This window comes from Manis javanica, chromosome 3, assembly GCF_040802235.1.
Source record: "Manis javanica isolate MJ-LG chromosome 3, MJ_LKY, whole genome shotgun sequence".
Classification (NCBI taxonomy): domain Eukaryota; kingdom Metazoa; phylum Chordata; class Mammalia; order Pholidota; family Manidae; genus Manis; species Manis javanica.
The window spans coordinates 189,781,219-189,925,397 of record NC_133158.1 but is presented as its reverse complement, the minus strand read 5'-3'; the positions used below and the strand labels follow the sequence as shown (position 1 = coordinate 189,925,397).

Below are 144,179 nucleotides of genomic sequence, written 5' to 3'. Positions count from 1 at the left end.
GCGAAGCCAATTTAGCTGTCATTTGCCTAAGCAGTAGAAACAAAGCTATGAATTTCTTGAGAGCAATGACATATGAGGGGGGAAAGTTGACAGAGACTTAGGGGAAGCCAGGGAAGTATGAAAACAGGACAGAATGACAAAGGCTGTATTTCTTCATACCAGAGAAAGAGGGGACAAATCAGCATTAGTGAAAAAGGGAAGCACAAGAGATGTTACAAAGATAAAATGGCTATATATTACAGAAAGTTATTTCAATAGTAAACTGCATTGAGGAGGCTTCTAGAAAAAATAAAACAGGGGTAACAGTTCTACAGTGCACTTAAAAATCAAATATAAAGACAAGGAAAGAAGACTGCTCATGACAGAGAAAAAGACCTAGGATGCTGAAGGCCCTTGAAGGGGACCACACCGCAGCAAGAAGAGGCAGGCCAATGGGAGGACAGCCTCCTGAACTCGGCTGTCCGGTTCTCATTGATTTTCCTCTTCAACAAAGTCATCCATGTCTTTAGGGGCAGAATATTTTGCCAAATACGCTATTTAATATTGATTTTAGAACATTTCCTTGATTTGAAAGTACACTACATGATCAGCAAAAATCCAAACTATCTCTTTCTGAAGTCTTTTTCATGATTTATATGGGTAGCTTTTTTCTACCAAAGATAAAATAGAAGAAGACCAGAATGTAAACTGTACAAAACACACAATTCCAGATAATAAAATGCATTGGCTGGAGCTATTGTGAAGGATGTTTGAGATATTCCTCAAGAGATTCTGATTATGTGCACAAATATATCTGGAAAATAGTGTTTCTTTTTAAAATAGGAACATTTGAAGAACAAACAGGGAAGGTTAAAGAAACTATAAAAAGTTAGTTTTTCTTATGTATGAAAAAAATGTTGGCTAATCCTCTGATTTCCATTGTACCACATATACACAGATAGTAAATTTTACAGTTTAGTAACCAAATATTTGAAGAAAGGAAGCAGCTAAAGATGAATATGCTCACTTACTTTTCCTTGCTATATTCCAAGACCTAAAGCAGTGCCAGGCACATAGTCGGCACTCAACAAGTAGTTGTTAGCAAATAAATTCTGCCATCACCAGCTGAGAGCTAATTGGAGCCAGAAAATCCTGAAATATGGGTTTAGTTCCATGGTTTGGGACACCCCAACCTGAGTTCAGAACTTCAACCCTGGTAACACTAAGTAATTTGGTTTACAATCAACTGTGAAACACAATTAGCCTGTTCATTATGAAAAAAAACAAAGAAAACAATTTAGCTCCTTCTCTGGATTTATTGTTCCCTAAGTGCACATGTCTGTGGGGGTGGGGGGATCCTTCTGAATCTTTCTCACTGATGCAAACTCAGGTGACCTCTGGTTTAGAAAGGTCTCTTTAGAAAAGGCCACTGGTGTGATGACTACAGCTAAAATACATATCTAAAGCCTGAAGCAGCCTGTTTTACATAGACTATCTTTTCAAGTTGTCTCCTGTTAACAATGATATTTTTCTCAGAGTGGTTAGTTATTTCTTTGAATCTTAAAATATGCAATGGTCCACAATTATGTATAAAAAATGCTTCAGAATTAGTCCCATCTTACCTCATTCCTTGATTATCTTATACCTAAGTAATTTCTAGAACTTCTTAAATTACTTCCTTGTCTTCCTCATCCTCTACCCCAACACACTCCAAACCACTCTAGCAAATACTTGTATCACATGGTCCCTTTCTTAAGAACTTACAATAGCATCTCAGTAAAACATGGCAGAGGGAAAAAAGACACAGTTGTTCTTTGGAAACCACTGAAATGGATAAAGAAGATGAAAATATGGGAAGGAACGATGTATCTAGTATAAAGCTGTAAGATGACTATTACCAAAAACAGAAAGCATTCTGTAGATTTCTTTGAAAATAAAAGGTTTCTAAGACAGCTAATAAAGAGAAAATGGTATTATACCAAAGACACTGGTAGTTTGAACAAAAGGGACAGAGAAAGCAGGACAGAGTGGAGGAAAGCTGCCCAACTTGCTGACTACATATCATGAGGCTTCTTAGCCTTCACAGCTGTGTGATTCTCCAAGACGGGACAGTAAGGTTCTTCGCTGTGAATGCACGCGCCTCCTCAAGGAAAGGCGAGAATCATGCCGAAGGTGAGTCAGTGACCATTAGGGCTGCCCCCTCCACCACAGGCCCAGGGAGCAGAACTGGCTCCTCCCGGTTTCCCAGGGTTCCCCAGCCCCTGCTTCAGGGGAGAAGCAGGACCCTCTCCGAGAGCCACATGGGCAGGGGCAGACTGAAGAAGCAGGGTCAGTCCACAGAGCTGAGGGGGTGAGGTTTCCACTACCCCAATGGGCCTGGGAGGTGGGACGTAAAGTCAGAGGGTTATTCTCCAGACTTACAAGCAGTGAGATTTGCTTCTCTATGTTTTGGATTTATGTGGGATCCGTCCCCCTTCCTTCTTTACTATTTTTCCCTTTTGGAATGGGAATGTTTATCCTACGCCTGTCCCACCATTGTATTTTGAAAGCACATAACTTGTCTGTTTTTACAGGGTCACAACTGGTGAGGAACTTTGCTTAGGATGAATCGTGTCTCAAGTCTCCCCCTCATGTGATTTAGCTAATATTTACATAAGGCTTTGGACGTTAGGCTTTAGAGTTGACACTGGAACAAGTTAAGACTTTTTGGACTATTTGCATGAAACTAATGTATTTTGTATTAGAGGACATGAATTATGAAGGGCTAGTGCTATGGACTGAATTGTGTCACCCCAGAGTTCATGTATGGAAGCCCTAACCTCAGTGTGTTGGTATTAGGTGATGGGGCCTTTGGGGGGTTTAGATGAAATAGTGAAGTGGAGCCCTCCTGGTGTTATTAATGCCCTTACAAGAGGAGACGCCCAAGAGTTTGTTCCCTTTCTCTCCATCTGCATACTTTAAGGAAAGGCCACATGAAGACACAGTAAGAAAATGGCCCTCTGCCACCTCTAGAGAGAGCCCACCCCAGGCACTAGCCCTTGATCTTGAACTCCCAGACTCCAGCACTGTGTAAAATAAATTCCTGTTGTTCAACACCACCTAGGACACAGTACTTTGTTATGGTGGCCCAAGCTACCCAGATATGCTGCCTGGCTGATAAGAGAGGAGAGAAGTGGGGAAACAACAGCAACTGCTGCTGAGAACAGAAAATACAAACCCTGCCGCACACAATACACAGAGACCAGTCTTCTGCACAACACTGGGCAATAGGCTTTTCTGCAAGGATGGAGATTGTTCTTTATCTGGGCCTATACGATACAGTATCCATTAAGCACATGTGGCAAATGAACATTTGAAATGTTACAAGTGTGACTGAGGAAATTAACTTCTAACTTTATTTAATTTGAAGAGTTTCAGAAACTATTCCTTACAATCTCAAATAAATTTTTTTTCAAAAACGTTTTGAAAAACTCTTTCAAATAAAAAGTATGAAAAATGAAATACCAATAAAGAGTTAATAAATAATGCAGTGAAAGATGAAATCTGAGCTTTCTAAAAAGAAATTTGAAGATAATAAAATCATTAGAGAAATTGAGACTAATTAGAAGCAGTAGGAAGTGGAATAGATGCTGCTGAAAAAAAGTAACAATATAAAGAAAACACTTGAGAAAACAGTACATTTTGTGAAGAAAAAATACAGAAAGTAAACAAATAAGGAATATACAACAATTAAGAGGCAGAGTGCAAAAAATGTATACTAAATATCTTTTTACCTGAAAAGAGAACAATCAGAATGAAAAAAAAAATCAAATATATATTATAAAAGTCTTCCTGAAATGAAGGAAAGTATAAACATGTTGAATTCCATGTTGTGTTCCAGGAAATTTTGTTGACCAATTTTAAGACATGTCCTGATAATTTATTAAAATTAAAAAAGAAAGAAAGAACACAATGTGCATGAAAAGTACCAAAGGAAATCACCTACTAGTTAGAAGGAAAAGACACGCAGGCTGGCCTCTGAAATCTAACCTGCAATGTTCAATGCCTAGTGACAGTGTTACAATGGCTGCAGACTTTCAAACGCATTTTGTTTTGAGAAGAAAATAATGTATGGAATCCAAATTTTATACCACCAAGCTGTCGTTTATGTACATAAACAAAACAGAACGCTATTCCCAAATGAGGAGACTCAGCGAATATGGAACTTATTCCATCATCCTTGATGATAAAGCCAGTCCGCCAAGTAGAATGAGGAAAAACAAACTCAAACACCCCAGGACAAAGGAAACTAACTGATGGTGGGCAGGAAATCCATTCAAACACGGAACTGAGGCACCTGGGACAATGTGGAAGCCAAGCGGTCAGTATGAAGAAGATGGACAATGTAAGCATGATAATAAATATTTTAGAAGTAGGTTGTGAGGAAAAAAGTGGGGGATGAAAATTTAAGAGCATTAACTTATTTCTTGTGGAAAGAAACCATGATATGCTCTCTAAAACGGGTCAGTTAGAAAGAGACCTAATTCCTCAGAAACCAGTTACAGACTTTCCATTCCTTTCAAGTATCAGAAAAAACAATCAACCTCGAGTAAGTTGAAGCAAAGAGGTGAATTTGAAAAGGATATTGGGTCATTTCCAGGCAACCAGACTTGGACGGGGCCTCCAGAGCAACTAGGGCAAAGGCATCCAGAGGCGCCAGACCTCGCCACCTCCCCGTCAGCACCTCCGCGGGTTCTGCTTGTGTCTTTCCTCTCTTTTTTGTCTTTTTCAGTTCCAAAATTCTGAGGCAAGTTTTCAGATTGACCCAGTTAAGTCAGGTGTTCAATTCTGAACCAATTATGACAGGAAACAGAGCTGAATACAGAGACTGTGATTGCCCCAGCTCAAGCCACACGTACATCACTGCCCCTATCAACTGCAACCTGGATACCCAGGCCAAAGTGCACTGAGATGGGATGGGATGTGGACCCCAGAAGAATATGTAATAATAGATTTAGGCTAAATTTGCCCTAAATACAATCAGGGCCACACCCTGTGGCTTTTACCGTCTGCTACAGTTACCAATGTTACCAGATAGTTCAAGTTTCCCCACTTGCCAGACTGCTTTTGCCCAGTGAGTTGTGACTAGAAATGCAACTTTCACTCAGGCACAGAAATGGAAACATCCAGGCTGCCTCATCAGCATGGGTCTCTAGGTGTTTATGCAAAGCAATGCCCTCCTGCCAAGCGGTGATGGACCAGATACTGTGAGGAATCTACCTTTGTTGTTTTAAACCACTGAGATTTGATAGCATTTCTTACTGCAACGTTTTAGCCTGCACTGCTGATAGTCCATCCTTCTCCTCTGTTTCCCCGCTATGATTCTGCCCTGTGCATTGGCTGCTGTATTAGCCAAACAATTTCACTTCAATGCACTTGCTACTCTTCTTCCTCTCCTGCTCTTAAGGAAAATCCCTCCACTTCTTTTGACCCTCTGTCAGAGGCAGTTCCCACAGGGCTCTTGGGTCCTTGGTGAGTGTATGGCTTATTTATATTCTAGTCATCTTTTCAAAGAATACAAGATATTGGGCCCTAGGAAAGAGGAAGGTAAATCATAGATTTTCAACACTTATATCTGCAACCACCACCCATTCCTGATATTTAATTTGTCATATGCATCTAGATTTATTCACCACTTAGAAATTTTATTCCGGAGCCCAAGCTTCCTCATGTGGCATTTTTTTTTCTTCTTTTGCAATCTCTGGAGACATTTTTGGTTGTGTTACTACTGGTGTCTAGGAGGTAACCTGGGCTAACATCAAGATTTACTTAGAAATTTGTATCTTTAATTAGGAATTTGTTACCCAATGCTGCCATGTTACTCCTCTTTAAACACAACATATTATCTCTATTGCAGCCAACAATTTAAGAGTAAGACAAAGGAAATGACACACCAAGAGCAAAAAGCATTGCCCTAATAGTTGCTGAAACGTGGGAAAGTCCTATATTTTATTAACTGGCACTTGTTACCTGATTGAGAGGAAGACTGACTCCTAGGAGAAGCTACAAATTATTTTATCATTCTAGTAAGACCTGAATCTTGCAAGCTTAATGAAAGGTATCTCACAAAATTAGAGAGGGTACCTGAATCATGTATTTCTTTTTAGAGTACTATGAGGTAAAAAAAAAAATGTTGACCTAAGTTTTTAATACTCTTAAGGGCCTGAAACAAGGCTACATAACCAGATCGCTTGTTCTCCTAAACAGAAGCTGAGCCAATAACATAGGGTACTTTATAAGCCAAATAAAGTCTGGTGTCCTCGAGCTAAGGAAAATGTTGGCACATCTTGCAAAATCACAGCTGTTTCAGTCTCATTTAGTGACTGGTCCCACTCTCTGCAGCCCAGTTTGCTTTTTGAAACATAGCACAGCCAGCTATTTGGCAGCATGTCATTAAAGCCACTGACAAGGGAGGTTTTCTTTATTTTTTAGCTCTTTCTCCCAAAAGCTTTAGAAATCTTGACAAGTACAACACAGATTACATTTTTACAAAGAAAATGCCTAGAGATTTCTTACTGTGCATGTAATTGTGCACATTTTTATCAACAAACTCAAATGAACTTCGGAATCATGAGGGTAAAAGGATACCTTTTTAAGAAGAAAAACAATGTTGAACTAAATTAACCATATGCAATGCTGCTGTAAGAAAGGATTTCTATGGCTTCATTCATTTACCATATGTTTAGGTTGCAAAACAGAGTCTGTCAGCAACCTTACTGAGTCCAACCTTTCAAGTAGGTAATCAACTGACAATCTTTAATAATTAAAGGATTAAATGGAAATACCCAAGATGCTGATAGCATAGTACCATTCATTTCTTAAAGTATATAACTGTGTTTTAGGAGTCTGTTAAAGTAAAATTCTCAAAAATTCAAAATCATGACTCTTAAGCAAATAAAATTATATGACTGCCATCAAATGTTTATTAAAGCAAAATTATCAAAAGGATAACACCGCAACTCCTATGTAAATGTACAATGAACATATATCAAAGGTTTTATTCAAATAGCTAATTAACAAGGGAACCAGTATGATGGTAAAACCATTTCAAAGAATATTTCAAAAGCTAAATAAATTCAGGCAATGTTAGAATAAGATTGCTGTACTAGATATTAACTGGTTAATGTTCAACAGGGTAATAAACTATAAAACCATTAGGGCTTTTTCACCAGAAAAAAATTACTTGCATCTCTGAGGGATAAAAATCTACAAGTTAACCTCTGCCCCACAACACTGTTAAACAGCCTATTCAATACAAAAGCAAGCCCAGCAGTGCACTGAAACAACATTCAAAAATCTCTTCTGACAATTTCCAAGTGCCAGACAACTTTCCTGACAAGTTGAATTATCTTTTATGAATAAAGGTACTTAATTCTTGATGATGCTATTTAGTTTTTAGGGAGAGGTCTTTATGATCTTTATTTGGCCCACGTACAATTTCCATATCATATTTTCAGACTAGTGCCCTGAATGTGCCTTACACTGTTTTGTGCTAAGATAAACATTAGAATTTAAGACAGTGTGTAGACGAATTTACACCCAGGTTAATGTATACTTAAAGGTACCATGGAATAAAAAAGCTATTACACAAGTTTAGAGATTATAAATATTTTAAGCATAAGTCTAAGTAGTTTGTTTTTCAATAAACTCTCAGGATACCTAAGAAACTTAATAAATATGAATGCTATGAAGAAAACTTAAACATAATTGTAAGACTCATCCCAAGCAAAGAAAACCAAATATTAAATATTTTGTTTATGATATGTTGACTAATGTACATACCACATAAAACAATGCTACATGTACACCAGGAAAGCAAAATATCACTAAGAATATAAAATCCATCCTTCAATAAACAATCCAATATGATTCTTGATTATGCAATTTTTATCACGGATGAAGATAGCAAACTTTCCCCTATTATTAACATCTGAAAATAACCCATCCACAAAAAAAATGAACCCATCTATAATTCAAAAGCACACATCTTATATTTTTATTATGGATTTTTAAGATATGTCATTATTTTCATATCATCAGCTTAAAGAAAATAAATCACACAAGAATAGGCTTTTGCAAGTCTGCCAAGATAAATTGTTCTATTTTAAATTTATCAAGTTATAAATACACCACATAATGTGCTTATGTGAACCAAACCACAGCATAATCTTGAGTACATGTGAAAGGCACAGAGTATTCTCACTGTTTCAGTAAGAGAAAAGAGGAGCATGGCTTATTAGAATTAAAAGCCAGGCCTTCAGCTATCCATTATTCAAAAATGATACAGCATGACTTATTCACTGGTTATAGAATACATTGTTAAAAAGCAAAGGTGACTAAAATAAAAATGTGTTCCTGGACCTTTTGTTTAATATTAAGCATTTCGGACTGCCTGGAGGCAAATAAACAAAAGTCCGGCCCACAGACGGGAGGACCAAGCTGCCCCAAAGCAATGTGGCTGGAGACACAGAACTAAAGCTCGCTTCTAAGGCACCTGGAATTCCCACCACCAATATCAGAGGTTTGGATAAAGATGGTATAGTCCAAAAAAGCATATTTAAAATGCACTTATGCCCCCTTGATAAGACAAAGTGTAGGCAACTTGACAAAGAGTCGCTTAAAATCAGCAGCTCAAAACCTTTTGGTTTTCGGTCTCCAAACATTTTTTAGGGCAACTTTTCACTAATATGCCAATTCATGAGAGAAAGGGGGATCACAAAAAGCCCAAATACAGCCTGTAAAAGTGGAGATGCAGGACAGTCAGAGAATTCTGAATGTGTGGGACTAGAGGGAGGCACTCAGGGACATGGAGAGGAAACAAAGAGGAGAATGATCTGAGGACCAACTCTCCCAGGGTCGGGGCTGCAGACGAGGGGACTAAAAGTAGTACTTGACTGCGGGCCTAGAGAAGTTATAATTAGGGATCGAATGATCTGCTTTTCGTTGATCTATCTTCTCTTGTACTTACTATGTAATTTTGACATTTTGTCCCTATACGTTTGTATAAGCTGGAATTTATAGATATGCTCTTTTTGAAAACTTAGTTTTATTGAAATGTTTTTGATAGTTCTAATTTACAATGATATTGAGTTACCCTTGAAGGGAACACAGAAAATGGGGTACGCTTTAGCAATGATACACAGAACTGAGGAAACAGAAGATACTCGTATTCTTAAATTGCATTTTTAAACACTCAGAAAGAAGTCAGTATATCGGGTTTTAAATCAGGGATGGGCTGTGTGGGGGTGGAATGGAATGGGTCTCTTCCAAGGACATGAAGACCCAGCACAGGAATACTAAATGCCCACTTTCTTCCACTTAATTAAAAAGTTAGTAGAAAGAATATGAGAACTATTTGAGGCTTAATATTGTCCAAATTCAGTTTTAGTTCCAGTCATTTGCTTCACTGAGGAGAACTGGCCAGAATCAGGTTTTAATTTAATTTATTTGGCATAAGCCAAACAATATATTTAGATACACTCATTATTTGGTCCTATTGTCAATATCTAGGCCATATCAATTAAATCAGTTTGAATATAATTACACAGAACAAATTTGAAGGAATCCACAATTTACTAACAAAAGACACAGAAATGATAACATATCCTTTGTAGAAATGACAAAGTTTTGAAAAAGAGCACCCATTACAAAAAAGGCACTCTACAACTACATCTTCAAATAGGTGATTTCATGCCTTAAAACTGTTTAATTTCTAAGCTATGAGACATAAGTTGGACCAAACTTGAGAAAGCAAAACTACCTAATGTATAAACCATCAGATTTGTATGATTTCTATACAACCAAAAATTTTTCTGAAAAGGAAAAGGAAGTATGATTCTTGCTGCTCAGATTCAGAGATGGCTGATTATGTATAGATGCAAAAGATAATATCCTGGCGGCTTTGCAAATAATCTACCACTTCTATTTAGAATTATGGTATGTGCTCATGTTTTTGCAGCTCACGTGCCTGAGTCTTCCAGGGTAAGATTGCCTCTGGGTAGCGTTAGGGCTGCTTTGTTTTAACTTTCAGCAACAGAATTAGGTCAAGCATCATTCCCATTAGAATTTGGTCAACCAGTCAGAAAGGCATGAAATACAGTTTATCAAAGGAGTATGCACCTCTGGTTTACACTGTTCTATTCAGTGACACGACAAATATTTCAACAAAGCTAACTGGAATAATGACTGCTACCATTCTGTAATCAACTAGTGAGACTCAACATGACATGATGTTAGAGAAAAACAGAAACATTTCTTGAGCAGTATGTTTTTTAAAACCTTTTTAAGTCTGTTTACAGTGCTTAGGCCCATCATACATAGTTGGTGAAATTCATTTATCTTATGTATTCATCTACACTGCCTCATTCCTGAAAGGACTTGAGGTGTGTGTACTTGATTTGAAAACACAAACAAGAATGTGTACATATATCTAGTTTTCTATCCAGGAGACCCTTTTGTTATTCATTCATAGGTAGCACTTTGGCCCCATGGGCGTTGATGTAGGTGAGAAGGATTTTAGCTCTCTGCTCTATTACATCAATGAGCTTTTCAATTCCTTGTCTGCCTCCTTGACTTTCCCAATAAACTTTATCAAGAAACAGAGACTGAAGGAGCTTTTGCCGTAAGTGCTGGCTCTTCAAAACAGAAACTGCAGATTCAGGAAACCTGAGAAGATAGAATGAGAGTTCATTTTTAGCAATTTCTGGGAAATATTATGCCTTACCCAATTGCTCTGCTCTTCATTAATCTGGCATAAATCACACTATCAAATAGCACTTTGAGAATCAAAACATTTTTGTCACTGTCAAGCTGACACTTCTCTTAATAATAATAAACTAGAAGACGATGTTTCAACGGAACTGAATTTTCAGTACCATTGAGAACTTGTCATACTAACATTTTACTTAACGTCATTGCATGTATGCAGAGAGAGACACAGGAATAAAAAGATCCTATTAGGCTGGCAGAAATACTTTCCTCAGTTTTCAGCTCCATTTCAGCCACAGAAACCATTTTAAACTGTCGAGTAGAATAGTGTCCTCGTAAGTGTCAATGTGGGGTTTTATGTAAGAAAATATGAGAAGCAAAATGCTGACATTTTCAGTAAAGTATTCTCTCTGAGTAGAAGCTGCATGACTAAAGTTAATGTGAAATAATCCCAAATGTATGTAGTAAAAAAAGAGAAAGGAACCATTCCAAAATGCCCAAATAAACAAAGAACTGCTTTTGATTCAGATTATACTTCAGGAATTCTAAGGATCAGGAAGCATTTTATTAAACTGGAAGACTGAATTGCTTTCAAATAGACGTTGCAAAACTGAAGATAGAGAGCCGAGGCATTCCACAAGGAACCATCTTTCTGGAAAACCTGAGGCCCATTTTAGAAGGGTCCTTGCTAAATTACCTTAAGAGAGTGCATTGTGTATTCTGCTCTTCATTCAGAAAGTATAAAGCACAAACATTATCTGAAAGACTAAATAAATTTATGGTCCATTCTCCTAAGTCATGTTTTGCTTTGGCCTCTTCCAGCTTTCCTTAATATGCTGACGAAAGCGAAGGAAAAATATTGGAGGTTAATAGTAATTTTCATGTAAACATAGCTGTTCCTTAGAAATGAGCATAAGAACTTAAGAACATATACTTGCTTGAAGAGTACAGTTTGCCAGAAGGTTCAGGCCTTCCTAGTATTTTTCCTAATTTCAGTGTAGCAAGCTGAGGATAGCACTCGAGGGCGCAAACACAAGGGATGCAGGTGTGCAACACTTCTGATGCTGAGGAAATACCAAAGGCCTCAGGGTCTGAGGAAATGTGGAATTAAATAACACTGGGAAGATGCTCTGAGCTCCCTGAAGACATGTACTATACAATTTAGTGGCCATAATACTGGTTAAGCTAGCATTTTGCTCTATGAAGTATTAACAATCCATGATTTATAAATTCTATGCCTTTCAACTAATTTAGCTGTGGCAGAATGAGATGAAACTATTAAAATTGTGGATCTCTTTCACGATTAATCCTTTTCATAAAGTAAAATCAAAATACTACCTGTCCTTGCATTATATTGATTAATAGGAATATTCTATGTGTAAATCTGGGTTAGCAAAGTCTTCATTTTTACTTTACAGCATGTGAATTACATATTCAAAGAGGATTTAACTTTAAACTCATTACTCCTCACAATGCATTTAAAATTAAATCTTCTTTGCAAGGCTAACCAAAATAATACTCACATTTATATGAGTGTATGTAATGGATGGATTGTATTCTCTGAGCATTTTTAATTCTAAGAGGAAATAGAGGCATTTAAGAAGATCCCATAATATGAATTCAGTAAATGATGTTTTAGGTATGTAAATTTTCCTACACGTAAAAATCTGCTTTGCTTAGAGACTTGAAAGAGACTCTGCCATATATTCTACCTTCAATTCTTCACCAAGACATGTGAGGAAGGAGTATTAACAGGCAAGATATGCAAAATATATCATGAAACTCACAGGAACAGTATTTTCTCTAGTGTTGAAAGTACATAAAAATCCACATTACATAATTTCTTACAGTGCTAGGAAGAGCTATTGAAATATACTTTAGAGTATTACTAACATGAGCAATAGTAACAGCATGAACACCACAAATTATTGCAGAAAAGTTATTGGACTTGGATTTGGAAGACCTGGGCTGTACCTCCATTTTTAGATTTACATATATACTGTCCAGCAGTCACTCAGCTTGTTAATTATTTTACTAAAGCACCCCTCTATTTTCAAGTCTCAAACACACCCCAATTTCTTAGTCACTCTGATATTCCACTAAGGTAGGAAAACTATTAAGAATGGCTATGAGCTGGAGCCTGAAAACTAGCCTCTATCTCCATAGCTGGAGTTGAACAACACCTCAGACTCAACAGCAGGCTTCTGCCACTATTAGTTCCTGTCACTGTTAAGTGTCTTAATTTCCTTTATTTCCAAATAGATGTAACCTCAAGATACTTTTTCTCACAATGTATGTCTACTGGAAGGATTTCCAAATGCTCAAACCCCTCCTACCTGAATTAAACAGCCACTGCCCTCTGATACTGTCTTCTCCTCAGCAGATGGGCTCTAATTGTCCACCACATTCAGGAGAGTCACTTTAGTTAATTATGCCTTTGGACATTCTGCCATGTCAGTAACCGCACGTGTGTTTTATCCTCTATCCCATGCCCTAACAACAGAATGTCTGCCTCCTGCTAATTCCTGGTCTGCCAGTTCCCATTGCAGAGATCCCTGCACACGTCCAACCTAACCCACAGGATGGATGTGAAATGTGGAGGGAGTTTTGTGGGCTGGTGAGGGTGCAACCTGGCTGCACTTGTGGGTTTGTCTCCTTCTTCTGGGGCTCCATTATTGGACTGCACATCCACAATTCCTCCCAAGGATTCTTCAGTCAGATATAGGATGTGAGTTTTCTCAAAACCTTACTAGTTATTTAATAGAAATGTGATGCCCTGCAGATGTTACTACATCATAAGACTTACTCTTTGATGCCTTCTAATAATTTGAAGTTTAAGTTATCTTCACTTCTGTCAAAGAAACCCTTGTTGTCTATAAAGACCAAATGCCTTGGGTCATGCTTTCGCTGGATAATGTGTGCTAGAGCCACGGAATCTTGGTTGTCACATTTTGGCCTCAGTCCATTCTGTACACAGGAATCTTCCTTTCGAGGTCTGAATCCACAGCAATTTGTATCTAAGCGATTATAAATCTGAAAATGGAAAACAAAAACAAAATCCAAGATGCTGAGTAAAAACAAAACTTGGGAATGTTAGATTTCCAAAGAAAGGGTACTTTCTAAAAGGCTGACTTGCCAGAATCTAATAGGGCCAGGCTCCTTTAATTAAAGGCAACTGTCAGCATAAGTCCACGGCTCACATCCTTCTGACTCAGCTATGGTTATAAGCATTTCCAGCTTCTGCTAGCAGCTCTCAAGTCAAGTCATCCAAGTTAGGCGTCTCCACCCTTAATATTCAAAGTTCCCACTGACATCACATATATATTCATGGCCAAAGAATCTCTCACTCTGTTCATGACAGAAGGTAAAAACCGTTATCCTCTTACATATTTAGAAGGCTATATCTTGTTTTCTCCCTTGGGTTGGGTTACAGAAAATTTGAGTTATCTCAATGGCTCTGAAAGTGTACTGCATCCCCTAATCTCTCTGGACTTCAGTGTTAGGTATCTGACCTCCCAAAATAACAGAGAACAAACCTACTGAAAAGGTATGTGATCCAATGATGTCACACATATGGAGTCCACAGCTAGATTATAAATAAGGGAGCAGAATGAACAAAACCATTGAACCTATTGGGGGTTATTATGGGGAATAGGGTACCACCCTATAGAAGGAGGTAAAAAGAGATGAATTAGAAAAGAGAGAATTGTGTATATTTCCATTTCTTTGGGTCAAAGAAAGAAATATTTATTAATCAGGTAAGCTCCAGGAATTAGAGAAGAAATTTAATGTAAAATCTCTGCTCTCACACTTGTTAGCTCTGCGGTCTGTGTACATCCTTTATATCACTAACTCTCAATTTAATTACTTGCATCATGGGAATGCTACTATTCACCTTGCACAGTTAGTGGGAAGATTAATGAAAATGCTTTTACACCTTCCAGCCCTGATGAAGTCTTCTAGAAGATACTCAAAAAATGAAAAATATTTTTCTATTTTCCTAGAAATATAGAAAACTGTACTTCTGTAGTTATTATTATTGTTGAGACACACACATCCACACTTTATGAAATGACTTACCTCAAAACAAGCTCCCAAGGCAAAAGTAATTTCTCCATTTTAATGAAGGAAAACTAAGCCTCAGAGAGGTTAAATAATCTGCTCTGGGTAGAACAGAAGTAAGTAGCAAAGTTAAGATTCAGACACATTTGTGTTTATCTCCAAAATTCCATGATTTTTTCCCAATACCTCATTGAATAGTCTAAGGCTTGTCAAAGATTGTACATATGCTCATGATTCAAAAGATGGCTAGTTGTAGACTGTCACTTCTATTCTTTTGGCACTTAATTCACATCCTTTTTCATCCTCCTGTGTTTTTCCAAATCTTGTGGGGCTGTAAAAAAATCTAGCCCACTTTGAAATAATCATTTATTCATTCATCCAACAAATACTTGTTAAATATCTACCACTTATCAGTGGGCTGGGCACCAAGGTAAATGTTGCCCATTGGCAGCACCTCTCCACCACAACTATGTCCATAGGAAGATGAAGTGGTCACTTAATGTAGCCTCACTACGACAGCAAACTTTAAGAACTGGACAAGTGAACTTCCTCTCTGTTTTCTGCATGTAAGTGGAATTTGCATCAAAAAGCATACTTTGAGAAACAGTGATTATACAAGAGGTGAGCATAAGCTGATTTTCTATGTAGTTTATGTAAAATCAGTCACATGGGGCAGGGGCGGTCAGTGACCACCAAGCAGTAGGAGAGCTCTGACAGCACACTGCTGGTCTAGAAACAGTCTACAGATACGGGAGGCCTCTGCCAGGATTGGCTCCAGGAAGCTGATCCATGGAGCCAGAAGTTTAACCAGCAGTTTATCTGGTTACAGAGGGTGACTCCAGGGAACAATAAGTTCCCACTGGTGGTTAAAGTGCATTTATTTGACATGAGGATAGGCAAGTTTCCCGAAGGTGAGCATCGGTGCCCAAGCCAATCACTACTGGTCAGATTGAAAAAAGCACAGGTCAGAAACTATTAGAAAAAGGATGTTGAGCCCTTTCTCCTCAATTTCATTCATTTTATGTAGTACCTTGACTGCCTTTGATTATTAGAGAACTAAATGATATAAGAGATTGCATCAGATTGCCCATTATTTAAATTAAGATCAGAGGATCAGGTAGAACATGAAAATAACTCTTCCAGAAACTCCTCATCCAGTCTCTCCTTTTAAATATATATTAGCAAATAATTATCAATGAATCTCTATACCATTGTTCTATCATCATCATATGTTTATATCCAGTTATAATGACATTATATATGGAAACTAGATCCTATCTGATATTGACTACAACATCAAGGTCTGTTATATTGGATAAATGTGTTTCAAAGTTAATTTTGAAGGACAAATCTACCAAACACTTCTTACATAATGCTCTGAACCCTTTCATCATTGTGGATTTCATAATAGTAAGGCATGTGCTGAGACATAATAGTACATTTCTGTTGTTTTTATAGCAAAGCCATGAGTATCATACATATTCATGTGAAAGTATAAGCATTTAAAGGTTTAGACCCTATCTTTCAGTACTTCTGTATTATGTTTTTCTGTTTTTAAGCTACAAGAAAGTACTAAAAGTTAGAGATGGAAAATACTGACTTAGATCATCGTTTTTATTGCTTTCCCAACGTTAGATTGTTTCCTACAGAGTATTTTTAAACTGTTTTGTCTGATCTAATTTTGAATCACTCAATGATCTGTGATGATCTCACCACTTCCCCGATAGACCATTATGCCATTCAAGTCTAACAGATTTTATTATTGAACACGGGTGTATGTTCAGTTCAACTGCCCTTTCAGAAAATGCTTACCACTCTTTTTATTTAGATCTATGCATATATTCAGTGGGTATGCAAAGACCTGTTGAGTGTATGTATATACACACACACATTTAGAATCAGATTGGAAGGTCTTAAATACCTGGGTTTTGCTTTGTTTTTCAAATCGTCCAACTGTAGTAAATTATATCTTTGTATTATTGCCTTTGTCTAGTAAGGGCTTAAGTAGCTCTTAAATCTTGTTCCCTAGCTCTTCTCAGAATTTTGTTTACAGTCTTCCTTTTGATTCACATTCAATATACCATAATCCACTCCTTTAAATTCAGTGGCATTTTGCTTGGCATTTAACTTAGCTATATATTGAATATATTTATGCTTACTTTAAAGAGAGTTCACCTATTTTTTAATGCCTAATAAAGTATATTCTGGATAGCTATGAATCCATAATATGGTTTTAATAAACTTGTTTAGTGCACACATGAAAACAATCATTTAACTATCTCATGATTTAATTAGCAGTGGTGTTCATCACAGACACATCTAGGTGTCCCTGTTCTTAGATAATTATCCTACAAAGACTCTGGATTAAGATTTTGTCAGTTAAGTGACTGTGACTGTTGATCATTATTTCAGCTGGTTTAAAATCACATCTCATTCTTTAAAACAAAGAAAACATTTTGCAAAATTGATCTTTTGAATTTGAAGAGTACTGCTAACCATCATTTTCCATAAAATTACTCTTTCTTCTTTTAGGGAAATATATCTTTTCAATGTTTACCTAACTAAAATTATACTCAGAAAAATCCAGGTGTTCCAGCCAAATATTTTACTGGTGGGGTTTATTTTTAGAGATATTGCCTTCTTCTAAAGTTTCTTTTTTTAATTCCATTTTCCTTTTGGTAGTGTTAGTTTTGCCTGTATGAAAAAATATCCTACAAGTGAGTCAGTTATGCTCACAGAGCTCAAAGAAGGATGCCTCTGCCACACTGACGAGCTCTCCAAACCATCAGAAATCCACAGAAATGACTTTTCCACCATTTTGCACAGCACCTGTTCTAGATGTGTCATCAAAATGTGAGTCTATCAAAACAGCTGTGGTAGTTTCTTCATATCTTCTATTTCCTCAAAACAATGTAACTAAATGACTATTTCAGGCAATGCCTGAACAAAAGCATTAAAAAAACATTCTAAAAGTGTTGCTAATATCAACAATGGAAAACATATTACCAGTCATTTATTGGGTGGTTAGTATGCACCAGGAACTGTACACTTAATGTTTTGAACGTACCATTTCATTTAATCCTCACAGCAACCTAAAGACATAGGTCCTGCCAATAGTGCCATCTGAAAAATGAGGAAGTGGAGGCACAAGAGACTAGCTGACAAACCCGAAGTTTGCCACCTCATAAATGACAGAATTCAGAATTCTAATGCAAATATCTATGACTTCAAAACCCATGCTCTTATCCACCGTGATTGTATTGGGTGGCACAGCCTCCAAGATGGCACTGTAAAGAAGCAAGTGCATTTGGATAGAATGTTAAATGATGCCACATTCAATAAGCCCTGGTTATAAGGTTTCAGCAGAAATGCAAAGAACTTCAGTGTAGGAGACTCAGGAAAAACTCATGAAAGAGAGGTTATTACCATTGGGTTTTAAGAGAGAAGCAGAATTAGCCTAAAAATAAGCAAAGGCATGAAGGGAGGAAATTATTAGAGAAATAGAGTACATTAGAGCAAACTGTCTGTAGTGAGCCACCAAGTGTTTTTGTTTCTTCTCCAGCTCTACAATCCATGTGGACTGTGGGATGGACAGAAAGATAATGATTTATTACCAGAGAATAAAATTCTTTAAAATGCAAAATGCCAGCCAAATATTTAGTTAGATTCAACAGACAAAATTGCCAAATTGTTATCAAAATTTCTAAATGCCTTTTTGCAATTTTTGTCCTTACATAATCAGGGACCAGTATAAATTGGCACAGGTCTATAAGTCACACTTTGAGTAGCACGGTACGTGACCACACAATCTAGGATAGGGAGAACGTGACAGCAGGTAGTCAGAGCAAAAGGTGAATAAGAGTATTAGGCCTATAAGGGAGAGCTAAAAATTCTTATGTGCCTGCAAGTGTCACTATTATTTTCTCATGCAGAGGTGGAAAAAAGGTACAAGGCAAGAGAGCAGGGCATCCCATGAAAACGTTAAAAACAAAAACTGAAGGGAACCTAGGCAGAATTTACTTGGAAACTGAAGGAGGAAATGAAGATGTTCTTTCTAACCTACATCAGGAAGTCCCCTTATCCAGATACTTTTTCATTCGATTCTTTTAGTTAAAGTACATAAACTGTATATTTTTCTACCTGCTTTCTCACACTTCTTGAAGCACCTGAGTGTGTGTATTTTGGTGGGTCAGTATCTTAAGAGTCTCACTATCTCCTTTCAAGCTATTTGTTTTTACCATTTAAAAAAAACTGTTGGCTTTTTACAAAGCTCCTCCATAACACTGTCTTCTTTTGGTAGAGTCAAATAAAATAATGATGGCACAGGGAGACATGGGTCTCTTTAAAGTAACATTCAGTGAATGGAGGGAGGACAAATGGGATGGGAGCAGACAGTGGGACTGCCTGTGCTTGTCAATTGCTCTTGGTTGGCTTCTTTATGTGGGTTCAGTTCCACAAACCATGGATCATGAACTCAGATCCCACATATATAAGTCTGTCTTAACACCCAACATGCAATAGGCTTTCAATAAATATACAACAAGCAGATGTGGCAGAAATAACAATAGGACATTCTGTACTATAATTAGAAGTTTTCTGGAAAGTTCCTTTGAATCCCAGTTATCTCATTAGACATCTCATTTGTTTCCACAATTTTCATGGGGAAAAAAGTCCCATTTTCAACAATTACCTTATTTCAAAGAGGCAAAATGACAGCAAGAATTGATACCATTATCAGCTCTACCCAAGGTGCAAAGAAACACAAACATACAGACTTATTTATCAGCTAATAACTCACACTGGAAAATCCTTCTGCATGAATTTACCTAGACATTGACTAGTGCATGGCTGCCAGGTTACCAGTGAACTGGAGCTGGGTCCCCGAAGCCTACCACAGCTGACGGTAGGCCAGACCACAGAGAAGAGCAACGTCACGTAAATCCCAGAGTCCCCACGCTACTTGTTAATGCAGACCTCGGCTCTTAGCTGGGGAGCTGTGCAGAACAAAAGCAAAAGGGTTCTCACTAAGCTGCACCTGCATCTCTTGGGAACTCTCACCTCAAAAAATAATAGACTTCACTTGTGTTCTGTGCTGCCATGGCAACAGGAGCCTGTCAAATTAGTATGCATGCAAATGTGACTAGCAGAGCAGTTCATGAACAATAAAAAAAAGTGAAAACAGTTTGCAATATATACATCTAACAGTGGGCACAGGCTCCCTTGTGCCCCTGCCTCTGTAAGTAGTAGTTATGGCTCCACATCACCTATACTCTAGAATTCCACATTTTAAAATAACTACCAATGTGAACCAATTCCATGCAGAATCTCTAGCTGCTTCCATATATGGATTCTAAGTATAGACATAATAGTATTTCTTTACAGAGAAGTAAAAATCTTTTTAATGCTTTAATATTTTGGATGTTTCAATAGATACGATGTTTAGAATCCATATACTGCACTTCTGACTACGAGAAGTCAAACATCATTCTGCTGCACCAAGACAGAGTTGCCAGGCAAGTGACAATTTATTTTTAGAGGAAGAAAATTCATGTTCTATAATTTGTACAAGCAGAGCTGCATGAAAATAGTCTCTGTCAAAGGCACACCCACTTTCCTGTGAAGACTTACAGACAGCACTCAGGTTAAGAAAAAGAGTAGTGCTTACATTTTATGAGTTCTGATTTATAGAATAGATTTATATTAAGCAAGGGAATTTAAAATAGAAACAAAATAAATTTTATATAAGTAAGATTTTTAAAAAATGTTTACTGTCAATGAAATGAAACCTTGAATCAGGGTTGTAAATAACCTTAAAATCTGAGGGAATATTGTCAGTGAAAACTTTTCCTTTGTTTGGTTTGATATGTATTAATATTTAGTAATATTATAGGATTTCTTCCAATTTTATTTTCCTGTGTAATGTGATATTTTATAATAATGAAACTGACAAAAATAAGTAAAGACAAATGAAAGGATTATAATAAAACACAATTATGATTTTGGTGACAAAGATTCTGTGCTTGACCAAACTTTCGTCAGCCTTCTGAACTGCCTGTCTGCACACTTACTCATAAAATCTAGTTTTAGCAAGTACCTGGACAGGTCACTTTAACCAGAACCCTTCTCAGTTTGTGTCTGATCACTCTCAATATCTAATGGTTCAGTAAGACAACCGCTGTATTGTGGGATGCACAGGAGTGCTTTATGCATTCTTTCCATGTTGCACACAGAATATTAAAAAGATGTACACTTACTGGTAGAGGTTTAAGACAAATAAAGCTTTTACTATGGCTTCATCAAGGACATTCTTAAGTAAATCATGCACTTATTCCATGTGTTTTTATTATGTGAACACAGGGGTAATGAAAAGGAAAACAATTCTTGGTAGTTTGGCGCTAGTTTTGATTCATGCTAAGGCACCAAGAGATTCACCTACTACTGCAAATATCAACAGAGTGTAAAGGCAAAAATGGTCTCAATGTTATTACGGAACTACCCTCTGAAAGGGCTGCAGAAAAGCCACGGACCCAAACAGTCCCACCCAATTTGACCATACAACAGCGATAATATTTTGAAGTTTCATTTATCTCTTAGTTTTCTAAGTCCATAATAACAACTTAGAAGAACATGGAACTAATAGAATCTTCATGAATCAGCGCTTACTCAATCCTCTCTGAGGCTACTTCATTGGGCAAAATGAACCATAAATCTTTTAAAACTAATTATATACAAATACATATATATATTGAGCCAGATGAATATCTCCTGCCATCCCAGGTATGCATGTGGATATACTATTGTGTTAACTTTTCCATGATTTTCTTACTTGCTTCTTGCCAGATTTATCCAGAGATCCAATGATTAAATGTCCTATTTCCCTGGAACACAGCAGTTAAGGCTGGTTTCAAACTGTCTACGGTTCAATGGCATAAGATTATGGGGAAGCCATATCTTATGCGGAAGCCAATACCAAAAGCTAGCTCAAACAGTGCACTAAATAATCTTTGAATACCAAAAGGTTATTCATGGGCCACCAAGACTTCCTCAAATCTCTGATTCCCTCCAGCCCAGCTATGTATACAACAAGATTTAGGATTGAAACGTACTGTTTATGCACTGATCCATTTCAGCATAGTCTGAAAATACCATAGCAAGGGTTGAAATAAGAAAAATGACATATAATTAAATAACATACTCCATTTCTTATTAATAATTAGAATTGACCCAGAAATGCTCAGTTGGTTATCACTTAGCAATATGAGGTTTATGAATATAATTTATTTGACTAGACATTTTCCCCTTTGATTCAGACACAAGAGCAAAGACCTATGTCAACCAATTTCTTAGTCCACATTTTATGCAAATGATCTTTTAGCATAATCAATGCCAGAAATCACTGAGAATAAATGCTGAACAGGAGGTGGGGAAAAAAATAAAACTTTAAAGGCTCTTAAGTTGGAAACAGACAACTGAGGAATCTGTATGCTCCTTAATAGGAGGGATATGCTTTGAGAGACAAAGAACTCTTCACAGGAAGTGGGCTAAGATTCAGAGAAATGAGTTCTTGTTGTAGAAGCCAGGTGGCTAGTAAGTTATACCTCTGTGATGAACTAGAGTCAGTGTGGCTAGAGAACTCTTTCAGTTCAAAATTGCCTTCATGAAAAATAAAACAAATAGCTTAAATTTTGTGAAGTGAGAAATGTAGTCTCTAAAAGTCAGGTCTCCTTTACAGCAATGATGTCAAAGCCCAAAAGAGAGACCCATAGATCAGTCAGTGCCTTCCATATACTTTCTTCAGGATGAAGAAGACAGAACCTCTCTACAAGAGAAGTTTTAGCAGCAGAAATACATTTCATCAAAGGGCCATAAAGAGTGAGACTGCTTGCCTTTCAAAGTGTAGGCCAGTATCATCTACTGTTGGTTTCCTCATCTCCCCAAGGTTCTGAGAAGGCCTCACTTCCCAGGGTCAGGTACAATCTAGCAGGTGAACTGATTCAAGGGGAAATTTTACAGACTTCCTAGATCAGGTTCTTTGAAAAGAGGATTCTGCAGGAACCAGCATGTGTAAATGGGATGTATTCCATGAATAGTCAGAGGGGAATTGGTTAAGTGGGTCAACCTAGAGGATATTTGGAAAGGAATCGTACCGAGAAACAAGAGGACAATAGTTCCCAGGCATGGAAATGATATTGTGTCAGATTCAAGAGCCAAATCACAAAATCTCAAATGATGACTGAAGCCCACAGACTTACTGGGAATTGTCTAGACAGAATATAAAAATCCCTCAGTTCAAGTTTGTTGAATTTAATCCAACCCTGTAAGTGGTATCCTGTATGCTTATAATTCCTGGGTTTTTTTATAAAGTAAAATAAAAGTCCCAAGCTCCCAAGCTATGCTAACAGGAAAAAGAGAACAAACAGTTATAAAGTAAGCTATTTAAATAAAACACCTATGAAGCCAAGCAAAGCCTTTCATAGGATGTTAAAGTGGCCAAAAGCAACAAATGTAAGTTCTGTGGTATTTGTCATATAATGATTCTGGTTCTAATCTAGAGAAAATTTCTTGGCTGCTGCCTTGTAGGCCTATGTTCTTAGGAACAGACACTCCCTAATATCCATCTCCACTACACCCTTATTTCTGACATAATAAAACCACAAACCCAGCCCCTCACTAATTGTTCAAAGTACAGGAATAGTAAGTTGTAGAAAAATGCATGTGGTCAACTGCTATAGTTTGTAAGTTTAAACGCATTCACACACACACACACACACACACACACACACTCACACAGATATTCACTTATTAAGCATGTAAAATGATCTTTAAATTTTACATTTAAAGTGTACTGGGAAGATGCACACTAATCTCACAAGAGTGATGGCCTCTGGTTAGTAAGTGCAGGCAGGGGACATGAGAAGATGGTTAAAGGGGACTTGAACTTCTTTTTAATGTATAAATATCTCTTAAGTAAGTTCTGAAAGCAAATATTCAAAAAAAATTTGAGGAGATAATTCTAGAAGGTGAAAGCATGATATGTATTATGCTAGTCTTTGTTCTTTGGGATTTTTTTTTTTGTCTCAATAAAGGGAAAGGAGACCTTGAGGGCCAAAGTCGAGAATAAACTAGAATTAGCTACCCAAATTCTGTAGACTGAGAACCCTGAAGTTAACAAATACATAAGGAGGTGTTCTCTGCAGTTCCTCTCAACTACATAACATTGACAGCCTCTTATAATAACTTGACCTGAATGACAGGTCCATGGAAACTGCCTTACATGATCTCATAGTTTCCTACTTCATCAAATGCTACAATAAGAAACTCTACACTGCACTGCAGAAAACTAGAAGGAATATGGACATGATCCTGACCACTAAAGGTTTTCAGTATTTGGAGATTCACAAAATCATAGCTACGTATACATATAAACACTTACATACATTCAAATCCTTACAAACGGCATGCTTTCAGGTGATCACTATGCTAATCTATTTGTACTTATATCTGCCAGTGTCTTAGTCCATTCAGGTTGCTATGATAAAATACCACAGACTGGATGGATTATAAGCAACAAACATTTATTCTCACAGTTCTGGAGGCTAGAAGTCTGAGATCAATGTGCCGGCATAGCTGTTTTCTGGAGAAGGCCCCCTTCCTGGTTGCAGACCAGCTTCTAGCTCTGTCCTCACCTAGGAGAAGGGACCAGCTAGCTCTGTTGGAACTCATTTACAAGGGCACTGATCCCAACCATCACTACTCTACAAGAGAATCATAGCAGATAGGAAAGGACAAGAAGTTAGGTCAGGTCATGGTGTTTAAAAGCAATGCTAATTTTTTCCTACATAAACTGTACCACTAGATAACTAGATAAGAAATGAAGGGAAATTACTCTAAAGAGGTAGGCCAACTAATAAATGAAGAAGTAAGGATAGAATTTGAGTGTCGCCATTCTCAATGCCTAGTAAACTGATGGATCAAAATTCAGCATCAAAAAGTCCTATCATGAAAAGAAGGATAATTAGATATTAAGTGTCTCCCAGCAGAAGAAAACACCACTATCTATAAAGTTGGCTTGACGAAATAAATTAAATCTAAATCTGAGAAAGTCTCTGGAATAGACAAGACAGGAGGACAAATAAAGTCATAATAGAAGTGCAAACAGCAAACTCCAGAATCTAGCATTCTGCAAAACAAGTGGCCTGGCTTCTTCAGTAAGTAAATTGACAGGAAAAAAAGAAGAGATAGAGGTTGAGTCTATACATTAAAATAGACATACCAATCAATCACAAAGTCTAGGCTCCCTTATGAATCCTGATTCAAATAAACAAACTGTGAAGTAATAAATGAACAAATACAAGACAATGAAAATTTGACCACAAATCTGACTGAAACCACTGCTAATTGTTCCTTTGGGTGTGACAATGGTTATGTGTTTGTGTTTACTCTTCTACTGGCAATACTGAAATATTTGCAGATGAAAGAATATGATATCTGGGATTTGTTGCCAATGAGTGTGGTCATGGCAATGAGAGAAGGATAGATGAAACAAGACTGGTCATGAGTTGATTAATAGTTGCATTTTGTAGGTGCATGAGGGTTCATTATAATATTCTATTTACTTTTGTAAATGTTTAATTTTTTCCATAGTGAAAACTTAAGTACATTAAGGCACTTAAAATTAATTTTTCCATTATGGAAGTCTTACAGATTTTTTTTATTTGCAAGAAGCAATATGAATAGTAGAGAAGTAGGAGAGAGAAATTCAGCAATGATGTACACACCAAATTGCAGCTGGGGAAGACTAGACACAAGATCAGTTATGGTTCTCTTGCAACATCTTGACCTATATTCATGAGTCTGATAGGGCATTGATAATAGGACTGAAAAAGAAAATATAATTGGAGTGAACTTAAGGAACTGTCGATGTTTAGTGTGACGCAAATATGAGGCACTAAGCAAAGGAGGATCAAAAACAACTCAAAAATTTCAAACCCAGCTGATATTAAAAATAGTAATATCGTGAATAGAAATGGGTGAGTCAAGACGGCAAACTTCTAGGGGACGAATTAACAAATTTGCTTCTTGATACCAAGTTTGAGAGGCTGAAATGACAAGTTGCTGTTAGTAAATTATTGTTTAAGCTACATATGCAATAAAAATGATGTCCTCTGTGTTCTTTCCCCAGCTGTGATGACTAATTTAAAAACAGTTATGTTACAGTTGTAAAATAAAAAAATTTAATAAAAATTGTAAGTCAAATGTCTTTGAACTATTAAGATAGCCAAAATCCTTACTTTTTGGGCACTGTTTAGCCATTTCATTTACACCTTTTTCTCTGCAAACTCTCTATGTTCTTTGATATCAGAAACAAATCTGTGACAAAGTATGAAGATATGTAGAGCCAATGCTAGGCATGTCATTACATGTAAAGTTTGGAGTTTGTTATTTGTAACACCTAGAATGACACTCCCCATGTTCTTTACCTTGTAAGTGACACTCTGGAATGAAGTGAACCACTGTGATTCTCATCATAAAAAGCGTATTGTAAAGATTTTTCAATGAACAATAAAATGCAGGACTATATTGTTCTCTAAACCTTCTGACCCTTGGCAATCTTTGCCCCTGGGTCCCAGCCAATTCAGCATGCCAACCAATAATGCCAGAGCTAATCCCAGGCTTTCTTGGCTACTTGAAGCCAAGACAGTATCTGGCTACATCATCCCTCATTGTTTGCTAGCAAGTGAACAAGAAGCTATACCATCTGCTCTCTTGGAATTGCCAATAAATACATGGCTAGAGGCTATTTAGACTGCCAGTTGCTAATTCTCCAAAACAAGAAAACTTGACTCGAACTCTCTGAAACCCCAGTGTCCAGTACCCCGGATCACTAAGCTTCCTGATGTTAAGGCACCTGCCAGTGATGTTTTTCCACACTGACCTCTGAAATTTGGTGGTGAGACCCTTGATCATTAAATAGTAGGAAAAGAAGGAGAGGAAGACCCTCTTGTTTTACCACAGAGGCTGGAGTGAGAACCTTTCTTTGCCTAGCATATGGGATATTCCTGCAGAAACAAATTTTCTTGTAGTGAAAAGTAGCATTTCCTCTTATTTAGATGACGGTTGGAGTTTTTACTCTCACTATCATCACACCATTAAGTGGAAAAAAATGCTGCACTGACTATAGAGGAGACAATAGGTCAAAGAATAACACCTATTAATCTAATTCACCATGTTCAGGACCTAAATCATTAGAAGCCAGGTAAGAGTTTCAGGAGAATTAACTGAAGAGAGACAGACCTGGTGGGCCAGGCATACCAGTTCATATTGTTGCTGCTTGTTGATCCTAGGAACTTAAGTTTATTGCTTAAAGCCACCTGGGATAAAACTCCCTTAATGGCACAACAGTTTCCGTAAGCACCATTTTCCCCACTCAGAACATATTCACATTTTTGACCCTTGTTAGAATCCCTCTCTCTGAAATGCTCTTCTTGCCTCTTACACTCACCTGATTTCTCCAGGTTCTTCAGTTCCTAAATTAAATCTGCACTCCATCTGCACTCTCTCACCTCCAAATCCAAGACAATTAATAGCATCTAATATTTTTCCATAGAATGTTAAGCTGAACTCAATTACAATACCTGATTATTTTCTGCTATAATTATTCATCTCTTCTATTAGATTGCAGAGCCCTTGAGGGCAGGGAGACTAGCTCATCCACCTTTGCATCACCTACTCAGTATCTGCAACAGAGAACAGCTCAGAAAACGTCCGTCAAATCCAAGTGGAAAAAGTATGTGTGATTTATTTTGCCACTGGTGGAATCAAGCATGTCCCAAGACACATCTCTGTTGGTCCCCCTCAGTGTAAACACCCCTTAACGTCTCATCAAATAAAGTTATTCTTAAAAAATGTAAGTGCAGGAAGAACTCTGTTAAATAATAAAAATATTAAATATTTTTTATTAATTTGATTTTCCATTTTTTGAGGTTCTAATTCTCTTCCTTTATTGCAAGTAGAACTTTTTTCTTTCACTTTTAATATTTTTAACTTGACACTTCTAATTTAATATTTTAATATAACCAGGTAGTTTTATTTGATCAAAAAAATAATGCCCTGAATAACTACAACATTTTCAGATATTTTGCTGCTGATTGAAAGGTTACAAAGTTGAATAGGACAGGGACTTGCCCTTGAGAAATTCACAGCTTATTAAAGAAGACAGATTAGTCAAAAATAATTAAACTTAATAGGCTAAGATCTATAATAGGGGTATGAAAATATATAAGAATAGGAAAAAAAATCAAATGATTTGGGAATGACTTACAATTTAATGAATAAATAAATAGTTTAATTCTTATATGGATATTTACTTCTACTATTATTTCTGGATGATCAATTTTTTAATTAGTACATGATAGTCACTGAGTAACAGCGTTATTCTAAATCCTTTATTGTATAAAAGAATTCTTTCAACAGCCCTCTGTATAAACAATATTATTATTCATATTATAAAGATGAGGAAACTGAGGCAGAGAGAGAGGTTAAATAACTTCTAAATGTTAAAAAACATCAGTACAGGCAATTGGGATTCAAATTTATCAGACTGGTTCCAGAATCTCAATTCATAACCATTACACAGACAGTCTCTGAGGTCAAAAGCAAATTTTCTACATCCTAAATCTTCTGTTATTTTATGTAATCTTTTGAAAGAAATTTGAGCAAATCTCAGAAACTCAAACGTTGTCTAGAATACTAATCTTTGTTATCCTAATGGAGGTGGATTTTTGTCTGCCCAGTTCATATCCCCACGCATTAAGAATAAAAGGTTACTTGTGCCTTGATCACATTTTACAGGCCCAGTAAAATGGCAAAGCCTTTATGAATGTAGATTTGTTAATTGGGCCAAACAAAAAGATTGTTGTGTATAGAAAATTAACAACCGGGTTCTGTATTCTTTTGGTCTTGCTGTAGCATCACAGAGCAAGTGCTTCTTATTTGCTTCAGGCATAATTTTCTAAGATTTTTCACAAAATCCATTCAATTCACTGCAACACATTTCCAAGCAGCATTTAAATAGTTATATATTTGACTTTAAAATAAATATGTCAATGTAATTGATGAGAAGGATTATTGTGTGAAAGATAATTACTATGGTACTCATGAAAAATGACCTAAGTTTGTTCATCTACTCATTTATTTGTTCAGTAAACATTTTCAGTAAATATTGCATGAAAGTAAATACAGAAAATAAAATATCAATTAAGGTATGATCATGTTCAGTTTCTCTGGTATAAAATCTACTATGTCCAAAGTGAAAACAAAAAGGACAAAGTGAGAAAAACTGAGACATACAGGATTGATAAAGGCTAATTTTCATAATATATAAAATGTTTTTATAGATCAATAAGAAAAAGTCAAAGAATGAAATAAAAAGGGCAATGATTTGAATAGGCAAGTCATAGAAAACAAAATACAAATAACCAATATTTTAAAATATGATATCCTCAATCTCACTCATAATGAAAAACTGGAAATATAAACAAGATGCCATTATCCTCTATAAAACCAGCAATGTATTAGCTAGTTTTCCACTTCATAAAGTTGGCAAGAGAAAGGGAAATAGGCACCCTCATATCTTAACTGGTGAAACTGTAAAATGTTGCATCATCTAGAAGAAATCAGCATCTATTGTACTGAGGATATTAAATAAATGTTGCATGAATGAAAAAAATGTCCATTCTCACAGATGTCATCCTCATATAAATAATTTTATATACTTTTACAAATACCTACCAAAATAACTCTTAACACTTGGATTCTGACTTTTAGAATCACTGTGTTAGCCAGAGCCAGATTTAGAAACTGCAACTTGGTGTCCTAACTTGGACAGATTCCAATAAAGTCTTTCAGAGATCTCATTGGCATGGATTATTAAAAACAGGAAAAACTCTCCTACCCTCCCACAGGCAGAAGGAATAGATAGAACTGACCTACCAACAAAATCAGTTCCTGCAGAGGTAACAGAAGCCTGATGCCCATTACCTCGAGCCAAAGGTGATCTTGGCTAATACAGTTTGAGTGCGTTGGAGGGAGTCAGTCATCCAGGTAATAAGTGACGAAGGCTGAAGGAAGATAGGAGCCCAAGCTAACCTAAAAGATGGGTTTGGGGGATATCAAGGATTTTGCCACTGTATCATTGTGAGGGTAAGCATCACAGAGTGCCTAGATGACTCCCAATTTTAAGACTTGGAAAACTGGATGATGATGGTCTCATTCCCCCATAAAATGGATAGGAGAAAGCACTGTTCAGAAGCTTGGACCCCCTCAGTTTGACTTCAGGTTCTATTGCATACCAGATATGTAACTCTGGTCAAGTTACTTTGTTTCTCTGTCTTGATTTCTTTAAATACAAATAATAATAATAATAATACCATCTTAATAGGGTTAATGTGAAGAGTAGATACATTAACCTCAGGGTTTAGTAGCAAGTACTTAGAACAGAGCTAGGTATATACTAAGTATTATATGATTGTTAGACTATTAATAGTATTAGTGTAAAGATATGAAATATTTCTTTGTTGAAAATTTGTAATAGTGATTTAATGTGCCCAGATGCATCTTCAAGAATACAAACAACAGATATGATGATGTAAAAACTACTGATGCACTCAGCAGGAGATTGGCTCAGATGGAATTTGTTCATGCTCAGTCAGAGTAATGAACAGAGAGCTACAAAATGAACACACATCTTGTGAAAACAGCTCTCTTCCTCCATATTCTACCACATCTCTTATGGGCAGGGAGTTGCACTACTTCCCTAAGAAACTCTGCTTCAGACATCTGGTGTATATAGGAAGACCTAAATGTGATAGGAATACTACGAATCCCATTTCCTTCATCCGTTACGATCTATTTTATGGCAAAATGCTCTTCCTCTTTTGACCCCAGAACAATAAGAACTTTCAGATAGCCATTCCTACATGGATCTGTTTCATACACTGCGTTTTCCTAATTAAAACAAAAAACAAAAAACTTTGGGTGGAATAGTGGGGATAACTATCTTTTACTACTTTGTGGTTGTTTTCTACAGTATAATGCACCATAGAGGTTGCATAAATACAGTAATATTGTAGAATCCCTCACTAGAAAGGGGAATGATAAAAACAGAGGGTAGGTTGAGATTTAGTTGAAGATTCCAGAATTAAATGTCACTAGAGACAACATCTAAAAGGGTTTGCCTTCTATTAACTATAGGTCAGCTCTTACGTTTGTCAGTTACAAATCTCAAGGTCATTCGTTTCTCATAGTCTTCACTCCTAAGCTCATGAATTTGCTCTCCATTTACCCCTAGTCATCATTATCAGGAACTTCAACACCTATGCTAACCACCCCACAAACATCTGGCCTATGGTGAGTACCTTTACCTACTTCACCCTAGATATCTCCACTTTATTGCTAATACAATGTATCCTACCAACTTCTTTCAGTAACCTAAGGATAATGTGGTAGTTCTCATACAATAATGCTTAAAAATATGGAATCTAGAGTTCACCAAACCTGCTAGCTATGTAATACTAAGCAAGTTAAGTAACTGTAGAGAGAGAGACACTTATATATGGCATTTCTACACATCTTCTGTAAGGTTTTGTTCTGCACTATCCCTTCAAGGATATTAGTATGTAGCCTTGGAAGATACAAAGAGTATCTCTTCATGGGGTAGAAGGCAGATTTGTGTCCTGATCAGGATAATAAAGATGTCTCCTTCTAGGGCAAATGTTGGGCTTGTTTGCCTGCAGCCTCTCATAAGACTGGGGATTTGCCAAACTTAAGAGTTCCTCTGCAGTGACACAAACCCACTCTATGCAGCATCCACAGGGGCCACTCTGTATCACCCAAACAGGACTTGAGGGGCAGAGAAATATGAAGCTCAAGCCACCTGCTATACCATGAGTAATGAAGTCATTTGTCTCTAGTCCCAGCATCGTTTGTCTTCTGCACATCTATGAACATGTAGCTGGGTAACTTGCTAGCTTACAAGAAGGGTAAGGTCTCAAACTTTTCACACTTCTTAATAACAACCTCCTTATGCTTCAGTTTCCTTACCTGTGAAATGGAGACAGGGTGCCTACCTCACAGAGTTACTATGTTAATTAGTGGAATGAGATAATACATGCACAACATTTAAAACCAGCCTAAGCCTCATAGATGGATTCTTCAACAGTACTTGGGGACTCCTGATGGTCCCTTCACCAAACCAAATAGTCTGCTGTCCAGCTCACTTCTCAGTGGTGGCTCTGTGGTGCTGACACCATAGATAATTCTCTCCTTTTGACCGTTCCTAATCCCTTGAATGTGACTATGCATTAAACTGGTTTTCTTCCTACAGTTTTCTCCTTCTCTAGTCCCTTTCTAAAATGTCACACATACACAAAAAGAATTAACAGGAGAATATTTTGCAAATGTGCTGACACAGTCCTTAATTTCCACAAAATACTAATTACTAAGACAACAATGGAAAACCAGTTTTTCTAAAATGGAGGAAGGGAAAGGCAGTAATCAAAATGAGAGGGCAGAGAGAATCATGAGATCTTTATCAAAAGAAGGTAAGAATTGTAAGAAACCTATAAAGTGTCAAGTCACTCAGTTATATAGATAATCAATATTTATTATTCTCCAATGTCTAATCTTAATAAGATATTTACAAAAAAATACTGGAAAGAAAACAAGAGAAATTGTGGCTACACGCTTTGAGGTCAAGTGACCACTGATACTCAGTGTCTCTAAGGAGAGAATTATCTATGGTGTCAGCACCACAGAGCCACCAGTGAGAATTGAGCTGGACAGCAGACTATTTGGTTTGGTGAAGGGACCATCAGGAGTCCCCAAGTACTGTTGAAGAATGATGGAAAAAGACAAACTATTACCATCAACAGATCCCAAGGAATCACAACTCCAGCTTTTAGTAGCCATCAGAACTTCAGTGAGTTCCTTAACCTCAGCAAACGTTAGTTTACTCACCTCCCAAATGCGATAAGACTGTCTATGTTGAAGAGTTGTGGATGTTGAGTTGTTATAAATTTAATAATTTATCTCATTAAACTGTAACTGTGATGAGTATGACTATTGCGTGACGAAAGTACCAAAGAATTACTTCTTCAGAAATTAATTAAAGGACCGAGGGACATTTCTGAATATCTCCTAAAAAGATATAAAATTTTGTAATGTTGGTACTACACTTGCCAAACAGAGCATTACAGAATTTAAAACTCTGGCTTCATGAAAACTCAAAGAGCAAAAAACTACTTAGTGTCAGACTTAATGTGATTTAGTACCAGTCTGAGATAACCACTTACTTGACTTGATAAACTTACCTGTAGCAAAAAGTCAAAGAGTGCCATCTTGGGCCACTCATGGTGATGTATTTCAGTGCAACCCCATTCAGGTTTGGGTAGTCGGCCGTTCTGCCAGCACTTCTGTTTCAATAACTGCTGGTAAGTTCCCCAGGTGAGCTTAACAGAAGAATGGGTCTCATTACTTGTTGGAGATAAAGATGAGTCCCAGAGAATGAGAGGACATGGGCGGCCATCTACAGAATCCAAAAAAAAAAAAATACAGACAGACTTTTAGCATGCTATGAGCTCAGTGTGTGCCCTGGGGTGTTCCTCTCCAACCTGTTACACTCCCAAGTTTGATTAGATGATATTATATAGTCCCGTTGTCTTCTGAAGTTTTAAATAGTCTTATGCCTCAATGATACTTCCTGATGTAAGTCTTTTATAAAACAGAAATTTGTTGATAAGGCAACGAAAGAAAAAAATTTTCAACAAGGTATTTCACAGATGTAGTAGGAATGGGTCCCTAATCACCAATAACAATGACCTCTGTGAATGTGGTTTTCTTCCACATATAAAAGCAGCCACCATGAAAAAAAAAGAATCCAGGCATTTATAATTGTCTGTCTATTATTCAATGTCTGAGTGGAGCAGCTCTCTATTTGCAATAACAACTGTCTGACTTTTCTGAGGCCACATCATGATGTCAAGAAGAAAAAGAAATTTTAGAAGTCACAAATTTAAAAGTGAAATTGTATGGTTCACAGCAGTCACTATAATCTGCAAAGAAAGAAAAAAGCAGCAGAAGGTTTTTTCTTTTTTGAGGGAAACAGCAACACTCTTAGTAATGGATCATTTACTCACACGAAGACTCACAAAGCATATGTAAGTAAATGTCATTTCTTCGATTGAAGGTGCATAGATGATTTTTCAAGCAATCTGTCACTTTTCAAGAAATATGTCACTCAGATTGTTTTGTCTCATTCATGTGGTTCAGAAATTTCATTGCTGACCTGTCTAAAGAATGATGAGGCTGGGTGAAGTCATCAGAAACAGGGAAGACCATGAGGAGTACATTAAATGACACTTCACACTTAAAACCTATAATGTCACTTTCAAGCCCCCATTCCTACCAGATAAAGTCACTGACAGATGATGTCAAACAGCTTTGCTTATAACTTAAAAATCAGAATGATGCTCATGGGGAAAAAAAAAGGACAAGTAAGTCACAAAGATCTGAAAAAGCCCACTTAATTCATTCTAACAGACCTGGACAATAGAAGCCTCTGAAATTGTGACTGGAATGCCTGAACACATTACAGGAATTTTTTAAGAGCCCTTTTAAATAACCTGAGAGGTTCTTAATCTATAAATGTATTCCTTTTTGCTAAAGACTTTTACTTTATCACCTTGCCCATTTGCCTTCCTGTAGAGTTCTACCTCTGATCTTTAACACAGGAAACTGCTTATCTAACCAGTCCTATATTTGGTGTTACAGTGACCTCACTAATGTTAACAGCATTCACTTAATCATTTCTAATCACCTGCATTTCAGTTTTGTTCAAAAAAAAAGAAAACCTTTTTCCTTTAGCCTTGCAATTTGGACCAGGGCATGTGGAAAATTCTTTAGATTGTGGAAAATATGCCAGTCATTGACACACAATTAGGAGAAAAATAGAGAATGCAGCATGGGCTGTAACTAAACAACTTCCTTTTTAACATTCTCCTTTCCATTTATTCCATTTGGCTGAATGATTTGGGGCTGCTGGGACCTAATTATCTTTTTAGATATAAGATAAATATAATTTTAAATGCGTGTACTCCAAATACTATGAGAATTCAAATAATAATAGTAAATTCCATGTAAAAGCAGTCTGTCATGAGGTGGAACACACATGCAGACCAGTGTAACCTCATGCACGTAGAAGAAACAACACAGCTTTCAAAGATACGTACTTCAGCCTTCTGAAGATAAACACAGAGAAGCCCTGTCCTTCAGGGTCTTTCACCACAGAGATATATGATAGCACTTTGCATTCTAGGGTTAGGAAGCATTCGGAGGGAGTTGAAACCTAGTACTGAACTTCAATCAATACTCAAGACAGACAGACCAGCAGTTTGCTAGTGATTCACACAGAGACCTCAGAGAAACAAAGAAATGATCTAGGTAAACAACTGAAACAGTTAACAACCTTCTGAGCTGTTTTTCCTTTCCTTTAGAAACAATTTGTTTCTTATTTTAAAAGTAAGAAAGCAGCGCTTCTCAGGCTGGACACGGGTGGTTGTGAATCCTGAACATACAGGTCTTCTTTCTACGTATCAGCACACACAGCCCTCAAGATAAGAGTAATCAGCATGGCTCCAGATTGCAGAGCTCAGTCTTACTGTGAGGAGAATTCCACTTTTTATAAAATATGGCTGTTAAAAAAAATTAAATGAACATTGATAGATCTGTAGGGATGACAGAAAAATAGCCTCTGAAAACAGGAAACTGGTTAAAGCAACTTACCCTGAAGTGTTTCAGAGATGAGGAGCATTCATCTCTTCACATTCAGGTTTGTCAGAATGATGCAGTACTGTACTCTCTAGAGAAATCTTAACAGTGAAGAGATAAAATTCTAACTGTCAGAGTGGTGAGGAAGCAGGTTTTAAAAGATATGTGGATGTTCATGTGAATTAAAGGTTATTCAGCTGTCTTAAAAAATAAGACTTGCCAGTAAAACTTATTTTTTCCAATATCTGAATATTTTCCTTGAATTTCGATGTCCTCCCACGTCATTCTTCATTCAGAAGTACCGAGAAGACGTTCTTTCGAGAAGAATGAACATGAAAATTCAGTGAGAATGAATACAATACACAACCCCCTTTGCCCCTCACTTTGAACACTGGCTGACTGGTTGTGTGGAGCTGTCAGTGAATGCTAAGCATGTGAGGTGGGGCTGTGAGTGTCTGTCTGCACCTGCCACTGCTCAAAAATAAGTAAAAATGTCCTGAATTCTGAAATCTAAAGTCCTTTCTATGTTCCTCATAAGCAAGACAAAAATGGAAAGTGACTTTTCAATTCAAAGCCCTTCATTAAATGCAATTCTACAAAGCCTAGGAAAGCAAACAAAGGTCAATCAACACCTGAGGCTCATCTTTGTTAGAGGAAAAAAAGTCTGTCAGGTTCCATCATGACTGCTGAGGTTGTACTGTAGGAAAACCTGAATTCTAAAGACTTCTAAACACTGAAGGCAGCTGTAGGTGTTGGGGCAACTTCAGTGATGGTGTATAGCAGGTGTCTAGTTGATAATGATCCCGTAAGTACTATCTGCTCTATTTTTCTACAGTGCCTAATACAGTAGTGTTTTGGGAATTAAAAGTATTAGATTGAGGTGGCAAAGTAGGTAAGATCTCTTGGTTGATAGTCAGTGAAGGTGAACAAATTGGTAAGTGACGGAAGCAAAGTAAGAATACAAAATTCTGGGACAGCCTTGAGGGAGGAGGAAATTTGAAGGATTAGATGAAATTTGACTTCTGCTCAAGGGTTTAAATATTGTTAGTTTTCTGACTCAAAAAGCAAGTATTTGCAATCATCCTTCAGGTGTCCTCCAAAGGATCTCTTGTTTCCTGTGTTTCACATAGAAAGAACAGAGTGAGACATACCGAAAATGGAGACCTTACAGGATCCCAGTCCCAGGGGAGGCCCTGGCCTTACACAGCCTGGAGTTCAGTAGAAATAGACAAGTGTACTCACATGAAGATAACCAAATAAAGTGGATAAAGGACTAAAATAAAGACTGAGCTCTCAACGTAAAGCCAAGAAATGAAGCCCTAGAATAGCTATATGATAAAATGCTGTGGTTAATAAGAACCTTCACTGAAAAGAAGCTGATAACATGGGGGTGGGGTAGAAAAAGAAGCCATAAATATTGATTCTGTGCTGGATTCCATCATTGGCCTCCACAGGACTTGAGTCAGTCCCTCGGCGACCTTGGCTGAAGCACAGAGCTCCTCACAGTGTGAGAACTTTCCCTTCTACGTCTATCTGGAAGGTGTGAGTGAGAATCCAGTGAACTACTGAAACTGCAGCACTGTCAAATATTATAAAGAACCAAACCTATGTTAGGATTTTATGATTTAAAAAAACAACAGATGGTAAAGAGGCAGAATTCTATAGATTTCATAAGTATAGATTCTACACAGCTGACCAAGTGCTGGATCTACGGTCTTGTCTTTGAAATAGATTTCTGGTTAATTTAGAATACATTTCTTAAAAAGAAAAAGTATTCACTTATTTAAATAACTGTTTTTCATTTCATAACTTGTTTTCTCTGGGTTGGGCTGAGTTAAAAAAAATCTCCATATTTCCTCAAGAGTTAGCTAAGTATGAAGCTGAGGTAGCAGGGAAGGAGAATGTCATGTGACTTCCCCCATCACAAACTACTGAAACAATCTATCATCCGTTCTACTTGAAAAACTGTCTTGTGTTCTGAGCTTTAGACTAATTGACAGGAACTTCTGCTTTCTAGGTCTGTCTTGGACTTCCGCTGCATAAATGGAAACCCCCAGACAATTCCTGCCTCAATATTCCATTTAAAAAAAAAACAGGAATCAAACTTTACTGCAGAGTGGCAATGATGTGACCCGTGTGTCAGGCTCCACAAACAATCACATCTTACAAAGCCTTAGTCACACCAGGATGACCCAGTCCCAGGCCACTGAGTGCTCATGAATGTAGATAAAGGAGCTATGAATTCCTGAGCAGTGGCCTTCTATAATACACAGCTCAGTATTCCCCATTATCTGCAGGATAAAGTCCCTGTCCCTCCATGACATAGATCCACGTGCTCTCCACTTGTCACAGCTTTATCTCACTCCACCCCACCCCACAACTACCCCCAAACCCTAATCTCCTTTTTTAAGACTATCTGCAGTCTCCAAAGCATGTCTGCCTTCACAAGCTTTTCACACACCTATTCTCTCTCCCCTTCCACACCCACCATCTCTCACTCCACCCACAGTGACTTTTAAGAACAAGTTCTGACAGTCCCTCTGCTAAAGGATTTTACAATCCCCCTGGCCTCCCCCCTAACACATTCTGTGCTAAATTCCCCCTCTCTGGGCTTTGCAGGGCCTTCTAAAAATATCTCCATTGAAGTCTTTAATATATCTTTGGTATGGTGGGTTTACTTAGCTGTCTCCTACCCTCCAAACTGAGAGCTCTGCGAGAACAGAGTCTATTTCTTAATCACCTTTGGACTCCAACTTCTGACATAATGTCTGAGCAAGCATTCAAAAATATTGATGAATGAATTAACTAATTTTTCAGAATTCCCCAGTTTTTATTCATATTTCCTTAGATTCTAAGGAATAGTCAGTGTGCCCAGGATAAAAGTTTGGTGGGTGTGATATCCTTGTAGTAAGCTGTGATTTCATTGTTCTCACTCTAAATGAGTTGAGAAAGATTAGAGAGAAACTTGAGAAATAGAGGTGGGCATGTGGAGAGGTTCCACGTCCTGGTTCTGTCCAGCTTACACTCAGCCATCCACTCCCATGTCTCCATAATTCTATGAGACACTGGAATGATGAAAACAGGGGTGTTAGAAACACCACAACCTCTCTTTTCCTGACCTCAGATCACTGTCATGGGAAGGGGAACCACTAAGGAAGGCATCACGGTGGCATTCAGGATCATAGCAGGAGGTAGCGGGAAAGGCAGATGACAACCTGGATGTAGGACCAACTGGACGAGCCCCAGAACACGCCTGTGGCTCACACTCCACGTGAAGGGATAATGGGAAGCCATCAGCACTGAGAACTAAGAACAGGGCTTGGAGCTCTGCCAGCCCATGTCTACATCCCAACCCTGCTTCACGGGCCCCGTGGGCCTTTGGAGGACATGTGTTACTCCTTGAGCCACATTTTCCCCATGAGAATCCATCCAAGAATGTCTGCTGGGTGGGGCTGCTGTGAAATTTTGTGAGATAAGGAATGTACAGTGCTTAGCTCGCCACAAATGAGAGATGCCGTTATCAACTCCAAGCACTTTCTTTAAATGACAGCTTCTGGTGCCTGTTTACTTAGTTCAAATAAACATCAATCTAGATAAACAAACTAAGACTATCTAAGGAAATACAACGCAAAGAGCTAAATCACCTTAAAAACTGGATGAGAACAAAAGGTAACATTCATTGAGTGCTAGTGTGTCACAGTGTGTTAGGGCTGCTACAGATACTTAATGTGCATCAATTCAAGTGTCCCAACAAGTCTATGGGGCAAGTACTGTCACCATCATATGTTTATTATAATCATCTCTATTATACTAATGAAGAAATAAATTACAAAGAGATAAAGTTAATGTATCTGAGGTCACACAGCTAGCAAGTGGGAGAATCCAGATTCAAACTCAGGTAATCCAGATTGCCTGAATTGTGCAATGAGTCAAATTGTGCCCCCACCCCCACCCCCAGCCGCCAAAATTTATGTATTGAAGTTCTCACCCCCAAGTACCTCAGAATTGTCTGTTCTTGCTGACAGGGCCATTAAAGAGGTAATTAACTTAAAATGACACCAAAATGGTAGGCCTTAATCCAGTGATTGGTGTCTATAAAAAGAGGAGATTAGGACCCAGAGGGACACTAGGGATGCCCGTGCACAGAGAGAAAGCAGCTAGCTGCAAACCAAGGAAAAGGACCTCAGAGGAAAACAAACCTTCAGACATCTGGATCTTGGCCTTTCAGCATCCAGATTGTGAGCAAATGAATTTATGTTGTTTAAACTCCCCAGTCTGTGGTGTTCTGTGACGGCAGCCCTCACAGACTAATACTCCAGCCACACTCCCACAGCAAAGCTATTTGAATCAGAGACCACAGGGCTTCTTCCCCATGCTTAGGACAGTGCCTCACATGTAGGGAATAAATGCTATAAATTACAACTGAATTCAACCAAATCTGCAATATTTGCTCATTAACAGAGGCAGTCCTAATGGAAAGGTCACAACCTTGAGCTCAGGAAGGTGCTGAGTGAATCCTGAAATCAGGAACATAGGAAGATTCCCTACGCCTGAGCATTCACGTGGCCCACCAACTGTCAGCTCCATGGAGGCAGGGGTTCTGACCGTTTCAGTCCCTGATGTAATCCCCAAGGACTAGAAGAGTGGCAGGCCCAGAGCAGACACTCAATAAATATTTCTTAAAAGAGAAGGTAAATGTAGTGCTATGGAAGGGAACAGACTGCACGGAGCAGAGGCACATGCATCTTACATGCTGTGAGCACTGTGGCAGCCCTTCATTGTCCCTTCTATCCCAGCCAGGGGTGGGAGCAAGGCACAAGTTCCAGAGGCCTGGCGGAGAAGGTCACGTGGTTCCCCCACTGTTCTACGCAGGTCTGTAGTGGGGGAACAAGAGGCCACTGGAGCAGAGCGTGCTTGCAGGGATGCTCAGTACCCTGTGTTCGCTTATGAATGAAGTATCAAGTTGACCAGTTCAATCTGACTGCTAAATACCCTTAGGGCTTTTCTCATAAAGTACACAATGGGCTTTCAATCCAGACTTTTAAAAATAAAATGTAATTCTTACATTGCCAAATAAATATTTTAAGAAAGTTTGCACATTACATCTAAGATTTTTAGGTTTTTAAATCACTGTGTTTTCAGGTTACAGGGCCATCTGAGTTATTCTCATAACTCCCTGCAAAATGCCTCTGTCTGTTCCAGAGAGACTAAGACCACATGAAATGTGCGGCGGCCATCTCCCTGCTCTGCCAGCCACACCATCACCCAGCAAATCACAGTGCTTGCTGTTTGCAAGGACTCGAAAAGAGTGGAAAACCCCCTGTGTATTTCTCCTACTTTATAATAAGACGAGGCAATACAAGTTTGAAAACAGTGAGCAACCTGGGATTCACAATGAATTTAAATAGAATTTGGTGGGGTGCCTGCAGTTTGTCATCTAAGCAGCCTTGACATAGAGAATTCCTGGAACTAGCCTACCTTAATTCAGTAGGACAGTGCTGTGGCAATAAAGCAGCATCCTAAAAATAAAGCATACATAATGCATCTTCCATGCTGGGCATGAAAAATAGTACAATGATTACATGCTACCAATAGATGTCCCTTGGGATTCATTCACATTACTGTGCATACTGCCAGGGAAGCTTTGGCAAAGCTCCTGAACCAAAGATCACAGAAGGGTGCTGGGCTTTCTTCTGCACTCAACTTCTACATGGACATAGTCTGCTTGTCTTATTTTAGGCAAATATTTTTAAATATTTTGTTTAAAAAATTTAATGTTATCAACACCACACTGTATCTGACCTTTGTAATGATTTACGACTTTTCCAAGGATAGTTTGGCAAAAACACACTAATCTGTCCAGTGCCATTTGCCTACATATGATTGTTTATGGTTAAACAAGAAAATCTGGTAAGCAATGGCTTGCATTTAAAAAACAAACAAATCATGCAGCAGTATTCAGAGCAGTACGTCAAACTTTCTTTGTGTAAAAATATTATCAGTGTTAAACTGTTGAATTGAAAAAAGAAATTAAATAGAAATGTTCGCATAGCAATAGATCAGGGATCACCATGCTCAATTTGCACATTTTTGTCACTATTCCATAATTATACCAAGTTACATTTAAGAGGTGGTATGGGCTAAGAGAAGCCACGTGAGGAGGCTTTAGTATCAGACAGAATCGGTTACACATTTCAGTTCTCTGCTCACTAGCTGTGTGTCCTTGGGCAGGTTTCATAAGCTTGCTGAGCCTCAGGATTCCCAGATTTAAAGTATTAATGCTAACTGCTGCACAGAATTGTTAGTGATGCAGTAGACAAATGACAGCAATGTAGAACAGGCACTGTGCAGTGCCTACACTAGATGCTTTATGAATTCACAGCTAAAGATTTCACTTGGCAAAAATAGATTTTTTAAAAGCCCTTTGATACTGTATTTCAATCCAATTTTGCATTTCCCACACAGGCATAGGAGAGGCTCCTCTCCAGTGGTGACTGCTGGCCTGGGTCAGGTGGCACACACTGGCTCTCCCTGCCTACCTACAGCCTGCCCTTGCCAAGCACGTATACCCTTCCCATTTCCTGGGCTGTCTGTGGAGTAACACCTGTCAGAAAGTGGTCTGAGGTACAGTGCAAGGTTGGTGAGTCTGCTAATTCTGCATATACATACATATATATATTTTTTCTTTTTTTCTTTTTTGTTTAAATTCTAGGAGAATCACCTAGAGTTCATCAAGTTACACAACCAAGAACCTGTCCCAGACTTACCTGGGACAGTGTCTCTGTGCTGACAGGACCACTCACATCAGTTTTACTACTTACACAAAAAAAATACAAAGCCTTTTTAATGGGACTTTTTGTCTTTGGACTGAATTAACAGAAGCCTCATCTGAGAGGCTGGCGACAGGCAGATCATTCGATCGTGGCATTTGATTCTCTTTAACTGATCTCCTCACATCTCATGTACCCTTTTTATATCCAGGCCATTTGTATGACTTTAAGAAAGGTGCTTTATTACTCTGATCCTCTGCTTGCCTACCCACAAAATGTCTCGCATAGAGTACATACCTCATAAATTCCGTATGAGGATTTAATGAGATAATTCACGCACAGTACTTAAAATAGTACCTGGTATATAGTCACCTTAATATTACTTTTGCTATTATTAAGTTTGCTGTGTCCTTGCGACAAAAGAGTTTCCCAAAGCCTGTATATGTTGATAAGTATATAAGTCATCTGTTTCACCATATTAAATAACTAGATATAGTAATATGTTGTGGTGATGGAGAAACAAAGAGAAAGATATACAATGAAGCCCTTTAAAGGATTTGTTAGGCAAGCAGACTGATGAAAAGAGGAAAGACTTAAAGGTAGAAGACCAGGGTTTGAATTCTTTCTGACAACCAACTCATTGCATGGCCTTGAGCAGTCTTCTTACTGCCTTTCATCTCAAAATTAAGGTTAAAAAAAAGTGTCTACTGCATAGGTTTCTTGGAAAGTTTAACTGAGATAAGCCAAACATCTATATTCAACTCACAATACAGACTAGTTATGTTCTTGGTGCTGAGCATGAATTTATTTTCACAAACACAAATCAAAAGTCAGGGAACAGAAACAACCCTTAGGGCAGATTACTGATAGGATTTGCTGGCTACTCATTCTCCTAAATATTAAAATATCTACTCCTAGGTCAAGTCGTATCATCAGAGAAAGATATACCTAAACTAAACCCAATAGTTCCTCCTATAGAAAAAACGTCCTGATCAAATTATATTCCAGTGTGAGACCAGCAGACCATGGTTGAACGTCCTCACAAGAATGAGGTCTGTGAACCTTATTATTTGCATAATACAGAGCTGCCAAGGACATTTTTATTATCTTTTCAATGAGCTCTTTATAATATACTCCAGGAGGATTTAGGACTAAAAACGGTAGCACTTGTCCTGATTACTGGAAGCTGGAGGCAAATATAGATTTACTCTTTAGAGTCAGTAGAACAGGTCAAGAATGTATTCCTGAATTCATTAAAAAATATGTATTGAACACCTATTATGTGTCAGACTCTTTACTGCCACAATAAACAGGAGACAAAATATCTCTGCCTTCACAGACTAATGAGTAGAAGCATAAGATTAAACAAGCAACTGTAATGTGAAGCAATGATATAGAATGTGCCAGAAATAGGTGCTGGGTAACTAAACAAGATCTTTTACCTCCTTAGGTGGACAGGGAGGCTCAAATGAAGCTAAGCTTGGAGCAAGAGAAAAAGAAGATCTTAGAAAGAAAATATACACTTCTGTGGAAATCAGGGTAAGAAAGACATAACTCAGGAAAATAAAAATAGGTGTATGGAGAGAGATACCAACAACTAAGACTGTTCATATCGCTCCCACCATGAGCAGAAGTGATCTGTTTATGTACTTTACATCAGTAAAATAGTCTACATAAGTAAAATTATATTGTTAGAGTGCTCATAGTTATATTTAAATAATTTCATAAGTGTCCAAGGAAATTGGCCTGATTTATGACTCTAAGAACTACATAAGGAGAAGGTATCAAAGACAGGGCTGATAGTGTTTGAGATAAAACCTTAGGTACTGAGCTCATCACCCTGAGAGTCGTGGAGATACAACTTTGTTGGGTGTTTGCCATCCCCATTTACTTCTGAAACCAGAGAAGACACCAGGCTATATTGAGATTATAAGCCCCTCCTTCAGACTGAATGCAACTGCCCTCCTATTCCCAAAGATGCTGGATGTTCAGAGCCCAAATGAAATATTTAAGAGCAATCCTGGTGTCAGAAAGTCTACCTAAGCAGTCTAGAGACCTGGGTTTTAGTCCTAGTCCTGTCACATAAAGAAATAATATGTGAGGCTCAGAGGCTATGTGAAGAATTCAGTGAGCTTGGTGCCTCATGTGCACAGTGTAGTAGTCAATATCCAGTGAAGGTGTACTGTGTGACAGGCACTGGTTCTGTGTGTTTTCCAGGTATTAACTAACAATAGCCTCATGAGGCAGGTAGTATTGTCATGCCAGGGCTGAGGAAACTGAGGCACAGAGAGATACTGTAACATCTCCAGGACATAGATGGTAAATTCAAACCCCGAAAGCCCCACTCCAGAGCCCAGACTTCTACCCACTACTTTATTCTCCCAACTTACATCTAAGAGCATCCCAGGGAAGCTCAAAGGACATCAAAGCACCATGCCTCAGGGTATAGTCAAGAGTTCACCTTCCCTGGGGGGCTTTATGACATAAAAATGAACAACAGTGTAGTGTAACAAGGATGATTCTATGCCCTGCTTTGTCCAGGACAGCCTTGGTGTATGCCTGTTGTTTCAATACCCACCAATATTTTCTCTCTCTCCTGAGTATTTCAGTTTGGATAATAAGATATACAGTTACCTAAACTGAGTGGGTAACAGCTTATTTTCTGAAGTTTGCTGGGCCTATGTCTGAAACCCAGCTGAGCCATCTCCTAGCTGTGGGAATTGAGGTCAATCACTTTGCCCAAATCAGGCTCAATTTGCTCATCTACTAAATGGAAATAATAACAGTACCTACCTTACAGCATTGTAGTGAGAAACACAGGAGTCAATGCATGTATGAGCTATTTGAATCGATTAGTGTAGTGCTTAGAAAACAGTAAGCACCCAATAAAAATTAGCTTTTACCAACTGTTGATTAAATATTTGAGTCTCTTGCACATCAGTATAATCATGGTGGACTCCTTTGTGACTTTTAAACATCAAAGCATACCTGTGAATCTGAAGCACTTAGATATGGTCCAGGATAAGTAAAGAATGCCAAATCTTTCTAAGTAAATTACTGGTACTTCAAGAAGTGCCCATTCTAAAACTGAATTATAATCCTAAAGCCATTGGAAATACAGTTTAGTTCTCAGTCACTCCCAAGAGTTTTAATCCATTCCAGTCCAGATTCAATGGTAATCTCACTAAAATGCTTAGTTTTATGGTGACAGGTAGTAAGGGAACACCCTTTGAGTTTGTAATCTTTCTGGGGTCCTTTAAAGCTGCTTGGGTGAGCCTGGATTTACAGGGGCAACTTCTGCTTTCAAACACAGTCAACTGACAAACACCACCCCTACTTTGTATTCAAACGCAGAGACAATACACTGATAGTTCAAAGAATATCCTTTATATGGCATTAGCACCACTGCAGACCAGTCCCCCTAGAATCTGCAGAACTCCTGACCCCTGAATCTTGGCAATCAGGTCAATGAGACCATAGTCATGCTCTTGAGGAAACCAAATGGCTAGTTAGTATATATATTAAACAAATTACCTATCTTTGCTTCATTTCCTTTGTAAAATAAGGCAGTTAAATCCACTGTAAAAGAATCAAGGGGTTGAATCTAATATAGTCTGGCTGGCCTCATAAAAAGGTTCCATCCGCTGAAGAAAGATAGCTCACTCCTACCCCACCCCCTTTACTTTTAAAAACGTCTAAGGAATGAAATTCTACTTCCACAGTAACCTCTCCAATAATACGCCTGACTGTCAGCAAGTTCTTTGCCTCCACCCTGGCTTCCTTTCCTCATCATGCAAATTGCCACTGGCTTTAATTAGATTTAATAAGCCGCTGGAAGTGCAGCGAGGGAAATGGAGGGCCGATAGCACAGTGTGGGCTTACTCGTGCGTGCATGCCGGCTACAGCATTTCCCCGGAGCTCCCACAGCCTCCCAGAGCTGGGGAAATGAAGAATGCCAAGCGTACGGAAAGACATGCTGCTGCTGTCCAAATGTGAAACGTGGGTGGAGAAATCATTTAGAAAAAGAGGGTGAGGGAAAAGAGAAAATCAGTCTGAATCCCCAACAGCTGCAAATAACGAAGCATGTGAAGCTGTTACCTTGGATGAACTCTGATTTCCTGCTCACAGACGGCAGGGTCCTGTTGAGCCCCAGGATCCTGTCCAGGTGGAAGGCGAACACCTCACTCATGTCCAGAGGCTGCTTGAGCAGCCCACAGGGGCTGGGGCCGCAGCCCGGCACGGAGCCAACGGCGCTCCGCTCCAGCAGCAGCAAGCGGGCTGGGCTCTGCGAGGACACAGGCTGGACGCCTGCCACTGCGCCATCGGCCAACAGACGCATTCTGCGAATGTCCTCTTTGCTCAGCCACGAGGGGGCGCTCTCGCTGTAGATCCTGATGTTGCTCTCCCTGGTCTTGCTCAGCTGGAAATCAGAGCCCCAACCGTGCACTACCGACACTCGTGTCAACCTCCAGGGTCGTTCCCCAACCTTAGCCATGTTTCCTCTCTGGATATAACCAGGCACTTTAGCATCAGTTGCTTTTGCAACTTCCTGCAGCTGAAGGGATGGTCCTACCAAAGCCTCCTGTCCCGGGGCTGAAGATGCCAGTGTATGCTTCTTCCTGCGCTTAGGTTTTACTGTGCCACGGATGTTGGCGGGCTTGCTGCGCTTGGAGCGTAGGGTAATGTACACCACATTGAGCTGCAGCGTGGTCCCATTGCCCTGGGATTCGGGAGGGGCCAGGGTCCCATCCAAGGGTATCTCAGGGAAGGGTGCCTCGGTGGTGTCGCGGCTCTGGGGCAGGCTCTTTTCAGCGGCCCGTCCATGCTGGAAAGAGGCGCGCCCCACCTGGCTCACCAGGAAGCCCAGGTAGATGGCACAGGCAGTGCCCAGCAGGAGGTTCCTCCGGGTCCTTGGGCGCCGGCCGCTCCACAGTTTACACACTCGTGGGACGCACAGGGAGCAGATGAACCAGTTTATGAGTTTCCCTGGCTTGTCTGGACAGGTCATTTCTCTGCCGCATCCACATGTTGAACAGAGTTTAAAGCCTGCAGTCTGCTCCTGCTGACATGATGCATGGTCTCCTGAATTCAGCTGTCACCTCTGCTTAAGTGTGTAAGTGGTCTCCCGTGCGTAGAGGTGGAAGTGAACAGTGGGTGATGGAGTTGGGAATAGTTCTGACGCTCGCCACAACAAACCTTTTAAACTCCTATTAGCCTCCCCAAGGAGAAGTGTGGCTTGTTTCTGGGAATGAATGGAAATAGAGTTAACTGAGTCACAATTTCAAACTAGTTCAGTTCCTCTACAAGAGTCAAGAGAAAAAGTAACCCTTTCCTTTCATAAATATGGCCACTAAATGTTTTTTCAAAAAGAAGTTTAAAGAATAGATTTAATATTCAGTTTAAATTAGTGAAAACAAACCACAAAAATCCAAGAATATTTTGTAACTTGTAGCTAGAGTTATTTAATTTTATACTGAAGGAAAAGTATTAAAATTTTACAAAGCCAGGCTTTCCACTTAAAAATAATCTGACATTAAATAGTTAGTTTTAAAAAATCTGTAGCTATCCCATATTTACTTTTAAAAGCCCCACATTAACTAATTAGGCAGCTGTACCAAGTATTAACATTCAAATTCAGAAACATATTCTCTTAATCTGGTGGTACAATTTTTTTCTTCACAGTATGCTCCTTTATCTTACACTAAGAGTCATTATAACATAAAGGCATAAATGCCTGCATACCTAGGAAGAATTTATATTTATGCAGTCACACACATACAGAGACACAAACACAAAACACCAATCTGACTGCTTTTTATTCCTTTTCTTTCCACCAGACAGCTGAATGAAAATAAAAGGATCTCTAGCTCTATTTTCTTCACATTATTAAACAGAAGAACTTGTAAGCAACCTTACTTACACAGCTGGCCCCATGCTTGGCCCCAGGAAGAATGCAATTCCTGACTCCAATGCAAAGAACTTCTAAAAGGCGGAGGCATGTAAGTAGAGCATATTTCATGGTCAAGAGTGTTCCACATTTCAAATATTTCAGTGCAGCTTTAAAAGTTCCCTTTGAAACTACTGATTGCAAAACAAAACGGTTACTTGTAAACTGGTTGCCGATAACCCAGACATGTACGGTTTTTTAAAATAGTTTAAAAAATAAACTTCAATTTTAAAGTCTGAAAAAAATAAATGCCGTACAGAAGCAGTTTTCATTCAAATAATTTTCCACCTATTTTTAACCCCTGAGAGCCCTCTAGTGTTCTGTCTGGAAACAAACTCAGAAATGTCAGTCTCATGGTGTTAAAAAGGATTGACAGTGTTTGCTTAGCTGCAGCCACAGAAATACCTTATAAAATGAGGAATGCCATCCCCTCACTGCCTCTCCCACATAACCGGGGATGAGAGCACACAGGTTCCCAAGGGCTATGACTCACCTTACCATCTTGACTGTTTACAGAGTAACATTTGTCGCTCACCACTTCTGAGAAGAGAGGGCTTAGAAGTTCATAAAAAGGTGCAAAAGGGTTAACACAAATAAGGAAAAAAATAGAACAGCGAGATAAGTGTGCACATAGATAGGGACAGACAGTTACAGTGTGCAGTCACACAGTGCGACAGTTCACAGGAAGAAGTCTTGGAGTCTCTCAGATTGAAGGTTTTTTTAAAAACAGGTTAGTACTTGGCTTCAGTGGTTTGCAGGTCCTGGTACAAAGGCAAGGAGTGATGACCTCTGGGTCTCACTTGGACTTTTCTTTCCGCTTCGATGGCAAATACAGACAGGAGGCAGGAAGGGGACGGGTTTGATTCCCCACTGGAAAAAAGGTCTGGATACTGCGGGGCGGAAAGAGGTTAGAGTATGGTGTATAATCCTAAAAATACTACATTTTCCAGTGCAGAAAACATCAAAGAACTGGAAAATATATACAAGGGAAAAATAAACTTCCACGTGATGAAATGCCAAAAATTATAATAGAACTGTTACTGTAGCACTCTCCCTAAAAATGCTGCCCCACGGAGGAAGAAGAAGAAACAATTCCAAAATGGTCAGTGGACTGAAGTATCTATAGATTTTGACTAAAGTTCATCAGAATTCAAGCATCAAAGCAATTTTCTCCAAATTCTTAGACCATATGTTCATAAGCACAGAATTATTTTCTAGGTGGTAAGTGCTAACTTCTTGAAAGGGAACCATGGCTGCATATTGTAACTATCTATTATTTTCATTTATTAAGAAGAATAACTAACCTGACTGAAAATTAAAAGCAAGTCTTTGGCAAAAGCCAGGTTGTAATAAGCAGGCATCTCTGCTTGCTGTTTCTAAAGCAACATTTTTAGTGGAGAAATGCTTGGGAAGTAGATGAGTTGTGTGCATTAGGAGGTGGTTGACCACCCCATTTGCCCTGCAAAATGTGTCTTTATTAGAAGATCAATGCATTGCCTCCCCTTATTAGTCATAGGAGGCATTAGTGGAGGCTAAAGGGTGTGCTGTTTGGAGAATGGGCTCCAGAGGGAGCAAGCCTCCTTCACTCCCCAGCTGTGGTCCCTCGTGGCGAGTTAGCAGCCTCTCTAGCCTCAATTTCCACCTCTGTGAGGAGAAAAATAATAGCACTTACCCTTCAGTGTCTTGTGATGATTAAATGATATAGTGGTGATGGAATGATGATTTGAAATATTAGGCACTGGGTATCTATCCCCCCCCCAACACTTTATTAAAATAAACTTCTCAGAGGCCCTTCTCCCAGCCCAGACAGCCCATCAGGGAGTCAACATTACACAGGGGAAAGCTATTGTGGTAGCATTAGGAGCAAACTCATTGAATTGTTGCTGGAGCCAGTATTGATATAACCAACAACAGTCAGCAGATAGAATCAGAAAATAATCACAGTCATTCTCCCCACGGCCTATTCCAACCTGCTCTGTGGCCTAGTAGCTCTTTCCAGCTCCCTTGGATAAAAACTCGGGCATGATATTTCTAGTCACACTTAGATTTTTAAAAATTTCTCCAATCATTTTAGTCACAGACACTCACATAAACTCATCAAAATTCTTGATTCTATATAATAGTCAAAATTTTCAAAATTTTTTTAAGTTTTGAGCATTTTGTTCCCCAGATGTTAGCTGTCTGTCAAAAACATAGGCAAAAACCTACTAATAAGAAGGAGAGAGAGCCATCTGGGCCTGTTTTTTCCTGTCTGGACCTTCTATTTCCCATACACCCACCCACTCACATCCCTTTGTCTGGCTCTGACTAACCACCAGGGCTGCAGGGTAGTGGTGGGCGGAGAGTACTGGGAGGAGAAATGTTCTTGCCACTCCACTGATATTGTTGTGAGGTCACTTAGAAGCTCTCTGGGCATAGCTGGTTCATAAAGCTGACCCTCTGGTGGGCATTTTGCAGGAGCTTCAAAGACACCACTACTATTATCTCTCAGGCCTGCTGTTGATGCAGAGCCGACTGTGCGGGTGTTGTGGTCACCTTGTTTCTTTAGGCTGTTCTCTTGGGCAGCGTTTAAGGTGATTAACTGGCTGGCTTTCTCACGTGCACCTGTACGCATGGCCCACAAGTGGTCCAGTGGTCCACAGACACCCTCCGTTGTCCCAGCAACCTCAGGCTTCCCAATACAGGAACCTACTTTTCTTTGCATGGTGGACCTCATTTTGGAATGGGGAGGCAGATGCCCGTATTGCTATTGATCACTGTTGAAACTGAACAAAAAGGTATTTTCTAACACCAAGTGTCATGGGGCCCAAGAAAGAAGTCTGATTTAGTCCAAGAAAAATAAGGCTAAATTCCTTGAACGCGTAATGGTTTGCAAATAATTTAACATTCATAAATAACAGGTGAGTGTGTGTATAAAATGCTCAAAATATTTGTTATTGCCACTAATATCATTAGACCAGAGAGACTGATACAATAGTCCTCATACCTGAAGTATTTTCTTTCCAGAAAATAAATAATTCTCCAAGGAAAACAAAGTGAAAAATAGACAATAGACAATGGTGTGACTCATTAAGATTATCTGGAAATCTTTTCATACCTTTATGGAGGAGGCAGAGGAAAATGACGGAGGAAGAGCATGAGTAGGGCCTGCATCTTGTAGTCATCTACACGACTACATCTGCTTGTGTTCAGATAAGCACTTCAAAAGAAAATCACCTGTCTCCTCTATTTCTTGACCTGGATGGTATTTACAAAACGATGTTTATCTGGGGATAATCCATTAGCTATGCACTTATGATTTGCACAATATATACTTTGATAAAACTGAAAGGGGTGGTAAGTAAACACCTACCCATTTTATATTCCTTATGTAGAAAGAGACTAGGAGAGTAAAAATTTTTTATATCTTTTTAAATTTACAGTGAAAAGTTCATGATACTCTCATCATTTAAAAATTAAAGAACAATGTAATCAATCAACATTTTTAAAATATATAGATGCCTAGGCCCCATCCACCTCTCCAGAGATTCTAATTTAAATGGTATAAGGTAGAGCCCAGAAATCCATAGTTTGAAAAACGTCTAATGTGCAGGATTATAATTCACTCCTCTAAATGTTAATAGTTTCAGAAGAAAATTAACACATTTTTCCAGGGCTTTGGTTTCACTGGTAGTGAAATAATCTTTAAATCTTTCCAGTGTTCCAATAGTAGGATCCGGCTGTACTAAAGACTATTTCTCCTTCTGTCTGGGAGAACTCCAGGACCAGATTATACAGTGAGTCGGGCTCCAGATTTCCCAGCCCACAGAGCTCGCATTTCCCCCTTCTGTCTGGTGCACCATTTGCTGCTACTGTGGACTCACCATCTGAGAGCCACGGGAAGAGCTAAAAGGAGTATGCAAGGACTCCAGTCACTGAATCACCAATAGTAAGCTTTTCCTTGCTCTTGTTGACCCATGCATGCTGTTACATAGATGACAGACCTGCAGATGGACACTTGGCTCCGGGCTCTGAGTAGACAAGACCCTTCCACCATGTCCCTAACTCTTGTTTACCACCCTCTTAACCTATAGGACCTATAGCCCTTCTAGAACTCTAATCCTGACTTTAGCCTAGTGTCTTGGGTACAACTTCTATCCTGCTTGTCATAGGGAATTTGCTAATACTTTTGCTATCAACAGGCCTGGGCAATGCTAAGCTGGCTTGTCCTGCCACTGAAAAAATTAGTCTTTGAAAATTTGTCATAAACGTGTTTAATGGGTACCAAGAAGTTTGTAGTTCCTTAAATAATATTTGATATTATATGTCTTTAAAACCATGTGCAAAAGAAGCTATAGTTATTGTGTTATATTTGATAGAAATGTGTGCACCTTTACCTGACATGTAATTATTCACTCCAAAGGACATCCTTCCTGTGACCTATATGACTACATCTGCTTGTGTTCAGATAAGCACTTTAAAAGAAATCACCTGTCTCCTCAGAGCTAGCCTTACAAATCTGACACTGAGTGCCATAGCTTAATCTCTCCCATATCCAACAGAGAACCACATAGGCAGGTTCCTAGGGTAGGAAGTGCCTGACATTTCACTACATTGGCTATTTCCCCCTCTCTCTACTATTTTACCTGGGGGAAGCTTCTCTGCCTTTTCCCTGTATGGAAACCTCCTGCAATATTCCCAGACAGCCTCATTTCTCTGAGAATGTTCATTCCCTTTATATAAACTGACATGAATATGAGGATGGTTCTGCCACATGACCAAAAAACTGAGCAATATTCACATGGACAGAGCCTAAGACAGGAAACAGATCAAATGGCTGACAGTCAACTGACATATGTTTGAATTATATGATTCTTATTTCACCTCTGGATAATTAGGTGACTTATGTATGCTCTAATAATTAGTATTTGTTTTATAGTTCTAATGTCCAGATGTGCATACAGTTATCAGGGAGTAAGAGGAGAATTAGGTTGAGGTGGAGACTACCTGAATTCCTTCTAAAAGCCCCCGGACAATCTAGACAAATTAGCTGTGAGTGTGGAAGGCCTCGATACTCTGCCTGCCAGGCCTGCTCCCAGGCCACACACACACACACACACACACAGAAGCAGGACAGACACACCAGCCCTAGGTCATTCTGGGGTACAGCCACCCAAGAGTGGTGGCTCTCAGCCCGGGTAGAGGAGTAAGATTGAATAAAGTTGCCTCAATCCTTAGACTCCTTGCAGAAAACTAGTGCAGAGCTACAAACAATCTCCTCTCCTCACCTATGTGTAAAAAAATAAGCTGCAGAGTACATTTGAAGGAAGGAAGGCCCCCTAGCTAGACTAGATTAAAACTAGCATATTAGAAATGCATTGGGGTTATAAACAAACACCTTAAAAGTGCAGGAGAAGGAGGTAGAGAAAGAAATGTGCAGTCCTTTTTTCATTTGTATCTGGTAGTTTTGAGACTCAGTTGTGTTCCCCACTGTGATTTGGTCCAGTGCAGCATGTCTGAGAAGCTGTCGGTGTGGAAACTACACGTGCATGTTTCATGAATTGACAGGGAACCTGGATTAGAAAAGACAGCATGTGTTAAAATCACATACTCTGCCCACCTGCCCATTGCCTCACTCCCCCAGCCCTAAGACGCAAACCCCAGGGAAGAAATACAAGCAAACGCCAATGGTGGCGTCTTCATGCATTATTCTGTGAGGTAATGAGACAGCAGCACACTTTGATTTCCAGGCAAGTAACTGTGGTACAGGAAATATGAGCATCCCATTCTCCCCACCACTTTCAGTTAGCAGTTTGGGGAGCACCGGTGGTCAACACCCCAGGTGTGGGCCTCACGGTTCCCAAAGTAGGCAGCTGCAACAGCTACAGGCTCAGTGGGGAGTCTCCAGTAAGTAGCTGAATAGGAGCAAACATCAATGAGAGGCTCGTGTGGTAAGCAGAGCTGACTGGATGGCAAGTTCTCGCATCTCTGTGGCATAATTATTGGCCTTTTGTGAGGTGCTGGGGAACTTGTTTTGCTCAGGAGAGGGTAAGAGTCAGTGCAGCTGAGTCATTCCCACTGAAGACTGCTTGGTACCCATAGGCTGGTGAGACTCAGGGTACTCTAGGTTGCACAGCCAATGAATATTTACTAAATATCTACTAAATTCCAGTACCTAAGCAGAGGTCTGTGGGGGTATGCAGTGTCTAAAGCATTGCCTGGCTCAGTATCATCTCAATAAATACTGAATGAATGAATAAAAATATCAAACACAGTCCCAAGACCATTGGTTCTCATAGGGTGGCCCTGGACCAGCAACATCAGCTTCACCTGGGAATTTGCTAGAAATGTAAATCATTGAACCCTACCCCTGACCTACTGAATTAAAACTCTGTAGAAAGGGTTCCACAATCTGTATTGTAAAAAGCCCTGCAGGTAATCTGATGCATACTACAGTTTAAGAACCATTGCCCTAGTTGAGGTACCCTAAAATAATGGGGTAAGCCAACAAGAAGATAGGAAAATGCCCATCTTCCTGTGGTTTACATAAGGTTATTCTATACCTTTCCCTCTTTATGAGACTCCATTTCTTCTTTGACAGTTCATCCATTGGATTGGAAAATGCACAATTTGCCAATATCACATCCTCTACCCAGCCAGCTAGCCTCACCTATCCAGCCCTACAGATTCTAGCCCCTTTCTCAAAGCAAGGCCCTAGCAGGTAGATATTGAGAAAAGAAGATATTTGAGAGAGACTACAATTCACAACCCATGGAATGAAAACCAGGAGTACTTGTGGCTGGATGTGGAGGGACTGTCTAAGGAAAATTGCAGGAAGAAGTCAAATCCTCTACAGACTGTCACCAGTTCTGCACCCAGGAAGGTACTTTTTATAGTAAAATTGCAGTTTTCCAAAAGGCAGTCATCAGGTTCCTATGCCCATAACGTGTAACATAGGCAAAAATTATAAGGCAAAAAGCTTTGCCAAGAAGCCTAAGAATGGGTTCTGAAATGTAAAAGATGAGTAGCTACAAAGCAGTCTCACACATAAAAGAAAATTAAATATTTATATAAGAATGGAGATGTCATTTCCCTAAATATAACACCCCAATTATTTTTGCACAGGAAATAACCAATGCTTTGGTTAAGAATGCACATAATTTTGCCGTTCTTTGGGCAATGAAGCAAGCTTGATTGAGGTAATCACCAGCTCAGAGGCAATATTCCTTGTTTTGTCTTTGCACTAATTGCTTATGATATGGAAATAGACAATACAGTTTATGACAATAAATCTGCATTTCATTCAGTTGAGTTGAGGAACTTGTAAGCAAAATATTTTTATCTCAGCTAGATGCTTTGGCAAGTGTTGTGCCCTGAATGTTTATATCTCTCAAAATTTCTGTGTTGAAATTCTAAGCACCAGTGCGATGGTATTAGGAGACGGGGCCTGTGGGAGGTGATCAGGTCATGGAGGAAGAGCCCTCATGGTGGAAGGAGCGCCCTGTAGGAAGAGACATGAGAGCTGCTTCCCTCCTATCTGTTCTCTACCAGGTGAGGACACAGCAACAAGGCAGCCACTGCAAAGCAGAATGGAAGAAGGCTCTCAGCAGAGCCCAGCCATGCCGGCACCCTGACCTCAGACCGCCTAGCCTCAGATCTGTGATGAACAAACTTTGTTGTTTAAGCCACGCAGTCTTATGGTAGTTTGTGACAGCAGCCTGAATCGCTGAGACACCGAGATACTTCATTTTGCAGTTTCCTCACCTGGGGAAGATGATCATGTCTAGTTCACAGGGCTGTTCTAAGCATTAAATGGAATGTTGTAGGTGGAGCACTTCGCACAGTGCTCACTACACAGTAAGTAAGGGCTCATCCGCTTGCTCATGCTAATGGATGGGCACTCTCTAATGAGACCATAGAAAACTCTGATGGGTAAAACACTGATCAACACATAATTTCAGGTTCAAGAAATAGTTATCAGTCTTACTAAGGTACTAATGCAGCAAATTATCCAAAATGTGCTCACTGTCTCCTGTGCTTAGCAAGGGACTTCAAATCAGTAGTGCACTCTGCATGCTACTTTAGATTCAAATCTTTGGTCATTTTTGCTTTGCTATTTAGCACTAGTCTATGTAATTAGTCTGTATAACTGTAAGGTTATAGTAAGGGGGGTCCTTGGCCATGTAACTGAAATCAGGGGGGCATTTGTCATACAAAGTATTAAGTATTGATCACCCATTGAAGTGTTTCCCCTCAGACAATCGACACCTTCAGGCTAGTTGGACACACTCCTCCTAGGCCTCTGGTAATATTTTCAGAACAATAATGACTAATGACAACAACAGTATAATAGTTTAATATTAGTTTTACTATTCTTAATAATAGCACCTCATAGGGTTTGTGTGAGGAGTAGATGAATCCATAAATAAAAGCCTGCACCTTATAAAAAAAGTTAATTTTGTCATTACAGGGATTCTGTGGTGGGGAAAAATAGACCTTAGAAATATTCATTCATTATGAACAAAGAGAGAGTCACAGTTCATTGTGCCCATCTGCACACTGATCAGGGGAGAGGTCACCCAATTACTGGGCAAATTTAGCTAACCAGTTCTCCTGGCAGGTATTTCCCTGTTGTGGAGAGACTTGTAATGGGTCATCAGAGACTGAGATATTCGTTGCCACATCTTTAGACTCCTATATTATTATTATTATTATTATTATTATTATTATTATTATTATTATTATTTAATTTAAAGTATTTTTGGAGTAGCTACTATGCGATGGGCACTGTCCAGTCACTTTGGATGTAGCAATGAAGAAGATATTCAATGGTCTAGCAGCCAAATTGCAGAGAGGATCCTACCTTCCAGACTGGACGCCGTTCTAAATCTCTGAGCTGTATCCCTGCTCCACTTTCCTCCCCAGCTACCACCCTTAGAATCTGCCCAAACCTAACAGACACACCTAGTTTAAAATTTCAATTCTTCCCATTGTCTTGTCTCAATACAGTTAGGTAGGTCGTGCCTACACACAGCCTCAAATATCTCAATTCTAATCAGGCCAAATTTTTTATCTGCCAAATGATGGTACTAGACTGGTTTGATTAGTTTTATAAATTATTCATTTTAGTTTGATGAATAATTCACCTACCTACCCATCCAAAGCTTATTTTCACTTATTCCCTTGTCCAGGAAAAAAAAAAGAAAAAAAGCAAAGACCTTTTCCTTTTCCTTAAGCCAAAAAGTCCTTTAAAAGTAGTTGAATTTCACCTAACAAATGTACAACCTTCCCTTTAAAATATATAAACTTTTCAAAATTTAATAAAATGGGTTTGGAATGTCTGCAGCTAAAACTTTTACATGTCTGAGAAGTCTGGTGGATCTAAATTTATCACTAAACATTTTTACTACTTTTCTAAGTTTTCCATGGAAAGTATAATTCAAAATTCAAATGTATAAATTCTGCTCTGCAGTATGTCAGGCTACATATTCTTCTACTTTAAAATTAGATAAATAAGGGATATATATTTTGTGATATAGATTAGAATTGTGATTAAAAAATGGGATAAATAAGGAAAAACATATATAATCCAATGTTTTACATGGTCTCAAAAAAGGAGGGATTCCCAAACTTAAAACTTCCATAAACTGATATCAGTTTATATAAGGTAAATATAAGATATCACCAAGTATACAAGAGAAAAAAAAAAGAGGAAAGAGAAATTTTAGGATTATCAGAATCCAAGTATAAATTTGGTATATGTAAAAAAATGCTTAAAGGAAGACAAAGTATGCACGCAACAAGAAGGGATTCAAAATGATTATGTACATATTAAAAATAAATTTTAAAATGACATTCAGAAATGATAAAGCAAATTGTTGAAATTAAAATTCAGTGGGTAAAATTGGAGTCTCTGACCCAACAAGGGACAACTAGAATCCTTGAGAAAAGGAAGCCCGTGGGATGTACTCCACATTTACCGCAGAATTTTCCAGAGGGCATTTTCCAAATTGTGGCAGGATGAAAAGGCCCAAAAAGAAACAGCAGTCTCCTAGGTCCGGGTGACAAGACTGAGTTTGGGGATGCCAAAGGAGGTGGAATTTGAGGAGCAAAAATTGGAGAGAAAGGAACTTCAGGAAGACTGTCCAAAAATGTGCATTTGAATTTCCTTCAAATCAGCTTCTGAGCTGTGAATGTGCAAGGCAAGCCTGAAGAGATAAGTAAACAGCAGACAAACTCAGGGGTTAAACTGGATTTCAGCAACTGAATATAGCAGTGAGGTGTTAAAGATTGTTAATCAAGAAGGAGGACACTCAGACCTGAGACCCGAGGAGGGGCCTTCCCCAGGGTTATTGGCCACCCCTGGGAGTCAAAGCAAAGCCGAAATAGGTCAGGCAGAAGAAGCTTAAAACCGAGTCTTGGCTGGGTCAAGGTCATTCAGTGAAACTCTTCATGACTGAAAGTCTTCACCCTTTTTGGAAGAATATAATGCAGAGCATCTACAGTTTATCATCCATAATATGAAAAGCAACTAAAAATTATAATCATGCTAAAAATAATAAAAGCAAATGGCCAACAAAAAGAGAAAAGGAAAGAAAGAAAGAGATCCAGGCACCATCCCCCAGGCCAGTGAGAAGCTGGGTGTGCCGCTGGCTCTGGCCTTCTGGACAAGCCTGGTTCAGTGCCACTTCCTATGCCCTCACGTGCCCCTTGACTGCCTGACCAACTTCTGGGCATTGTGCCACTAGAGCTCCTGGCACTGGTGATTCCCATGCCCAGGTGGCCACTGCTCCACCACAGTCTTCTGTCCATCTGTGTCTGGGCACAGAAGTCACAGCCCTCCTGTCCTGAAATGACCACGTGGTGGGCTGCTGGTGGCCACTCCTGCAATGACAACTGGAAATTTATTGGCAGAAGACACTTGGCTGGCATCCCCACAGTTCTATGAAATAAGACTTGAAAACTTTGTCCTTCTCTTTCATTTGCGTAATTTTCTTTGGACCATGCATTATAAGGCAGGAAAACATGGCTGCTCCTCAGATTTTTAACTGCTAATGAAGTGCTCCAAGTTTAGCCAGGAGATGACCTGTACTTACAGATTCAAACTTCTTAAAACATTATTTGTTCATTGTAAGAAAAGACTAAAGATATCATGAAGGCAGGCAGGAAATCTCACCAAGCATAGTTTATCTTTATAGTATCCACATGACTGTTCAAAGTATAAACACATTTGTCCTAAGACCTGTGAGGTAGATAAGAACCTTTTGTAAAGTGTGGCTTATTCATGAGCCTATATGAAGTAGTTCTAGTGAATAAAGAGAGTTAACTAGATTTGCTTGAAAGGATGAACTTTGTACCTGTTAGAGTTACAGCGGTCTTTCTTATTTTAAGTGTACTGTGGTGCTGACTGCCTATTTTATTCTTTAAGCATTACAGAATGCTACACTATAAGGTATTATGATCTTGTTACCAAAACAAGAAAAAGAAATTCACAATGATTCCCACTTCTACATAAATGAGATATCGTTCTGCCATTGTTCTTCTCTTCATTGTATTAGTGATTTCCTGATGTTATGAAAAAAATCCATGACTTCCTTAGACTTTCTGCGCTAGAAATATTTTAAGAATGCCTGACTCAATGGTGAACAGTAGACAGAGGCAACCTTCAGATGATAATGTCATTATTTTCTTGTTACATCTTTAACTTTATAATCAAGATAAACTTCTGTTTAAAACCAAATGGCATCAATTCTTATCTGTTTCCAAAATTGGAAATCTACTTTAGTCAATAAAGAAATAATGGAACTACAATTATTTTTACTCTGGAGTACTAGTTAATAAATCCAAATAGGTCAGAGAGATTTAGAACTTCTCATCATTTAATAGTGTTTTCAGTAAGTTTAATATGGATAATCTTTTCAGGTCCTCTAAAGAGGAATAATGTTTATTTATTAATGTGGGAAATGCTGGTTAAGACAAATTCTATTTCAAGATTTTTGACTGTATTACATATTGTACAATGGATTTTATTTTTCATGAAATGTCTTAGTTTTATGAGCTATAAAAAGTGATTTTTTTAAAAAGAGAGGTAGAAAGAGAGATCCACAGGTGACTCGACACAGACTTCAAAATATTAAGATGAATAAGTAAAAAAGAAAAGCAAAATATGAACAAAAAAATGAGTGAGAAAATTTCTACAGAAAATTGGAACCTATAAAAAAGAATCAAATGGATACTGTTAATCAATTTTTTTAAGAAATATCTGAAATAAAAATTATTTATTTGGCTTTGAAGGTGGGTTAGACAAAGCAAAACAAGTTTTGTGAAAACAAAAACAAATTCCTAGGAAACATAAAAGCTGAGTATCAGAAAGAAAAATGGGGAAAACAAAAATTGTGTATTTAAGAAATACATGAGACCAGTTCAAAGATCTAACATGTAACTAGGTGTCCAGAGGACAGAGATAGACAATATGGCAGAAACAGTATTTTAAGAGATAATGACAGAGGATTTGCAAAATGGCAAAGATGTCAGTCCAAAGATTCAAAAAAATATTGAATTCAAGAGAGCTGTCAAATAAACTGTCAATAAACACCTCATATTCAGCTTACTAAAAACCAAATAGATACAGAGAAAATTTGTAAATGGAAAGGTAGGACAGAAGAAAACATACAACTAAAGCACTGACACTTAAAGAGCATAAGAGATTTCTCAAACATGGTGAGAAGGTTCAAAACAAGTATAATTTGAAGGACTCAAAGAAAGTAGAGAGAATGTGGCAAAGGTGATATCTGAAGAAAAAAAATGGCCAAGAATTTTCCAGATGCAAGAAATCTTGTACAAAACCCAAAAAGGATTAATACAAGCATAAAGGAAACAATATAGTTTGAATAATTGAGTATAGTTGTATTTTATTGCGGAATTGTAGAAATAGAACAAGTCTGAGAGGTGGATTAATATGACACTGATTTTATAGAGAAAGCAGTTTGAGAACTAAGGAAAGTTGGACAAGTCATAGCCAGAATCAGAATTTGAATTCAAATTAAATGATCTTTTCATTTTGTTTAAGACTTTCTCATTTAATGTTATTATATATCTGCAGGATTACCAAATGATATGCATCATTCCATCATTTTAAAGATAGATTTTCTTAATTGAGTTATTTTTAAATCTTTCTTGCTGACTTCCATATTGCCAAACAGTTTGACAGTGTAAAAAAATAATGCTAGGTCAATACTTGCTCCAGATTGTTTAATGTTAGAGGCAGAGCAGAAACTAAATTTCAGGTTGCTGAACTTTCAATTGAAGCATGTATTTCACATCTGTTTTTGTTTTTTCGTTTTGGTGTTTTGGGTTTTGGATTTTTATTTACTGACCCTGCAGCCCTGCAGCTAAGCCACAAAACCCTTAGTTTTTCACCTTCATCTTTAGACTTAACAATTATTATTGTGTAATTCATGTAATTTCTTTTTTTTCTGACTATTTTTAGAAACTGTATTTGAGATATAATCAAATAAAATTATATATATTTAAAGGGTACAATATGATGCTTTGATTTTTTTGTATACATTGTGATATAAGTCACACACACGCACCCCTTCTGCTGAAGGTGGTCTAGCTCAGCCAGGTCTCAGCTGTTTTCTGCACTATTCCAGGCTGGGGATGTGCAGTGCTAGATAGACATGAAGCCTAAGTCTTAGTGTTCAAGGCAGAGATGAGAGCAAGTAGTAGTTCACCTCCTTATCACTGGGGTCAAAGGTAAAATCTAGGTACTTGATGGGGGTCCACCACAGACTGTTAACTGGAGAACAGGAAAATGTAGAAATAGTATGAAGAGCCTACCCTCACTCTACCCACAGCCCAGAAGTGTCAACAGGCTCTATTCCAGCCAGGGCAGCCCAGTTGCTTATGTGCAACTGGGGCTGTTACTTTCACCCCAGCAAAGTGTAAGTGAAGGGCACTTGAGTGTAAGCCTCTTTAGGTACCTGATACACCCACTTGTGCACAGAGGTTAAGAGAGAGACCCATTTTTCCAGTAGCCAGCAGTCCTAGAGCTGGACAATCAGGAGCTATGCTGACAGAAAAGTGAATCTCTGCCTCACAAAGTAGGAAACTTCTTTGACCTTTGCCACAATCCTTTCTTCAAGATTTAGTAGTTACCTCCTCTTTTTCCCTCTGATGTATTCTTCCTCTGTACATCCAATAATTCCCTCTGCTTACTTCCATTATTTCACTTATGCCATGCTATTGCCATTTATAATTAGTTGAACACCTGTTTTGGTTTCAGGAAACAACTCAAACTCCAATTTGTTTCCACAGAAAGAAAGTGTCGTGGCCAGTGTTACTAAAACACCCAGGAATAGAGTAGGCTTCAGGACAGGGCAGCCACATCTGGCTTTATTTCTTTGTATCCCTCATGACTGTGCCCTTGTCTGATGGCTGGCTTTCCTCCCGATCACAAGGTGGCTTCTGGAAGCAACAGACTCTATGTGATCCCTCTTTCATGTCTAGATAAAAAATAGTTTAAGCATCTCACAACCACCAAACAAGATTTCTGAGGTATGTGCTAAAGACAATCACTATAGATAAAAGAAAGTGATGTAGGTTCACACCTTAGTTACTTGCTCATTGCTGATCTAGTAACTGTAGTAAATAATTTTGAATTGTCCCTGGAACTGGATGTGCTATCAGCCCCACAGAAATCCTTGATGTCCTCACTGCTACACAGAGGGAAACAGAATCATGTTGGGTAGGCAAACAAAAGAAACATTATAGTCACAGTGAGTTTTTTTTCCATTGCCCATAAAACCATGAGAGCCTAAAAAATAGAGACAGTCCTGATATATCTCTGACCTCCAGGTCTTACCTCGTGGCTGGCATATAATACATATTCAACAGTCACCTGAATTAATGAACAAATAAAATCATTGATTCTCCTCAGAAACATATTTGTCACCAACCATTCCTGTAATTCTTAAAGTATATTATAGTTAAAATAATATTTGTTCATCACCTTATTGTTCAATCCCACCCTCCATGGTTATAATTTTTACCTATTGCTTCCTGGCCTTTTACCTGATTTCAACACATTACTGATTATTTTTAGAACTGCTATTAACACAGACTTCAATTGCTGTCCTGTTTTCCCCTTGAGCAGTGAAGCAGTTGCTATAGCAACAGAATCTCATACCTCTCTCTAGAGCTTCACATCAATGTAATTTGATGAGAGGAACTAGCATATTACCTCCTACCTTTATTTTATGAGTTACCTCAAAGGGATGCAAGTCATTACTGGAGTAAGGCACACTTGATGAGGTATGGGTTTGACAGCCTGTCCAAGAAGATGTATCCTAGCTCTCATCTGGAAATAATTCCCTAATCAGAGTTGGAGGAAGATTTTCTTGCTTGAATTGGCTAAAAATTCCAAGTCACCAGGTAGATTTTATTGAAAGATGGAAGGAAAGATAATTTTAATTGGCACCACCCATTCAGCACAAAATTACAGACTCATACCACAACCTTTCTCAGAGAACAAGGTATAATGATTAGTAGGGGGAAGCATACTTCCACCCAACTCCATCCCACAAAAAAAGTAAAGTTTAAGTGGGGGGCAGAGCCAAGATGGCAGTGTGAGTAGGACAGTGGGAATCTCCTCCCAAAAACATATATATTTTTGAAAATACAACAAATACAACTAATCCTAAAAGAGAGACCAGAAGACACAGGACAATAGCCAGACTACATCCACATGTGCGAGAGCCCAGTGCCTGGTGAAAGGGGTAAGATACAAACCCCGGCCCAGCGGGACCCGAGCGCCCCTCACCCCAGCTCCTGGCGGGAGGAGAGGAGTTGGAGCGGGGAGGGAGAGGGAGCCCAGGACTGCTAAACACTCAGCCCTAGCCACCCACAGCAGAGCGCAGACACAGTGCATGCGTGGAGGGCTAGAAACTAGGGAAACAGGGCACCAAAACCTCTGAGCGGGTCCCGAAGCTGATGCCCATGTGACAAAGAAAAGCAAGTGCTTTTTGAAAGTTTTAAAGCGACAGGGACACAACAGCTGGACGGAAACAACCCAGGTCACAGTCCGGCAACTGGAAATTCCAAGGAAACCCGGGAGCACTAACATCCGGGGCAACAACTCTGAGACCCCTCACAAAGGTAAACAGCCAAACAGCCCCCCATCCATTACCCCTCCGGGGCACGGCCGTAGCAGAGAAACAGCCTAAGGCTGGCCAGGCCCACAGCAAGGGAGCTTCCTCCATACCAGCCGGGCAAGACACAAAGTCCCAGTCTACACGCAATTGCCCAACACAAGCCACTTGGGGTCGCAGTTGTCCCAGTAAAGAAAGGCCAGTAGCAAGTAGAAAGTTTGGCTCTCCCAGCTGACAGTCAATAGCACATATCAACATGAAAAGGCAAAAAAATTTGATCCAGAGAAGACTAACCCAGACAGCTTGGCATCTGCTACATCTTCCCCTGAGAAGGAACCTGGGGAGATAGATTTAACCAGTCTTTCTGAAAAAGAATTCAAAACAAAAGTCATAACCATGCTGATGGATTTGCAGAGAAATATGTAAGAACTAAGGAAGGAGAACACAGAAATAAAACAAGCTCTGGAAGGACTTCAAAACACAATGGATGAGATGCAAGAGACCATTAATGGACTAGAAAAAAGAGAACAGGAATGCAGAGAAGCTGATGCAGAGAGAGATAAAAGGATCTCCAGGAATGAAAGAATTTTAAGAGAACTGAGTGACCATCGAAATGGAACAATATCCACTTTATAGGTGTACCAGAAGAGGAAGAGAGAGAAAAAGGGATAGAAAGTGTCTTTGAAGAAATAATTGCCAAAAACTTCCCCAAACTACGGGAGGAAATGTCCTCTCAGACCACAGAGGTACACAGAACTCTCATGACAAGGGATCCAAGGAAGGCAACACCAAGATACATAATAATTAAAATGGCAAAGATCAAAGACAAGGACAGAGTATTAAAGGCAGCCAGAGAGAAAAAAAAGGTCACCTACAAAGGAAAACCCATCAGGCTATCATCAGAATTCTCAACAGAAAACCTACAGGCCAGAAGAGAATGGCATGATATACTTGATGCAATGAAACAGAAGGGCCTTGAACCAAGACTACTGTATCCAGCACGATTATCATTTAAATATGAAGGAGGGATTAAACAATTCCCAGACAAGCAAAAGTTGAGGGAATTTGCCTCCGACAAACCACCTCTACAGGGTATCTTACAGGGACTGCTCTAGATGGGAGCACTCCTAAAAAGAGCACAGAACAAAACACCCAACAGATGAAGAAGGGAGGAGGAGGAATAAAAAGGGAGAGAAATAAAGAATCATCAGACTGTGTTTATAATAGCTCAATAAGTGAGTTAAGTTAGACAGTAAGATAGTAAAGAAGCTAACCTTGAAACTTTGGTAACCACAAACTTAAAACCTGCAATGGCAATAAGTACATACATACCTTTCAATAATCACCCTAAATGAAAATGGACTGAATGCACAAATCAAAAGACACAGAGTAATAGAATGGATAAAAAATCAAGACCCATCCATATGCTGCTTACAAGAGACTCACCTCAAACCCAAAGACATGCACAGACCTAAAGTCAAGGGATGGAAAAAGATATTTCATGCAAACAACAGAGAAAAAAGCAGGTGTTGCAATACTAGTATCAGACAAAATAGACTTCAAAATAAAGAAAGTAACAAAAGATAAAGAAGGACATTACATAATGATAAGGGGCTCAGTCCAACAAGAGGATATAACCATTATAAATATATATGCACCCAATACAGGAGCACCAACATACCTGAAACAAATACTAACAGAACTAAAGCAGGAAATAGAATGCAATGCATTAATTCTAGGAGACTTCAACACACCACTCACTACAAAGGACAGATCCACCAGACAGAAAATAATTAAGGACACAGAGGCACTGAACAACACACTAGAACAGATGGACCTAATAGACATCTACAGAACTCTACATCCAAAAGCAACAGGATACACATTCTTCTCAAGTGCACATGGAACATTCTCCAGAATAGACCACATACTAGGCCACAAAAAGAGCCTCAGTAAATTCCAAAAGACTGAAATCCAACCAACCAACTTTTCAGAAGACAATGGCATAAAACTAGAAATAAACTGTACAAAGAAAGCAAAAAGGCTCACAAACACATGGAGGCTTAACAACACGCTACTAAATAATCAATGGATCAATGACCAAATCAAAATGGAGATCCAGCATTATATGGAAACAAAAGACAACAACAACACAAAGCCCCAACTACTGTGGGATACAGCAAAAGCAGTCTTAAGAGGAAAGTATATAGCAATCCAGGCATATTTAAAGAAGGAAGAACAATCCCAAATGAATGGTCTAATGTCACAATTATCGAAATTGGAAAAAGAACAACAAATGAAACCTAAGGTCAGCAGAAGGAGGGACATAATAAAGATCAGAGAAGAAATAAATAAAATTGAGAGGAATGAAACAATAGAAAAAATCAATGAAACCAAGAGTGGGTTCTTTGAGAAAATAAACAAAACAGATAAGCCTCTAGCCAGACTTATTAAGAGGAAAAGAGAGTCAACACAAATCAACAGAATCAGAAACGAGAAAGGAAAAATCACGACAGACCCCACAGAAATACAAAGAATTATTAGAGAGTACTATGAAAACCTATATGCTAACAAGCTGGGAAACCTAGGAGAAATGGACAACTTCCCAGAAAAATACAACCTTCCAAGACTGACCAGAAAGAAACAAATATCTAAACAGACCAATTACCAGCAACGAAATTGAAGTGGCAATCAAAAAACTACCAAAGAACAAAACCCCCGGGGCCAGATGGATTTACCTCGGAATTTTATCAGACATACAGAGAAGACATAATACCCATTCTCCTTAAAGTTTTCCAAAAAATAGAAGAGGAGGGAATACTCCTAAACTCATTCTATGAAGCCAACATCACCCTAATACCAAAACCAGGCAAAGACCCCACCAAAAAAGAAAACTACAGACGAATATCCCTGATGAACGTAGATACAACATTACTCAACAAAATATTAGCAAACTGAATTGAAAAATACATCAAAAGGATCATACACCATGACCAAGTGGGATTCATCCCAGGGATGCAAGCATGGTACAACATTCGAAAATCCATCAACATCATCCACCACATAAACAAAAAGAAGGACCAGAACCACATGATCATCTCCACAGATGCTGAAAAAGCATTCGACAAAATTCAACATCCATTCATGATAAAAACTCTCAACAAAATGGGTATAGAGGGCAAGTACCTCAACATAATAAAGGCCATATATGATAAACCCACAGCCATCATACTGAATAGCAAGAAGCTGAAAGCTTTTCCTCTGAGATCGGGAACAAGACAGGGATGCCCACTCTCTCCACTGTTATTCAACATAGTACTGGAGGTCCTAGCCACAGCAATTAGACAAAACAAGGAAATACAAGGAATCCAGATTGGTAAAGAAGAGGTCAAACTGTCACTATTTGCAGATGACATGATATTGTACATAAAAAACTCTAAAGACTCCACTCCAAAACTACTAGAGCTAATATTGGAATTCAGCAAAGTTGCAGGATACAAAATTAACACACAGAAATCTGTGGCTTTCCTATACACTAACAATAAACTAACAGAAAGACAAATCAGGAAGACAATTCCATTCACAATAGCATCAAAAAGAATAAAATACCTAGGAATAAACCTAACCAAGAAAGTGAAAGACGTATACCCTGAAAACTATAAGACACTCTTAAGAGAAATTAAAGAGGTCACCAACAAATGGAAACTCATCCCATGCTCCTGGCTAGGAAGAATTAATATCGACAAAATGGCCACCCTGCCCAAAGCAATATACAGATTCGATGCAGTCCCTATCAAACTAACAACAGCATTCTTCAATGAACTGGAACAAATAGTTCAAACATTCATATGGAAACACCAAAGACCCTGAATAGCTAAAGCAATCCTGAGAAGGAAGAATAAAGTGGGGGGGATCTCACTCCCCAACTTCAAGCTCTACTACAAAGCCATAGTAATCAAGACAATTTGGTACTGGCACAAGAACAGAGCCACAGACCAGTGGAACAGATCAGAGACTCCAGACATTAACCCAAACATATATGGTCAATTAATATTTGATAAAGGAGCCATGGACATACAATGGCGAAATGACAGTCTCTTCAACAGATGGTGCTGGCAAAACTGGACAGCTACATGTAGGAGAATGAAACTGGACCATTGTCTAACCCCATATACAAAAGTAAATTCAAAATGGATCAAAGACCTGAATGTAAGTCATGAAACCATTAAACTCTTGGAAAAAACATAGGCAAAAACCTCTTAGACATAAACATGAGTGACCACTTCTTGAACATATCTCCCCGGGCAAGGAAAACAACAGAAAAAATGAACAAGTGGGACTATATTAAGCTGAAAAGCTTCTGTACAGCAAAAGACACCATCAATAGAACAAAAAGGAACCCTACAGTATAGGAGAATATATTTGTAAATGACAGATCCGATAAAGGCTTGACATCCAAAATATATAAAGAGCTCACATGCCTCAACAAACAAAAAACAAATAATCCAATTAAAAAATGGGCAGAGGAACTGAACAGACAGTTCTCCAATAAAGAAATACAGATGGCCAACAGACACATGAAAAGATGCTCCACATTGCTAATTATCAGAGAAATGCAAATTAAAACTACAATGAGGTATCACCTCACACCAGTAAGGATGGCTACCATCCAAAAGACAAACAACAACAAATGTTGGCGAGGCTGTGGAGAAAGGGAAACCCTCCTACACTGCTGGTGGAAATGGAAATTAGTTCAACCATTGTGGAAAGCAGTATGGAGGTTCCTCAAAATGCTCAAAACAGACTTACCATTTGACCCAGGAATTCCACTCCTAGGAATTTACCCTAAGAACGCAGAAATCAAGTTTGAAAAAGACAGATGCACCCCTATGTTTATCGCTGCACTATTTACAATAGCCAAGAATTGGAAGCAACCTAAGTGTCCATCAGTAGATGAATGGATAAAGAAGATGTGGTACATATACACAATGGAATATTACTCAGCCATAAGCAGAGGGCGAATCCTACCATTTGCAGCAACATGGATGGAGCTGGAGGGTATTATGCTCAGTGAAATAAGCCAGGAGGAGAAAGACAAGTGCCAAATGCTTTCCCTAATTTGTGGAGTATAACAACGAAGCAAAACTGAAGGAACAAAACAGCAGTGGAATCACAGAACCCAAGAATGGACTAACAGGTACCAAAGGGAAAGGGACTGGGGAAGATGGGTGGGTAGGGAGGGATAAGAGGGGGGTAGAAGAAGGGGGGTATTAAGATTAGCATGCATGGGGGGGTGGGAGAAAGGGGAGGGCTGTACAACACAGAGAAGACAAGTGGTGATTCTGCGGCATTTTGCTATGCTGATGGACAGTGACTGTAAAGTGGTTTATAGGGGTGATCTGGTATAGGGGAGAGCCTAGTAGACATAGTGTTCTTCATGTCAGTGTAGATTAATGATAACAAAAAAAAAGAAAGAAAAGGAGGATTACTCCCTGAGAGGTTAAAACTAACTGTAAATCAATGATTAATGCATGCTTTAAATATCCTTAATTTTGATCACTTAAAGGGTGTGAGATGATTGGCCATGGAGGTACATTTTTCTGATAATATTCCTTTCTCTTAAAAAAAAAAAAAGCAGTTCCTGTGTGGTGACCTCCAATGAGTTCTACACAATGGTATAAAGGGTATATCAAAGTGTGGGCAAAGGGTCTGTTTGTGTTTATACAGAGGATCAAAGCCTAATTTGGCTTCCCAGAAAATGAATTAAGATACGATATGAAGAAGAACTTCAACATCAACATCCTCAGGAAGAGTCATTCCAGAAGATGATAATCAAAAAACCTCAACAAAAATCCAGGCGCTGCTACAGTTGTAGCTGCATTCATCCCACTGGTTCCTGGACTTACCATGGGAATGAAGAAGGAGATATCTAAGCTAGCCTGTACATACAGTAAAACAGCAAATTTGACTGGATCTATACTGTTGGAACTCAACCAAGAATTAGGAGAAGTGCAAGTTGTAGCACTCCAAAATCTTACAACTACAGACTATCTACTGTTAAAAGAACATATGGGATGTGAACAGTTCCCAGGAATTGGTTGTTTTAATTTGTCTGATTTTTCTCAGACTGTTCAAGTTCAGTTGGACAATATGCATCATATCATAGATAAATTTTCACAAATGCCTAGGGTGCCTAACTGGTTTTCTTGGTTTCACTGGAGATGGTTGGCAATTATAGGTCTGCTTTGGTTATGTAACTGTATTCCTATTATGTTAATGTGTGTGCACAATTTCATTAGTAGTTTAAAACCTATACATGCTTAAGTTACTCTACAAGAAGATATGTCAAAGAAAGAATCAATCTTCCCATGTTTTCTTCCATCTGCTACTTCTATAGCTTTTCCTCTTCCTTCCTAATTACAACCCTTAAATAGAATTCATGCCTCATATCGAATTTACTGTGTATCACAATTCTTCCAAGTGGTAAAGATACCTGAAGACAAATGCTGGGCATAGAAGCCACAGGGCATAAATATGCAAAGAAGTAAAAAACTAACCTTTTCAAACAATATGGCTTCTCTCTCACTTACCAACTTTACATTTCCCTGTATGGCCCCGGAAGATGACTGGTTAGCCAGAGACGGGTAAGATTCCTCAAGGGAGGAACAACCTAAGACAGGCACAGTCGCAGGGGGGCCATCAGGTGAGAAATTGGGGATCAACAGAGGTGAGGCTCAGAACCTCACCCCCCCTGCTTTGAGAGAAATCTTCTGCATCCATGGATGTTTTATTGCCCTTGTCTACCTTGGATTAACACTTAGTCCACAGTCACACACCTGATCATCTACATTTGCTCTCTTACAACGCTAAACTATGTTTTCTACCTTTATCTTGCATCTACCTACCGCTTCAGAATTTTATTAATAATAATAATAATATTAATAATAATAAGGGAGAAATGGGGGATTCACATATAAATCAAGTATAAAAATCAAATGAATATTCATATTTGACCTGATTGTTTATAGTTCATAATGCGTGATCAAAACCGAAAGTTTCTGTGATGACTGCCCTCGTACTGTTCACCATGTAAGAACTCATTCACTATGTAAGAATTTGTTCACCATGTAAAAAAAAAAAAAAAAAGTGAAGTTTTAAATCTAATTTAGACAGATGGATGGGGGGAGGAAGACGTGATTTCCCAAGTACCTCTGGCTGAGGCAGCTCCCACTCCCCAAGGGCAGCTCTCTGGAGAAGGCCGTGCAGCTCTGCACCTCAGCTTCTGTACTCAGCAGCTAGGGGAAGGACATAGAGGCTGTGCAAGGAGCTGTGGGGAACCATCAACATCAGCTTATGAGTAGAAACAACGCATCACCAGGTCCTGAGCTCTCACCTAGTTCAAGTTTTCATTGTGCAAGACCAAGCTTCGACCTTGTCAGCACTCCAGAATCTTTTGTTTGGTGACTGAATGTGCAGTGATGGAATATTCTATCCTCTCATGAAATGTCTGCACAGAGTCTGCTTACAGCGGTGTATCTCTGGGGGTAAACTGGGTTAACCAACAACCTGGTCTGGAAGAAACCATCATGGGGTAGATGCAGGTGACAAAGGGGCAGCAAGAGAAAGATTTACAAAACTAGAGCCATAATATTTATCCTTTAGGTACCTAAAGCATAGGGACCTGAGCAAAGCAGATATTAAGTAATGAATCACAGCTAAGTAAGGAGTATTGCCTCTTAGAAACAAGCAGGTAACAATGAGCTTATGGTTGAGAGGCAAAGATAAAATGTATATGTACAGACTGGAACAGAAACAACAGCCTGAGGTCAGTACCGGGAAAAGAGAAGAGGCCGAGATGAGGCTAGGCTCTAGGACAACAGCAATGCCACCCTGATTTTGTTGTGGGATTCCAGTAAATTTTGCTGTGAGCTTCGTCGCTTAGTACAGTGTTTTTAAACTGGACAAACAAAAGACTTGTTTTGGATTTGTTTTGTTTTTATCTCCTTGTTTGGTTTATAATCCTGGCCCTATCAGGACAATATTTTAAAGAGGACACTCAGTATATCTGCTCTTGGGCTATGCCTTCTCTGTCTCTGAAGAGAAAGGAAGATTATCCATCAGCTAGATGAAGGCTGAATCTCCCAAGGGCCCTGTTCACCACCGTTTGGTTCTCTGCTGTGTTAACTTCTGCCCTCATCCCAGCTGCTCCCAACAAACATTAACTTCCACAACAAAGCCAGACCACACTTGGCCCATTTCCACGTAAGACTCAGGGGCACTCAAGTTGCCAGGTTCTCTGCAGTGTACTAGTTAGGGCTGTTTCCTTCCCTTCTTTATACCAGGCCCATTTCCAGGTGGCTGGGTACAGATCTGGCTCTTACTTGGTTTGCTTTGGACAAAATTCCTGACCTGCTCCTACTCTACCTGACCCTTAGCTTTTTTGCTCTGGACTACTGAAACTCTACCCACCGCTCCTAGACCCATTGCATTCATTATGTCCATTCTTGCTTTCTCACCCATTCTTGTTTTAGCAAGCCTACTATGCTCCCTGTCTCACTCCATTCTAGAATGTGGAGGACTGCTAGACTGATTCCAGAGAATGTCACCGAAGATGATGTCAGAGGAGATCCCAGAGGAGAGCCGACGCCTTGAAGACCATTGTAAAGACTTTGGCTTTTACTTCTAGGGAAATGAGGAGGCCCTGGAGGGTTTTAAGCTGAGGAGTGGACATGGTCTAAAAATAATCAAAAAGGCTCACTCTGGTTGTTATTTCAAGAACTGACTGCAGGTGGAGGGAGGCAGAGATGGTTGGCGGGAGTGAGAGCAGGAAAACAGGCCCTCAAATCATTCAGATTGGGTTGATGGAGGCTTGATCCAGGGTGGTTGCTGTAGAGATGATAAGACGAGGCCAGGTACAAATACATATTTTAAAAGTCAAGTTCAAACTATTTCCCTGACAAATTGGAAATAGGGTATGAGAGAAATTATGGAAGAAAGGCTGACTCTAAGGGTTTTGGCCTGAAGAATTATTTAAATACTTACCTACTATTTCAGGGATTCATGATTATACCAGGCATTATTCTAAGCCCTTTGCCAAACCCAACTCGTTTAATCATCATAATGACCCTATTAGATGTTGTTAGCATCTTCACTTTATAGATGAGGACCTTGATTGCTTAAATGTCCCCGGAATGTCACCATTAGTAGAGATGGATTGGTGTAGCAGTGGAACCGATTTGGAGCAGGATTAATAGCTCACTTTTCTACTTTTTCAGGTCTACAGACCATTAACTACCCACCTGTCCAGGCTCAGTCCACCTTTGCTTTCAGCCAGCCTTAGTCCACAGTGCACTTCTTACCTACAAGGCTTTTATCAAGTACTCTAGGTTGGTACCCGGCCTCCCATGGCTTAGTCTCCCACTAAATATAATGCTATGTTGTTGTTAAGTATTTACCCATCCCTCAGAGGAGAAAAAGTATTTCTGAGTAGATTTCTGTGGTGCAAATGTTGCCACCATAGCCAATTTCAAACATAATTTTATTTGGTTTGGTGTCTGGAAGAGATGTACACAATCTGCCCTCAGATGTCACACACCACTAACGGGAACCTTCACAACAATTCTAAAGTGCCGATGAATTTCTATCAGTGGTAGTTCAGGGGTCCAAATGAGGAGAATTTTGTTGTAGGAGACATAGCCAAAGTAGTTGGGGAAAGTAATGTGGACTTGAGCTAGAGTCTAGTTTTCTCTGGCCAATCCTAGTACCCCACACTTCTGGCCAGAGTGGTGACCTCAGAGGTGGTCACAGGCCAGAGCCGTGGCAAATGGTCACCTCTATGACACTCTTCCATTAAAGCTAGAAGAGACGTTTTCCCTAAAGCTTATGACTTTGGGGTCACTATATAGAAAAAACTAGAGCGACTTGTAACCCTCTTCCTAGGCAACCTAGAAAAAGCCTAACAGCATGAAATACAGTTGAAACCAACTCAAAAGCTGATATAAGCAGAGATGAGAGATGGATAAAAAGAGAGAGCTAGCAGTTCTGAAGGGTCAGTTCCAGGAATAAATATGAGCCTGGTTCATGCATTTATTTATTTGATCATATTAGCTACTTCAATATCCTTCCCAACCATATAAGAAAATAAATTCCTTTTTCTCCATTAGGCTAGCTCACAATGGGTCTCTGTAATATAAAGTAAAAGATTTTCCATTAATACTTGCTGGATGGTTATAGATACAACTGGGCCTCAGGAAAAACTAGATCCAGAGACTAGAATATCACCAGAGTACTTTTTTTAAACATAGGTGGACATGTGGCTACCAACAGCTCCCTAGTTTTACTTCTCATAGGTTACGTCTCTATCTTTGCATTTGGTTCTCTCTGCTTTTGAACTTGGCTTTTTCTCTATTTTTGAACTTGGAAGTACAGAGAGTTACCAGTTTTACTCTCTGGCTTATATTCTGTGTGCTTCCAAGTTCAAAACTTCTAACGTTTCTAACTGACCCACCCCATAGATGGATAGATTGACCACTTGTAACTAGGGTTTTGAAATTCTGTGATTGGTTTAGCGTGGGCAAGGTTGACATCCCTGAACCAATCAAGTGAGGACAGCTGGGGCAAACTCACAGATGTACTATTCCCAGAAGAAGGGAGACACAGCTATAGGTGTTCCTTATTGGAAAGATAATGTCTTAAACTTGTTGAGTTTGCGGCCCCATAGAAGGCCGAAAGGAGGCCAAGTAAATGTGGCCAATTAAAACTATTACACAAGTCTGTAAGAGACAATTTATGCACATAATCGATTCTGAATGAAGCAGGTCATCTCAGACTACAAAATTCACATTTAACTGTAAGCTGTATATAATTTTACCCCAAGATTACCTAGCATTCTAGATTTCAAGACAATTTTGCACACTGTAAACTGCTTAGGTGCTATAGCGGAATGGACATTTTGAAGTAAGAAAGGAGCAAGTGCTGTGAATCCCAGAGGCAAAAAATCTGGTCTATGTTTCTTCCCTGTTGGGCAGGAGACAAGGTCATGGACTAGCAGAGACTCAGGACCCCAAGATTTTTTATCTGAACAACTGGAATAATAAGGCTGCCATTGGCTGAGAAGAGGAACATTATAAGTAATGCAGGGCTGGGGTAGGTTTGAGTTTTCTCTCAGACATTTAAGTGGCAATGTCAAGTAAACTATTAGAAACATGAGACTGGATTTCAGAAGAGCAACCTGGGCATCCAGTAGAAAGAGGTCAGGAATAAAATTAGGACCCATCCAAGCAGATTGACGCAGGAATCTTCTGAGTGTAGGAGGAAAACCAGGAGAATGTGGAGGTCTGGAAGCCACATCAATGAAAAACATTATAGAGAAGGGGGAAATCAACTGCGACAGACGCTGCCTAAGGTCACATAAATAATGACAGAGAATAAACCACTGGGGTTAGCAATGTGGCTGCCATTGGTGATTTTTACAGTTTCCATGGAATGATGGGAGCAAAAGGCAAAAGTTACATGTAAGCCATGAATGCCAGGAGGAAAGATGGAAATTCAGTGGGACACTGTCCTGGAAACTGGAAGATGCATAAGACATAGCATCTGAGGGTTCTGACTCTTCCCTGTCAGTGCCCCATATGCCACACCCCTTCCTCTGACACAGGGGCACCACCTGAGGGAGAAAATCAGGAAGTCAAGAGGCTTTTTGATAAACTGAGCACTCTTTGTGCTGTTTTTACTTTAAGAGAGATTGGGTAATAAAGCTTCTGCTTAAATGAACAAATCAGACTAAGCTGTAAATCAAAGTTAATGTTTTTCCTTCTTACCAGCAGGGGGAGAGAAAAACCAAACTTGCTAAAGACAAAATGAAAGTAACTACATTTTATCCTTATATTGAATTTGTTGTCTGTGTCTTGTTTTTTGATCCTCCTTGAGTCATTTTCATTATAAATTTTTTAGAGCTTTATTAAGGTACTATTGACAAATAAAAATAGCATATATTTAAGGTGTGCAATGTGGTGATTTAACATACATATATAGTGTGAGATAATTATGACAAGCTAATTAACACATCCATCACTTCACACTTCACATAGTTACTTGTGTGTGTGTGTGTGTGTATGATGATAATGCTTAAGATCTACTCTTTTAGCAAATTTCAAACACGTAGTACAGTATTATTAAAATAGTCACCATGCTGTACATGAGATCTCAGAACTTACTCATTTTATAACTGAAAGTTTGTACCCTTTTGGTCACTGTCTCCCATTTCCCCCTCCCACAACCCCAGCCCCTGGGAACCACCATCTACACTCTGCTTCTATGAGTTTGACCTTTCTGGATTCCATACAGAGGTGAAATCATGTAGTCTTTTTCTTTTGTAACTGGCTTATCTCACTTAGCATAATGTCCTCCAGATTTATCCATGTTGTCTCAAATGCCAAGATTTCCTTCTTTTTTATGATTGAATAATATTCCATTTATATGTCACATTTTCTTTATCCATTAATCTGCTGATGGACCCTTGGTTTTTCTGTCTTGGCTACGCCAGTGAACATGGGAGTGCCAGTATCTCTGAGATGCTGATTCTGTGTCCTTTGGATCTATGCCCAAAAATGGGGTTGGTCGGTCCATTAGGAATTTTCATTAATAACCTTTCATATTAGATCCATAGCTATGGTTGACATTTTCTTTTCAAATACATCTAGTCTTTTTCTTATGATTATTTGGCAACTGTAAAGCTATCTCTTCCTAGTGGTTTTGGTCCACAAAATTTTATTATATCCAACTTTCATCCTAAAGAGAGAAATAAATATGTCAAGTTTGGAAATGAGACATCCACCTGAAAAATAGAAGCATGGTGGGTACAGATCAATATAGGAAGACTCAGAAGTCAAAAATCAAAAAAGTCAAGATGTAGTGAATGAAGCACACTTAAAATTTTTGAACATGCCTGTCAATCAAATACATTGCAGTTTTTTACTTGCTTCAGATATTTACTTGCAGGTGCATTTCAGGTCTATTTAAAAATTTCAGAATAAGCCACATATCTCACAATATTTTGGAAAATATATTAAGAATGAATAACCCAAACACTGAAAACAGAGACATTTTGGCTTGAGAAGTAGCGCTGCCACCTATTAGCTATGTGAATCTGAGCGAGTTACTCTTTGAACCTTGGAATCCTCATCCATAAAATGGAAATACGAATATCACATCACTCAAAAAATTCTAAGAATTGAACAAGATAATGCAGGTTAGAGTCTTTGTACCAAGCCTGCCCAAAGTATATGTTCAATAATTATTATTATACACTGTTAAAAAGAAAGACACAGGCCCAGCATGGGTCAGTTCTGCTAGGCCAAGTCACCAAACCAGGGATTAATATCTAACTTGAATTCAGTTTCAAACTCCACTAGTCAGTCAGGAATTTTCTGTTCAGCATTGATAATGTCACATGTGCCCTCTCCATCCCACAAAGGGAGATGAAGTAATCCACCTAATAATCACCATGTGATTTTTCTCCAATACTGTTTTCAGTCATTAGATTCACAGGGTGAGGGTCAACATAGTATCTGTGCTGGAAGGAGAGGAAAGGTCATTGAGGATGCTGATAAAAGCATCACTGATGATCTCTAGCAAAGGCTTGAAGTGGGGTGGGAAATAAGTGAAAGAAAGGTACTGATGCGGCTCTAAAAGCCTTCTGGGTGATGGTGTTAAAAAACAAAAATCCAGTAAATTTGAAGATCTATTTGGCTTTTTAACTGATTTATGTTGGGCAGCCTCCCGTCTAGCAAGTAGATGCTCCAAAGGGCTACAGGAAAGGAGAAGTTTTCAAAGGCCAGACAAGCAAGTCATAAACAGAAAAAAAGAATAATTTCACATGAGGCACTTTCAATTTGGGACCAATTCAATAATTATATACATTATTAAGTGCTCACCACCATAAAGGTAGTTACTATGGCCTCATACAAAGAAGTTAAAGTATTGTTGACTATATTCCCTATGCTGTATTTTCCTTCTCTATTTTCATTTTGTTTCCAAGAAAATAGAACCACAGATTTATTTCAGAGTCCATAACTGATACTGACCCCTTCACATAAGCCTTGGAGACTATTAAAACACTGCTTCATCTACACTGCACCTAAATTCTGCTCTTTTGTAAAATCCTGTAATAACTCTTTTCTTTTCTTTGTTGAAACATCCCAGTTCCTTTGATGTGCAACCCTCCACATTTTAGGGAGTCAGTCAACCTGACTTAGTTGGTCTACAGGTTTGTTGCTTATGGTCTTAGTCTGATTGGGCCAGGAAAAGACCATCTTAACATTTGAAATGTCTCCTTTAAGCATACTTAATAATCTGTATTTTATTCCAGTCTGTAAGTAGAAGTAACAAAGTAATCTAATCACAAACCAAAGGGAGTTTATATCATAAAAAGTTTCTGTGCTATAAACATAGAAAGTCCTTGAGACCAAAGAGGAAAAGAAAGGTGGTTTTTTTCCACTTTACTAAAACTCAGGCTGTGCTTCTTATAATACAACAGTGATCTAAAAGAGGTTTTTCTCTCCTTAGTAATATGACCAAACAAGTAATAGGACAATGACCTCTGCCTCACCTGATACTGAAAACCTTTAAATAGTTACGAACCTCAAAAACGTCCTTCCCAACCCTCATTGTTGACCTATGACCTTGTTTTCTATTTCACTGAGAAGCAAACCAAAACAATGAACTGAAGAGCATGTGCACAAGCTTGCATCACATCTTCCCACCTTCCTGTCACTATAGATGACTGTGCTGTGCACCTAACAGAGCGCTGTTCCCTCTGTTTTTGCCCATCTGCTTGCACCCATGCAAGGACACTGTTACAGTAATTCTTTCCTTTTTTACACCTGGTAGTCAGCCTCCAAGACAGCCCTCAGTGACCCTTACCTCTGGGTGTCCACACCATGCAGTCTCCTCCTGAGTCTGGGATGAACTGTGTGACCAATAGAATTCTGCAGACATGATGGTGTGTGACTTAAGAGGTTAGGTCATAAAAGGCAATGACAATTCCACCATCTTGGATTTCTCACTCTGGAAGAACCCTCTCCATGCCAGGAGGGCACTCAGGCAGTCCCCTGGTGAGACCCATATGAAGGGGAAATGCGGTCTCCCACCAGCAGTTGGAGCCACCTTGACAGACATGTGAGTAAGCCACCTTGCAGGCAGAGCCTCTAGACCCGACCACTTCTTCAGTCTGGAAACTTCCCAATATGTGACTGCAATTTTATGAGAGACTCTGAGTGAGAACCCCTACCCAAGATGCTCTCAATGTCCTGACTAATGGAATGTGTGAGAGGTAATAAATGTTTGGTGTTCTTTAAGCCACTGCACTTTGGGATAATTTGTTATGCAGCAATAGATAACTAATACATCTCCTGTGATCAAAATACTTCAATGGCTCCCAATTTTCATCGGAGGAAAAGCCAGTCTTCTCAATGGCTCACAAGGTGCTTTGCATGCTGTTCACCCACATTGCTCTCTAACTTCACCCCTACCACTCTCCTCACTACCTCTGTTCCAGCTAGAGCGACCTCTCTGCCATTCCCCAAATACGCCTCAGGCCCTTGCCCATCCTCCCACCTCGGTCAGGCCTTTACTCAAATGTCTCCCTCTGGGTGTGACCTTCCTGACTGCCCTTCCAAATATGCAGCCTCCCTCCATACACCCACACCCACACATATTCTCCTTTCTTGTCCCCGCCTTACTTTTTTTATGAGCAAATATTACTGTTCAATATAACATGTATATTGCTTGTTATCTGGCTCTCCTTAGTAAATTGAAAGCTGAGTTGTAGTAGGATTTTTGTTTATTCCCAACAGCCAGAGCAATGTCTTGTTTATTGTAGTGCATACTCCACAAAGATTTTTCAAATGAGTGTATGAATGTCGTGGGTATAGCGATACCCAATTAATAGTAAATTTAAAAATGCCTCGAACAGAGACCTTTTGTGATCACCGCAACATCATAAAGCTGCTTCTAAAATTTACTGCTAGAAAAGCTGTTCTTTCCTGAATAAGTATTGCACAAAAAGAGCAGTTAAATAGCAAACTCTTTTAACCAACTGTTTGACTTTTTCCTTGTAAAACTCAGACAAAAATTACAAGTCAATTATAGTAATTATATGGGTGCCTAGAGTCTGTACCTGTTACCTTTTTCATCTTTTTTTCTCTTTTTTATGTAACCTGTTTTCTTATCCTTTATTCCTATTATTTTGTTGTATGTACCCATTCTATACTGCTTCAAAGCCTTAATGAAACTAATATGCATAAATAAAAATAAGTAAATAGTGTTTTCTTAAACTCAAAATATGTAATTAAAACAGCCATTGGTTCAGTATATTCTTTTTACAAAATGTGAGCTTTTTAAGGAACAAAACTTTATTTTGTGAACGCTATTTTTAAAAGTCAACACCAGTATAGTTTTATTATTATTATTATTATTATTATTATTATTATTATTATTATTATTTTATTGAAGTATCATTGATATACAATCTTATATTGGTTTCAAGTATATAACAGTGGTTCAACAATTACCCACATTATTAAATCCTCACCTGCACTAGTGCATTTAACTGTCAACACAGAAAGATGTTACAGAATCGTTGGCTGTATTCTCCATGCTGTACTACCATCCCTGTGACCAACTTTATTATGACTGAGAATTCTTGTGTCCTTTTATCCCCTTCACCCTCCCTATCCACCTACCCCAACCCCTCCCACATGGTAACCACCAGTCACTTCTCAGCGTAATAGTGTTATTATTCATTGAAGTAAACTTTATTCTAAAATATTTTACATGAAAAATGCACTTTGGATCAGGATAGTAACATTTATGTCAACTTTAAATCATCAAGTACCATAGTATATATTTCCTAATTTCAGGTTATCCTTGGGAAATTTTTTTGCTTCTATAATAGAACTCTTCTTGAACATCATTTGTGTTAAATTGATTTCTATTTTTAATGAGCCAGAATCCCTGGGTTGTAACTTTCAGAAGAGTTTCTTAATCTTTTTTTTTTTTTCTCCTCCCATGCAAGACTAGAAAGGCTCAAATTGTCTAACTGGTCTGCTGAGAGGTCAGATAAAGCTCTGATAAAGAAGGTCACTTTGAAGGCTAGCTGTTTGAGAGAAAAGGAGGCTGTGCATATATTTCTTAAAGGTTACTTTTCCCCTCCTTGCCAGAAGCAAGAGTTTTTCTGATCTCTATTCTGAGAACGTGTTGGGGCTACTAAAGGTAGAACTCATTAAAGGGTGGGTGCTGCTCTAACACTGGGTCCTGCTCCCCAGAGTTTGCAACTCACAGTTTAGTCCCACTCAACCTCCAGCAATTCATCAATTACTGTTTAAATGCTCCCTACCTATCACTGGCCCCAGTGGCTTCAGCTCCCTGGAAGGTGTGATTCTCTGTATTCACCTCTCCAATTTACTCTGTGAACTACACTCTCTGACAGATCTAAGAAGAGGATTTGATTTTTAGGTTGTTCAGCTTTTTTTCTTATGAAAGCATGAAAACTTTCCAAGGTCTCAGATGACAAAGCATAAACCAGAAGTCTTAACAATAATAATATATACATTTCCTCTTTTGACCACATAAAAGAGTGAGGAACGCAGATCTTATATGGACATTTTACATGCAAAGAAACTGAGGTTTAAAGATGAAATGCTTTTCCCAGAGACAAATGGCTAGTAGATGATGCAAACCTGGACCTTCTAATGTATGCAAAACTTGTAATACAGACCTTTATCTTTGGGCATTAATGTATCTGAAACAATTTGGGGTAAAATAAGTTTAGTTTAAGCAGTGAATCATCCATATTTAGGTTGGATCTGTGGCAGGATGTGAAGAGTCCTGAGCTGGGATATCCATAATGTCCTCAAGCCTGACTGGGCCCCCCAACTCACTTTTAGATTTTAGGGAATTCACAACAATGTGCTTCTCTGTTTCTCAGTATGAATCTGAAGGAAGAATGAACCACATGTTTATTGAGATCTCCTGTAATCATGAGGGGAAACAATTCTAGGTTGGATTGAGGCCCCATGTTTTTGGGAGAAAGAGGGTTTATGTGTGTGTGTATCTATGTAAAAGGGAAACTTACTCAAAATTTTTCTGAATTAAAATCCCTTCCTTTAAGTGAAAAGCTTCTTTGATTCTTTAAATGACCTTCCCATCTGCTTCTTGTGCACTATAGTTTATGCATGTGAGTAATGCTTAAAGCCAGACCTCCTTCCATGATACCCAAATGTTGGACAGTCCTTGTTTTTTCTTCTTGTAACTCTGCAAGCAGTACCAGTCACTGAAGCGTCTTACAGTTAAGTGTCACTTCCTCAGAAAGGCCTTCCTTGAGCTTATACATAGACCAGGAGAGACAGTACTTCCCCTTTTGGAACGTCTTTGTTCATATCTGTGCCCATAGCTACTCTGGGGTTACATGAAGGTAGAACTCTGTCTCGGTTTCATTCTCAGGACTAGCGGTCTGGACCAGTGCTGCCCAGGAGAACTTCATATAATTACCCACAGGCTCTACAGTGTGCACATGGGCTAAGAGCACTTGTAAAGTGTCTGGTGCAAATGAACTATTGAACCTGTCATCCAAATTTAAATTTAAATAGCCATATGCAGTTAATGGTTACTTATCAGACAGTGGAGAATTAGAACAGTGTTTCTCAAAATCTAAATCAAGATGTCAGGAATCTGCATTTAAACCCATTTCCCAGGTAATTTTTACTGGCAGTAAAATTTGACAACTGTTAATCTAGAATATAGTTCTTAAGACTGGCTTCACATTGGAATCACCTGGAGGAGGTTTTAGAAGAAAATCATACCTGAGCCATTCCACAGGGATTCTCTCTCTATCAGTCTGGTGTGGGGTCCAGGTATTAGCATTTAATAACAAAACAAAAAAATCCCAGGATGATTATAAATGGCAATCAAGTCTTCTAGGCCTAGAACATATGTTCTCATGGTTCTTAGTAGTTATTAGATAAATATGCACACAAATGGTCTGGGTGCATTTATAAAGAATTAGTGATTACAAGTGAAATCATGTGATGTCACAAAAGATGTTAGTGACATTGGCAGTTCTGGTGAAAAAAAGAATTCAGCTCCAGGTAATCTTTTATAATTGTGTGAAATTCCTTGGCCTTTTGTGTCACCCAAAAACGGTTACAGATGATACCGAGTTATGTGACATGTGAAAGATGGCATGCTCAGAGTTCCCTGAACAATCACCTCTTAAACTACGTAATCTAAAAAACAAATGAACAAATAAACAAAAGCCAGAAGCAGGTTCATAAATACAGAGAACAAACTTAGTTGCCAGTGAGGAAGGGGATGGGAGCTGGGAAAAATTGTGAAGGGAATCAAATTTCCAGGTATAAAATAAATAAATCACAGGGAGGAAAAGTACAGTATGCAGACAATACAGTAATACTGCAATAACTTTGTGTGGTGACAGTAACTACACTTAGGGTGGTGAGCACTTCTTAATGCATGTAATTGTCCAACCACAATGTTGAACACCTGAAACTATCATATTATGTCACCTGCACTTCGATTTAAAAAGAAAATAAAAACGTCTTTCTAGTTGACTGATTGATGATAAAGCGCTTATGACTCCTCGTCAGAGCCAGTGAGTCACCTGACCATGCATGCCTGCTGAACAGCTGCAAGGTGTTTCCTAACCTGCTGCCTTGGGCGAGCCGAGCTCTCCCTTCTACTGCGGGGAGCGGCGTTATTGTCCCCGCAGGAGGTAAGACTGGCCCGGAAGTAAAGGCTGACCCGGCCTCCCGGGGCTGCCGCGGGAATAAGTCTGTGCGCGGAGGAGGCGGATAGCGGGGCTGCCGAGCGGGACCGGGTTTCAGACGCCAGCCCTGAGCGCAGTGAGTACAGCGACTCAGAGGAAACCCAAGGAGCTTTGCAGGGGAATCTGGCATGATTAAAAAGCAAAATCGAGGGTCAGAAGAAGTACGTGCAGGCACTGCTAATTGTAGCCAAGACACTGGCACAGCTTGCCAGGAGATTTGAGGAAATTAACATGAAATTAAAACTGAAATCTTTGGTGAAGTAGAACAGGCAGCATTGACCAAAACATACCAAGTACTAAGGAAAAGGTCTGCAGAGAAATTTAAATTGATAGGAGAGATTTAGAGGAAAAATATTTAGTAGCAAGTGGAATAAAAGTACCAAAATAAAAAAGAATGTAACTTAAGTACCTATCAGTGGACACTTTAAGTTAACATTAAAAATCACCTTTTATTTATAAGTAGTTTGGCACTTATCAATTCAACAGGTTTGCACTAAAAATAATTGGCAGTAATGTGCTGGTAAGGTGATATTACCTTTCTTTTCCACAAAAATTTCATTGATTAAGAAATAGGTAGTAAATTCGTCCTTAGAGATAGCGAGTATTGCCAATCTTTATTGAAATGCTTTCTGAAATGTACCAGAGCTGTAGGCTATAAATTCATTTGTCTTCAAGTAACGACTTTAACTAACACTGGTTAATGTTCATTCAGCAGTCAAAATGCAGTTTATGCCCTCGGATTCGCTCTTCTGCTTATTTCAATTGGGGTGATATCTGAGAAGTTTAGGTCTGTCAGTATTCTTTAATAGAGCCATCTTTTCACTAAAATAATTTGCCACCTCTGAAAGTTAGGCATTGTCTTATTAATGTGATTATGAAGGTTTTATTTCCCTTTGCTTATTTTAATTAAAATGAAAAAAAAAAACAGTTTCTTAGCCTGCACCCAATCCTGTGTTCTTTTAGTCCCATGACAGCCTTCCCAGACATACCCTGGTCCTCTAGTCTGTTGCAGCTCTATGGTCTTAGCAGCAAACTACCTGCCTGACCCTTGAGCAGTAACCCATGTAAGCCATTGTGTGACTAAAACTCTCTTTGCACCTCACAGCAGGACATTATTATTGCTATTATTATTATTATTGAAGTAGCATTACTGTGTCAATGTTTAAATGTGCCTTACTGCCTCTTCCAGGGCTGCATCCCCCTGTTGGGTATGGTCTTGCCAGCATTTTTGTTTTGTGTTTGAAGAAAACACATACAATCTCAAATAGTTATTTTTCTTACTAAAATTATTGAGTAATTTTGAAGTTACTCCTATTTTCAGTTAAATTATTCATAATAATGCCAAAGAACATATATTGTAGGTAGTTGTATATTTAATGTTCTCTACAATAACACATAAGGAACAATACATTGAAAAATGAAACATTTAAAACAAATGCCATTGTAAAATAAAATACGGACAGGTGAATTCAAAGGTACTTTATTCTATACATAGCTGCAAGAAGTTATCACTATAACATTAAATTTGGAGGAAAAAATAAAGACTGGGTTATCCTAAATTCCATTCCAGAGGATTTAGATGGTGAAGTGAAGTGAAGGTCAGTGTGCAAAACGTGATTTCAAAATGGTATTGTGGGAAGACTTTGGTTACCCCTGTGATAAAATGAGTCATATGTTAATTTTTCCTCATGTAGCTTGTACAACTGAACAGGTAAATTATGTTCAATAGACTTATTCAAATATTATCTTATGACAAATGTCTAGTTCTTAGCTCTTAGTGGTTTGTCCTTTACTTCATAGCAAACCAGAACTTTTTAATAAGCTTAGCAGTGATCTCCAGTAGTGATGTGAGGTGCTACTGCTCAAGGGTCAAGTAGGTAGATTGCTGCTATGACAGTAGAGCTGCAACAGACTAGAGGAACAGGGCAGTGATGGAAATGCTTTGTAACCTACACTGTCCAGTATGGTAGCAATGGGCTGTATGTGGCTACTGAGCACTCGAAATGTGGTCAGCTTGGCTAAGGAAGTGAATTTTTTTTCTTTCACTTTTAATTAACTTTAATGAAAGCTGAGTTATCCATATGCGGCTAGTAGCTACTGGGTTGCACAGAGAGCTTACTAGCTGCCTCACATTGTTCTGCTGGCCAGCTGATAGTATTGTGTAACACACCACTGCTGACCTACTTCTGGAGATTCCATTGAGAGAATTTTTAAGAATCTAGATCTTAAGAGATTTAGGAGGTCCTTGAAAAGATCTTTAGGATATTTTTCTATCTGTTTGGTTTTTAGTGTATGTAATTGTTGAATCACTATGTTGTACGCCTGAAACTAAACTTCAATTTTAAAAAGCCATAAAGATTATAGGATTTCATGAACTATTTAAACTATTCACACCCTGTGGAAGTACTACTGATAAAGAAAAGTATTTTTACTGGTAGGGGATCTTGACTGTGTAGCAGGAATACAACCTAAATGTGCCCTTAAGCTCATGTCTGAAAAATAAAAAATGCTCTTGCTTGTGAGGCACTGATAGTTCTGAAAGCATTGCACAAACTCTGTCCTTTGATTGTCACAACAACCCATTGAAAGGAATCCTAGTTCATTATTCCTTCCATTATACCAGTAGTCCCACAAAGGAGAATTTTTTTAGAAAATAATAAAAATTGTATCCAAACCTTGGAAGAAGTTAAGTTTGTCTTCAAGCTCTGAAGACAAAGTTTGTTTTATTGAATTTTAGGTTAGTGATCAAAAGGTACTTATTGATAAAATAAATGGAAAAAAGAAAGAATGAATGACCATGGAGTGTGAACATAGTATATAATTTCAAAATGTCACCTGACTTTTCATTTGGAAGAAGGACTCAGAATACTTTTGAAAACATAAATATCAAGTATTAATCACAGTTTGCTCACAGATTCACAACTTCTTAATGGCTCCATTTTTCTTCTTTTATTTCAGAAGCTCTTGAAAAGTACATCAAGTCTAAAGTGAACCAATTCACTGTCAGGCAGTACTGGAACCATGAGCAGTAATGGGACAGACCTCACCATTGGCTTCTTCTCCTCTTCTGTAGCTGTCCTTTTGTATGGCTCAAACTTTGTACCACTTAAAAAATATGACACTGGTGATGGTAAGAATTTTTTTCCTTCATTATTAACCTTAAATTATTTTCAATGTGAAGTACTCTTTTTTTGGTCATTTTAAATGATGGCTACAAAAATGACTTTTATTGTATCTGGTGCCAAGTGAATAGAGCATAAAAATAAATCATTTGATAATGTCCATGCCAGTTTATCTGAGAGACATTCAGTGTAGGATAACCTTAAGATTGTGTTTCATGGTAAAACTAGGCTAGGAACTGTCAGAAAGATTTTTAGCCAAATCCATTATGTTTACAAAAGAAAGTAGTCAATTCTACTAAGAACACTTGTTCTGAAAACACAAATTCCCAATATGACTGATACAATAGAAAACAATGTGGGCATAACACTAATTTTATGTTTGCTGATGTGCAGTTTTGGCTCTGATAAAACACTAGGTGAACATAGAAAACTGCACCTAAATGAATAAAGATGTGTAATAATACACAGAACATTCTTTAATATTCTCAAATCAAAGTGCCATATTTATTGTAACATTTGTGAATTTCTTGACCAGGTAAAACTGTGCTACCACTTTTATTAGTACCTTTAAAAAAATACATTATTGATGAAGTTTTTGAGTGTTGTGTTCTTAGCACCATTTTCCTCATAAGATCTCCAGTTTTGTTGCACGATTTTGCATAATGCAGTGATTTTTTAGGAATGTATATGTCACATTGTAGTAGGTCTGTGATGTGAATTTTAAGGGGGAAGAGGCAACAGTTTTCGTGTGTTCTGTTTTTGTTTTTGTTTTTGTTTTTTCATCAACATGTCTTTCATACTACAGGCAGGAGAAGAAATTGAAGATGTTTTCATGCACACCTGTTGGAAAGCAATTATTGAACCAATTCCTTATGTTTTGATTACTTAGACAACAATATTACAATTCTTTTCTCCTCCAGGACCTTTCTTCTCTTTTCCTTTACAGTTAGTGTGGGAATAGAAAAATACTAAAAGAAGAACAAAATACATACTAGGGGGATGGAACCCAGCTTTTAGGTGTTTACAGATGTGTGATCCTAGGTAACTCTTATCAGGTCTTTTGTTCCTAGTTTTTCATTTGTAAAAAAAAAAAAAAATCCTGTAAAATGAAGTCCCTTTTCATGACTATGATTCTACATTTTTGTCTAAGATGCTAATGGCCATTTTTTTTCTTCTCCTCCACCACGGAATTGACTAAAAATATACAAAAATCTCCCAGAGTTAGAGTCAGAAGTGCTACAATGAGTTATAAGTGCCTTAGTTTTTCTTCCAATGTCAGCTTTTTCTTTATCCTTTTGATTCCAAAATCCTTGGTGATACAGGAGACTTAGAAAGGGTACAGATACACCTCATATCACCATGTGATCATCAGATAATTGGCAAATGGCAACCCAGAACATAGAAAGGAGAGTAGAATGCTCTAGACCTAGAATGACCTAGAATGCTCATTCTCATTCTCAGGTTTGCAATGCCTGGCTCATCACAGGTGTTCCTCTCTAACTAGCTGTATGAGGTCTGCATGTGTCCATAAATGACTATTTTTATTGGAAACATGGTATAAATGATCTCCAAAGGTTTAAGTCATTGTTGCACTATTCTGCAGTTCTTAATGTCATGTTTTTTCGTGAGGGATGGCACCGGCTGTGGCATCTGAATAAAAATATGTAGACTTGCTCTTGCCAGTAGTCTTTGGTAGAAAATTCTTGATTTGTCTGATACGTGGGACTAAGTGAGAATGCACTGTGTTTAGTAAGCTTTGGAGTCAAACAACCTGGGTTTAAATTCCAGTTCCAGAAACTGTTCGCTGTTTGGACAAGAAGCTTCATCACAGATTAATTTTTCTCTGTCTTTGAACTAGGGTTAGTTGTGATGTATAGTATTGTAAGAATTATACTGAATGTGTTAAGTGCCTGGCATGTAGACGTCCAGTAGATTGTGGCCATTCCCATAATAAGTCATTCTGAACCACTAACACCGGTTTCTTTTATTTCCAGGAATGTTTCTCCAGTGGGTACTTTGTGCTTCCATATGGCTGGTCGCCTTGGTGGTCAATCTGATATTACATTGTCCTAAGTTTTGGCCTTTTGCAATGGTTGGAGGCTGCGTTTGGGCAACAGGTAATGTATGATATAATTTACTCTTCAATTGTTGAAGACTATGATCAAATTAACTCTGGTTCATAGTAGAAGGAAATAGACAAACAGTAACTTTAAATACTCCATCAAAGATACTAGAAATTAACAATTTAGTTTCTTTCCTTCAGATGCTCTATAAACATTTTTGAAGCATTTTTCAACTCTTTCCTCTTAACAGTTTCTTTCTTAATCCCTGATAGAAAATTATTATGGCAAAAATGTTTCAGTTGCTCTCTCTCTGTTCAAGCATAACTCCTGTATGAGTTTACATGTTTATCAAAAAATAATTTATTAGCTAGTAGTCTCACTAATATAATTTTTAGAATTTGTCCTTAAAAGTAGGCAAGCAGACACATTATCATTTCAAAATCACTAGCAAAAAAACAAAAGCAAACAAAAATCCTCTCTCGGTTGCCTTATCAATACCTGAAATATAACTAATTCACAAATTTATACCTTTGCTTGGCCAATCAGAAATGTTTTCCTTCATTAATATAAATACATTCCAGGAGAGTTTTTGTCTCTTTAGCAAAGAGAATTCTAAATATCAAGGCTCTTTAGAGGCAGTTTGACTAAAAGCAGATAAATTTTAAAATGTTAAAAATGTATTAGGTACCCATTTAATTTGAATCGCCTAAGAATTAAATGATCTAGTGAAATTCATGAGTTAGGGGACAAAAGAGTTAACTTCAAATTTCCACCAGAATTTAAATCATTATACCTCACTTATACCTTTGTATGATTATGTATATCATTCCTAACAGGGAGGGGGAACAGAGAAAGCATCTGTTCACCTGCAGATCTTTGTAACCACCATAGTATTTATGTTCATACAGCAGATTCCACTGGGATTCAGTGGGGGCAGAGGGTAATTTGAGAAATGTTGCAGATGTAGATGCTATATCTAGATCATAGGAATTGATTGGACTCGGGAAGTAGAGGAAAGGGAGAAGCCAATGATGATGTGGGGATTTTATTGTGGGTGATTGCGAAGGCAGTGGTATCATTGACACATCTGAAGAGAATAGGAAAAGGAACACGTCTGAAAGGGAAAGTGATGAGTCCTGCGTGCGACCCTCTCTGAAGTTCCCACAGTGGGTACATCTGGTTGGAGGTCTCTTATTGACAGTTTGGAGCATCCTACTAATCTCTGGAGAAGGAACAGGCTGGAGCTTTAGCACTGGGAGCTTGTGTCTCTAGTTGACAGCTGCAATCATGAAATTTAGGTAAGGTAGCCAAAGAAGAATATAGCATGAAGATGAATGTGTTCAAGGGAAAATATGCAGGGGGCACCTGAATCCAGATGGCATAACAAGAAAGAGTAGACAGTGGAAGACCATAAGAGAGAGACAGGAGGGAATCAGGAGATAAAGGCAACCTGGAAGCCACAAGGGGAAACCTTTCAAGAGATGGTGAGACTGAGGCCAAATGACCAAGAGCTTGAGAACTGTAAAAACCGTCATGCATTTGGCCCTGAGTGACCCTCCAGGGGCACAAAACAATAAATGCAGGAATCCAAAAGGCTAATCAATGAGCACTAAAGAACAACGTCTGGGGCCAGACTGGAGCCACAGACCTCTTCCAGTGGATGGCCCTGGCTTGAGTCTGACAGCCACTGCTAATTTTATCATTGACCACTTCTGCAAAAAGACCTAGAACAGAGACCTACATTAAGGAAGAAGAGCATTGGTGCAATTAGGCAAGGAACTAATTTAACGTTTTTCTTTGTAGGATTTTGCATTAAGCCTAGCTTTTTTTTGAAATCATAATCATAAGTTTAATGCCAAAAAGTGTGATTGTTTTACTTTAAAAATGAGGAATTATGCTTTACTAGATTTTTCCAAATCCCATAAGCTTCAGTTGAAGTTAAAATGAGAATAAATTCAATTTATAAATGCATTTTTTTTGTATTGGAAATAATATATTTCTTCTGTATGTTACATCTGCAGGGAACATTGCTGTTGTCCCAATTATCAAAACCATTGGTTTAGGCCTTGGAGTCTTAATCTGGGGATCATTTAATACCTTAACAGGCTGGGCAAGCTCAAGGTAACACAAAGAGAATTATTTCAACTAAGATTCTCTGCACTCACGCTCTGTGTAAGACACGTGTTAGGGGCTGGACTAGCTGAGAGGAATGACATAGTTCTGATCCTCACACAGATCACAGCTGGCATGATGTACACATAAAATATGCACCTTTTATTATCGTTGGCCCTAAATTCTAATGACTCATCTAGATACCTGGTCAAGATACAGTAAATAATTACCTGTAGGGAATAGAAGTAGGGAGAAAGGGGAACTGATGTTTATTTTCCATTTTTTTTGTGTGACAGTTTGCTGGACATGTTACATGCATCATTCTCATCTCATTTTCACAAATACATGAAGTAAGCAATATCTTATCAGAGGGCTGATAGACAAAGAGGTTGAATACTTGCTGAATGTCAGAGAGCTAATAAGCCAGGCTTCAAATCTGGGTCCTCTGCTTCTATATTCTTCCTTCTAGAGGCTGAGGCAGGATCAGAAAACCACCACCCAGCTTTCCAGTCATCTTTATGAATAAAGTTTTATCGGAACACAGCCAAATCCATCCATTTAAGCATGGTCTATGGCTGCTTTTACACTACAATGGCAGACTTGAGTAGTTGTAAGAGACCATCTGACCCACAAAGCCTAAATATTTACTGTCTGGCCCTTTAAGGAAACATTTGCCAAACCCAGCTTCAGTTCTGGGCTGTCCTATGTGGCAGTCACAAGGCACATGTAGCCAGTTAAATTGAAATTGAAATTAATTAAATTCTGATAAAATTAAGCATTCAGTTCCACAACTGCACTAGCTGTATACCAAGTACACGGTAGCCATATAAGGCTAGCAGCTCCCCTATTATACAGCGCGGCTGTAGGAGAGCCCCATTCTCACAGAAGTCCTGTTGGGTTGTGCCGCCTTCAATATGCAATTAACAATCAAGTCAGGTTTGGGAAAATGAGAAGGAAGGATGTTACCCTTACCTTACTTTCTGGAAGTCTCTTCCCTCTTAAAACATTATAACAACCTCAATAATAACAAAACAAACTAACTTCCAATCCACTCTTTCCTGTCCTTCCCACTTTCCCCCACTTTCTACCTGCTTTTCACAGGTGCTCTTTCCTTTTTCTTTTTCTCTTGCCCTGGGTGGTTTACAGTGATTGATGGCAATGATCACTACAATGTCAAGGCATGAAGAAAATAAGTTTAAGGTAATGCCAAAAATAGTGATCCTTAACCAAATGGTTTCTAAAAATTTGTTTCAGTACTGCACAAAATTGCAGGTAACTCATTAGTATTCAGTTCTCTGCTTAATCTATTGTCTCTTCTTTCTTCCTGAGTCTTAATAATAAAGGGACACTCACAAGTACTTTTTATGTTAACTCACTAATCTTCATTATAAACCTATAAGGTAGGTATATTTATTATCCCCATTTTAAATGTGGGAAATTGAGGCACAGTGAAGATAGTTACCTTATCCGTGTCACAGCTAGTAAGTGAGGGACTTTTGATTTGAACCCAAGAATCTGACCCTGAACCCATATAGTTAAACACTATGATGAACACATTTTCAACAATATCTACTTTAATGTAGCATTCTCAATTTTCAGGTATGGCTGGTTTGGAACAGATGCAGAAGAAGTATCAACACCACTACTGAATTACTTTGGAGCCGGGCTGTCAGTAGTAAGGTGCACAGCCATTTCTAACGATTTAGCTCTGCCAAACATTTAGAATACCTTGCAAAGATCCTGATGTGTTTACATTTTTTATACCTACATTTCATAAAATTGATATGATTTTTCCTCAGATTCTTCATTTTTGTGGACAGGCTTGGCTTCAGAGCCCTGGGTCAAGAGCCCCAGCTTTAGTTCGCAAAAGATGTGAGTCCCTGAGAAAAACGTTTAGCTGCTTTGAAATGCACTTTATGATCGGTCATATTTAGAAAATCCTAACAGACAGCTCGTAAATTAGAATCAGATGGCACATTCAAGTATTTTGCAAACTAAAAAATGTTGTGTAAATAAATGGTCTGCTGGCTTCCTGGTGCCCCTGAAATAGCCACTGGTTCTCTCTCCTTCTTACTGCTCACTTACTTTTTGTCACTTGGTTTCCACTTTTCCTGTCACTTCATTCAACTCTTCCTAACCCCATTAGATAATCGTTCACTCACCCATGAAAACACATACCCATTTAAATACCTGTTTTTGGGTGTATCCGTGTCTAGTATGCACAATGTGAATGAGGATGAAAATGACTTTGAATCTCTATATGGCAGTGGCCAATCAATAAAACTCTTTACAGGAATTGGGTCATGTTAAATGCAGTCCCCTTTCTCCTCTAGACTTCATTTATATTCCCTGTCAGGGTTTCACATAATAGATAACACTGCCTGGAAAGATTTTAGTACTTTTTTTATTTTTCAGGGAAAGAACGCCATATTTCTCATTCTCCTGCAGTGATGGCTTTTCCCCAGCCACATTCAGGAACAATATCTTTGTCATTGAAATGTTGCCTTAGAGAGTGGTTCCAGGCCAACTGGAGAAGAAATAACATAGATTATTCTAAAATAGCGGATTCCCGACAGTTTTGGTTAGAGGCAATTTTATATATTTTGTACAATTCACAAGGCATTGTAGTTTAGAATAGCTCTCTCAAAAACAATTTCTTTACACCCAAAATTGTACTGTAGCATGCCTCAGTTTTGGCTTCATGGTAATTTGAGGCATTTTATTCAATCCATCAGGCATTGTTTTTCAAAATATTTATTTGTTAGAAATGGTAAATTCTCTAAAATTGCAAATTGTTCTATTGCTTCTTCCTCTGTAACCTTAAGGAAATCACTTAATTTCTCCAAGCTTTGGTTTCATCATCTGAGGATAAAGTGTGGATAATAATTGCACCAGCCTCAGAAGATATTTTGAGGATTAAATGAAATGAAATAGGTTAAGTGCTTTGTATAGTGCTAGGTACCTGGCTACCACGCTGTATGTTGGGTAATTTTCATTATAATAATCATTATTTCTGTGAATAACTATTTCATGTTCATTTACTGTCTTCCCTTTAGGCATGAGTTGTCCTACTCTGCTACACTAGGCAGTGCCCCCAGGGAATCATGAAGCTTGATCTGGGGCAGGGAAATGTAATGATCTCTCCCTGTCGTGCACCCAAGCTCCCCTCTGCGTTTCGCTACTGTAACATTTCATTTCATTCCTTTAACTCAATTAAACCAGTTTCCTTGAAGGACATTCATTGAATAAGCTTGGAGTTTCATGGTCAGTATAAGGAAACTTGGTCTATGGTTACATTGGTTTAGAATGTTGCTTTTCTTTTTAAAATTGAAATTATTGCTCCAGTTTTTAAAGGATTGCTTAGATGGTTCTAGCTTTGTGTTTTCGCTATGTAATATCTCAAGTAAGTATCAGTCGGTCTCTACCACCAAAACCACTCCAGGTATTTTAGACAGCAGAAGATCTAACCCAAAGAGTTGTTGACGAAAGTGTCCTAGGGCCAGTGGAGCCAGAGGAGGAAGGTGGCATCACGGAGAGCTGGGGACCACACCTGGCTGGCGCTGCCAAGGCAGCCGCCCTGCCCTGGTCCCCGCTGCTGCTGCTTCTCCAAAAACGAAGGGCTTCTCCCACCTTTTAGTCTTACTCATATGCTTTCTCTTGGCAAAAGCTAGCTGCCAATCCAGTTTGGGGCATGATTTTCAGTTGTCTAGGCTCCAAGATTCAGGAGAGAATATGTAAGGGTTGAGGGGGAGCTGACACCAAAAACAGCCAGAGCACTCTTAAACATGGTTCATAAAGGGTGAACTTCGTTTTCAATTAAGAAAATACTTTGCATTGTCCTTGAGTCTGCCCTCTGTTCTTCCCTCTTCTCATGTAATGTATCTGCTATCAAATAAGGTTGTCACTCTTACTTAAGAACCTCTGAAGGCTCCTATTAGATTCAGAATAAATCTGTCTCCTTATTCTGGCATGTTCTGCACTGTTATAGGTTCAACCCTTCTTCCTGGCACATGTCCCTCCCTGTACTGTCAATCACTGACCCGGGATTATTCACCACACCTGATACCAGACTTCCCTCAGTCCGAAAGGCCCTTTCCTTGCTTGGCCTCCTTGGCCACCCTTAAATATCAGTTGAGATATTTCCACCTTATGTGACGTTTTCTTGCATTCATTTTTCCTAATTAAAATCAGCCACCCCTAACTTCCTTGTGCTTCTCTTATCAACAATCTCAGGGTCTGTTTCATGTCATTCATACCAAACCCTTTATCCTTGAACTATGAGATCCTGAAGGACAAGGTCTGTTATTTCTTTTGTATCACTCTTAAACATTGCTACATAGTGCCTGACACATAATAGATGCTCAATAAATGCTTGCTGAATTCCATTGTCAGTGTAAACACACAGATGGATTTTACCAATAGTAAGATGTGTAGTAATGCAAATCTAGGGAAATTGCAAAGGTTGGAAATGTAGAGAAGCCCCTTTGGGTATAAGATACTGACTTTTTTTCTAAATTTCCCATGTTTTTCACAGCCTTTATCCATAGACTTTATCGTGCAGCTTTGTGTTTGACACAGTGTACTAAGTCTGTAGCCACAAAGGCTTTGTGATCTTTTAGGTTTTATGTTCATATACTAAAATAAATCTTACTCCTTTGTCCTCACTTAATGCCACCACACCCCCTTTTGACAAACTGATCCAGGATTCTTCTTTCTGACTCAACCTATTTTGTGACTAGCTCTAGTCACATGGGCTCAAAACGTCTGCTTTCTTAGTCTTGGTTTCTGTCTCATGCTCAGTGCTCGCCTCTCCTATCCGATCTGTAGTTACAGCTATTCCCCAACATGTTCTGAGATTTCACCACTTGACAAAAATTTCACTGAGAATTTCATAGGCATTATTATTATTTAATTCTTATTACAGCTCTGTGTAAAGTGGGTATATTCCCATTTCTTCAGTTAAAAAAGTAGAGAATCAGAGAGGTTAAGTAATTTGTTGGAGGGCCGTACAGCTGTTTGCAGAAACACTCAAGGACATTTAGCTCTCTCCTTCAGGTATCTCTAACAAATCTTCCTGGTTGTTATTAGAAAAACATTATGGTCTATACAAAGTAAAGGGTTTTCAATGTAACTTCGAGAAGAAAATGCAATCACCATGTCTAATATTAGCTTTGCAGTTAACATATATAAGTACACACACATACTTATTTAATTAATATGCAGATATAATTAGGCCTTATGCATTCAATTATACTGAGTGTTAAGTATTTTGTGGGCCTTGAAGGAGACGTAAGATGCAGCTCCTATCTTCTGTTGAATTAGAACATCTTTAGAGAAAAAAATTTCCGTGGACTTGCAGCAAATGTTCTGGATTGCATGATGATTATTCTGTGTTGTGGGAAATCAGAAAAGGGAAAGATTGAGTGAGGACTGGCCACGGGTTGGGGATGTTGTCTTCCCACATTCTGCACTTCAACTTTTCTTTGGTTTGGATAAGAAAAGAAAAGTATATAGAGTGTCCAGCTAAGGAAGAAACACAAGCAAAGCAGGTCGTGACAGATGGAGATGGAGGAGAGTCCGGAGCAGGGCCTGGGCAGAGTTAGAAGACCCTGCAGGCAACATGCTGAGAACGACAGGGTGGAGCAGAATGCAGGCAGCACAGAAACCAAAAAGGAAAGTTAAATTTCCTATAGAAGGGAATATGAAGGCATTCAAGTTTTCAAAGCAAGTAAGAGACTAAATGAAGGATGCTAACAAGGAAATTTTTAATTTTTACACCAAAGATAGCTCATCATATGCACCATGCTGCCCTTAGTTACCTACACTGTTTCAGCCTCATATGTCCTTTGAAATCTCCTTATCTTGCTTTAACTTCTAATCCATGCAAACATGCTAACAAAGGAATGCCAAAAATATACCAAAGTTGTTAGTTTTCTTAAGTTAATTCAGTATCTGAACATATTTAGTATATTTGCATGGCTCAAAAGTCAATAATGAGTAAGGCATTTGTTGCAGAGATTCTGGACATGAAAGACAGTGCGTTATAAGACAGGTATTAAAAGGGGGAAATTTCCCAATAGGATGACACATGTATTTTGCCTTTTTAAATATATTCTGGAGATCTTACCATATCAGAATATAGAGAACATCCTCTTTTTGTAAAAACTGCATAGTATTCCATTGTGTGACCATCAAGCTCACCCACCAGAGTGTGGGTTTACCTGTGTCCTAGGGCCTGGGGTGGGACTGGCAAGGTCGGGAGCAGACACACCAGAGTCCTCCACGGGGATCGCATAGTTTGCACTAGCATCAGTGGTGCCACCACCTATAGTTTGTCCCACTGCAGATGTTGTTAAACTTTTAGGGTCCTGTCAATATCACAGGTGAGAAAAATTATTTCAAGGCAGTTTTCATTTATATATTTTTGCCACATAATTCCAAGGTTCAGCAGGAATAAGAAGAAAGATGGAGCCTTTGAAACAACAAAATCAGGAGAAAGATCTGATTTCGGGGGAAAGCTTATAAATTTAGCTTTTAACCTTATGAGTTGCTTATAAATTTAGTTTATCAGTTGCAGTTAAGGACAATGAGAGATGTCAAAGAGGATAGCAGTCCTGGAGAGGTGGCAGGACCACTAAGCGGCAGGTTGGAAGTAATTGTCCTAATATATCATTAGGACTTGATTTAAGCTGCGTTTTCTCTTAAAATTCAGACAAATTGATATGAACTGGAGTTATGATAATAACACTAAAGTTTATTTTCTTTACAGTGCTTTCATATTTTTGTTAATCAAAAGTGAAATACCAAGTAACACGTGTTCTGTGGACACCACATCATTATTAACAGAGCATGTGAGTACAGTGTAACAGACAACTGGATCTGAAACATGGATTAAAATTTTTTTAAATGCATAGATTTGAAATACAGATGAGAATGTGGTATTGTGTTTTTGCTTTTGTTTTCAATCAGGGCTATCTAAAATATCTTAGCAAAGGTATTATGGCTAGATCTGTGTAACAATCGGTCAGTATCGTCCCAGTAAGCCTTCTCAGCAAACAGAGTTCTATTTATTTTTTATTAGCAGTAAATTCCTACTAGAAGATCTATATACAAACACTTATTCTGGAAGCCTTAAGGATATCTGCAATAGGGAACCCTAAACATACTGAAGAGGAATAGGAACGTTACTTTAGAAAGAAGGAGGCCCAGGGAGGCAGTGTGTTGGGGGGTTGGGGAGAGGAGGGACAGTGGATCAGAGAAAGCCAATGAAAGGGTAAATAAAGTCATCTGAAAGGAGGCATTTGGCTTGATTTTCTTCCTATTTCTCTTTTCCACCATATCCTGTGTCACTCAAAGTTAAAACAGGAAATATGTGACGAGTCACAATTTTGAACTTGAAGAACCTAAATTAGTCTGAAACAGCAAATCTAGGTTAAATAGGGACAACTTTTAAAAGAGATCTCCACAGCAAAAATGTCAGTGGCTATATGTGCAGAAGTGCCCTAGGGGCAAACCCCAGCGCCGGGAGCCCCTGAGCCCGCACCCCAGCCTTCCCGCCCGAGCAGCTCTTCTGTCTGCCACAAGCCCACCACGCCCTGGCTGTCCTCTGAATCCAGCATCCCTCGGAGGTGTTGCCTCCCTAGAAGGGGCTGCCTCTGCTCCATGATTCAGAAATTTCTTCACCTTCCCTTCTTCTCCTGTAAAAACTATCACTCACTAAGGTAGCTTAAACCTTGGTTAAATCAACTCTAAACTTAAATAATAATTCACTTAAGTGTAAGAGAAACAAGATTTATTAATCCATAAGCATCTCTAATCAGGGAACTATTTCAGAGAGAATGGGGGAGTTGGGACTGAAGGGTGTCTGGTGTCCTATGACTACTTTAGGGATCCAGATACCTCCTAACCAACCACCCTTCAAACAAAGGGACAAAAACCTGGTAGAAAGTACATAGTAGGCTAACTGCCTTAGAATTTTCTAGGCAAGATGGGAAGATAGAAGCTAACTAAGTTTAAAGATACATACATCATGATTGGTTTGCTTGCAACCATACTGTGAGCTCCTAAGAAGAATATTTTATTACCAAAGGACAACTTGACTTAGCACATGACACATAATTGAAATCTAGTTAATTATCTCTTACAAAAGCAGAAGTATAGTATCAAAGAACCTTATCTAAGAGGCAAAGAGGATTATATTCAATAGCAGAAATATTATGAATTTACTCATAATTTTCCTGTCTTAGAGTATTAGCCTAATCTTGAAACAAGGATGGAAATGTTTTATTAACTAATTCAGTAAAAAAATCTGAATAAATAAAATTGCCTATTTATCTTAGGCATCCCATAGCAGAAGAGTCTGAGTTTTCCTTGGTTCTAATTTGTTTACAGATTATTAAAGTATACAAATGAAACATAAGCATTAATAACTATTAGTTTTGAAAGGTTTATCAACATAGCTATATATAAAACTGCAAAAAAACTTGACAGAGAAATTGCCAACTACCAAACATTCTGAATGGAAGAAGAACAGAATCAGAAACATTTGAGTCTAGAGATACCCACAAATCAGAATGCATAGGACAGCGTGTCCATATTTTAAAGTATGTTTGAGAGAGAAGAGAAAAATGCTGAAAATCTTTTTGTTAACAGTGGGATTACCAACTGACAAATGTTTTTGTTTTGGTTTGTGCCAATGTTTTCAACAGGTGATGAGCAAAACCGAAGAATCCTGTCCTGATTATTCATGGGTGGATAAACTTTCTCCAGCGCAACACCGCATAGTGTAAGAAGAGGTTCTGTTATTCTGTTTCATATTTGGTTAAAAAAAAGGATAATAGGAATGAATTCATGTTCATCTGAGCTCAAGAAGAAAATGATAGCACAGGTTTAACTTTAGCTCCACGGTGGAGAGACTTCCCTGTCCCTGCTGAATTTTTAGGTGTACAGGCCCTTGGTCCCAGTGCTTTAAGGAATTTTTAGTCCACTGCAGTATCTCTAACCATTAAGTAGCTCACAAAAGCAATCTCATTTAGCAAGACTTTTGTCCCTAAAGTGAAAAAGGCACTATAGGCCATCGGTTAGAATGACCAGCACCCTCAACGATCACAGTCGAGCTTGCCAATACTCTTCTCGAGTACTGTACTATCCAGGATACCTGCCTCCACCTCGGAAATCCCCCCGCCTCATGGGTTAACAGTCATATAATTCCACGATATTCATAGTCAAACATAGTAGAATATTTTGTATCCATATAGGTCCTACTGCCCATCTCCTGACATCTCATAAAGACCAGGAGAATTAGACTCAACATCAGCTCCTACATTTTAGGGCTTTTAGGGGATGGTTTTGGCAAAGAAATATGAAATTAGGTAATAGTACATAGCTCACATTTTACAATTGACAGCACTTTTAGACTTTATGTGGTGACACCTTCTTTTGCATCAAGAATATAAAGCATTTCCTCTGTTAGTATATACACTGTCTTCACAGTGGGAATGAGGCACTGCCTGGTGCATAATAAAAGCTCAGTAAAATATTTGAGTAAATCGAGTGAGTGAAAGAACGAACTAACAGACTGAAAGATAAATTTGTTGCTGTGTTTGCTTCAAAATAAAACATCTCTCAAAACATTTTTTCACAAAGCATCTCCTTTGTTAAGAAAAGCATTTTCAGTTGCCTCATGGTTAGCCAGCCTGGTCTGTTAGTCTGGTTTGCACCTGGGCCACCCCTCCAGGACCGTGATGTCCCGGCTTCACCGTGACACAGGGCTTTCCAGTGTGAATAGAGCTCATTGCCGAGCTGGTCCTAAGAGTCCCTAGTCTCACATTCCTTAAAGCACTATTAACATAGACTTCAGGAATTTGTTTTTAAGCTTGAAAAGGAATGCTGTTTGCCTAAAATTCTTTCCTGTTTCATGCCATTGTGCTTTGTATTAAGTTAAAGGCATTGTTTCAAAATATTAATCACCTCCCTGCAAAATCATTGGAAATGCTTACCGCATGCAAGTGTGGCCCAAGTCTCAGGAGTCAGCATGATTCCACTGCTTAAAATGGAGCATTTTCTTCTTACAAAAAGTCATGTTTTACCTGAAATAGCTAGGTTATTTTATTAATCAGACCTTCCTCTTGGCTAAGGCACAGATAGGCAAGTCTGTGGATATCAGTAGTTGCTTTGAACAGCATGAATTTTGTGCTATTCTGTCCTAGCCCTGTGCTCATGTACAAGAAGCGAGGGGCATAGTGTCAGTCCACAAATGCTTCATATTTAATTAGATAGCCACGTTCATGTAGACTGTATAATAGGACAGCAACAGTCTCATCTGTGTACTGACAATTTATAGTGATAATCCATTATAGCTTCTGTAAACCATGTACTTCCAAAATTAGTGCAGGACAGAAGCTGCCCTCTTAGTCCTGAAGGCACCTTGACACCTGCAAGATATTTCTTTGACTTCTGCCAGTCACAGAGCTCGAGACAGATGGGTGATTTCTGCATAACTGCTTACGATTTACATTTTTGAGCATGCTTTAGTTAGGATTCCATTTGGGTGTTTGTCAAAAATATTGCTGTGGGCCAAGATTAATCGTGACTTATTTGTTTTTTAAGGGGCTGCAGTCTTGCGGTGGTGTCTGGAATACTCTATGGATCTACATTTGTGCCAATCATTTATATCAAGGACCACAGCAAAAGAAATGACAGCACATATGCAGGGGCAAGCCAGTATGGTGAGAGTGAGAAGTTACTTCATCAATAAACTCAATACCTGTCTTCCACATAAGTATGTAAAAAGAATGTGATCATAGGAAATATTGGTACATAGATATGATCCTACTTTTTCACTGTCAGTGGTAAATTAAAAAGGCACTGAAGACAAACTATAAAGGATGGTTGGTATTTTCATGTGATCTTCAGCACACGAATATAGTCAACTTTAGTCAGGATTCATTTCAGCTACTTGCATCTTAACACATGGTTTTAGCTTTACAGTAAGATTTAGAGATTATTTTCCACTTAAATGGTCTCTGGGAAAATATGTATTCTCCTCTCAAAAAAAAGGTAAAGTGCAGTACACAGTACTTTAAAATCAAGTAAAGATCAAAGCACAGTCTTCCAAAAGGTCAAAGGATAGCCTATTTAGTCAGAAGATATTATTTTTTCAAACAGAGACTAGTGCATTGAAAGACTCCCTCATTATCTAAGTTTCTTGTGGTAGAATTAATCTCCCAGGTGTAAACTAAATGCTACATGCAGTAGCTTTGTACAGGCCAAAAGGGAGATGAAAGAGTCTATTTCAGGGGGTCTTATAATTATGTACAAACATGGCTTATACCCATGAAATGATAAAAGAATGAGATCATGGATAATACAGTCTTAAATCAGATAGTATGAAATTAATGTGATCTATGTTCAGATCAGGGTGAAGTTTGGAGGGCAAAAGTCATGAGAGAAAGATAGAGAGGCTGGGTTTGAACTCAACTTTATAAACAAGTGGATAGACTTTGAATACATACCATAGTTTCTTCCTTTTTATATTCGAACAGTAGTCAAACCTTTTATTAACTTCTTTTTCTTAAGATTTTACACAAATACTTTCTGTGTTTTAATACCTTTTCATTCTTAAAGGATAAACCCATTCAAAATAGAAGGAAAAACAAGGGTGAAAAAATAAAATGGAACCAGGAATGAGTTAAAATCTGTGCCATACCTGCTAGAAATGAGCCATAAATTTGGCTTTAAGATTTCTTGTAGCCACAAGGGAAATCAGTCCCACAATTCAGAGAACACAAGATAAAAACAACTAATTGTCCAGGAGTACAGTTGCTCTTGGTACTGGGACATAATAACCCAATGTCCTCAACAACCTCTTTACATAAATAGTACAATCACTTCTTAGAGTTCTTTCTTATGACAACTCAAATGTAGTCTAATAGGAACACGTTTTGTTCTAATTTATTCAAAAATAATTCTGGGAGGGGCATAATATTTTATTTCATTTATTTAACAAACACATAAGGAGTGCATGATTTCTGCTGGGCACTGTCCTTAGCACATTATAATAATAGATCATTTGGCCCTCATAGCAGCCTTACTGGGTGGATCTCATGAGTATATTTGTTTTGCAATTAAGACAATTAAGACAGAAAGAGATTAGATTATTTGCCCTACTCTCAAATTAGCACGCAGCGGAGGATTCCCATCCAGGCGGTCTGTGCTCCGATCACTATGCTGTGCTGCCTTTGAGGTGGTCCGTAGATGGATATGTTGTTCTAACATTCTCCAGAAGCCAGATTTAAGACTTTAGAAGAGTAGAGAAACTTGGACCTTCAATCATTTCTTCCTAAACATGGCCATCTTCTTTGTCAAAAGTTTAGTTGAAACATTGAGTCTAATCTGTCCTTGCCAGCCGAGAACCTGTAGCACACTCATCTGAATGGCCAAAGCACAGCCTGCTTAAATACTCAGTGGAGTTGGGGTTTCTCAGATATTGGGCCACTATCATGTATTACTAACTCTCTCTGTAATTAGGTTTATAGTAAACAAGTGAATAAAACTCTCTTTGGGAAAACTTCTTGGTTATCCTTCTGTATAGTTCTCATCTGCAATAGAGATGCTGGTCTCCAGATTGATCAAGAGACCATATCAAGTTAGCACTCCCCAAGGTTCTTCACACCACTCCCCACTACAGACTACTTGGAGATTTGCTACATTTCCATGGTCATTAGTAAAACTAGGTCCAAAGAGCTTTTCTTAAAAAGGTAAAATTAGCATCATATTTGCATAATGATTTTTATTGCTTATTTAGCTTTCCAGGAAAACCGTAAGAGCCAGCCTTTTAGATTTGATTATAGTAACTTACTATTTACTATCTCTAGGTTTTAAGTATGTTAATTAAAATTCTGTATAAATAGCATTTAGAAAAACCAGGATGATAAAATAAAATTAATGGTTACTTTACTTTCAAGGTTAATTTCAGTGAGTTTGATTCATTTTTAGAACCCTAAGTATATTGGAAATGCATAAAATGATATGCTTGAGAGTTTTATAATCTTTATTTTCAGATTTAGATTATATGTTTGCACACTGCAGTGGCATTTTCCTTACAAGTACGGTCTACTTTCTGGTGTACTGTATAGCCATGAAAAATAGTCCTAAACTATATCCTGAAGCAGTGTTGCCAGGTAAGAATATTTATTATAAAACAATCTTCTCACTCTCCAAAACTATCATTCTCTACTCATTTAGCTTGAATACTAATCTCCTGTATACCAAGGCACCCACACTGAGTGGTGTGCCTGCTAAAGCAAAATACTATCTCTTAATTGCCTTGGCCCAGTTCACACCAATTATGAAGGATTTACAAACCATGAATCTGGATATGAAGTGGCACTCACTATGGAAACTAAAAATTGAACAATGAATCTAAGATCATTTCCTAAATCTAAGATCTAAAGATCTAAGATCTAAATCTGAATCTATGATTGCTGCCAAAACATCTTGTATATTGACAATCAGATCTTATTATTTCTTCTTCACTATATAAGGACTCATACTAAAAGTCAAAGTCCTCTGACTCTATTTTTTAAAGGAATTATTAACAGGAATCTGCAATCATTTGGGAAAACAAACATGTTCTCCAAAAACTAAGGAGAAATTGTTTTAGAGTGCAGAAAAGGTCTATGTTAAATTCATATGCTTTTGGACTTAATCCAATAGGCATTGATAGTAAAATATATGCATAGATAATTCCTCGTGTTTTTAGGAGTTTGCTATTGTTCAAAATGGAATATAGGTCCACAAGTAACATTTTTAAATAAATAAAATAGAGCATAGATTCATTTTGAGTGCTTTATTTATTTAAGCCAAAATGTGTCTCTGTACCTCTATAGCATTGTAGAAAATTGTAGAATATTTACTGAATGCCTAGCTTATGTATCCTGGACATTTTAGCTCATATTTTCATTCAAATTGTGGGATTTTCTTTCCCTTAGCTATAAGCATCATTCTGAATTTCACATAGTTTTATGTTCCTGGTTTAGAGTAAATGGTGTTTGCAGAGCATGCTTAAATCCATTTTCTTCCCTAGGCCCCTCTCCACTACTCCACTACCCAATCTTCACCTCAACTACTACTTGGGGTACTTTATTTAATTTTGATAAAGTGAAAGTGTTGGTAATTATACTCACAGCAGTTAAGAGCAGAGAAATCACTTGGTTTCCAAAATGATCACAAAACACAGCCCAAAAATCCATGTGGGTGCACAGTGTTGATAGTGGTGCATTGATGTGGGCCCTTTGCTATTCCTGCCATATCTACAGGGGAAATGTTTCAGGAGAGGAGCGTGGTTTGTAAATATGTGATGTCTGTGTGTGTTTCAGGATCCTTGTCTGGGGTACTTTGGACAATGGCTACCTGCTGTTGGTTCATAGCTAATCACGCTCTCAGCGCTGTGGTCAGTTTTCCAATAATTACTGCTGTAAGTAGCTGAATTGTTTTTCCAAATTTTTGTTTCCCACTGTAAATCTAACTTTTCTGATGCCTTCTTAGTGACTCACCAAAGGCTGTCATGGAATTTGATTTTTAGGAGTACAATTAGTATGATAGATTCATGTAGATGCACTGACACCCTCCCATCTCATGTCCTTGATAGCTAAGGAAACAATGCTAACCTAATTTTAACAAGTGTGTTGATCTTTGGTATCCTCACAGTTTGTTTGGTCATTTACCTAATTTCATTTTGGATACATTATAATTTGCTATTTGAAACAATATTCATCTCTATATAACAGTTTGTAAAAATCCTTCTGTGTATATTATACCTGAATCTTACGACAATGTTACGGGACAGGAAGTACTTCAGATTTCTCCTCATCTAGTGCTTCAGTGTATTTAAAGAAGGCTTTCAGGAAGTGCTAAAGCAAAATACTATCTCTAGATGGTGCCATTCATCATAGCATTTTGCTTCATCTGTGCCAATTATGTAGCATATATAGTCAGGTAACAGGAAAAAAAACTTTCCTTTGATATGAGCAGGACAAGTAGTGATAGATTGTTCACATTTTGAAGATGAGAACATTGAGGCTATTGCCTCAATAAAACTGAGGCTAAAAGCATTGTCTGAAGTGACAGCTAGTGGAAAACTCTAGGCTTCTAAGTGCAGAGTTTCCAGTACATAGTGCTACTTTCTGCCATCAGTTTAGAATCCAATTTAGAGTTTGTTTCATGTTCATCATTGTACCAGGACTGAGATACACACCCAGGAATTAATTGCTTCAATGATGGGCTTTTATGTCTTGTTTAAATATTTTATTGCTGACCAGTTTTTCACCTGCATCCCCTGCTTCCTAAATCATCATGATAAAGGATATTTGCCTAAAACATTTTAGCAGCCCTCCTGTGAAAACCTAGAACACTGATTTTTTTTAATACATTGTCTAGTCTAAAACCCATTGCATAAAAGTTTGAAACATCCTTAAATTTTCATATAAATTCAAGGTTTCAAACAGTATATTCTGACAGTTCTGTGTTCATAAAATAGCTTTAAAGTGCATCTAAATTCGAATAAATAAAGTTTTTTTTTTTTGTAAAAAGAACCCACATGTTGACATTCTTAATCTTCTGCTGAGAGGAACTATCAAAACTGAGCAAGTTACAAGGAATTTTTTTAGGTTTAAATCCCCCCTCATCATTGGAATGGCAAGGGACCCAAACTCTTTCCCAAAGGGGTTTGTTTCTCATAATTTCAAAGATATTTAATGCTAAAGTCACCAGATAACAAAGGAAAGTATAATATGCAATATGGGGAACTTACCAGTTAAATGCTTAAAAGTAAATGTGTACAGAAAACAGTGTGACATGCTTCTCACTGAGGGATGCATATGTCACTTGACAGTAATCCTACCACATAAGAAGTGATTATTAAAACAGATAGTCACTAATCACATCAAATCTAAACTTTTTCATATGGTAATGATTTTGCCTTTTAATCAAGTTATATTCTTGAACAAATGTGCGTTCTCCAAAAAGGGTTTGAAGAAATTTTTTATAAAGTACACAGATACAATTAAGTCACACAAAGACAAATAGAAATACAAACACAAAAGAAAATAAAAAATATGATAAAAATGAGAAAGGAAGCAAACAGCACAAAAGGGAAATAGTTATGTGATTACACACTCAGTTTTGCTTTGTGCTTGGCAAAGGGGGTAATTCAATGGAGTAGCTAATCCTTTTTAACTGGTAGTATATTATTTCCTGAAAAAAGGCCAAGGATTTCCTAACATCAAATTCTTAATAGAAGTTATCATATTGGGCCTTTTACTATTGGACCTATTACTATAATATTCCTCACAAAATTTTATAGTAGACAAGAGATGTCGTTTTCCTGCCACACTTTCTTGTATTAAATTATGGTAAAGACAGGACAAACACTGAGGGCTAAATCTGAGGTGGATTGGGGGCCAATGGGAGTAGTCACTGTGGCTTTTGGAGACTTTCCCATCAGATAGATTGTTCTTGAACTACTGTGATGTAAGCAATGTCTGCCTACCCACTAGGCACAGCTTCCTCTGATGCTTAGGGACTGTTTACCTGGGAAGGAGGTATTTCTAGGAGGTGAGGTCTTTATTTCTAGTATGTTCTTGCTTGGTTTCACTGTTGTTACTCTATTCAGGCACAGCTTTTTCCACATGCAGAAAAGATTCAGTCATTACCCTAAAGGATCTTACATTCATCTTTATTTTCTTGGAAAGCTGGATTTTTTAAACTGTTTTTTAATGAAGATTTCAAATATGCTCATCGCCCAATTTCAACAATTGTGAATATAGTCAATCTTTTTCTATCAAAAGAGTACATTTTTTAATCTCATCAGCACTGTTCTTCCCAGGTACATAAATGTCCATTGGTACATGTCCACTGGTAACTAGATTGTGAGTTCCTTGAAAGCCACATCTGTATTGTTTATTGGCACATAACATTCAATAGAAAAGCAAAAAATGAAAAAGAAAAAAACCCCACAAAGTAGGAGAAAGGGCTTGTTGCCTCTGTGCTGAGTCTTCCCTGATAAGCCTGAACGCCAGATCAGCTCATGCAGAAGGTTCGGCTTCTCAGGATGGCTCAGCTCTCCTTATTTTCAAAGGCTGATTTGCAGATGTGTAATTTATATTAATTACAAAAGGAAAATATGTGATCCCAATTGCCAAAATGGTTGTTTCTCTTCCCTAAGATGTCCTTCCTATTTGGCTCTTCCCTGCCTGGGCCCACAGGATGTGCCGCTTAGACCTAAGCACGCGTTACTGACGCACCACTCCTGCAACCGCGTCCCTCCTTGCAATGCTCCTGAGGCCGTGTCTAACCTAATGTTTAGAAAATCACAAGCAAAAAAGTCTCAAAGGTCAATGATAGCTTTTGGCATTGCCTTCTTCCATGTTCTTGGAAGGGAAATAAATTCCCAGATGAAAGAGGATAAAATCCTTGAGCAGTAGGCATGATAACATTAATATCATATCCCCTCTTCTATTGTTTTCTCCCACACTATCCAAGGTCAGTACTGAAGTGACTAAAGGACCCATATGCTTCTTGTTTGATTTGGATTTTGAGGCCCAGGGCCCTACATCATTGATAAAAGGCAATCCCTTTGACCTATTTCTATGGCTTTTTTGATGTTGACTTTTCCAGATGCTGATAAACAGAGAGTAATGTATTTTCATTGCTTCACTTCCATGCCAAGAGTAGAGTCAAACTTTGTTGACCCAACCATGCAGACAGGTGAAGTAGTGGAGGGGGAAAAACATGTTGGAATTGTTTATTTGAAAGTTTTCCAGAGTTTGCACAGATCTTGAAAATGGGTCATAAAAATGCTGATATCATATACCTTCTCCACAAAGACAACAATTAATTCAAATTCCCATTTCTTCCCTTCTCAGCTGAAAGAATTAATAGCTTTAATAGCTCAAGTTTTCCAATTGCAGAATCATCCTTTTTTCCATCTCAATTCTTTTCCTTTCTTTGTCCTGTGTTATTTCATCCCTGTCTTTGTCCCTGCTCACTAACCCACTGTTTATTTATCCTTACATGCTGTTTCTGTCTTCCCATAACACTGTTTTTATTATCCACTAGAGTTTAATGTTTAGATGTAGTTCATTACCATGTAATAGTATCAATAAAAAACTTTTTAAGTACAGGCTACTTCCATATGCACACTATTTGTGAAGTCCAAAGGAACATACTAAAACTTCTTCAGTTATGAGATTGTCTCATGCCAAAAAAAGTTAGAACATTCTCATGTACTTCTTCCAATTAATTGCATGTTTAGTTCCCTAAGGAACTAATTCACTAGAAAAAATAAACTATTTTATTATTAAAGAATTGTATTATAAATAGATCACATTAAAGAAAAGCATTCTATGGCACAAAAATCAATAGCATCATCAAAAGAATCAAAACGAAAAACATAAAGAACAAAACAGAAAAAAATAAAGCCTTCGTTTTTTTACCTGATGCTACTTAGTTTAAATGTTGAGTTAGGGTTGGAATTATGAATAGTTTTCTCTGATAATATTCATATATTGCTTTCACAATAGAAATTGTTTGACTAATGGGTCAGGTCAGCTCTCCAACATATACATAGAGTACGGTCACAAAAAAATAACTAATTAAGAACTTCATCTTATTTTTACTTAAGGGTCCAGGACTTATAGCTGCAATGTGGGGTGTCTTCGTGTTTAAGGAAATACAGGTATGTACAAGGAAGGATCCATAACAGAGACAGATCCAGCTAAGAAAGGTATTTAATGCTATGTTTGAGTTATTTTCTGAAAACTACGTGTGACTTCTAAGCCCAGAGCAGAAAATACACATGTGTGGGTTTGACAGGTCAGATGTTCCAAGTGTTATCATCCCCAACTAGGAAATAATATCCTGAGGATATGAGAGTCATGAAATGTTTCTCTCCACCCTAACTCCCAGTAGATTTGTGCTTTAGTTGAATTATTTTCCCTTAAGAGATTTGGTTAAATAATCTAATAAAACATGATATTTCATGTAAAATATGGTAGATAAACAAGGTAAAAGGGTTTTTTATCCCAAAGGAAAAATGTCCCTGGGGCAAATGGAATTTGGGAGTAAATTTTTTTCTGTTGGTTCTCATGCCTCCCAAAGGCCTCCATGTGAAACCAGCAACTTCATAAGAACACGTTATGGTAACAGTATATAAATAATGATGATGTAAAGTTGTGTTTGTCAGTAGTTCTAAGATGTGTGTGTGTATTTTCATTAAAAATTGTTTTAGTATTTTTTCTGTTTGCCTGTATTTGTGGAAAAAGTCTTCAGTTGATGAATATATGTGAATAGTATTTTGCTATAGTTTTTATTAATAGCAAAATAAATTAGACAATATGTCAAGTCATTATATATATATGTTTTCTGTCTTATTATGAAGCTATCCTGGTTGTAAGATCTCATGTTGTTGATCTCTGAGAACCACAAAATGAACTGTGACCCTGGTGATGATTATTCAGTTTTAGTTTTAAAACATAAATTTCATTCATTCTAAATGAAATGTGTTGATTTAGAAAGCCATAATTTCATAATACCAGTAAGATTCTCAGATTAGATAAGAAATTAATTTGTTTAGAAGATATTTTGACCATGATCTTAATTTTTTTTTTTAAATACACAAGATAACTTAGAGCATTTATATACCCATAAGTGACTGTTAGGTTCCTCATTTATTTCAGTTAGGGTTGTTTCTCACAAAAATAATTCTATACCCAAATGCACTGTAAATGCACTCTTTGCAAATATTTGATCTGCCTCAGAAAGGATAATGATTTCTATGTAAGTATTGAGTATTCTTCAGTATAATATGGTGAAACTTTAGAAAATTACTAGTAAGTAACCACAGCTTATTTGCATTTATACATATAAAGAAGCACAAACTAAGAACAGATTTATTATAAAGCATTTGAAAATTATTTTTGGTCACTACTACAATAATAGTAATACTGAATTTAAAATCCTCTTCCCTTGTAGATACAAGAAAGAACTCCACTGAGAGAGAGAATCCCTAATCATTGAACCTAGCGTTAATTCCTCAAAGCCCTCTAAAAAAAAAATGAAAGACATACAAAGTAAGGTTTTTTCTGGTCTCCTTTACAAAGAGACTCAGACCAAACAGAGAATCAACTTTTATGAATGATAAGCTATAATCAAGTTTAATTCAAGGGCTTAATTCAGAAATGCAAGGATGGTTCATATTATGGAAATTAATGTAAGTTATTATAATGTTAGGTAAACAGAAAAACTATGTGATAATATGTATTCAAAAGGCATTTATGGTTAAAAACCATTTTTATTAAAACCAGTTTTTAATTAAGAAAACCTCTTAATAAAGGAGAAGCTTTAGTTGATACAAGATGTCCATCAAAAAAACAATGGCAGGTACATGATTAAGGTGAAGCATGAGAGTTCCTTACTGATCATATGCCAATAAACCTGAAAAAAAAAAAAGATTTCTCTGTAAGTTGAAAGTCAAAAATTTGTCCATCATTGTTTTCTTCCTCCAACAAATTGTTCAGTATTCCTGGAGGTCCTATCTAGTGTGGTAAGATATACATAAAAAGTAAGAAGAATAGATATAGGAAAGAAAATAAGAAAATTATCATTTGCATATAAAATTATCTTTAAAAGTTTAAGAGAATCAGCTTAAAATCTTGAGATCTAATAAGACCATTTAGTCAGGTACTGAAATATAGGATAAATACAAAACCAGTAACTTTCCAATATGCCACCAATAGCTAATTAAAAAGAGGACAATAATTGGTATTAATAGCTACAAAAATTATAAAAATGAGAAAAAAAATTATAAAAATGAGAAAATAATTAACAAGAAATGTGCTAAATTTATAAAATCACTTTACTACAAAAGTTTGCTGTAGGACATAAAAGAATATCAGAGCAAATGGGGAACAAGTCACTATTGTTACTAGGCTCTCTTTCCAATTCCATCTAATGTGATTCCTATAAAATCCCAATGGAATTCTTTCTGGAATTTTGAGAGAGAGCTCTAAAGCTTGACCAAGTATGTATGTAAAAATAATGTAAATTGCAATGTAAAGAGAGGGAGGGAGGGCCCTACTAAAGCAAAGAGTGAGTTTTATTGACGATTTTAGAGTCAAAACACATTATAAATCTGTCTACAAACAGAACTGAAGGAGTGGCCAGTGATGCTTAGCATTCAGTTCAGGGGCCTCAGCGCCCCTTGACAGTAGGTTTGAAAGGAAAGTTCTAAATAGCTTACAAGCCAACCAGTTTAAGAACGTTATTAACTAAACACTGAAACCAAAATCCTATCAGAATTTTTAAAAATTTTTCTTAGAAACAGAATGAAACATTGGAGGACAACAAAAGTGAGATGGCTTTTATTTCCATGGCTTTTAGGTCCTGTCAGTCGTGTCTTGAAGCAGTCCTCAAAGACACATGGTTAAACGTCTACACCTACATTGGAAGGACTTAATGTGAGATCCAGGCTTTTTGTGTGAAGAAGTTTAATGATTTCATTTCATTTTAATGCCATCAATGCATCAGTCAGATGCTTTGTACTTCTGATGTTCTTTTGTATCTGACACCTCTTCTATGTTGGGAAGTTTGTTTTTTAGAATTTTATGTTTAGGTATTGTAAACTAGATAAACATTATATTTTTAGCAACACACTCTAGTTAATATATCTGCAGTAATAACCAATGCAGGGAATTATTACCACAACAAAGTATAGGTCAGTAGCTACTGCCAGATAAAGAGTGAGGTGATTTGGTATCTTAGTAGCTGTTTCAAAAATCCAAGTTAGAAACTTTTTGCTTTGATGAGAATGTTCGCATGATCTTTCTAAGAGTAAACATTCATCTTTGACAATGGAAAATTATTGCTGTTGCCCAAATATAATCAATCTTTTCTCTAGGACATTTGGGCAGATTCTTAACGTTAAAGGGGAAAAATATTTTGCTGCATAACATTATTCTTCTGTCTACCTAGAGAATGAAGTACCTTAGTAAAATATTCATGTATTTAGGTGGCACAGTGCCAATAACTGAGGCCCCATATATTGTTTTTTCTTATATAGATAATAAAATCAGTTGTCCTATTAACAAAAGACATTTGGAAATGACCTGAGTGCATTCATTCTTTGAACAAATATTTACTGAGTGCCTGCTCTGCACCAGGGCAGGTATCTAGGTAGGGTGCAGTCTTTAAAACAAAGAAAAAGTTGTCAGGGAACCTTAAAGCCTTAAGGCAGAAGAGTGTGTGGGGTGGGGGTGGGGGGTAAATAAGTAGTTCTGTGCTTTGAAATCTTTGCAGTGCTGTTTTACATTTGTAGAACTTCTAATAAATAGAGTGACTCCTAATAGTGTTGATGACAATGAATGACAATTCACCTGGCCCCAACCCAGCTTACAAAGACCACTCTCTGGTCATCACATGGAGGCCAATTAATACACTTAGACTCAACTGTTTTATTAAGCTGAAGAAAGGAGATATACATTTTGGGGACTTTTAGCTATGTATTAGTCAGCATTAATCTTAATACAAGCTAATAATAATATTATATGATAAGACTGTTGGGAGATCTCAATGTAGTTTTACATAATATGTCTAAAATTAGAGAGGTGCTGTCCTGTTTTACTCTGTGATGTTCAAATGCCTTAGAGCATCCGGGTCTATATTTAAAGGGAGACAAGGGCAGCCCGGCCATCATTCAGAGGGGAGAAGCCAGCAGCATGAGGGAGCTTGGAACCATTCCATATGAAAAATAGTCAGAGGAGCCAAAATACTGACCAAGCTAAAGATGCATTAGGGATGTGAGACAGTTATTTTGTAATGTTGGAGGGTTTATCTTGTGAGAGAGATTAGAATCGATCTGTCTGTATCCTTAGAGATAGAATCTATAGGAAATAAAATACTTCTACTTAACACAGAAAGATATTTCTTTGCTAGTCTAAAGATGGGTTGGCTACCCTGGGAAGCAGTCAGCATTGCCCATCTTTAAGGCCAACGCTGTATGCGTGGCTGGGCAAGTAGAGCTTAGAGTCTCTTCCTCGCCCTGTAGCTCAGTCTCTCTCTCTCTCCATCGGACTTCATCACCTCTCCCTAGGAGGACTAGAGTTGACTCCTTATTGCTCCCCTCGCATCCCGGCTGACCTCCTCCAGTCTGTGAACCATCTGCAAAAAAGTGCGGACTCTGTGAAATGCAAAGCCAGTCTTTTCACCACAACCAACTACGTCTTCCTTTAATGTCTTCCCATTGCTTGGAAAAATAAACCCCAGAAGTGTAACCTATAAGATCCCTGTGCGCTCAGGCCCCTGGCCCGCCTGCCTCGTTTTCTTCCACTTAACTCTCATTGCTCTAGTCTCACTGACCTTGTCCCTGGTCAGTACCATGCTGTCCCTTGCACCTTTTGCTATTTTAAGCCCAGTGCATATTTATGCATAGTGGATGCCCACATGTATTTACTGAATGGGTGAATAAGAAAGCATCTTGTGTGTTTTCAAGAAACTGGATGATTACTTAGAGGGATAGCCAAAAGCATAGTTTGCTAGAGCAGGTGGTTAAAAAGGTCCCTACCAATACTGAGAGTCTGTGTTTTTTGTGTATTTGATTCAGGTTTTATTAATTATTTTTATTACTTTATATATTATTTATTACTTTGTTATATTATTTCATTACTTTTTTATTATTCAGGGTCTACGAAATTACCTCTTGGTGATATTTGCATTTTGCATCATCCTGACGGGAGCGTTATGCACGGCTTTTTCTAAACTCTAACAATCACAAAACCAGCAGATGGCAGCAGTGGTTAAGAGAACGCACCTACTGGACACTAGCGAGGTGGTGCTGAGAACAAAGTTCATTTTCATACAGCAAATGGATCTAACCCGTCTTGAATGGGTAAATGATATTTTCCATAAATATGAGAATAAAGAAAACCTGAGTTTCGGTCAAGTATAAAAATGAAAAATTTTTCTAATGAACTATTTATGTAGGCAGGACTTTACTGAGTGACTAAAACTATGTTCTTATAGCATTACATCTGAGAGTGTGCCTTTTACCATGGTATGTATTAGTGTTGTATAATCCAGAAAACAGTGTGGAGTTCATATGCAAAGAATTGTTCATATGTCCAAATTTCCAACATATTACCCTCACTAATGAAGAAAGGCAAAAAACTGGGAGGAGGGGAGAAGAGAACCTACCTTATCATGGAATGAGATTCCAAAGATATTTGGGTCCTTTGCTTGAAAAAGTAAACGTCAGAGTTGGTAAATGAATGTTAAAAAGGCCATTTCATTATTTTTAACTCAAACTTATTTTTACTTCAAATTAATATTGCCCAGCTCTCTGTCACCCACCTATCTTAGCTCAAAATGCTTTTGATAATCTCCAGATAAAATCCATTTTCAAAGAACAGAAATTTCCCAACCAATAGGAATATTTGTATAATACATATACATACATACGCAAATACATGCAAACATAAATACACACACATATATGTATGCACAAGTCTATATTTTGGGGAAATTCTAGAGTTGCTGAAGTGGGGGTCTACCTTATCACAGTGAGAATTTAAAGGGATCAAACATGCTTTTGGATGTTTTTGTTTCCCTGAAATAGGCTTTTCAAAAATATTATCTTCTAACCAGAGGTTTTCTTCTTGTTTTGACCTGTCATTACCACTAGGCAAAAGAAAATGACATTATGCTGTTTTAATTTATTTAAGAAAGCTGAAATGGAACTGCTAGCACAAAGTTTATAGCAATGGTAGCCAAATTCTCAAAATAATAGAACCTCTAGTTAAGTGCACACTTCTCAGATTTCACCCAATGGTACATTACTTTGTTATTTCTGGAGAGACAGAATAGCATTTTGCCTCAGTGTACAAGCTCTGGAGCTAACCTGTATGGGTTAAATCCCATCTCTGCTTCATCTTAATTATGTGACTTTGAATAAGTCCCTGAGCCCCCTTTATCAGATTCCTCATCTGTAAAATTGAGATGATAATATCCAGCTTACATGGTTATTGTGAGGTTCAAGCTAATTGAAATCTGTAATGTATGTTCAATGATTGCCTGCCACTTGGTAAACATTATATAATTCTTAGCTATTATTACCTATTGAGAAAGAAAATATGTGTCTATAGATGGGAGAAAACCACGTAAGAGCTATTGTCCTCACCACTACCCCACTGAAACAACTATTATTCCTCTATATGAGTGCAATTTAAAAATGATACTGGAGTCCCTGTTTAATTATTGAATTGCTAATATAAATAAATACTTGATTATAACATCTTACAAAAATTTGTTGTAATTTTAACTTCAAATAGTCATTGATTATATTGATAACCGAATAAACTGACATGATACAAAAGCTATTTTTCTCATTTAAATGTATTTAAATTTTTCATATTGATATTTCGTTATTCTTTCATTGAGATTGCCAATTTATATGCAAAGTAAAGCAATTGCAGGAACATGAAAAATGAAAATATCCTACTACTATACAGTTTCTGCTACCACACACTTCCTGAAGTGTTAGTAAGACTGGTGTGGAAAAACAAGATTTTGCAAAATGGTTACCAAACCAACAGCTTACTGTGTAGAAGTTAGTCTGAACTGGCAATTGATAAATCTCTACATTCTTTGCTCACCGTAGGAACTTAATGCCTATCTATCTTGAATTTCTGAGGCTTTACTTTTCCTTGTCACTTATGGTCAAATTCTTGTATTAATTTTAACTTTTTCTGACTTGGCTTTCTGTCTCTGGAAAGGGCACTACACAGAGGGTACTACCTTAAGCAGGGAACTAACAGCCCAGTGAGGCTGACTGAAGAAATTCCTAATGAGTTTTAAAGAATTAATAGTATAATATTTACCATGAGCTACCAAATGTCCTTTTATTCCTGTTGAACAGATTTGTTTGTCCTTGGAGTTGCTAACTACTAGACCTGTACTAATACTGGCAGAGCTGAAAACCACATTGAGTAAAAAAGGCAATTTGTAATACCATGTGCACAGTATGGTACCATTCAGGAAAATTCTTAAAAACTGAAGTAATGTATGTATTTTCTATAAATGTATATATATGCAACAGTAAGAAAAAGATGTACACAAAACTCAGAATAGTGGTTGTTTCTAGTAAGGATGCATAAGCTCAGAATGGCAATGTTGAGATCGAGGTGAACTTGAGCATTATCTGTAATCCTCTAACTTTTATAGCAATGAATCCATATATGTGTTCTTTAATATGTGTTGAGGAATCAACAGCATAAAAGCTCAGAAGCATATATCTAACTATTAAAGTAATTAAGCCTAAGTAAATAGAATATGATGAATGTTATTTTCCTCTTTATTCCTTTTTGGTGCTTTTAAAAATTTCAAAACAAACATGCACATACATGTACACACAAAAAAGACAAAAGTCAAGGCAAAGTTGAGAAATTTTCCAATTTACCTGGTCATTGTATCTCGTAAAGGTAGAAGCCAGAAACACTTTCCTATACTCCCTTGCAGTAGGATACAAGTGTTGTTCCTGACTATGTAACCTCTAAGTCCAATTCTGTAATCTTGTTGGGGATTCTGTGAGCTACCTATTACAGTTGTTTCAGAAATTTGGCCTCATTTAAAAAAAAAGAGTCACAAGTATAGCCTATTTTGATCAACTTTAATGAGGCATAATTGCATCCAATAAAATTCTCCCATGTTTAAATGGACAGTTCTATGAGATTTAGCAAATATATAACTCATGTAATCACCACTACAACCTAACTACAGATCATTTCCAGCAACCAAAAGTTCCATCATGCCCCTTTATAATTAACTTCCATGCCTCAGGCCACCAGGGATCTAGTTTCTGTCATTCTAGGTTACTTTTGCCATTCTAAAATTTCATATAAATGGAATCATATACTAAATACCCTTTTACATCTGATTTCTTTTATCTTATAGCCATTTTTAAACTATTTTTACCAACCTAAAACAATTATAATTCATTCTCAATTATCTTCCCTACTGGAAGAAAGCATATATGTGTACTAAAAATAACCACTATAGCAAAAATGATTAATATTTCTACTTCTTATATTTAAGTGTTTATGTGTCATGTTCCAGAAATTTACTGCTTTAAATTAATAGTATAGTTAAGAATTCTTAGCTATCCTTTGAGTCCATCTCCATGTTATATTGTTCTCTTTTGAGAGGCTGTAAAATATTAATGTAGATCACCTCCATTTTCTGTGTGTTGGAAAAATTCATGTATTTTTGGGTTTCCTACAACAACCTAGTGGATTATAATCTCTGGGACTAGAAACTGTGAATTTGCTTTTTTTACAAGTACCTTGGTGATTCTTACCACACTGTGCTCTAAATTTTTTTTGTATTTGTGACTGACACCTTGATATTTAAAAATTTTCAGAGCTATTTTTAAAATTAAAAGAATATTCTGCCTTTCACTCCTAGAGAGGGAGAAAATTTTAAAAATATATGTATCCATTTAATTATATGAAGATATTTTTAAGAGGAAAAAAAAATGAAATGCTTAAAATCAATCTGTTGAAATTGAATTCTTTGTCAAAAAATAACGGTAATAATAACTAGGCATCATATCTCTTTTTTTTGGCTCAAACCACTTAACTGCACATGTTGAAACATCTCCAAGACATTGACAGCCAAGTCTCATTTTTGCTTCAGTTTCTGCAGACTATTTATTTCTTTTTCTATTAATAAAATCTCTAACACAATTCATGCTGTCAAGATCCCATGAAAACAAAAATCCTAATTCCCAAATGGAAATTTTCCAACAAGACCTAATGAAATAAAATCACTGGAAATGAACTGGGAGAAAGGTGAGAATAGTTACTGCGTGGAGATGGTAAGCTATAAGCTAGAGACTTAAGAACTTACTAAAGCAATCCACATGATTTTCTGAAGAGCTTGCTAAAACACATTTGTTTCCCCCTTAACAACAAGGTACTTGTAAGCGCTTTTTCTAAGTCATTAATATCTTACATAACTAATGAGTTTATAAATCTCTCTCACATAGACCATAAAGTTTTGACATATGAAACTCACCTCAAATAATTTTTTCCAACATAGAAGAGAAGTCTGTATTGTTTCCCTTTCCTCCAAAACTATTTGAGAATTATATTGGCTTTATCTACATATGACAGTTAAAATTCTATGAACTCTTTGAAACTAAGTTGTGGATTCATCTTCTTATTTCAAGAACCTAGCAAAGTACGTGGAACAGAAGAAAAAAAATGTGGGTTTTTTTGCCATGTACTTTGAAGAACATCTTGAAAGTCTAAAATTTATTGACCAATGATTCTTTTAAAACAGTTCCTTAGTATTTTACTGTCATACATTAAATATTTAGTGAGTAGTTTCATCTGTTTATTGTAATATTTAATTACTAAAATCATGTTTAGAATTTTTGCTTTTGTGTTCATGTATTTTTCAGCTGTGTTCTGGTATAGTTACTTGGAAGCAGTTTGATCCTTTCAAGGTTTGTTTGTACACTTGGTTAGGTAGAATTACAGCAGTATTTAGTCTAGGGTTTATTCATCCCACCACTACTCATTACCCTTCTGAGTACTCTGGTACTCAGATATCTTTAATATTAAGGGTTATTTTTTTGTTCTTTGTTTGGTTTTTGTTTGCTTTTTGTTTGTTTGATTGTTTACTTTGGCTGTGGTGAACATGAAATCTTCCAAGCCCTAAGATTTCTAGAAATTTTTTTCTACCTGCTCCTTCCTTTCCCATGGTTCTCTGCCCAGTTGCTGTATTTTTCTCCCATGTAAGTGCTAATCATTAGTCAGCTGAAGATTTGAGAAACCCTCTGCTTATTTCTGCATCTCCAGTCCTCTCTCTCTCATCTCCTTCTCCCTCTCTCCATCCGCCCTGTTCTGGCACTTTACCCTATGTATTCTACCTGCCTTGATCTTCCCAGATTCTCATTTCTATCTACTCAACTCAGGAGTAGAGTAACTGCTGAGCTTGGTTTGTGTTCCAGGTTGCAAACTTTAACCAGGCAGTAAAATGGGAAAATTGTAGAGCTCAACTTATTTGTTTCCCCTTCTGATAGGGATCATAGCCCTGTCTGTTCAGCCTATGGTCCAGCATTTGATATATTTTATCCATTTTTTAATTTACTTAATATGGAAGGACTAACTTAGTTCCTGCTACTCCATCTTTGTCAGAAGCAGGAGTCCTCTGATGAGTATTCTGTTACATTTTCATTGCAACTTTTGTCACATTTTCATAATCAGCAATATCAAAAAATAATTAGGCATTATTCTAGGTTGCAGATGGCCCCCCAAGAAATATGTCCAAGTTCTAATTCTTAGAACCTGTGAATATGACCTTATTCAGAAATAGGGTTTTGTGGATATAATTAAATAAAGGATCTAAAAATGAGATGATTCCAGATTTAGAATGGGCTCTAGAGAAAGAGAAAGGAGATGGGTGCTTGACAGGGGGACACGGTGAAGACCACATGAAGAAGGGGGCAGAGACTGGGACGATGTAACTACAAGCCAAGGACTGCTGGAAGCTGCTAGAAACTAGGAGACAAGCATGGAAATGGATTTTCCCTCAGGTACTCTGGGAGGAGCTAACCCTGCCAACACCTTAATTTCAAACTTCTAGCCCCTGTAACTGTGAGAGAACAAACTTCAGTTGTTTTAAGGCATCAGGTTTGTGGTAATTTATCATGGCATCCCTAGAAAACTGATACAGTATCTCTGATCCAGTGAGCATACAAGACACTGCACAAAATAAGATGGACAGATGCAACCCATGATCATTAGTACTGGCAATGCTGCTCAGCTGAGGATGTTGGCTAAGCTGCAAAGCAAATGTAGGATAAGTGGAAAAAGGTCTCAAAAAGTGTCTTTTTGCACTTTAGCAGTTCATCTTTAGATAGTATGGGATGGGGCATACTTCTCTTCCTCTATGAAATAAAATAGAAGATATCCAGTGGCTTTTTTGTTTGTTTGTTTGTTTGGTTTTTATGAAAGAAATGAACCAAATGACCTGGAATGTTGTGTAAAGCATTTTAGGCAGGCAGCTCTGTATAGAAAAAGCTGTAGCAGGAATTAGATAAGAAAAATAATAGAACTTTTTACAAGGTTTCTTGATATTGACAATAAATTTCTTCTAGCAAGCAGAAGACATCAGAGTGAAATCAATTTTTTTAGCTACTGAAGTGCTCAGGTGAGAATGAAAGTCATTTTTTTCCTATTGAAGACAAACTGTCTCTGGAAGACAATTATACTCCTACCTTTCTAAGGATCCCCTGGAAAGTGAAAAAATAAAACACAGAAATTTAACATTTGTTCTGTAACTTCCTCAACACCTGTTGGTGTTGATGCTGGGATACCTTTTTAAATATATATAAATATATAAATATATAAATATATAAATATATATATATATATAATATTACAAATAATTGGCTCACATGATTATGGAAGCTGAGAAATTCCAAAGTCTGCAGTTGGCAAACAGAGACCCAGGGGAGCTCATGGCATAGTCACGTCTGAACACAAAATCTTGAGAAGTAGAAAAGCCATGGTGTAAACTCCAGACTGAGTCAGGCTGGAGAAGCAGGAAAGCCAGTGCTCTAAGTTCTAGACTGAGTCTAGGTCTTCCAAAGGCCAAACACTCACATCCCAATTCAAAGACAGTCAGGCAGAGTGAATTCTTTTACTTAACCTTTTCGTTCTATTCAGGCCTTCCGTGGGTTGGATGAGGTCTGCACATTCAGAAGGGCGATCTGTTTCATTCAGTCTACCAAGTCAAATGTTAATCTCTTCTAGAAATACCCTCACAGACACCCAGAAGAATGTTTAAACAACTATCTTCGTTCCCTGTGGCCCGGTCAAGATGACATAGAATTAGCATCACACATTTGTAGGCCATTCTATGGTATTTAAATCTTCAACCATAAAAAGAATATGAGCTGAAACACTTGAATGCATTGTATGGTAATACTACTCTGTGGAGATCGCTTCATAATGTCTGAGCCTACAGTAAAAACATATTTATTATAAAAACCCACAAAAGAACATACAATTCTCGGAAAGTTTTCCTCTAGATCATATCTGATCTAACATTAATTAGAATTTCTCTCACTTAACATTAAAGTCAAATTAAGTTCTAGATAAGTAAAAGGGGAAAGGCACCCAATAAAAAAAATATGGTTAGAACTTCTAAGAAATGTGCTTGCTATCTGAAAAATGAAAATATATCCTCTTCACATGTGTAATGTATCTGAAAACATGGCAGAGCTCTTGAAAGACAAAGTAGAGTAAGTTGTTATTCACTTGACTGGGCACAGAATTATGAGTCTGTTGATCAATTGATTTCCGATGAATTTTTTAAATACACAAAATGTTTATAATATGATAAGATAAAATTCCATGAATTTTGAGGGAAAAAAATCATTGAAAAATCAATTCAAAAACAATGTTTATATTTGTTTCAAAATATGATGCAATGAGAGAAAGAGATTTTGGGGAACTCTGAGGATAACTCTTATTGATGCAATTTGTGAAATTTGCAGGCTGATAGAGCACAGGTTAGAGAAGCTCAGCTTTATGTGAACTGAAACTATACGTCTTCAGCAACTGCTGCTAACAGTTCCTGCTGTTACAACAATGTCTGTTGTAGGGAAGAAGGGAGGTGAGCAGAAAGCAAATGGATAGTTGCCCTTGTCTAATCTTGCAAATAGTTCTTAATTAGTTTTAACTAGTTCAGTGTATAGATACCTACAGAGAAATTTCTTCCCCTCTATCTTCGTGCTCCAGTGCACAGAGTGGACACCTACACTAATGAGTTCAGTGACTTGCTGAGGGAAAAGGCGAGTAAGAAAAAGTCTTTTGAGAAACTCTGAGGGCTTAAGGTCTAAAACCCCATATCTGAGTACTTGCCCCAAAGGGATTAGCATCTGAGATAGGATTGAAAGCAAATTGGATCAGCACATTTTAACTAAAAGCTATTTCAAAGGAAATGTTACATTTTTGTTAGTAATACAAAATACAATCAGCAGACTATAGAAAATAATCACTGGATTCTGTTAGGGCACCATACTACCAGAAATGACATTGTAGGCAAATCATTTGATACATCTTGATTTCATGTGTTTCCTTTTAAAAATATATTTTTTATTGTGCAGGTAATGAAGTTCAAGTTAGAAAATTTTAAAACTAATGATCTAAGTGACTGTATTGATATAATTCTTCCAAAACTTTTCTACTTGGATATATATACATATATGTACTCAGGTTGCAAAACTAGACTATGCTGTGTATATTATTCTAAAAAATTGGGTTTTTTTCTTTGAGTATATTGTAGACATATTTTCATGTCCCTCAACATACTTCCACACTATCACTTCCAAGTATACATAGCATAGTCAAACAGTCCCTAGTTTAGGGGGTGTAGGTGCATCTGGCAATCATTTTCATTATAAAAGCCTGCCATTCCTGTGGAGAGCCCTTTCTCCTTGGAGCCCCTTCTACTCTACAGGAGTTTGGTTATGTGGAGCTGTCTTCATCCTCCATCTTCATCCTCTGAATACTATTAAAAGCAAGCTTGTGATCCAGAGCTGTCCGATTCACGTGCTCTTTTCCAAATCTCAGATGCCAGAGTCAGTCTGGTCTCTCCTCCAAGTAACTGAAGAAACTCACTGGTCACATCTGGAAAGCAGACTGCTTCCTAAAGCCATTTTGGTTCGACCTTCCCAGATTTACTGAGCTAAGGAAGAGGAGCTTTTTGTTACTGGCTTACATCCAGAGCTGGTGGTGCATGTGGTCTTTGCCTCCCAAATTTCATAACTGCTAGTAAGTTATTTAAACATAATTTAAAACATAAGGATTGATGTTTAAAAGACAATAATAATACCCAACAAATAGAAAAATTTTACATGAATATTATATTGTCTTTATTGAGGCATAATTTACATAAGATAAATGCCTACTTTGATAAGTTTTTACAAAGTTATACATTAGCCCTACCATCACATAAATCAAGTGTTAAGGCATTGTTTTCCTGACCCTAGAAATTTCCCTCCCGTCTCTTTGCAGTCAGTTCTCCAGCCTTACATCTTCTACCCTACCCTACACACACTGTTCCGGGCAATCACTGTTCCGTCATTATAAATTTTGCTTGCCCTTACAATGCACATACTGGAATCACACACTATGTTTCCATAGTGTTTGACTCTGTTCTCACTGCATAATGTTTTTGAGACTCAAATACACTGACCTGATTCCTTCAACAAATGTGTGTGTGTGTGTGTGTGAATAAAATGTATATGTAGCTACTTATACATATACAAGTGTGTTTAGGTGTACATAGAGAGACAGGTCTATAGATTTAAAACAACTTTGGAGACGTGGACAAAAGCAACATCTGGAACTTATTTCAGTTCTGACTTTAACAATAAAACCATTGGAAATTTGAAAATTGGCTAAACAAGGAATTATCTTTAAATATGTTTAGGTTTGATAATGATATTTTGGTTGTGTTTTTTTAAAGCCCCTTTTTAAAAATATTCAAACTGAACTACTTATGAATGAAATTAAATGATGTCTGGGATGTGTTACAAAATGATCTAGGGGTGGGGTTAAGTGGGTGGCCTTTTAATGAATAAAGCTGAACATTCATTGATAATTGTGGAAGGTGATTGAAAATTATGTGGGGATTCATTATGCTATCATTTTCACATTTGTGTATGTTTGAGATTTTCCCTAACACAAAATTTAAAACATTTTTTCAATCTTAATATACAGTAGACTAAAATTAGCATGTCATTTAACTTGCCTTTTATTAGTTGTTTTAACATTTTCCAGCTGTAGTTTTCAATGAATTGACATATTGTATCACTATCTTTGTTCTATTAAAATATTAATTTTTTCTTCTGGATTTGCATATACTCTAAATTTTTTTAAATACACCTCTTTCTAGTTTATCATGTGCCAAACTCCTCAAAAGAGCTTATATTTCAGCTTAAGCACTTAGCTCAGTGTCCTTTCTGCTCTCTCCTTCCAACTAAAACATCTCACAATATCAAGCATGTCTTCAACTTCCACTTCTTAGTCTCACTCTCTTTAAATCCTTTGAATCTCTCCTCAAAGATAAAGAACCTTAATCCCAACATACATTTAAAACTCATTTCTGTTGTTTCCCCTCACTGATTTAGCCAGCCGACACAATATCTTTAGAAAATAGGTACAAATACTTACTAAATAAATTAGATAAGTTAAATCTTAAAGGCCCCATTTGGTGTTAAAATTGTTATATCATGTATGTAGGTCTTAAACTGAAAGAAGTTTGAGAAAAATTTAAGACATGAAAATTAAAGACAATTTACAGTTTCACTGTGTAACTGCCTTTTAGTAATAGCTCACACCCAGTTATACAGTTGATAAAACTTAGAAAGTATAATGGTAAACAATTTTAAATTATCTGTAATTATGAGAAAGAACAAAAATAAAAAATTTCTGTCCCATCTTCCTTAGTTAAAAGGTTGTTTCACAATTAAGTAAAAAAAAGGAGCCAAATAAAATTATTTACAAAGTTTTCTTTGTTTTTTTCTTTGAAGCTCAAGTACATATAATAAAAAGAAATTCTATTGGCTCCCATGTAAAATTATCCAAGATGATATTAAATAGACTATGCAGACAAACACGTTAGGACGCAGACTTTAATTTTCTTTATATAGAAAATATTTGAAGTAATCTTAGAATAATAATCTTATACTTCTTAAAGCTATAATGAATACACATCTTTTTGTTAAGGATAAAACTGTAAGATGTGTCTAATATTTACACACAGTAGCTGCCAAAAAGCACCAGGTTTGGTTGCTGAGCTAAGATTCTATAGCCTGATATTCTATGGTAATAATGCAGGTGTCTGTGTTCCTAAAATTTTTATTTTAATATGGATGATTAAACAAGGCATTAAATAATACATAGTTTAGTTTCTTAAAATTATGTAGTCTAAGAAATCCAGGATAATATCATTTCCTATTATCTCTGAATAAATTTTAACATACATGAATACCTAAATCCCAAGTATATAAATAGCATCATCTAATACAATTTACTTACAGCTCCTGCAATAATGTTGAAAAGAGTAGAAGAATTTGACTTCTCCAAAGAGAAGTTATCCAATATTAATAATTTGGATAAATGCTGTCAAATGAGTTGGTTAAAATGGGATATTCACACAGAGTGAAGAACGTGGTTGCCTTACCTTTATTTATATGTGTGCATTAATCTGTATAAATACATTTTCAAGTTGACCACCAGGGGCCAGTATAAGTTCAATTGTAATAGTGTTTAGGCTAAAAAGTAAATTTTTTATAAGTTTAGGGTACCTATTTTTTTCTTTTCTTTTCTTTTCTTTTTAGCCTTTTGCATCTCTCCTTTGAACTGATTATACTTTCCCATTTATGGATTTTTAAAACCTGAAATAGGAAAGAACACATCTATCTTATATCTCGTGTGCCTCAGTCTAATTCTCAGTATCGTGCGTTTTTCAGTCACTGGGTTTTCATTATTTTCGGACTTTATTACTTGGATTGTACCATTTAATTTCCTAGAAGTTGAACACGTCACAAAAATAAATTTGTTTTTAGAGTTATTTAAAGAGAAGAGTATGTTGCCTTAGAACAGTCAGGACAGAAGAATTCTCACGGCCAGTGCTAGTAACACTGGTAAAAGTTGCTGAATAAATATTAAGCTAGAAACCACATTATCCTCTGACTCAATGAGAGAGACATCATTACTAAATCATTAGACTGAATGGCCTGAGGTTTCTCTAAGTTGGTCTAATAATTCTTTTGCTTCATTAGACATTTTAGGTCACTGAGACCTGGGACTGTTTGCCCTGTTGTTTTTGAAGACCTTTTTGCAACCAAAAGGCTGAAATGTTTTCCCAATAGGCTATTAAATAATCATTTGCTGTAATTGGATGGATTCTGAATATGGATTCTTAGGGGTTTTACCATCACTGGTAGACTGGCTTCAGGAATATGTGTCTGAAGTCCTATTTCCTGGGAGCACAATGATGTTTTACCAGGGAAAATGTCTGACGTAAAGTAGGGTAGCAAATGAGCTGGTCTGTTTCAGCTCTGAAATGCCTAGTGGAAAATTACCGTGAAACAAATTCCAGCGAGAAAGAAAAGTTGGTCATGTCTAAAATTCTCAAATCATAAGCTTAGATATTTTCCAGAATCTTCACTTCACTTCCCTCATACAAAGAAGTCATTTAGAATCATGTTTCTTTACTTATACCATCTTAATCATGATGCTTCCTATTGAGAATTTCAGGTCTGAAATTAAAAATCCCATGTATATGTCGTGTTGGTAATAAAACCATCACCTTTAATATGGGAATGTGACAAATTTCTTAAACACTTGGTAAGAAAATGTACAAAAAACAATCTCATAATATATTCCAATAGATTTTTGTGCAATTTATTAGAGGAAGGGATCAGAAGGCCACTTGGTATTGGACACTTTAGTACAGGGGGGATTTTATGCAGTAACCAGGCTCTTTCTACAAGCTGTACTCTCTCATGTAAGTGTGGGTCTCTTTTCTATGGCTGTTGCAAAAATTTTAAACACCTAATCATTGCTTAACTTCCATGCCTTGTGGAACTGATTTCTCCTCCTGAAAAGATCTTTGAAGATCATAAATCAAAGGAAGAAAATGTAATTTTTCTTAGCTTTTGTGTGTTTTTACTGGGTTCTATGGCCCAGCTGTTTGACTTACTATTCATTCAGGAAAACTTCCCAGAAGCATCTCTGAGAAGTCCAGCAGGGCCAAGGCAGCCCGTCCTTACACAGTTTGCTTCTCTGAGAGAAGGATATCAGCATAAATTGCTGTTCCTATCGACTGGAGTTTAAACTACATTAAAATAAAGTTCTTTATAGAATTGTTGTTGGGCAACTGCGTCTGAGAAGGTGTCTCCCTGAACATCAGGTGAGTCCTCAGCCTGGACGGGGGAGTGTTCTTGACTCTGGATGAGAAATAATTCTTGAGCTGGTCGGAGAGTGTAGGTAAGGAAGGAATTCACTAAAGCAGGAGTAGCCAGGAATGGCAGCAGCCACAGAGGCAGCAGAGAGCAAGGAAGAGCAGAGGGAGGGAAGGGAAGCTTATTGAATCCCTGCTCGGCCTGGGGCACATCCCTTGCCAACTCCTAAAGCCAGGGTCACCTGGCATCCAGTGTCCGATTGAATCTGCACAATGTGGGGACTAAGCCCCCTACGACCCCAGGATTTGGGGGAGCCACAGAGCACTGGATGGAGTGAGGTATGTTCTGAGAACTCCCCAAAGGCAAAGAAAGGAGATTTTCAGGCAGGCTACTAAAGAGAATGATCATACAGCTGCAGTCCTGTCGGGGTCACTAGGGCAGTGGGAACTTGCAAGACCAAATCAGAGATCTTAGTAGCACTTCCCCACTTGTCTGAAATAGGACAGAGAGGCAGAATACTTTTGCTTAAGTCAAGAAAATTGAATGAAATAGCAAAGTAACAAGGGTGCTTACCACTGGAAGAGTGCAGAACACAGTAAGTTGAGCAGCAAGGTTTTATTTAAGGCTAAAAGTACTCAGAGAAAGGGGAGTGTAGGCAACCTTAGAGAGGAGGTGCACTTAGGACTTAAGACTCTGTCTTTAAAGGCTTTCAAAAGGTGGGGTGAGGGGGTTGTAGGCTTGTCATGTGGTCTCATGATGTCTATCTCCAGTGAGAGACATTAGTCACCATTCATAGTCTGTTCTGTAGATACTCTGTAAAATAAATGTAACACGATGAATTTCTTTATGTTGTTCCCCCCTAACATAGTGGTTACCCTCAAGTAATGGGGTCATATCATTTAGGGCTACTTTGCTTTGCCTTAAGATAGGGTAGGTTATTGGCTGATTGCCATAAAATATGTTAGGAATCTTACCTCCTAATTCTCTGGGGGTTTTTTTTCAATGAAATTTTTCAATGAAATTCCAGCCTTAAGATGGAATCCCTCATTATTAGTATTTATATCTTAGCATTTTTAACCACAAACAGGAAATACCAATCATGATGTTTGTCCCATGTCCCTGCCTTATCTCAGAAAAATTCTGGCACTTTTTTTTAAAATGTAACTTATTACAGCATCTAAATTCTCTCTAGAATGGACATAGATTTTAAGTAGGTTTGTTTATTTTTCAATAAAATAAGTTTGTTTTAAAAACAATGAAAAAATAAAATTATAAAACTGAAAATTAAATAATGTCTTGATTCATGTTCTGATTCTCTCCCAATCTCTCAGTTTATGTCTTTCCTACACACACACACGAGACACACTCATAAAAAAAACACACACAAGATTTTAGAGATTATTTCCTGTGTTTGTTACTAAAAAATAAATAAAATGCTGCCATTAATATCTCTGCAATGTATTTTTATGCATTTATGTGTGTATGTTTACAAGACATTTCTTAGTAGAATTATTTTATCATGGGATAAATACCTATTTTAAATTATGATAGATACTGCCATAATGCTCTGCAAAAAGTAGTAACTAAAATATAACCCTGCTAACAGATTCTCCATACACTTACCAAATGATTTTTATTAGTTTTTTAAATTATTTCCCAATGTGATCTAATTAAAATGCATGTAAGCATATAAGTGTGTAATAATTTGTGAGCAGAGTTCATCAATTCTATGTGTTTTGGCTCCTCGTATTGTCTTTTTGTGAATGTTCTTCTTGTTCTATCTCTTACCAACTTTTTCTAGCAAGTTTTGGGATTTAATATAATTTGTAAGGTCTTTTTGAATAATAAAGGAATTCATCCCTTTATATATGGTGTAACTTTTGTAAAACATTTTTCCCAAATTGTTCTTTATTTTGGTTTTGACAATGATTACCATACATTTAATTTTTATATGGTAAAATACATCAAATGTTTCCCTAGACAAATATATTTTGGTCACACTCTTAAGATGATCTTTTATCACTGATGTTTTTCTCCACATTTATTTTCATGTTTATATTTAAAGTTTTAATCCACATAGAGTTAATTTTCAAATAAGAATTGAAGATTTATCTATATTATTTTTCCAAACACTTCATATTATTCCAGCACAGAGTGTTGAACAATTTTCTTCAATGATTTGAAATGTTTTTAATGTATACTAAATACGATAGGTACTAGAATCAATCTCTGGATCATGTAATCATTTTTTTGTACTAGGACCATAGTTGTAATTACTTAGTATGTCTTACATACATATCCTATGTCTTATGTCTTAATAGTATATCTTAAAATTGTTTAGCTCATCCCCTATTATCACTCTTCCCTTTCAGCTTATTGCAGCTCATTCATATAAGTTTACTTTTTAAGATGAATTTGGAAGAAGCCTCTCAAGTTCCAAGCAAACAAAAAACAAGCAACAACACATCTGTTGGTATTTTGATTACATAGCATCTGTATTTGTAAATGTAATTCAGAGACAAATGATATCTTTCATACATTGAGTCTTCATATTCAATAGCACTCAGCATCTTTCCATTTTTTTTAGTATTTTGGTGTGCTGCATGGCTTTTTATTTTATTATTATTGTTTTAAAGCAACAGTCCTTGATTTTATTTATCAATTCTACTATTTAACTTTTATATCTCTATTTTAATCATTTTACTCCTGTTTATTTTTAAACTGAGTATAGTGCTTAATTCAATATTTTATTCTATCTCTTAGAAATATAAGTACTGAAGTCCATTACATATAAGTACTGAAGTATGTGATATAGTTTTAGACAAGTCACGTAAGTTTTAATATCTAGAGTTTTTGCTCTCATTTTCTAGATGCTTTTCACTGTCAGTTTCAATATCCTACTTTGCACAATAATAATTAAGGCAGCCTTTAAAAATTTTCAGGTGCTAAGAGTTTCAAAACTTTTATTTTTGCAATTTATACTTTTCACGTAATTAATGTAATCTGTATTTTTTCTCTTTATTAACATTTATTGAAGCAGTTTTTGTTCACTAAGATAGGATCAGTTTTTTAAATGTATAATAGAAGCTGGAAAATAAGATGTCTTAACTGTTCTCAGGTTATTAAATTCAGCATATACCTATTAAATCAGCCTTACTATCTTCTTCACATCCTTTAATCTAAATACTTGTTTTCTTTAATTTTATCTGTCAGTTTGTTTCCTGAAAATATTGTTTTTCTATTAATTTCCTTTTGTATTTCCTATAGGTTTGCTTCTTGAATTTTAGTTAAATTACTTAGTTCAGAAAGATTCATTCCATCTAGACCTTTAATGCAGAAGGTAAAATTTATAAAGATCCACTCTTTGAGTTTTGAATGCATTTTTTTCACTTAAGTTTAGATGAGTTGCTTAAAAGCAGCATATACTTGAGTTATGTTTTTTTTTTAGATAAGTATTTTTTATTGAAGGGTAGTTGACACACAGTATTACATTAGTTTCAGGTGTACAACACAGTGATTGAACATTTATATACATGATAATTCTAGGTACCAGCTATCACCATACCCAGATGTTACAATATTTTGACTATATTCCTTATGCTATATATTACATCCTGGTTACTTATTTATTTTACAATTGGAAGTGTGTACTTTTTTTTTTTTGTGACGTTATCTCTCCTATTTATTGATCAAATGGTTGTTAACAACAATAAAATTCTGTACAGGGGACTCAATGCTCAATGTATAATCATTAATCCAACCCAAGCCTAATTTTCATCAGTCTCCAATCTTCTGAAGCATTACGAACAAGTTCTTACATGGAGAACAAATTCTTACATAGTGAATAAGTTACATTGTGAATAGTACAAGGGCAGTCATCACAGAAACTTTCGGTTTTGATCATGCATTATGAACTATAAACAATCAGTTCAAATATGAATATTTGTTTGATTTTTATACTTGATTTATATGTGGATACCACATTTCTGTCTTTATTATTATTATTTTTAATAAAATGCTGAAGTGGTAGGTAGATGCAAGATAAAGGTAGAAAACATAGTTTAGTGCTATAAGAGGGCAAATGTAGATGATCAGGTGTGTGCCTATAGACCAAGTATTAATACAAGCTAGACAAGGGCAACAAAACATCCACGGATGCAGAAGATTTCTCTCAAAACAGGGGGTGTGGGGTTCTAAGCCTCACCTCTGTTGATCCCCAGTTTCTCACCTGATGGCTCCCCTGCAACTGTGCCTGTCTTAGGTTGTTCCTCCCTTGAGGAATCTTACCCGTCTCTTGCTAACCAGTCATCTTCCGGGGGGCGTACAGGGAAATGTAAAGTTGGTAAGTGAGAGAGAAGCCTTATTGTTTGAAAAGGTTAGTTTTTTACTTCTTTGCATATTTATGCCCTGTGGCTTCTATGTCCAGCATTTGTCTTGAGGTATCTTTACCACTTGGAAGAATTGTGATACATGGTAAATTCGATATGAGGCACGAATTCTATTTAGGGGTTATAATTAGGAAGGAAGAAGAAAAGCTATACAAGTAGCAGGTGGAAGAAAACATGGGAAGATTGATTATTTCTTTGACATATCTTCTTGTAGAGTAACTTCAGCATGTATAGGTTTTAAACTACTAATTAAATTGCGCACACACAGTAACATAATAGGAATACAGTTACATAACCAAAGCAGACCTATAATTACCAGCCATCTCCAGTGAAACCAAGAAAACCAGTTAGGCACCTTAGGCATTTGTGAAAACTTATGATATGGTGGATATTGTCCAACTGAACTTGAACAGTCTGAGAGAAATCAGAGAAATTAAAACAACCCATTCCTGGGGACTGTTCACATCCCATATGTTTTTTTAACAGTAAATAGTCTGTAGTTGTAAGATTTTGGAGCACTACAATTTGCACTTCTCCTAATTCTTGGTTGAGTTCCAACAGTGTAGATCCAGTCAAATTTGTTGTTTTACTGTATGCACAGGCCAGCTTAGATATCTCCTTCTTCATTCCCATGGCAAGTCCAGGAACCGGTGGGATGAGTGCATCTACACCTGTAGCAGCACGTGGATCTTTGCTGGGGTTTTTTGATGATAATCTTCTGGCATGAGTCTTCCAAAGACTGCTGATGTTGGAAGTTCTTTTTCATATCATATCTTAGTTCATTTTCAGGGTAGCCAAATTAGGCTTTGATCCTCTGTATAAGCACAAACAAACCCTTTGCCTACACTTTTATATGCCCTTTATACCATTGTGTAGAACTCATTGGAGGTCAACACACAGCAACTGCTTCTTTTTTTTTTGTTATCATTAATCTACTCTTACATAATGAATATTATATTTACTGGGCTCTCCCCTATACCAGGTCCCCCCTATAAACTTCTTTACAGTCACTGTCCATCAGCATAGCAAACTGTTGTAGAGTCACTACTTGTCTTCTCTGTGTTGTACAGCCCTCCCTTTTCTCCCACTCCCCCATGCATGCTAATCTTAACACCCCCTTCTTCTACCCCACCTTATCCCTCCCAACCCACCCATCCTCCCCAGTCCCTTTCCCTTTGGTACCTGTTAGTCCATTCTTGAGTTCTGTGATTCTGCTGCTGTTTTGTTCCTTCAGTTTTTCCTTTGTTCTTATACTCCACAGATGAGTGAAATCATTTGGTATTTCTCTTTCTCCACTTGGCTTATTTCACTGAGCATAATACCCTCCAGCTCCATCCATGTTGCTGCAAATGGTAGGATTTGCCCTTTTCTTATGGCTGAGTAGTATTCCATTGTGTATATGTACCACATCTTCTTTATCCATTCATCTATCGATGGACATTTAGGTTGCTTCCAATTCTTGGCTATTGTAAATAGTGCAGCGATAAACATAGCGGTGCATCTGTCTTTCTCAAACTTGATTGCTGCATTCTTAGGGTGAATTCCTAGGAGTGGAATTCCGGGGCCAAATGGTAAGTCTGTTTTGAGCATTTTGATGTACCTCCATACTGCTTTCCACAATGGCTGAACTAATTTCCATTCCCACCAGCAGTGTAGGATGGTTCCCCTTTCTTCACAGCCTCGCCAACATTTGTTATTGTTTGTCTTTTGGATGGCAGCCATCCTTACTGGTGTGAGGTGATACCTCATTGTGGTTTTAATTTGCATTTCTCTGATAATTAGTGATGTGGAGCATCTTTTCATGTGTCTGTTGGCCATCTGTATTTCTTTTTTAGAGAACTGTCTGTTCAGTTCCTCTGCCCATTTTTTAATTGGATTATTTGTTTTTTGTTTGTTGAGGCATGTGAGCTCTTTATATATTCTGGATGTCAAGCCTTTATCGGATCTGTCATTTTCAAATATATTCTCCCATACTGTAGGGTTCCTTTTTGTTCTATTGATGGTGTCTTTCGCTGTACAGAAGCTTTTCAGCTTAATATAGTCCCACTTGTTCATTTTTGCTGTTGTTTTCCTTGCCCAGGGAGATATGTTCAAGAAGTGGTCACTCATGTTTATGTCTAAGAGGTTTTTGCCTATGTTTTTTTCCAAGAGTTTAATGGTTTCATGACTTACATTTAGGTCTCTGATCCATTTTGAGTTTACTTTTGTATATGGGGTTAGGCAATGGTCCAGTTTCATTCTCCTACATGTAGCTGTCCAGTTTTGCCAGCACCATCTGTTCAAGAGACTGTCATTTCAACATTGTATGTCCATGGCTCCTTTATCAAATATTAATTGACCATATATGTCTGGGTTAATGTCTGGATTCTCTAGTCTGTTCCATTGGTCTGTGGTTCTGTTCTTGTGCCAATACCAAATTGTCTTGATTACTATGGCTTTATAATAGAGCTTGAAGTTGGGGAGTGAGATCCCCCCTACTTTATTCTTCTTTCTCAGGATTGCTTTGGCTATTCAGTGTCTTTGGTGTTTCCATATGAATTTTTGAATTATTTGTTCCAGTTCACTGAAGAATGTTGCTGGTTGTTTCATAGGGATTGCATCAAATCTGTATATTGCTTTGGGCAGGATGGCCATTTTGATGATATTAATTCTTCCTAGCCACAAGCATGGGATGTGTTTCCATCTGTTAGTGTCCCCTTTAATTTCTGTTAAGAGTCACTTGTAGTTTTCAGAGTATAAGTCTTTCACTTCTTTGGTTAGGCTTATTCCTAGGTATTTTATTTTTTTTGATGCAATTGTGAATGGAGTTGTTTTCCTGATTTCTCTTTCTGTTGGTTCATTATTAGTGTATAGGAAAGCCACAGGTTTCTGTGTGTTGATTTTGTATCCTGCAACTTTGCTGTATTCCGATATCAGTACTAGTAGTTTTGAGGTGGAGTCTTTAGGGTTTTTATGTATACTATCATGTCATCTGCAAATAGTGTCAGTTTAACTTCTTCTTTACCAATCTGGATTCCTTGTATTTCTTTGTTTTGTCCAATTGCCATGGCTAGGACCTCCAGTACTATGTTAAATAACAGTGGGGAGAGTGGGCATCCCTGTCTAGTTCCTGATCTCAGAGGAAAAGCTTTCAGCTTCTCGCTGTTCAATATAATGTTGGCTGTGGGTTTATCATATATGGCCTTTATTATGTTGAGGTACTTGCCCTCTATTCCCATTTTGCTGAGAGTTTTTATCATGAATGGATGTTGAACTTTGTCAAATGCTTTTTCAGCATCTATGGAGATGATCATGTGGTTTTTGTCTTTCTTTTTGTTGATGTGGTGGATGATGTTGATGGAGTTTCGAATGTTGTACCATCCTTGCATCCCTGGGATGAATCCCACTTGGTCATGGTGTACGATCCTTTTGGTGAATTTTTGAATCCAGTGTGCTAATATTTTGTTGAGTATTTTTGTATCTACGTTCATCAGGGATATTGGTCTGTAGTTTTCTTTTTTGGTAGGATCTTTGCCTGGTTTTGGTATTAGGGTGATGTTAGCTTCATAGAATGAGTGTTGGGAGTATCCCCTCCTCTTCTATTTTTTGGAAATCTTTAAGGAGAATGGGTATTATATCTTCCCTGTATGTTTGATAAAATTCTGAGGTGATTCCATCTGGCCCGTGGGTTTTGTTCTTTGGTAGTTTTTTTTATTACTGCTTCAATTTCGTTGCTGGTAATTGGTCTGTTTAGATTTTCTGTTTCTTTCTGAGTCAGTCTTGGAAGGTTGTATTTTTCTAGGAAGTTGTCCATTTCTCCTAGGTTTCCAAGCTTGTTAGCATATAGGTTTTCATAGTACTCACTAATAATTCTTTGTTTTTCTGTGGGGTCCTTTGTGATTTTTCCTTTCTCGTTTCTGATACTGTTGATTTGTGTTGACTCTCTTTTCCTCTTAATAAGTCTGGCTAGAGGCTTATCTGTTTCATTTATTTTCTTGAAGAACCAGCTCTTGGTTTCATTGATTTTTCCTATTGTTTTATTCTTCTCAATTTTATTTATTTCTTCTCTGATCTTTATTATGTCCCTCCTTCTACTGACCTTAGGCCTCATTTGTTCTTCTTTTTCCAATTTCGATAATTGTGACATTAGACCATTTACTTGGGATTATTCTTCCTTTTTTAAATATGCCTGGATTGCTATATACTTTCCTTTTAAGACTGCTTTTGCTGTTTCCCACAGTAGTTGGGGCTTAGTGTTGTTGTTGTCGTTTGTTTCCATATATTGCTGGACCTCCATTTTGATTTGGGCATTGATCCATTGATTATTTAGTAGTGTGTCGTTAAGCCTCCATGTGTTTGTGTGCCTTTTTGCTTTCTTTGTACAGTTTATTTCTAGTTTTATGCCTTTGTGGTCTGAAAAGTTGGTTGGTAGGATTTCAATCTTTTGGAATTTACTGAGGCTCTTTTTGTGGCCTAGTATGTGGTCTATTCTGGAGAATGTTCCATGTGCACTTGAGAAGAATGTGTATCCTGTTGCTTTTGGATACAGAGTTCTGTAGATGTCTGTTAGGTCCATCTGTTCTAGTGTGTTGTTCAGTGCCTCTGTGTCCTTACTTATTTTCTGTCTGGTGGATCTGTCCTTTGGAGTGAGTGGTGTGTTGAAGTCTCCTAGACTGAATGCATTGCATTCTATTTCCTCCTTTAGTTCTGTTAGTATTTGTTTCAGGTATGCTGGTGCTCCTGTATTGGGTGCATATATATTTATAATGATTATATCCTCTTGTTGGACTGAGCCCTTTATCATTATGTAATGTCCTTCTTTGTCTTTTGTTACTTTCTTTATTTTGAAGTCTGTTTTGTCTGATACCAGAATTGCAACACCTGCATTCTTCTCTCTGTTGTTTGCATGAACTATCTTTTTCCATCCCTTGACTTTAAGTCTGTGCATGTCTTTGGGTTTGAGGTGAGTCTCTTCTAAGCAGCATATGGATGGATCTTGCTTTTTTATCCATTCTATTACTCTGTGTCTTTTGATTGGTGCATTCAGTCCATTTACATTTAGGGTGATTATTGAGAGGTATGAACTTATTGCCATTGCAGGCTTTAAGTTTGTGGTTACCAAAGGTTCAGGGTTAGCTTCTTTACTATCTTACTGTCTAACTTAACTCGCTTGTTGAGCTATTATAAACAGTCTGATGATTCTTTATTTCTCTCCCTTTTTATTCCTCCTCCTCCCTTCTTCATATGTTGGGTGTTTTGTTCTGTGCTCTTTTTAGGAGTGCTCCCATCTAGAGCAGTCCCTGTAGGATGCCCTGTAGAGGTGGTTTGTGGGAGGCAAATTCCCTCAACTTTTGCTTGTCTGGGAATTGTTTAATCCCTCCTTCATATTTAAATGATAATCGTGCTGGATACAGTAGTCTTGATTCGAGGCCCTTCTGTTTCATTGCATTAAGTATATCATGCCATTCTCTTCTGGCCTGTAGGTTTTCTGGTGAGAAGTCTGATGATAGCCTGATGGGTTTTCCTTTGTAGGTAACCTTTTTTTTTCTCTCTGGCTGCCTTTAATCCTTTGTCCTTGTCTTTGATCTTTGCCATTTTAATTATTATGTGTCTTGGTGTTGCCCTCCTTGGATCCCTTGTCATGGGAGTTCTGTGTACCTCTGTGATCTGAGAGGCCATTTCTTCCCCTAGTTTGGGGAAGTTTTCGGCAATTATTTCTTCAAAGACACTTTCTATCCCTTTTTCTCTTTTCTTCTTCTGGTACCCCTATAATGCATATATTGTTCCTTTTCGATTGGTCACTCAGCTCTCTTAGATTTCTTTCATTCCTGGAGATCCTTTTATCTCTCTCTGCATCAGCTTCTCTGCATTCCTGTTCTCTGTTTTCTAGTCCATTAATGGTCTCTTGCATCTCGTCCATTATGTTTTGAATTCCTTCCAGAGCTTGTTTTATTTCTGTATTCTCCTTCCTTAGTTCTTGCATATTTCTCTGCAAGTCCATCAGCATGGTTATGACTTTTGTTTTGAATTCGTTTTCAGGAAGACTGGTTAAATCTATCTCCCCAGGTTCCTTCTCAGGGGAAGATGTAGCAGATGCCGAGGCTGTCTGGGTTAATCTTGTCTGGATCATATTTTTTTGCCTTTTCATGGTGACAGGTGCTATTGACTGTCAGCTGGGAGGGCCAAACTTTTCACTTGCTACTGGCCTTTCTTTACTGGCACAACTGCGACCCCTAGTGGCTTGTGTTGGGTAATTGCGTGTAGACTGGGTCTTTGTGTCTTGCCCGGCCGATATGGAGAAAACTCCCTTTCTGAGGGCGGGGCTTGCCTTAGGCTGCTTCTCTGCTTTCACAGCCTCCGGAGGGGTAATGGCCGGGGGGGGGGGGGGGGGGGGGGGGGGGGGGGGTTGTTTGGCTGTTTACATCCGTGAGGGGTCTCAGAGCTGTTGCCCAGTTTTTGCTCAGAGCAGTTGCGTCCGGTTTTCTCTGTAATTTCCAGCCACTGGACTGTGACCTTTGTTGTTTCCATCCAGCTGTTATGTCCCTGTCCCTTTAAGACTTTCAAAAAGCACTCACTTTTCTTTGTCACAGTGGCATCAGCTTCAGAACCCGCTCAGAGGTCTTGCTGCCCTATTTCCCTAGTTTCCAGCCCTCCATGCATGCACTGTGTGCTCTGGTGCAGGTGGCTGGGGCTGGGTGTTTAGCAGTCCTGTGCTCCCTCTCCCTCCCACCAGGAGCTGGGGGGAGGTGTGCTTGGGTCCCGCCGGGCCAGGACTTGTATCTTACCCCTTTCACCAAGCGCTGGGCTCTCGCATGAATGGATGTAGTCTGGCTGTTGTCCTGTGTCTTCTGGTCTCTCTTTTAGGATTAGTTGTATTTGTTGTATTTTCAAAAATAAATATGTTTTGGGGAGGAGATTCCCACTCTCCTACTCACACTGCCATGTTGGCTCCACCTCAGTCGAGTTATGTTTTTAATACAGTATAAAAGTCATCATTTAACAAATGAGTTTATCCTATTTATGGTTATCCTTATAAACACTCTGGCTTCAATTCTTCCATCATATTTTGTTATCTTTTCATTTTTAATAGCTTCCTTTTCCTTATCTTTTTCTATAAAAAAATCTGTATTTCTGACCTTTCATCCTCCTCATAGTTTAGAAAGTACATGTGCCCCTCTTAGTTTTTCTAGGGTAGAATAGTGTTCCTAAAAGCGTGGACCATGGACTTACAGAGTCCTCTGAGTCCTTGTCACAGAAACAGACCCAGACCTACTGAATCCATATCTCAAAGGTGGAAAAGAGGTAAGCATGATCTTCATAAGCATGCCAGATCTTTTGAACTCCACCAAATTCTATTTTTCAAAGTTCTAAATCTATTAAAACTTTGTTCAACAAACCCAGGTTGGAAATTCTAAAGAACAGTAATATAAACATCTGTATACCACTCATCCAGCTCTAATAATTGTTGACATTTTGTTCCCTTCACTTGCTCTGTCTCTCTCCAGTCCCTCCTCTCTCCTCCCTTCACCTGCCTCCTTCCTTTCCTCTAGTTTATCTGAAAGTAAATTCCCCCAATCATGACTCAAATCATGTCATATTACCTTTAACTACCTCAGCCTTAATTGCTTAAGACTAGAATATTGTTCCTCATGACCACAATATGATTAACAAATCCAAAATATTTAACATCGGTCCAAAACTATTATCTAATCTCTGTGGTTGATTGTTACATTAATGGACCCTATGAACCTCTCCTACCCCTATCCAAAGCCATGGGACATCACAAAGGACCTTGCTGCAGAGACAGGATAAGGATATGTGTATTGGGACCTGCTGTCTCAGGTACTGCAGAGGAAGCCTGTTTATCCTTGAGAATAAAAGAGCAAATGAAGACAGAAGTCCAGAAATCCAGTGGTTCCCTCCAGCTGCGTGGTATGGGTGAGAGTGGGCAATACCAACAGAAGAAGCCCCACGTGATCCACAGAGCCCTGAGAGACAATGAATTAGTTTCTGTTAGCTGCCGAGTTTGAATTTGTTGTAAGGCAATAAGTATTTGATACTTACTCTAAATTTAAATTAACCTGTTAATGTCCTTCATAGATGCTGATCACCATTTTAATCCAGGATTGATTCCAGACTCACACACTGAGTTAATTTACCATGTTTCTTTAGTGCCTTTTTATTTATATCTGTCCCCTTTCCTATTCTTCTTGTCTTTAATGACATTGAGTTTTTATTAAAGAACCTATGCTTGTTGTCTTATAAAATATCCTATAATCTTGATTTGTCTATTTCTTCATGAGCAGCTTCAGCTCAGGCACTTCTATCAGAATACAATGGTTAATGTCAGATACTTCACACTGCGTCACATCAGGAAGGACGCTGAATGTGATCATTTGATTAAGGTGCTTCCCATCAGATTAATGCATCATTAAAAAATAATTTAGGAGTTTGTTAATATCTCATTCACCAACTAATTTTACCTGATGGCTATAGCACCCAATGATGATCCCTGCCTAAATAAATGGTTATATCAGTGATTGAAAAGGGTGATTTTATAATTCTATCATTAATTGTATATTTCTTACCCAGCATTTTTCTGTAAAAATAAACTTTCCCTGCTCCCTGCCTTCTCTCCTTTTCTACAGATTTGGAAACTTGTTGTTTGATGTGTTAAAATCCATTGTAATCATCATTTTAATATTTAAATGCCTCAAAGCTGGCCCATGGGAGCCCCCCAATGTCTCCGTAAGTCTTCATGCACTTCAGCGCCTTCTGGTGACTCATCTTGTTCTCTTACCCAAACCTTTATGAATCTTTTCTTCAGACTGGTTCCTTTTACTGAGAAATGATATTTGGAAACCAAGACTTGTCTAATTCTCTTGCATCCAGGAGATATCATTCTACTTATGTGTATTCTTGAATGAATCTTTCTGAACTTAAGGAAAGGTCATCCGTTGGACCTTGCTGAATGTCATGGTTTTAATTAGGCTGTTCTATTTAGATATGCAATTAGCTCAAGAATATTGTTGGGGAGGGCCTGGGTTGGTAATTACAGCTTTAATTGCAGCAATGACTTTCAGAATCCTTTACGTTTACTGGGTTCATGTTGCATGAGTTATCTCCTGTCATCTTTTGTTGTTTCCTCTTCAAGGAGAGCAGATAACCCCAGCAAAAGATGGACCTGGCTCAGAGAGAAAGCATGTAGCTCTCAGGTCTGCACTTAGTTATTAATCTCTGTTCTCCTGACTTTGTTCAACAGCCTGCTTCTCTGGATTAAGAGTCTTGATCAAATGAAATAAAGATGACATTTCAGTGCTTTTCCTCACTCTTCGGTGGCAAAGAAGAGACCCTCACAGAGATGTTTCCAGCTTCCACTGTGGCCACCCTCACTCCATTTCTCAGTCTTCCTAATAAAGGGTTATTGGTTGAAGCTGTAAAGATAATAATATAAGGCCTCTCATTGAGAAAGAAAAATAAGAAATCAGAAATACAAGTCTCCCATAGGGAATTAGCTAAAAATTAAAAAGGAAAAACAACTATGATCACTACCTTCAGAAGTTGGGATTGGACACTATATGAAGCTCATCCCTTACATTATCCTCTGAAGCAGCTCCCTGTCCTATGCCTGAACCTCAAGGACAGAAAGGATCGGCTAAGAATGAAAACTCTTTCTATTAAAATCCCCGTCAGCCCTGAGAGTGGCAGCCTTTCTCTGGAACCTGGGTGACACAAAGCTGAGGGGAGTAGGACAGTCCCCGGCTTTATGGAAAGGGCGAATCAGGGGCTCTGTTGCGTCTGTATAGACGGGAGCCTTGGTAAATGCGCAGCGTCGGTCTAACGTCCCAGGGCTCACCGAGCGGCCAGGGCTCCTGATTTCAAGGGACAAAAACCCAACGCAAAGCAACTTGAGATAAAAGAAGCTTCCGGTTTATATAAATAGAGAAAGCAGTCATTTTTGGACATGACTCAGTTCAGAATTGGTGGATACTCTGTCCTTTGCCCCCCCCCTCCTCCCATCTTACTCCTTTCCATCTCTGCTCCCCCAAATTTTCTATGACTCTCACTTATCTCTGCTGGGTCTTACTCTCCCTGCCCTCAGGCTGTCTCCTCATAGTAGGAGAACCACAAACAGCCTCAACTGTCCTCCAGTCTAGCCCCAACATCTCTTACAAACACCTTCTACACCAGCTATAAACTGAAGAGTCCCAAAGGAGGACTTCAGCACATGTCGCCCTTGGACCAGTCACGGCAACCAGGGGGATGCCATGAAGGGATGTGTGGACTCTGATGTGAGGAGGCAGGAATCTGGGTGGCACCCTCAGTAGAACATGACTGAAGAGAGAAGACCACTTGCTAAGGAGACAGGAGGCACATCAACAAAATAGCGTGTCTCCACTGCAACTCAGCTTTTTCAACACCAGTAAGTACTTCCCACCCAGAAGATAAAGGGCAAGACAGCTTAGCACTGTTATAGCAATTGCAAAGGTTATAGAATCAGCTGGTCTAGTGTATCAGTGGCTTTTCAAAACCAAACGTAGGAAGAGAGCCAGAGTAGAAGAGAAAGAAAATGAAAAATACTGAAAACTGTCTCATTCAGTTTAGGCTAAACGATGCTGCATTGTCAAATAATCCCAGAATCACAGTGCCTTACCAAAAAAGGTCTCTGTCTTGATTTGAGGTTTGGTGTGGCTTTGTTCCACATCTTCTTTGTTCCAGGACCAAGCCTGATGGACCAGCTTTTCTATCTGGATCATTCTCTTCTTGTGGTAGAGAGAAAAGTGAGAATGCAAAGCCATGTGATGGTGCTTACAACTTGTGTTCTGACATGGCACCATTACTTTCACCCACACTCACCCTTCACTGGTAAATGCAAGTGTCTGGCCAACCCTGATATCAATGGGGTAAAAAGTATATTTTTTCTGCAGGGGCTGAGCAGAGAAGTGCCTGGTAGGAAGTGGTTAGGTAGAGAGGGGCAACAATTATTTTCTCAATAATATGACTTATCACAGTTACAAAAGACAAAGGAAACTGTCTTGTTGAGCAAATGTGAGCTCTCTTTACAGCCTTGTAGAAATAGTTTGTCAGTGAACTGTAAGGGGCAACCAGGGCTGCAGTTTCTCTAACACAGCATGCATCATAGCCTAAGAGATGCTGTTTCTATGATTGGCATGGGGAAATG

At 37.9% G+C, this 144,179-nt stretch overlaps 2 protein-coding genes and 1 long non-coding RNA gene across 9 annotated transcripts; 2 read left to right on the top strand and 1 right to left on the bottom strand.

The window, feature by feature from the left end:
- Positions 1–6,918: 6,918 nt before the first annotated feature.
- Positions 6,919–47,388, bottom strand: GASK1B (golgi associated kinase 1B). The gene is made up of 4 exons (XM_017656656.3): positions 46,479–47,388; positions 33,156–33,370; positions 13,532–13,758; positions 6,919–10,683 (listed from the first exon to the last, which is right to left on the bottom strand). The coding sequence occupies exons 1-4, from the start codon at positions 47,386–47,388 to the stop codon at positions 10,476–10,478; spliced, it is 1,560 nt and encodes a 519-aa protein (XP_017512145.1). The 3' UTR covers positions 6,919–10,475.
- LOC140848535 (uncharacterized) lies at positions 47,355–57,461 on the top strand. Its single transcript, XR_012129599.1, has 3 exons — positions 47,355–47,493; positions 48,218–48,379; positions 55,858–57,461. It is a non-coding gene; the product is annotated as an uncharacterized lncRNA (long non-coding RNA).
- Positions 57,462–79,492: 22,031 nt separating this feature from the next.
- TMEM144 (transmembrane protein 144) lies at positions 79,493–131,123 on the top strand. Of its 7 annotated transcripts, XR_012129598.1 has the most exons (13): positions 84,241–84,373; positions 87,256–87,427; positions 89,414–89,536; positions 91,504–91,603; positions 93,194–93,274; positions 98,364–98,445; positions 100,303–100,379; positions 102,203–102,321; positions 104,656–104,775; positions 105,973–106,070; positions 110,277–110,330; positions 115,329–115,535; positions 131,003–131,123. XR_012129598.1 is itself a non-coding variant. In XM_073232535.1 (12 exons), exons 2-12 carry the CDS (start codon positions 87,319–87,321, stop codon positions 115,410–115,412), a joined length of 1,047 nt encoding a protein of 348 aa, XP_073088636.1. In that variant the 5' UTR covers positions 79,493–79,634; positions 87,256–87,318; the 3' UTR covers positions 115,413–117,975. The 7 variants fall into 7 exon arrangements, 6 of the variants coding, with proteins under 6 accessions (XP_073088636.1, XP_073088637.1, XP_017512147.2 ...); XM_073232535.1 differs by lacking the exons at positions 84,241–84,373; positions 131,003–131,123 and adding an exon at positions 79,493–79,634 and having other exon boundaries at positions 115,329–117,975; XM_073232536.1 differs by lacking the exons at positions 84,241–84,373; positions 131,003–131,123 and adding an exon at positions 79,503–79,634 and having other exon boundaries at positions 87,259–87,427; positions 115,329–117,975.
- The last annotated feature ends 13,056 nt before the right edge of the window (positions 131,124–144,179 follow it).

Bases quoted from the DNA above. Each gene is read 5' to 3' on its own strand.
- GASK1B (XM_017656656.3), bottom strand. From the start codon at position 47,388: ATGACCTGTCCAGACAAGCCAGGGAAACTCATAAACTGGTTCATCTGC. The intron at 13,759-33,155 runs GTAAGTTTATCA...TTCCATTTTCAG, and splicing joins TCTTTGACTTTTTGCTACAG to ATTTATAATCGCTTAGATAC. The intron at 10,684-13,531 runs GTAAGTCTTATG...CTATCTTCTCAG, and splicing joins TTATTAGAAGGCATCAAAGA to GTTTCCTGAATCTGCAGTTT.
- TMEM144 (XM_073232535.1), top strand. From the start codon at position 87,319: ATGAGCAGTAATGGGACAGACCTCACCATTGGCTTCTTCTCCTCTTCT. The intron at 87,428-89,413 runs GTAAGAATTTTT...TTTTATTTCCAG, and splicing joins AAAATATGACACTGGTGATG to GAATGTTTCTCCAGTGGGTA. The intron at 100,380-102,202 runs GTAAGAAGAGGT...TTGTTTTTTAAG, and splicing joins CCAGCGCAACACCGCATAGT to GGGCTGCAGTCTTGCGGTGG.